The sequence below is a fragment of the Heliconius melpomene genome, chromosome 18 (assembly GCF_056956725.1).
Source record: "Heliconius melpomene rosina isolate 202511_hmr_F chromosome 18, ASM5695672v1, whole genome shotgun sequence".
In the NCBI taxonomy this organism is placed as follows: Eukaryota; Metazoa; Arthropoda; class Insecta; order Lepidoptera; family Nymphalidae; genus Heliconius; species Heliconius melpomene.
In genome coordinates, this window is record NC_140406.1 from 10,657,138 (window position 1) to 10,801,316 (window position 144,179).

The 144,179-nt window shown below is 32.9% G+C and overlaps 5 protein-coding genes and 1 long non-coding RNA gene across 13 annotated transcripts; 2 read left to right on the plus strand and 4 right to left on the minus strand.

Annotated features, from left to right (window-relative positions):
• Positions 1 to 4,831: 4,831 nt before the first annotated feature.
• On the minus strand, positions 4,832 to 19,022 carry LOC146529550 (solute carrier family 12 member 9). 4 transcript variants are annotated; one of them, XM_085201406.1, is made up of 23 exons: positions 18,864 to 19,022; positions 18,474 to 18,558; positions 17,333 to 17,467; positions 15,602 to 15,724; positions 15,100 to 15,234; positions 14,651 to 14,785; positions 14,401 to 14,461; positions 13,876 to 14,017; positions 13,306 to 13,510; positions 12,824 to 13,003; positions 12,354 to 12,443; positions 11,823 to 11,938; positions 11,543 to 11,628; positions 10,894 to 11,095; positions 10,233 to 10,364; positions 9,920 to 10,027; positions 9,458 to 9,606; positions 9,018 to 9,206; positions 8,223 to 8,413; positions 7,758 to 7,894; positions 7,328 to 7,428; positions 6,939 to 7,068; positions 4,832 to 6,324 (listed from the first exon to the last, which is right to left on the minus strand). In XM_085201406.1, exons 2-23 carry the CDS (start codon positions 18,490 to 18,492, stop codon positions 6,244 to 6,246), a joined length of 2,847 nt encoding a protein of 948 aa, XP_085057532.1. In that variant the 5' UTR covers positions 18,493 to 18,558; positions 18,864 to 19,022; the 3' UTR covers positions 4,832 to 6,243. The 4 variants fall into 4 exon arrangements, with proteins under 4 accessions (XP_085057532.1, XP_085057533.1, XP_085057534.1 ...); XM_085201407.1 differs by lacking the exon at positions 18,474 to 18,558; XM_085201408.1 differs by lacking the exons at positions 18,474 to 18,558; positions 18,864 to 19,022 and adding an exon at positions 17,916 to 18,055.
• An 889-nt stretch (positions 19,023 to 19,911) lies between these two features.
• Positions 19,912 to 21,419, minus strand: SNRPG (small nuclear ribonucleoprotein G). Its single transcript, XM_085202379.1, has 3 exons — positions 21,216 to 21,419; positions 20,922 to 21,069; positions 19,912 to 20,122 (listed from the first exon to the last, which is right to left on the minus strand). Exons 1-3 carry the CDS (start codon positions 21,245 to 21,247, stop codon positions 20,072 to 20,074), a joined length of 231 nt encoding a protein of 76 aa, XP_085058505.1. The 5' UTR covers positions 21,248 to 21,419; the 3' UTR covers positions 19,912 to 20,071.
• A 455-nt stretch (positions 21,420 to 21,874) lies between these two features.
• On the plus strand, positions 21,875 to 117,207 carry Mitf (transcription factor Mitf). Of its 5 annotated transcripts, none has more exons than XM_085202029.1 (14): positions 52,936 to 53,146; positions 98,098 to 98,436; positions 110,392 to 110,494; positions 110,732 to 110,839; positions 111,258 to 111,359; positions 111,792 to 111,923; positions 112,022 to 112,184; positions 112,357 to 112,598; positions 113,062 to 113,187; positions 113,666 to 113,780; positions 114,226 to 114,350; positions 114,731 to 114,848; positions 115,496 to 115,597; positions 115,817 to 117,207. In XM_085202029.1, exons 2-14 carry the CDS (start codon positions 98,381 to 98,383, stop codon positions 115,972 to 115,974), a joined length of 1,650 nt encoding a protein of 549 aa, XP_085058155.1. In that variant the 5' UTR covers positions 52,936 to 53,146; positions 98,098 to 98,380; the 3' UTR covers positions 115,975 to 117,207. The 5 variants fall into 5 exon arrangements, with proteins under 5 accessions (XP_085058154.1, XP_085058153.1, XP_085058155.1 ...); XM_085202030.1 differs by lacking the exon at positions 52,936 to 53,146 and adding an exon at positions 85,455 to 85,628; XM_085202028.1 differs by lacking the exons at positions 52,936 to 53,146; positions 98,098 to 98,436 and adding an exon at positions 21,875 to 22,219 and having other exon boundaries at positions 114,734 to 114,848.
• Positions 117,208 to 118,066: 859 nt separating this feature from the next.
• On the minus strand, positions 118,067 to 119,345 carry LOC146529553 (uncharacterized). The gene is made up of 2 exons (XR_014879026.1): positions 118,683 to 119,345; positions 118,067 to 118,301 (listed from the first exon to the last, which is right to left on the minus strand). It is a non-coding gene; the product is annotated as an uncharacterized LOC146529553 (long non-coding RNA).
• Positions 119,346 to 121,840: 2,495 nt separating this feature from the next.
• On the plus strand, positions 121,841 to 126,066 carry LOC146529554 (phospholipid scramblase family member 5-like). Its single transcript, XM_085202146.1, has 6 exons — positions 121,841 to 122,324; positions 123,273 to 123,445; positions 124,182 to 124,323; positions 124,701 to 124,812; positions 125,283 to 125,418; positions 125,859 to 126,066. Exons 1-6 carry the CDS (start codon positions 122,235 to 122,237, stop codon positions 125,953 to 125,955), a joined length of 750 nt encoding a protein of 249 aa, XP_085058272.1. The 5' UTR covers positions 121,841 to 122,234; the 3' UTR covers positions 125,956 to 126,066.
• Positions 126,067 to 133,346: 7,280 nt separating this feature from the next.
• LOC146529555 (uncharacterized) lies at positions 133,347 to 135,221 on the minus strand. Its single transcript, XM_085202032.1, has one exon. The coding sequence runs from the start codon at positions 135,219 to 135,221 to the stop codon at positions 133,347 to 133,349; it is 1,875 nt and encodes a 624-aa protein (XP_085058158.1).
• Positions 135,222 to 144,179: the final 8,958 nt, after the last annotated feature.

The window sequence follows — 144,179 nt, forward strand, 5'->3', positions numbered from 1 at the left end:
TCCAGTCGCTTGTTGCCAATTAAGCCATACGTCCTAATTAAGCTTCATCAACATCGTAATGTCGATTTTTCGTTGCATCTCTGAAAACAGATATCTAGAAATTTTGGCTATCCATACATATTTCCTTAGTGTGGTAATATATATTTTTTTAGTTTACTTTAAATATGCTTTTAAATCACAGGTGTAAAGAAAAATTTTAATATAACCGTAACGAATCGGTGTCTGTACTTGGGAGGTCCAACCAGTGGAATAACTTGTTGCATTCTTATAACGCGGCTGCGACCTGAATCACGAAATGGGTCGCGTCGCGTCCATATTGTTGTCGCATAAAAATCAATTGTACGTGCTGTATTGAAAAATCGGAATATTCACGATGTATTCCGCATATACTCGTAGCAGAGTAGGCAGAGGGAACCTAGTGTAAAAACACTCCATCTCCCACGCACCGACCATTCTCCTATTCCATTTCCATTCCTATACATTGCGTGTTGAGTGGCGAAACTTAACGCCGCGCTTTGTCGCCCAGAACATAAAAAAGATAATAATCCAAATCATGATGCGATAGTCATAGCTATGATATCAACATATAAAACTATATATAGCTAAACACAAATAACTGCAGCTGTCACGTCATATAAGATAAAACAAAGGGTATTCAAAGGTGTTAAATGTCAATTAGTAAATGAACTTGTTGTAGGAGGAGGTGGTAGGGGATGGGTGACGTCATGGGGGTAGGGGGGTGGCCGCGTCAGTATGACGGCTGTGGACGGTGGCATCGATTACAATAACTGTGTTAATGTGAGAGGAATATTGTTTTATCTGTTTTATATATTTTTTTTTAATGGATCCACTAAACAGTAACAGAAAAAATTGCGAGTCGGACTCCAAGAGTCTCGTACAGGTATCCTATAGATTTTGATTACGCGACGAATTTCATACAAAATTGCATTGACTTAGAAGCTGCTTGAAGTTTTCTGTACTTCATGGAATTATAAACCTGATATATAACTTCAGCTGGATCCCACACGCAACCTCGAGATAAATGGTCTTGGCAGACGGACAACAAGGGATGATCCTATAAAGATTTCGTTTTCACCTTATGAGGTAGCGCTGGTAACTGCACAGAGAGAAGAGAGTGGAGCTCATAACTGAGCTGAACTTGATAACATATTTTTGAAAGCTGCTGATGATTAATTAAACAAATATTATACATGTATGGCATACCTACTACGTTTAATGAATGAGTGTACCTAAATATTTAGATTTTAATACAACCTGTTGTTAAACTTAGATAAGATAATTCGATGCCACCCGCCGCTGGATTTACTCGTCCTGGATAGAAATACGGAACCAACCAGCTATACAGCTGTGTGCGTAATCCATCGTGTACTTATACGTTATCAATGTGTGGGTACATCCATTGGTTGTCGATGTGTGTGTAATTTTCGTGTAAATACTTTGAATATGTGTACGTAAGAGTTCGTGTTGGTGTTAGCTTAAACATTTGCATCTATATATTGTTTTTTTTTTTTGCTGATTAAGTAAGATCAGTGGAACTTTAGTAAACAAACTACGATTTCTGATATTCAATATTATGATGGAGCTTTTCAGGAAACTATAAGTAACTGTTGAGATTATGCCATGTTAGGAATATAAGAGTCGTGGCGCAGGAGCTCAAAGTGTTACTACAAATGCGACAGGGTGTCAGTTCGATTTCCATTCGAAGAAATGAAATACTTAATATTTTCATATCATCCCTTGTTAATGAGGCAAAATGCAGCGGTGAGTTCAGTCACTCAACACGCAATGCCTCCAGAATACGGCGGAAAGTGGGGAATAGAAATGTATTGATGGAAAAGGAGTGTCTTAAAACTAGGTTCTCAGGTTCCATCTGCCTAACCCGTTTTGTGCGGAATACAGTGCGAAACTTAATATAAAAAGTTAAAATTATGTTTAAATTGTTGTTGCTTTTTATATTATCATTTATTTATTTTCAACTAGAACCATTAATTAACATTTATTCTACGACACGATGACGTCAAACTGCGCCACTGTGGCGGCTGTATTTCATGTTAGCGAATACTCATGTACTGCAAATGAATAATGATTCTTCTAAAGGGGGATCCCACCACTAAAAGGGGGTAACCCCTATTGCTTAGCACGACGTTAGCCGCGCGATAAGCTTGTCAAGTATTATTGAAGTAAATTACGGCATTGTAAGGTATTTTATAAAATAGGTATTTTTAACCCACTTCAAAAAAGACAGAGTTTCACATATACATGTGATATTGTTGTAATTGTATTATAATAAATAGGTGCTTACATATGATAGTGGCGTTTTGTCATACTGGCCACTTTAATCACAATTTTTTTCTTCTTTGGTTAAAACTTGAAATATCGCGTTATTTACGAGTGGGTACGAGTTCCACCGTGATACCAGTGATGCGGAAACGGCTCGAATGGTTCATGGCGTGTATGGCGGCCTTGTCGCAAAAAAAAACACTGCGTTTTTGTTTCTCTGTCGTTCTGGAAATTGCGACCTGCTGAACAAGCCGTGGAAGGCCGGAGACCCTAGTTGATAATACTGAATTGAAGGATACATGACAAACCACGTCCGAGGTAGCTGTAAGCTGCGGAGTTGCGGAAAACTGTTTTAACCCACTTGGGATTAAACACGAATTAATACTTCACGAATTGAGTGACGCAAACCGGCAAACTCGTGTCTACTGCTGCCTTACATTAAAAAAGTTAGCTGTAAAGCGTTTGATGGGCTAGTGCCTTATTGTTCATTACAAATTTCTGAAATCTGGCCAGACGACTACGGCAGACGTCTATTGTCAGTAACTGCAAACCATGATTGAAAAGCCGGCTGCTAAACCGAGGCTGGTTGATCGCTCGACGCGATTAGCACTTTAAAACTAACAAATATTTTATTATTATTTTCCAAAAAGGGGAGTCCCTTAATAAAAGGGGAAATCCCTATTGCTTGGCCCAACATTAGTAGCTAGAAAGATAAGCATGTCAATACTTGCCAATACTTGACTATTGAAGTAAATGACGGAATTGGAAGTAGCTTTATTTAATAATAGACATGTATGCATGAAAATATAATAGTTCCACTATTCCACACGCAATATCTCGAAAATTAAACCCAAAGGAGAGAACTGAGTGTCTTAACACTTTAATTAACTTAACTTTAATAACAGCTTTTATTTTGCTATCATACGCCCTAGATAATAAAATGTGAAAAAAACCATAACTTTACACACAAAATATGATAATAAATGCAATATGTAAATTGCCTTTGGCAAAGCGAGAAGTTAAATTAGTTCAAAATTCAAAGTCCCGCCGGCACAGGCGTTAGAAGTTACGTATAGAATTTGTCAATCGTATTCTATATTATGTGCTTGTGTTCACACTTCTAATGTTGTTTGTTATGTCTAATATTATTATACCTACAGATACTGTAATAATAAGTTTAAACACTTCCAAAATATAGTTTGAATGAATGCCTATGATAAAAATTACTTTTATTTTTCACTTAAACTTGATAATAAATACTGTAAGAAATCGGAAGTGGTTAGCGTTTTTAAAATAACACGATAAAAATACATACCGTCTATAAGTTTCCAGCGTACTCGGACAGAGGTTCCACGTAATTACAATAAGTGACATGTATCACTCAACAACAACACTACACACTAGATACCTTCCAATCAGGGCTTCCGCCTACAAGCAACTGTGTCCGTTTGAAACAATTCCACTGCTTTTATTGTTTTTTTCACCTAAATCTACCCACTTTTACACGAGTACGCTAACAACTATTGCACATAATTATTATACTTATTTAAAAATAATATTTCTAAAACTAGCACTTACTTAAATATATTTTAATTATTATTTAAAAAAAAAACGAAGTCGATAGTAATTTTATTCACTTCGTTCTTCACTTTACGACAGCATGTTAAGTGGCAGAGCTCAACGCTGGAACTTGTCTCACAAGTTCACAACCATTGCCTTTACAATGAGAAATTGTCCTACTGCTGTAAGACGGCGTTAACGATGTAGGGATAAAATAAAAGTCTTGTAGTCATATAGGCACAGATAAAATATAGGTATATTTTCCATATCATAAAGAAAATATCGAAATAATCATCATAAATCATAAATGCAGTTCATTAAAATAGTTATTCTAAGTTCATATACATATAGGCGATAAAAAATTGCCAGTATATTTTTTTAAATAGTAAAAATAATTCATTTTTTTTTCAAATAAAAGTAGAATAACAAACAATCGAAAAAAAACATATATATATCGAAAAAAGTCAATATTAATCTAATTTATTATTATTTGGTGTTTAACTTTGTGTAGATATCATTGAGGTTATTGTATTAGTAGAGGCCGTCGTGGCTCGTGACGCAGAGGCACAGGCGGCCTGTAAACGTCACTGTTGCAGGTTCAATTTTCACTACGGAGAATGAAATATTTAATATTTTCATTTCCTCGCCGTGATAACAAGACAAAAGCGCGGTTTTGAGTTCCGCCACTCAACACACAATGCCTCGAGAATTCGTCTTAATAAGAATGGAGTGTCTTAACACTAGGCTTCCAGGTTCCCTCTGCCTACCCCGCTAAGCGCGGGTGTATTCCGGCCACAGGAGGGTAAAGTAGTAGTGAAGGTAAAAAAAGAAAAGAAAGTTATATTGCTAAACAATAATAATAATATCTTATTATCTATAAATTTAGAATATAGTAAACAAAATATTATTGACTTATTTACTTAAAAATATAATGATGATAAAAGAGATATATAGAAAGAAAAGAGACAGATTTATAAATATTGATTTATTATATAACTACGACATTAATCATTATTATTAATAAATTGTATACAAAAAAATATCTAAAGGCATTTTCATAAGCAATTGACAAGTTTCGTTAATTATTTATCTAAAAAAGTCAAAATATTTTCATATTAAAACATTTCTTTTTGAAATTGAATATCCTCTTTTTAAAGTTGGTCAAAAAGAAGATAGCCAATATAAAATATGCGGTTATCAAATATTAAAAATGATCGTCAAAGTAAATTATAAGTTAAATGCACAATACAATTTACAGTCATGATGAGTGCATGTTCGATTTACTCAAAGAGCAATATTCATATAAAAAAGTATATATGTCTATTCTAAAAAGAAAGTGAATAGTATTTCCTTAGAAAATTAACTTACAAACTTTCTAGTGTATAATAAAAAAGTCACAATGATACGAGTAACGATGCCTTTGAGGCTTAATCGAAATTAAAACTTATTTGTAAAATAATACTTTTAAAAAAATTATCAAATGTAGATGGAGTATATTATTCAAGTAAAATTAAAGTAAAAGAAATGTATTTCAAAGATATGAGAGTTCATTTAAATACAGTACGGTCGCCAAGTTGTAGTCGCCCTGAAGTAAAGCTTTCTGAACTTTTGCACATAAGAGTACACTCTTGGGAAGAAAATTCTAAAATCGAACGCTGGACCGCCTACAACTAATTTCATGGCGGGCACAACTAGTCAAATGTACTATATAAAAGTGGAAGAGATAAACATATAATATTATACTACTTATTATACTAGAAGTTCTACAGATAATTTTAAATGAGTAAAAAGATAACAAACACAAAAGAATAATATTTTTATTATATTGTTTATTTTATTCTTTTAAAATAGTTAACAATTTATAAAGAGCAAAATATATTTTAAACTTTAAAAAATACTCTTTTAATGTTTACACTCCACCTACAACGTTCTTTAGGCGTATTGAAACTAAAATCACAGTAATAATTTTATGACATAAGAGTAGAAAGATAAAATTTTTAATTTTAGAAAAGAGCTTTTTAATTACCTGCAATTGTTTACTAAAATATGACATTGTTATAAATATGAAGAAATTATGAATCAAAATAAATTATTTGGAAATGGTTGATAAAAGAAGTCAGTTAAAAATACAGAACTAAGTGACTAATCTCTGGTTACCTTGTTATATGAAACGAAAGATTATTGTTATATTTTTATTTAAAGTAAGCCATTATAATGATAGCCTTAAAAATATCGAATTAAGAATAAAAGGATAGTTCTTATTCTATTTAATTGTTAATGCAGATAATTAAACCGCTCATTAAAAAAAGTCTAAATTACAAAGTCATCACTAATAATATGGTAAATTTGTTTATAAAAATATATTTAATCTATATCTCAGTTTTATAATGACGTCGATGTGACAGATTTGAGTCCTCGTACTAAAATAGTCGGAGATAAGTCCTTTGTGAATTCGTCTAATACCTGAAAAAATATTCAAATCAAATAAAAATTCTATAAAATACATCAAAAACAAGGCGTGCTTGTATTTGTATGAATTAATTAGTAATTATAACAAATAAATATTTGTGAATATAGTACTTCATTGACGAAATATATAATTGTAAACTCGTCTAACGGTTCGGATAATCGATCGTCCACTTTAGTTAACTTCGAAGTTTATATGTAAAATATCCTACTTTCAAATATTGGATACATATAGTGTCATCCAACTCCGAAGGTGTCTACGTTTATTTACTTAATAGGATTAATAATAATCGAATATCTCATCCATGTATAAAAGGAGGCAGTCTTGAGGCGTCGTGGCACAGCGGCACAAGGGTGTGACTGTAACGCGACGGTTGTCGGTTCGATCCCCACTCGAAGAAATGAAATATTTGTTTACGTTTATATTTCCATTTCTTCGCTCTGGTGTCGAGGCAAAGCGCGGCGTTGAGTTCTGCCACTAAACACGAATGTCTCCAGAATTCGGCAGAAAGTGGGGAACGGAGTGTCTTAACACTAGGTTTCCTCTGCGTACCCTGCTGTGTGCGGGATACAGCGTGAAGCTCATTTTATTTTTTATAAAAAGATCTTACCTTTAAATACTGCATGCATATAGCGTCATCCGCATCCGATGGGATAGGGGGGAGCTTGGGCGGTTGGGGCAGCTGTACAAACGTAACTGCTGTGCCTTCATCACAACGAGATTTTATTATTCTGTTTACTCTGAAATAATAATATTAAATAAGATTTTTATAACTTTATGTATATTAGGGATAGACAAGTAGAACTTAGTGTTAAGACACTCCAGTCTCTAAGCACTGATTGGTTCGTAAAGACCGGACTTATCTTATTTCCAGAATGAGAAGTAAAAATAATTCACTCTTCTGTGTGAGAATCGAACCCACAAGCGTCTTATTTACAGTCAGACCGTTTATGGATGTACTAATTACTACTAAAATGACTTAGATACTTAAATACATACTTTTGTAAATAACTTAAAGGAACTCGTTGGTATACGCTGTTTTCATCTAAACTTGAGTCTGACCATCGGCTTGTATCTTCTAATGTTGGCCATTCATTTACCTGAACATATCAAAAAGCAAAATAAATAATGTATAAGTATTGATGAAAAAAATATATACATTTTTTTTTGTTTGCCTAAATTTTTGATATCACGTAAACTACAGAAAGACATAGTGATAAAATATTATGTTTTAAAATTTTTCCTTATTAAATCGAAAAATATTCAAAAAAGGGCTAAAAACATTAATTAAACTGACGACTCATAACTTAAGCCATAGCTACTTACCAATGTAATCAGTAAAAATTTATTGAAAAAAAAATAACATATTAGTACTCGAACACCCCCTAATGGGATACTGTCCAAGCGAGACATATATTTTCAAACTCACAGTATGAGTACTAGCGTTAATCCTTAAGAGTTTCAGGAGTTGGGCCAGACGCTCCTGAACCGGTCTTCCTGGTGACAGTTCTGGGATGTTCGGGTCCAACGATGGGTCCAGGCCTGTGGGGTAGGTTCTACCTGCTTCTGTCGAATTAAAACTAATGTTAGTCTTATTATTTATTAGGAATAATACTAGTCAATTTTGAATTTTATTTTTAACATAATATGTTCATAATATATAGTTATAATATATGCGTAAATGTAAATTTATGGTCAGGAGAAAAGAAGTTCCCTTAAATGAGATATATTGTTTATTTAGTCAGTCACATTCCCGTTCATCGCAGTTACAAGCTGCATCACGATGGTGTTGCAAGTTTAAATAACAAATACAAATAGAATGCTAAAGACAAGGCCTTTTCTCTCCCTTACTTTTCCCTACCCCTCTATTACCTCCCTTTCTTTATCTACTTACCTCCAAGCATTACAGAAGTAGTGGCAGCTACAACATGAACCCGCAACCGCAGGTGTTGCCAGCCTCGCGCTGAACGCACCACGGCAGCCAATTGTAACGCGAACAGAGCTCGTACTGTGAAAGCTTCTTCTCTTGATGGAGATAGTAATTCTACTAGCCATACATCGATGTATTTTAGCGACGCTGATTTTCTGGAATTAATTGATAAATATTTTTAATATGTATTTAAATATGTTCACTCTTCCATTTCCCTAAAAACAGACAACTGACAGTGTTGCCGTTCTCTGAATACACCCAAGTCAAACAACTTGACGTTCCATATTTATACTCTCCAATATGTATACAATGCTTGAATTATTGAAAATCGTGCGAAATAATTAAGTGACATACTAAAATCGGTCCAAAATAATTTAGTTGTAAGCAAATTTAAACAGATCACTATTTTTATATCTTTTAAGTGAAGTTGGCTAGCATTTAGACAGAAAATCTCGTTCAGTATTTCCGATTGCAAAAAAAGATGCATATACTTATCAAAATTACAGAATAAATGAAAAGTAATTAATGTTAAAGAAGAGTGGATAGACAATATCAGAGATACGGCTAACGCTAAACGCGATTCACGATCGACGAAAAACGGTTAATTTACATTATTTTCATTATTACTTATATTATATACATTATTTTCATTCCTCTGCTCTGTTAAAACAAAACGACGCAATAGCCTCTATTACACAAAATATTTCAACACGGTCTCAAAATACGGGTCTCCCTGTCAAAAAAAAAACCATCACGAACCGTTCAACAGCAGCCATGTCCAAATTATGAAAGTGCCGACACAGACATATGTTCTTATTGACACACAGCACGTCAGCCACCACGCGCACGTATTCGGCGGGGGAGGGACGCGGGCAGCGCAGCGTGCGCACCGGGAACAGCGATGCACCCTCCACCTCAAACTGCTGCGTGTTGTAGGGGGAGGAGGGGCTGTTGGGGGAGTACCAAGAGATATTTAATTAAATGCAGCATTAATTTATTCATTTCATTCATTTATTAACATCATAGCAAAGCAACCATAAAGTAACTTTATTCTGTAATTACTATTTTTATTAAAACTCGCTAAGTGGAGTTAATACTGATAGTAGTACCGACTTAAAATATGCTAAAAACTCCATGGACATCTCCATTAAGATTGCATTTTTTAAATTTCCTTTATAACAACTTAACTTGTAACTTACTCTCGAAAGAAATCCCTCGGTGCGGCCGTGTCCCAGAATCCCAATAACACTGTGTCGGGTTTCATAGCGCCGAGTCCGGATAGTCGAGTTAGATGTGCCGCACCAGCACGGACCGATTCCGCTAGACATAGTTCTACGAATGCTTTTACCTAGGACATGAATATTAATTATATGGGCAGAATTGATGCCGTGAAATATATTGAGGTTATCGCAGTAGCACTATATGCATAGCATGTGACTATAAACGCGACGGTTGTGAGAAATGTGTATTTATGTACGATTAAAAATATGGTATTGAGTACAAAAAAGAGAGATTAATCTCTGTAGCTTAAAGGTACAAATTGAAGGTACTTCAATTTCAATTTGTAATAAGCGATTTTTTTTATAATAACATGTAATTATAGTCTATAAAATTATATACATAGGTATAATTTTACACACACAAAATCATTTACAATTTACCTTCAAATGATCAATCAATTTCAGCCAATACTTATGTTCCTCCGCCAAAGGATCTCCAGTACCATCCAGTTGACCGATTCGAACGTGACCAATGACGAATAGACCACCCTGAAATATTATTATATATTATTTTGGATGTCGTTGTACAAACAAAAAATAGCTAAGTTTTATTATAAATCACATCACTATATAATCGTGACCACAGTTATCAGTTATCCATCCTATGATTAAAATTCTTTTAAAAATAAATGTATCACTGGAGTTTTCTAAACAAAGAAATATATCGTTTTTTCGAAGATTTCATAAGTATTACCTTTTTCTGATCATTAACGAAGTCAATCAAAGGAGCAGCTTGTCTTGGTGAACCAATGAGCAACAGCATTTGTGGTCTCCAGAATTTGACGTGTTCCCGTCGAGGGTCCAGCAGTAAAAGGTATTTTCTGACCTACCGTTATTAAAATTATGAAAATACATTTATATTTATTAATATGATAAAAATGAAGAGTTTGTTTGTGGCCGTCGTGGCGCAGGGGCACAAGCTTGCGTCTGTAAACACGACTGTTTTGGGTTCGATTCCCACTCGAGTGAGTTTCCAGTAGTAGTCCCCCTGCATGCCCTACTATGTGCGGGAAAAAAGGAGTTTATTTGGTTCACAGTGGTAATCTCAGACACTACTTACAAAAACTTTTTGACTTTCATTGTCCATTTAGCGTCATAGGTTATATTAATAACTTTAATCTTTCGGTGCAATCTACAATACCTGCTATTAAAGTTACCTCCCATATTTAGAATAAGTCAAGAGTCATACACATACAAGTGACAGTTGGTAGAGAAGAATTAAGCCCACTTGTTATTGGTTTGTGTTTGTCTCTTTGTTTTTCTTTGATGAGTCACACACGGATAGAATACCAGTGCCTGGTTCGGTAGCAATATATATTTTAGTTTATTTGTCACTGTGTAGTGAGTATATATACCTGGTGGAAGATGAGGGCCTGGCTCAGACTGCCCCACTTGGGGTCCTCAGCAGCCGGCGACAGAAGGTGCAGAGCCAGCACAAGCACGCAGCATGCCAGCGCCACGCCGCACGCGTATGCCGGCCGCAGCGAAAAGATCAGCGCCGCACACCCCGACAACCCCAGCAGGGACGACACCCATGAAAACTGCTTGAACGTTGGCCTGGAGAAAACATTTTAAGTGAACAAAAGTAAACGACAAGGACTTTATTATAACTGGTAGTAAGTACCGCCGTCCATGGACGCATGCATTTACTAAAAAGGGTTGGATACTGCTAGTCTTGATTGTGTGTCCAAAGAATTAAATTAGATAAGATTATGGTTACCTCATAAAAATATATTTTTGGGATACATTTACATGGGCAATACATTTAACTGAAGGACCAACCTTTAGTAAATTTAGTAATTTCAACCTGAGTTGGAGAGTAAGTTTTACTAAATTTGTATAAATCTTTTTTGTAGAATTGATAAATTTAAAATAAATAATTTTTAAATCATAGGTTAGACATTTTTATAAAGTGCTCTATATATCACAGTGATAAAGCAAAAAAAAAACAAAATAGCATATAAAACAATTATATTACGGAAATGAATAATTTAAAAATCTTACCTAAAGTTAGGAGCAGATGCCAGATCTAAACCTAGGCACGCTAGGTTTATAGCAAAATAACTTGTCATGAAAAGCACCGAATTAACCTGAAAATAAATATTTTTTATACATTAACTTGTTACAAATAGTTTAAAAAAAAGAAATTTGCTTGATAAAAAATTTAACATTTTAGAAAACAAAATTATGGAAGTAGTGTCTTAGCACTAGGTTCTCTCTGCTACTTACTCAAACACTCACTTACTCAAACTCTTTACATTATTTAAATTACAGAATATTGTACCTGAGCAATAGTGTTCAGGGAATCTGCCATGATCCCTAGTTGAACCAGCAACCACGACGCTATCACCGCAACCACTGGGTTACCGGATCGTGACACCATCGGACGTAGTAAGAAACCTATAAAATATAATAATTATACTTGACCATAGAGACTTGACCATAGAATTTGTATCTGTATGATTACAATATAAATAAGCATTTTCCTATATCATATAGATTTTTTTCGTATTAATGTTTTTTGTTAATATGTGTAAGCTGTTATCTAAGACTTTAGGGAAGTATTCAGCCATTTGCTTTCTAAATAGACCCAGATAAATTTGAGTTAAAAATCATTATTAATTTGATCTTAAAAAGAAAACAATGTATAACATACTAATAAACTAAATAAGTATACATAATAAAATTTAAAAAATATGACAGTAGACGGTTTCTAAAAGAAGTGGGTTCGGATCGCTCGTAAAAATTTGTATAAGTTACTTGAAAATACCATATAATTTTATTTTAAAATTGTAAATACAATAAAATGACTCACCAAATATGTTATCCTTAGCTAAAGCTTCGAGCACACGCGACGCACCGATGAGATTAGACAGACCAGCTGAAAACGTTGCTGTTAACATACCTGGAAATAAATATTTTCTTTTAGTTTTACACCGTCTCCCGTCTTATAGCAATAGGCGGACATTTTCATGACATTCCTTGTTAAGTAGTAATGAACGACTTAGGTTTATTATAAAATTAATTATTCTTAACTTACTTGGTGAGCTGAATGATTGAATAAATTATGATAATTATATATATATTTGCATTTTGTTTTTTTATAGCAAATTTGTAGCAAAAAACAGCAATATTTTTAAATGGATTTGTTTTTGGTTTCATTACAGTATGCTACCAATAACATTTTTCTTATATACTTTTCCTGTACACCGATCCGTAACGATTTAATTATAAGTATAAAGATATTCTGCACAATAAGACAAATAACAAAAGAAAAACACTCACCAACAACTATAAAAGGCGGCCATACATTTATAGGTAGTAAATACACATAGTTATTTTGCAACAACTCCATAGAACAAGTTGAAGCCGTTAACACCGATAAGGCAGCGTAAGACAATCCTGTGAAGAGCAATGCTGTCAATGTGCCTAAGGGTATACTTCTGGAAGGACTTTTTAATTCGCCTGAAAAAAAAACATTTATATAATAACTTTACGCTGAACGCTACTACGCGTCATCGTGTTTACAGTCAGATTGACCTCAACTAATGAAAATCTGACCTAATGACATGTGTCTGTTCCCACTATAATGTGTCTGGCTTTGCTTTGTCTTTTAACAAAGCGAGGAAACTAACATTCCCTGAAAATAAAACGAACGAAGGTTTTTTTAATGTATTTTTTTTTTAAATATATACAATAAGGAGGAGATTTTTGTATTGTATTTGACATTCAAATTATTTTTTAATTTTATAATATAATATACACACCACTCATATTAGCCCCCGCCATGACGCCAGTGACTCCAGTGAACAGAACACCAAACACGGAAGCGAAGTCCACCATCTCCCCGCTCTCTGTGCTGTAGTCTCTGGCGTAGTGGGAGTAGAGATTCTCGCGGAGAGTTGCCACACTGAGGCCGGTGTATGTGAAGTTGGTTGCGTTCACTAGCTGGTTTGTGGCCGGCTTTTCTATCTAATGGCAAAATAAAAACACACTTTTTTTAAAAAACATTAATAATTTTACTTTTTTATTTTTTTTTCTATACATTATTTAAAAAGTATTATGGAGAATTGAGTAACACTTTAAAATATTTAATAAATAGCACTATCCCGTTCCAGTAGCGAAAATCTGCAAAATCTCCTTACAGAGATGCTAACAACATCAATTATGATTATATGGTAAGAGCGTGAGCGTGTGGACGGTAACCAAGAAGCGCGTACTTAAATCCCGCGACAATCAAATGTTTATAAGTTTTGAAATAAATGTCATTGTAAAATACATGTCATTTTATTTATGTCCATTTATATAAATAGAAGACATTATTATTTAAACCTTACCTGTCCAGGAGATGTAATGAAAAAACTCAAAAACGTGCTGCACAAACAAACAACGGTCGTCAACCATATTGCCAGACTAGTACGAGCGAAGAGAGAGGCGCCGGCCAAAGACACGCCTAGACCCGCGGCGTTTAACGCTGACCTGAAAAGAAATTGTTTTTTAATAATAATATATTTATCTGGAGGAACATCACTACGTTCTTCTAGTTTCCATTTTATTCTACACTAATTTTTACATGCGGATTCACACGCGTGGTCAAATGGTGGTAACTACTCGTTGTATATGACACATACTAAGTGCAGGTAACTCTGACCGCAGGTACAAACACAAACGTAAGTGGTTACAAAGAATGACTTTAGACTAAGAAATTATTCAATTAAAAAAATAATATATTTACAAAGAATATAATGTTCTTTAATATAATGTTTTTAATATGTTTGACTTTTATAGATGGAAAGTGTTTATGCTATAAGTATTTTTTTGTTTTAAATTCTTTTACCAACACATAATTTAATATTTTTTACCTATACAAGAATCGGTACCAATAGCCATTAGGTAATCCAGGTGAATCCCCTACTAGATAACCTGAAAATAATAAAGAAAAGTAAATTTATATTACAAAAAAGGAACCTTTAAAGGAACCTCGCAAACTGTATCAATTTGTCTTATTTAAAGCAAAATATTCCGATAAAAATCCAAAAGTTCCACATTGCTTTTATAATAAAGTAGGGACTTAATTTTCCGCTTAATATTAAAATATTCAATACAACTTACCATTGGGTCCAAAATTTTCAACCAACGCTTCAGTGCAGGCAGAAATACAAAGCGCACTGGACACTACATTCGCAAAGAAGAACAGTGTTCCTATAGCACCGCCGAACTCCGGGCCTAGAGTTCTGCTTATCATGACTGATTATTTGTATAGAAAGTTATTTACATCTCTGGTGGATTCAAAAGAAAATAGAATTATCGAATTCCAACTATCTATTAAGTAATAAATATTTAAAAATAATAATATCAATTATATAAAAATAATATCCTACATCGGTTTTTTAATCTGTTAAAAATAAAGAATTGTTAACTTAACTTATAATGTAACTTTCATTTACGGAAATCGATTTCTCACATTATATATTAAGTAGGATAAAAATAATAATAGTTGTTGAGATAACCAAACAAACACTTCCGCTTTATAATATATGTATAGAATAAAAAAAGGATACAATAAACTCCGCCCCCTTCAACTGCACCGTTAGTCGATATAGCGCATATCGACATTACTGTAAAACCCACTATTAGATAGGCAAGACCGAATTGCGCTAATGTCACTAGGAGACCTGCATTTCCAACTAGATAACCTGGACAGAACAAAATTAATTTCTTTAGTATTGTATATATTTTTATATTTCCAAAGTACTAAGAGTTATGATAAAATATATAATAAAAACAAGTAAGCTTGTCTATTAAAATTGAAAATTCTAATTAATATAATATAATGATTGGATAGAACGCGATGGCTGAAATCAGACCTAGGAAACACTTAGTATTTTAAAAATGATTATATTTAGAAAACATTACAATGCCAATATTTCTAATTTTAATTTAATTAACAAAATTTTGAGTCGTTCCTTTACAAATCGCTCTACATTGTACATAGACAAATCAATAAATTATAATCCTCAAAATACCTTTAAATAGCCCTAAATAAAAAAAAGAGATCCTCACCCATACGTATAAAAACAAGTGCACTAAACATGGAAAGGACGACAGGACAGAACACTCCGGCGAAGGTACCAACCTTCTTGATACCAGGTCGTTCAGACCTGAAGTCGCCGAATTCCACATATCCTGTAAGAAATAATGAAACATACACTATTACATGAATAAGACCAGATTAATTGCGTCTTTTTAAAATATGCTCAGCTTCAGTTGTATCCCGCACACAGCAAGGTAGGACTCTTCCTAATAAAAATTCCAAAAAATAATAAAATGTCTCTACATTTCATTATTTTTTGAATGAAACTGAAGTTTCTTGAAGCATTGGAGCACTGTAAAAATAACTATTTGCAAGTGTAAATACTTTCGTTTACATTCTACCAACCAATAAAAAAAAACTATAGAAAATAGAGAACTAGAGGCCTTAACAATTGGCTTTCTCTACGCAACTCTTAGAATCCAAAATAAAGAAAAATAAAAAAATGCGTTTTATTAATTTATCTTTTCAATTAAGAAACACTTCAAGGCCTTTATATTGTATGCTTAAGGAAATTAGCAATCAAGTTAAATGGTGCAACGTTGATTAGTGACAATAAAAAATTAGTGATAACATTCTCAGATTTCATTTTGTCATTTTCTGTAACTAAAACAAAACGAAACAAAAATAAAAATGTTATAAAAATGCATGATAAATGAAATGGTAATCTATAAAGAATATTGTTTAACATTAGGTTTAAACATAAAATTAGGGAGTATTTTTTGTCAACTGTTAATTGAACAGTTGACAGAAAGTATTTCTTAATTTAATTTTAATCTAATATTAATTTAATATTAATTTAAATTAGTAAAGTAAAGAGACTCGAGATCCTGCAGTCAAACTCACAAAGAGTTTTGCAGGACACTGTTTAACTTTTTTATGTATTTAAAAAAAAATGTAAATACTATATTACAGTTTTTTTTTAACAATTACGATGGCGGCCGACGTAGTGAGGAAACTTAACACTAGTTTCCCCCTGCCCTCCTTGCTATATGCGGAATACAGCGTGAAGCTAATGCACAATTACTTTTCACTAAATTAATTATTACTTCGAACTCTATATTTTATTGTACATTATTATAAAATAAAAATATTAACCACTACTAATTTTCTCCACCATAACGTGTTTACGAAAGCGCGATTGTTTTTCAACTGATACCGATTACCGTGTAATTTAAAATGACCTGACAGATGTGTTTTTTGTTCACCTTGAAACAGTTGAGCACAATGGCTTACCGCTGTTTTCATTGATTACAAAAACTAAATGCAACTTATTAAATTGGGTTTTATTTATACAAATGGTCAATTGGGTCAATTTTGTAAATTATTTTATTTATTAAGCTGTATTATGATGTATTATAATAATGTGCACTGAGAAAGTATATACTAATATTGTGGTTTAATAAAATAGTTATTTATATAAAGGTGATCGTGGAGGCAGTGGGACAACACTTGACTTTAAACATAGTGTTGTGGGTTCAATCATAATAGGGGGTGAGACAAAGTATGGCATTCAGTTCCTCTTATTCAACAGGCAATGTCCAAAATCAATCGGAGGATGCAGTGTCTTGACACAAGGTTCTCTCTACCCACCATGCTATATAGGAAACAGTTGTCATTTTTTTGAAAGTTCTTTTTTTTTAAGTGTGCCAGTACAACATAATATGCGGTTGATTAATATAAATTAAGTTTGAAATATTTACCATCTCCTGGAGATCTTGGTGGAGAATTTCTCCCAAATCTCATTCTCAGTTTCCTCATGAGTCCAGGACTCACAGAGTCATTTAGACTCGGTGAAAGGGGGTCTAAAGTATCGGCCATGGTGACTGGCTTTGCTCCTGGAAATATGGGAAGTATTTAATGATGTGAATTTGAATAATATACATAGTGTCTGTCATAGACATTAGGCTTTTTTTAAAGCTTCACACTATATCCTGCATAACATATATACACAAAAGGAACCTAGAATTAAGGCTGTGCATGCATTAAACACTAACCAATTTATATCATGCTTTATTTTATAGAGCACAGAGATTAGAATACTTAATCCTAATCTAGCTTCATGCTATATCATTAAAGAAATAGTCATTGAGAATGGGGCACCAAACCAAGGTTTCACTCTACCTCTATTACTGCTCACTTTTCCTCCATAAATCTTTTTTATCATTCTTTCATCACTGATTCATTTAACATGCTATGAAAACCAGCTGAGCGTGTTCTTCTTCATTCTCATTTTGTAAATAAAATTTATTTTTTTTGCAAACACAAATTAGAAATTGTACATACCTATAATGATTTTAGTTTTATTGTATAATGTACAAAAATATTTTTCACAACCATTGTTCACAGACAGGTGCTGTCACACTACTCCACAACAGCAAATTATAAAAATATTACAATTTATTATAATTAAACAAATAAGCCACTTGATACACAAATTAGTAACAATTGTTGACAAACATTCAATATTTATTACCCATATCATCACAATTAGTCAATGGTTTGTCTTTTTATCAATCCTTTGCTGACTCATACAGAACAACTCATTGTATTTACTTATAAAACTTGTCATTTTATTAAAGTGAAGCTAAGATTATTTCTATTTTTAAGACATTTTGTTGACCCGGCACAGTGTGATTTTCCAGACATTTTGTACTGCATGCCATTTTTTTTCTTATTATCAGTTACTACTACTTCGTAAGAATAACATCTCGTTTACTCCTTATTTATGCAACTACTGATATGTGAAATTATTTTTCTTCCCATACTATTTACTATCAAACTTACAATTAATTTAAAATTTAAAAACAATTATTAGTGTATAAAACTCTAAATATTACTTACTCAGGTGTATGTTTTGCATGTTTAGTAAATTACTTTGAAATTAATTGAATTAAGTTGTCATGTCTGAGTTAATAGTATATATATTCTAGAACAATAAATCATACATAATAACATTCAAGAGTTCTTAGAACATGTGCATGATCCAATTATAACATAATGATTGTTATCATATAGCATAGCAACGTCATGTATAATGTTGATTCTATGACCTATAAAAATGCACTTAGATGACCTCATCACAATAAAATTTTATCAGCGTTAAATCTGTCCCACCGCTATGATGTTGCATATCTCTACAAAATTTATTTATAATATAAATAAAAATAATAAGCACAGAAAGTAGGAAGTTGTTTAAAATTTAAATTTACAGGAAGAAGCCAAATAACTTACAGTAGTAAAAAGATTAAAGAATCCTTTTATGTCCGTAATTTCTTAAAATTATATTATTGTACTAATTATTAAATCCGTCCGATAGTCTTATGAAATAGTTTTAAATTAGTTACACATTTTATCATTTTATAATAATTGTCACAACAAATAACGAACAAATAGAATTTATCACTAAAACGTCAAACTCGGGAATTTCTTTGTTGTCCTGTCATATTCTTGACGTAAGCGAAATGTGCATTTACGAAGTTACCTATTAAGTACGTTTTAATCATATCATTTTTTATTAAACTTCAAAAATTTATGTAACGAGTAAAACTGTATGTTATTATTATGTTTTATTTCATATTAATATAATATGTAATATTTTATTATTTTTAAGTTATTTTAAATAAATAAGAATAAATTAATTAGTCAATGGTAAATTAAGTAAGAAAATAATTTTGTAAAGCTGGTGCTTCCCTTGTGGTTCCATTTTAATTTGGTTGATAATGAGAAAATCATATAAGTCCTAAATTTGCTTTAAATATGTACTCGATGTGGACGAATAACTCAATATCTCGCCAACTTATTTATTTTATTTTTTCTTAATTGGAAAGGATAGTTCCTTTAAAAAAGAATCATCAAGTGTAGTTTGATGGGACTTTAGTTATAGTTAGGTTCTAATTATGGGATCCCGTAGTCGGTTTTTTTTCGTTAAAAATTGTTTATTCAAGACAAAGCTGTTAAAATAATTATAAACAAAGTATTATACTCCAACTCAGTAGATTAATTTTTGATAGAGGCACAGTTCGGCTTGTGATGCATCTATTCATTAATTGTTACTTGTAATTAATCTGTATAATTTAAGTTCCAAAATGTGCTTTGGACTCAAAACGACAACCTGTCACATTTACATGCTAATGCCCCAACTAGCCTCTACAAATTTGATTATAAATAAAGTTAAAATGTAAGAAAAAGAATTAAATGTCATTTTTAGCAACATACATTGTGTAGAACTTGATTAAATTATAATATTGAATAATGAAATTAAAGTTTATAAATAAAAACATTTCTGTTCACATATTTTTTATTAGGCATCATTGTAAAACATGTATTTGGATACATTCACCATTTTCCAATAATCTGCACAGTTGCACTTCAGTGGACTTCTTTTATGAATTATGAATATTAATTAATATAAACTTACAATAAAGACATTTAACTAAATACTATATTCTATCTAGTGATTCCAACATGATGATACTGTTTCCTCGGATCACCTGTAAAAATAAGTACAGATAATATACATAAAGTTGACAGACAGAGGACAGAAGAAACCTTTTGTTAAGACAATATTCCCAACACATCCCATTTTCGAGACCTTAAGTGTTAAGTGATTAAGCTCAATGCCATGCTTTATCTTCCTACCGGAGTGAGCTCACGTGAATAATTCAGGACTGAAACATCACAATGGCCTCCATAATAAATGTGAAGAAAAATATTTTACATATTAAATTGCTAGATTGCACTTAGAGCACAGAATAGAGTTTTACCATTCTACACAAAATAACTTGAAATTAGTTCAGTTAGCCTATTTAAATGTATGAAAAGTTTCAATTAAGTAAACTTAAAAAACAGAAATTTTGTAAAAGTTTTATATGAAATTTGGTTGATGTTTTTTTTATATTCAAAATATTAATTTGAAATATATAACAAGCCCATAATCGGTGTTAGTGTAGGTCAAATCTTGCAAGTTATATTTTATAAATTAAATACATTATAAATTTGAACCCTTATGGAGGCCTGTTGTAATGCAGAGGCACAAGTGTAAAACTGTAAACACAGCAAGTTTGAGTTCAATTCCCACGGAAATGAAATATTTAATATTTTCATGTCCTAAAGGCAAAGCGCAGCACTGAGTTCCGCCACCTAACATGCAACGCCTATAGAAGTCGATGGAAAGTGGTCAAAGGTCTCTTAATAAGAATGGAGTTATTTAACACTAGGATCCCAGATTCCCTCTACATTGTATGCTATGTAAATGATACAGGGGAATCTAAAAAAATGATTCGAACGTACCACCATGCCAATATTGTTCCGTTGCCCATCCTTGCTTTCTTCGACAGACTCATCCAAAACTAAGTTCATGAAAGGATCAAAACCTCTGAGTACGCCGGTAACCGCTCGACCGGCATTTAATTTTATTGATAGCTTCTTGTCCATGAATCTATAATCAAAAATTATTAATTGTAATGCTTATAATTAATATTTACGCATAAACTAAAAGTTAGTGCTAAAAACGTTAGGTTATGAAGAATGCGGGACGCTATCCCTCTATAGCCCAAGTAACATAAAAATATAAATATTTCTTACTTTTTTAATTCTGGAGGATGTGCTTTCGACATTTTGAAATAGAATTTAAGCTCTTTATAAATTAAAATGTACACTTATAATATAATCTTGTTATTTACTAAAACCGATCAAATCTGCAAACACAGTTTACCATAGATATAGACAATAAACCATAGACAATATAAAGGAATTAGGATTTAGCAAGTGGCATTGTAGTCTGTGTACTGTATACCATAAGATGGAATACATAAAAAATATTGTCATAGACATTTTAATTTTACAAAATATGTATACTGTTCAAGAATAATTTATCTTAAAATTCAAGAACTACCAGACCCGAAGAAAGTAGGTAATTCTTCAATTTTTAATACAATATAAATAATATTTTTATTATGACATAAATCTGAAATTTACGAACTAGAATATTAATAAATTTATTGTAATATGTTTATTATTTGGCTGTATATGATAAATATTTATAATTTTATAAATTAATGTCAATGTTTTTTTAACAATGAGTTGTCGTTCGAGGCTCAACTTCGTCTTCGAGGTTTCTAAATGTTACCTTTACAAAATAATAGACTACAAAATAAAGCGGCAAAATGTGAATGTAGTGAAAAATCTTATAGGTTATAAGAAAATCGTGTTGTGCTAAAATGAGCTGTATTGCAGTCACTCATATTTCATACGTATAACTTTAGTCAACAAATAGCAACAAGTAGACAGCTGGGAGAATGGATGCTGTTAAGATATTCATTCTTTTTTTATATAAATAATATGTATTGTTTTTAATATGCATTATATATAAAATTTAATTTGCCGTACGTGTTATTTGTGATAAAGTTTGTGTTTTTGTGTTCAAACATGGATGAATCCGGTATTGATATGGGATACGATCTCGCTTCGTTATTAACGAATGATTTCAATGTTGATCAAAGGATCCTGGAAGAAATGACCACCGGTCAGCCCCAGCAGGACTTCATGTTCTACGAGCTCAAGTCCAAGGCCGTACCTGTTACTGAGAGGTAAGTGATATTTTTTTAAAAATAAAATTACTCATTTTCTTTTCGCAAATATATGCAGAATATTTTTAGCATGTTTTTTTATACGTATGAGGAACAATTTCACTTAAGCAGAAACGTCCACGACCCTGAGAACGACTTGGCAAATTCCCCAGTTTCGTTATGTTTATGTCCATTCTGCGATTCACGTAACATTCTTTGGCTGGATGAGAGGTGACTGCACTATTTTCCTTGTATAAAATTCACCAAATTTCACATAAGAATAGTTGTTAATTATAATAATTATACTGGTAAAAAATTGGACCAAATGTCTAAAATCGAGAAATTTCATATTTTTCCCTATTATTACTTTTCACGGAAGAGCAATTTTTTTTAAATTGTTTATAATTTCTTGCAAGGTTGTCCGATAATTTAAAGAACATTTTCACTCGAATTGATATTGAAGTAATACAAAAATGTTGTATTGATACTTATTTAAATGCGTCTTGTGACTTTCGAAATTGTCCTCCTTTTCTTTGGCATCCAATGACTTTATTTTTTTAAGAATTCCATATCTTTACTAGAAAAAGAAAAACTAAATATTTTAAATCTATGCTCTATAATTTTTTTTATAGGTTATTAAATATTTGTATAAGATAATAAGTAAATCGGCCGAATACATTGACCTTATATTTCTTAACATAGAGCTAACCTTAAAACGAAATAATAAAAGATAAATAAACAAAAATTGCAGTAATGGCTTCTCTATAAGTGAGGCAAAACGTCTTTGGAGATCTTCTTAGATAGTCGACGGTTATTTATCAATTCGGTCCACTTGTACTTTGTTAGTTGATGCTGACTGCAGACTCACGTGATGTTTAATTCTTTGATATTTTATAAGTGAAGATTGGTTATTCATATAGGCCGTCGTGGCGAAGTGGCACAAGCATATGAATGTGTGTGCGACGATTTTGAGCTCGATTCCTACTCGGATCAATTAATAGTTTTATATTTTTATTTCCTCGTTCTGGTAACAAAGTAAAACGCGGGTTGGAGTCCGCTAACGAATGTGAACGCGCAATGCGTTAAAAAAAATGCGGAAAATGGGGAACGCTAAATACAGAAAAGTATTTTTATTAATTACTAGCGGACGCGCGCAGCTTCGCTTGCGTATTTAGGGGTGAATTCTAATAAACCACGAAACATGTGTTCAATGAAATATTTTTAAGAGTCTAAATTTCAAATTTTATAAAAATCGGTGGCGATTTAAAGATTTTTCCATACAAACTTTCAACCCCTTATTTGCACCCTTAGAGGGTGAATTCTAGAAAACCATGAAACACATGTTCAATTAAATATTTTTAGAGTCTAAATTTAAAATTTTATAATAATCGGTGGCGTTTTAAGGATTTTTCCATACAAACTTTCAACCCCTTATTTGCGCCCTTAGGGGGAGAATTCTAGAAAACGATGAAACACGTGTTCAATTAAATACTTTTAAAAATCTAAATTACAAATTTTATAAAAATCGGTGCCGATTTAAATTTTTTTCCATACAAACTTTCAACCCCTATCTCACCCCTTTAGGGTTAAAATATTTCAAAATCCCTTCTTACTGGATGTCCAGATTACGAAAGTAAACATCTGTCCAAATTTCACGTTTCTACGCACAGCGGTAAAGGTTGTGAGTGCGTCTTACCTCAGTCAGTGAGGACAACTCCTTTTATATATATAGATAATATAGGTAAAATTTCGTCTCACTGTAAATTCGATGGCTGTAGGTGCGATTCTCACTAGAGGCTGTTGAATTATTTCCATTTCCTCGCCGTGGTATTAACAAGATAGAGCGTTGCGATGAGTTTCGCCACTCAATAAGCAGTGTATTGGTAATTGGGCGGTGCGTAGGGAACGGAAACATAGGTGTTCCCGTGTTCTAGGTGAATTAATCAGTTCGTCATTCAGTATACATTAGCTCGGAACGCCATATTAGAAAGAACAGAACAGAACAGAACAGTATACATTATGTATGAAGTGAAAAAAATAAAAAAGGATGTGTGTGATTTCTTATCAATAATTTTAGTCTGCCTTGTAAATATTTTTTTTCTGTTTTTATAGCCAGCGTGAACACGTGTGACTCCACTATATTTTTGCGGTTTACTTTTTTATTTGTAAAATGATTGCTTAATGACTAAAGGTTATCAATGATAAAATAATTGTTATGGCTTATGACATATATAATTGGTTAATGGCATACATATAACATTTTAATAATTGGTTAATGGCATACATATAAGTTTTTTTAAGACTACAGTATTTTTTTAGGATATGCGATTATCATAAAAAAATACTCGTCTTAAAAAAAACTGAGAGCGGTCTTATTTTTGCCAGCGCCTAGTTTTTTTGTTGATAAGAAACGGGTCTTGTATTCGTAGAATTATTCTACGAATACATACAATGGTATATACATAATTGTAAAAAACGAATAGGATTTGAAGCAGTCATCGTGACCAAATCGGTCGGGGGTTCATTTTAAGACGCTATTTTATTATCGTTATATTGCAGGATAGAAAAGGAAAATTAAATGTAAGATCACATTTATTTTCACTTATCGTCAAAATTTTGACTTCATTTGTTTTAAGAGAATTCAACTTAAGCGAACCAGAGCATTCGAATCCATCAACATCGTGTACCTATAAAATTAAAACTCTCAATGGGTCGTCTAAGCGACAATAGTTTTTTTTAGCTTCACAGTTTACGGCTAACGTGGTTGCCGGAGGAAACGGAGCAACCAAATGCTACGGTCTCAGCAGCGCCTTTCGCTACGTCCACCGACATCAACCCGCATATACATGTCCTCCGGCTGGTACTCATTCTTTTACATTGCTCATGCTGCATCATCGATACTGTTCTCAAAGGCCAATCGAAGTCTTTCTCTCACTGCTCACTCTAGCTCTAACTTTCCCAACACAACTATTAATTAAAAAACTGTTATGAACCTACTATAAAAGTTCTTATAGTATTTATCAATATATCGACCGTTGCACCCATCACAAGCATTCTTTAGGTTATCTAACGTACAAGGATACACAGTTTAGATTATATGAATAACTAAAAATTATTATTATTATTTAAATAAGTTTATAATTCTTAATGTAGACTCTGTGTCTCAAGAGGCTTATATGTATTTACCGTAGTTTGTAAAGCAAGAATGATAAGTTAATTGGTCAATTGGAAGATATTTTTTAATTGATGGCTGGTTGAAATCTTGATTTTTATACCATGTTTTATTAATGTATTGAATTGTTTGAGTAAAAAAAAATTTTTGCAGATTTTTATATAGAAAAATGCACTAAGTAAGATTTTTTTATGAGAAACTAGCGGCCCGCTCGCGGTTTCACACGCGTGAAGTATGTTATTATTAATTTCTGTCTCCATGACTACGTCCTAGTGACGTCTATGCAAAATTTGAGACTCCTATCATTTGTAGTAACGAAGTTTCATACAAACTTTCGACCCCAAAAACAACCCCTTAGAAATCGAATATTGCAAATTCCCGTCTTAGCGAGCACCGACGTCCTATAAGTAACTCCTATGCAAAATTTGAGATTCCCAGCACTTGTAGTTTCTGAGATTTCGTGATGAGAGAGTGACCTTTCGATTTTATATTTATAACAATTTTGAACGAGTGTGTGAATAACGTTTTGTTAAGTAATATCTTCAAAAATCATGTGATAGTCAGAAGAAGTTGGACGTGCGACCTCTACAATTTTGCATAGAAAGGAAAAAGAAAAGAAAAAAATATTTGTATAGTCACTACGTGCAAACTTAGAGCAAACTTTAACTGTAATGCTTTTCATATAAATGTTTGTATTATCTTTTATTTAATGAAAACGGTTCAGTAAAAGCCGATTATTTTCGAAAATAAACGGTTCTTATGCCGTTTATTTTCGAAAATAATCGGCTTTTACTGAACCGTTTTATGACTTAAAATCGCACTTGACCACATTTTTATGTCGAAATATTAAATTCCGTTTCATCCGCTAATAGGCTACGTCATCATATAGTAAACGTGCTATTTTAGTCAGAATAATAAACAAAATGGTAAATAATTAAAATTAACACATACCCATTAAGAGCCCTTCTTGGCGCACGGACAAATCACTACTGTAACCGCGAAGGTAGTGGGTGCGATTTCCACTCGGGTAAATAGTGTTTTTAGTATTTTCATTATCCCGCTCTGTTAACAAGACAAAATTCCAAGCCTCTCAACACGCTATGTCTCAAAAATTGGGCGGATATTGGGGAACGGAGTATAGGGATACTCCGCCTACCCACCAATATGAGGAAAATCACTTATACCATACGTTTGTGTGCTGTTTACTTATGTTATTTTACAAAGTTAATTATCATAACAGACACTAATGATATGAACTTGAGACAATATTTTTTGCTACTATCATATATATATAATACTATCGAATTTGAATAAATAAATGACGCATTAACAAGTTTTTCATGAAGAAAATATTTATTTTTTTTAGGCCTTGAATAACAACGAATTTTTAGGACTCTATTCTATCTTTACGAAATTCCTCATATCGTAGCGTTAACAACTACCGAACTCCTTCTTTCTTTTTCTTCACTTCTTCTGATTTCTGTCCCCCATTTTCTGCTGGCGAAACTCAACGCCGCGCATTGCCCTATTATACAAATAAAAAGTTAAAAGATAATCGCTTAGCAACTGTTATCTAATAAAACATGTTGAAATCAATTCGTTAGCCGCCGTGATTGGTCCGATGCGCCGGCGCAACGACGCTGCGTCATATCAACCAATGAGCTCGGGGGGAGCGGGTTAATTGATACGACCATTGTCCATTGATTTAATATCGTAAATGATGTCTTACGTTTTAATGCATCTTGGCTTATGTGTATAAATATGTCTATAGATGATTCTCTCATAGTTTAAATAAAAGTTATATGGTAATAAATATAGTATATGATAATAATTAAATATAATAAACTAAATATCATATCATAATCAAATAAATATTGTTAAATTTCTTATAATATGTTTTTTCTTTCCAATATTACCGACATAGACAGCTAGGATAAGTCTTCCTCAGGGCAGGCCGGTACGCGGTAAGTACGCGGTTTCCCAAAAAAAACCTCCTTTGTCCCACCTCTGTTGTCTGTTGTTACTGTTGCTGACAGCTTATAATATATCCCTATTAAGCTTTAATTGCGTTTACTGTATCAATTTAATTTAAATTGACTATTTTTCAAAAATCCTTATTGATATTTTATAAGGACTCATTTCATACAGCCCTAGCATCTATCTGTATTAACAATACTCGTAGGTACATAAATGAATACTTTGGACTATAATATTATATAGCAATGACTTTTTATTTTCAAATCACGTGAACTTCTATCAATGTCATATGACATTTAGTTTAGACCTTTCAATTTATTTTATTGAAAAAAAATTGGCATTTGATTATGAAACAGTAATTTGTCGGGCGTATTTACGCGTTTCTCGCCTTTGCCAGTTTAGGCAGAGAGAATTTAGTGTCAGGATACTCCATTATGATATACCTACATCATCTTAATAACTGTAAAAGATCTACTTTATTAATAAGTAGATATCTAGATCTTACCATATGCAACAAACTTTAATAGAGAAGCTGAACTGAACATATTATTGTAATACGTGGGAAACTTTCTCAAATGAAAATTATGAAATAATGTACGTCGATCAGACAACGTGTCTGGTGCTGTGTTGCCATTATATAGAAAACTAAGTATCGGTGCCAAGATGCGGGTAGTTACCTTTTTACCTGCATCCATAAATCTTGTTTCTATTGACGCATTTTCGTTCATCATTCTATTAACATTGCCAGTAAATACTGAAGAACTTGGCTCTTTAAGCTCTATACTTATGTTTAATATATTATATTATATTTTAATGAAAATCAAATTCTTAATATAAATATATTTTCCCCTAAGCTTCGTCGCTTCATTTTTGGTGGGCTATTTGAGTGCTGTGAAAATTGTTTTGTTTAAATGTTTTTATCTTTTAAGTTAAAAAAAAACAGTCCTGCTATTGATATATAAATATAAATTAGTATAAGATTATACCTGTTACAGTCACCCGGTACAGTTTATATTACCTTATTTGCCTTTCCCCACAGGCAAGAGCAATTGCGTCATTGTTGCTCCAAATGTGATAAGAAGATAAAAAATTACATAACATTGTGCAATTACTTTTCCTATGTATTTAATTAGTATATATATATATATATACACATTTAAACATAACAACAAAACAACGTATATATACACATTTAAAACAATTGTTATAATAATTATGAATGAATAGTTTCAATCATCTATACTGCACGTACTAAACACTGTAATTATTTTCTATTAACGCGGTTATTGTGAACGATATGCTAATATTAATACCGTTTACAAGTATTGACTGACAATTAAACGTTAATAAATAGTCATTTATAGCTACTAATTACAATATTATGCATACATGTTATAAATAAGGGTTATTTTTGGCAAAATATTTCTATTATAAAATGGAAAACCGTGCCGAAAAGCTTGTATGTTCGAGTATATTATACAAAACCCTTCCGTTACTAAGTGACAGACAGACAACGTTCAGACAAAACTACTAGGTTTAAAGTAATTAAGACACTTCCATTACTCACTTTCCGCCGCATTATCGAGGCTTTGCGGGTTCAATAGCGGAATTTAACGCAGCGCTTCGCCTTATTCCCAAAGCGAGGAAAAAAAATTAAATATTTCATTCCCCAAGTGCGAATCCACCCACGACCATCACACACACACACACACACACACACACACACACACACACACACACACACATTTGTCCCCCTGCCCTACGATGGCGTCAAGATATTTTGCATTTCCTTTAAATTTTAAATTATGGTGGGATGTTGTTTTCTATCGATTCAGTCCAAGACCAGGCATTAATAAATCATTTATTGTTAACCGCATGCCAAATATTTGCCGTAATCTTTATTAAAATGAGATAAATCATTGTTTGAACAAAACAGCCAACTCCTAAAATAACTACGCAGAAGCTCTACAAATATCTGCACTACTGAAACACGCTATGTACTCTTGTTTTTTTTCTTTAGTATATATGAAATTTAAGTATTGAGTCCGTTGTGGTACAGAAGAAACATCGTGTCCATTTCCGCAACTCTCGAAAATAGGGCAAAAAATAGGGCACGGAGTGTCTTAACACTAGGGTCCTTCTGCCTACCCTCCTATATATGATACCTAAATAAAGAGAACCATGTGGCAAGTCACATCTATTTCTCATTGAGTGCAGAGTAATCAACAAATTTAAATAAATCTATTAGCCAGTTATCAGGTATATCCTTGGAACAATCAATAAACAAATCATATTTATATTGTTAATATCGATCACTTCGTTTTAACCAAAAGCAATGTTAGCTATATAATTATTTATGTCTAATATACATAATTAAGTGTATAAGTAGAATAAAATAATTTTGACTATGGCCTTTATACATTTTTCCTGGTTACTGCCATAGAACCGCAAATATTTAATCATTTTTATCGTCGCGTAATTTCCATATTTTTAAAGTAAATATTTAATTTGTTTTCCGATTTGCATTGTTGTCCCTCTGGTATGTTTCTAATAAAAATCGTAGTCAGTGAAAAAAAATTGGGTAATGTGTGAAATGATTGATTGATGTCTGATTGTAAACGTGATGGTTGTGGGTTTTGCACTCAGAGGAATGGATTATCTGGTAATAAGACAAATGGAGATGAGAGAGAGCGCGGAGATGAGATCCTCCACTCAACAAGTTTTTTTAGGGTTTATGCTTACTTGCTTATATCCTATTCGTCCAATCTATATATTGTTTTATTAACGTCACGCTCTCTATATAATAGCACAGTTATCTAATAACACAGGAGGGTAGGCAGAGGGAATCTAGTGTAAAGAAACCTCGTTCTCCGTTTTTTTTAGTAATTAACTTACGGTTACCCAAAACAAGCCTGAAGATAAAAATATCAAATATTTAGCTTTAAATTAACAACTCATATGAAAAATGAATCAACGTTTATTGCAGAAATTTATCACTGAAAAGAGAGTTAAGGACTTGACAGTCCAAATATGGACATAGTTATTAGATATCAGTTATAACGTCAGCAAAAGTTAATACATATTTAAACAAATGTCGACTTATGGTTATGCTGTTGGTATGTAACTGTTTATTTCGTTAGAATGTATGTACGTCATGTTATTTATGGTTGGATATCTAGGATTTGATATTAGAGTATCAGCAACAAGTTGGTGATTTTTAATATTTTTTTATTATTATTTTGTGAATAATGAAGTCGTGGAAAAGCTTTATATGCTAGATAATGAAAATTGAAATTAAAGCTTATATAAGAAAGATTAGTAACTGATAATAAATGTCCTAAATATTTTTTGTCAGAAAGAAAACGTTTTACAAATGTTTGACGATTTCTCAATGCAATATCATATTTTAATTCTACTATATCTTGTATGTGATTGTGGTTGGAGGTCACCTCACCTGACCACCTCGTGGAATTTGTGAAAAAGGATCTCAGTCCTTAGTTGGTCGGTCCATCGCGCTGGTGATCGGTCACGTGATCTCTTCAGAATTCTCAACAACGACTAATAGTTCTAAGCTTTCGTCACCATTTCTCAAACCTATTTAAGGTACAATAAAACCCAAACATAAAAAATAATACTAAACATAACTACAATTAATCTCTTGGCTTAACAGACAAACATCCATTACGCAGGTCAGTCATTATTAGTCATGCAGATTTTGAAGTTTTATTGTCTATCATGGTTACAGTGCGTAACCCACTGTTAATACCAGATATTACGTATATGGTATTGTAAAATAATTAATTAATCAAATGCCAGATAAATTCCAGACGAATCAAAGATGTTAGTCGGGGGGATGCCAGGGGCGTTTGTCTGTAAATGATAAAATATTAAATATTTCATTTTCTCGGTCTGGTCCCAATAGAAATTACACGCGTTTAAAAATTACAGGTTTCTTACTATGCAAAACAGAGAACGACCTGGATCCATGTAAAACATATTAATTCTTATCTTAAGCAACTTTATGTACAAATTGAATTGCGTAAGTATTAATTATACCTTAGTATTACATATTACTAGTAATAACTAGTAACTAGAGTATCTAATTATATATTTTTGATTTTAGTAGGTATAGTAGAGGAAAGGGCAAGCTGGTTGAAAATCCTTCAATAGCAAATTTCGTGTTTAGATAGTTAGCGTTCACTCACGACTCTAATAGTAACGTACATAGTGTTTACGTATTTATATCTGTATGTATATACTAGTGTAAATATGAACTATATACTAGTGTAAATATGAACGGACCATTGTTTGTTTGTATGTAATTATTTGATATACCTACGTATAATTTTATACTATATTTATTATACAGTGATATTATAGTATTATATTATAGAGTGATTTTATACTTATTTGCTTATTTTTATTTCCTACGAATTCTTCTAAAATGAAATCTTAACATTTTCTTTTAAATTTAATATTGTAGCCGCAAGGTACAAGTGTGCTACTATAACGCGACACTTGGTAGGCTCGATTCCCACTGAGCAAATGAAATGTATAATATTTTTATTTTCTCGCTCTGTCAATGAAATAAATTACGAAGTTCAATTCCGCTACTCTACTCGAAGTGCCTCTACAATTCGTTGTTAAGTGGGGATTGGGGAACAGAATTATCTAATGTTAAACGGACTGTTTAACACTGGGTTCCCAGGTTCCTTCTGCCTATCCTGCTATGTACGGAAAACAGCGTGAAGCTAGAAGTGGTTTTTCTACACTTTCGGCTTTGAGTAGATACTAAAGTAAAGTTTTAAGTAATTTAAAATGTTTAAAAAAGAATAAGCAGTCATAAGACAGGGTGCCGTTGCTTTAGTATAAGTTTTGCTTCAGGAAAAAATAAACAAATAAACAGCGTGTGAGCTGTGTTCGCTATTTTAATAGATCCGGTGTTTGGGGCAGGAGGAATCTAGGTACTAATCTCGCGTACGTCACAAACCTTGAACTTCTATAAGGATACGTACTCCAATAATTGACACGACCGTAAATACCTTACATGCACTGAATAGGTATGTGTTAAAATGTTTTTTGAATTATATATAGAGAACGGACTGCTATTATACTTGATACTATGTTAAAGATGGCAGTGTTAAACCCCGCCAGCTAACCGTGCAGGTGCAATGAACACATTTGTAAATGGCTGATCGGGGGATTGAATTCACAACAATCGCAACTTTCCAAATAATGTGTAATGGCGTTATTTATTTTGTTGTTAAATGTTTTAGTTTTATTCTTGTAGATATATAACCTTTTTACAAAGCGATGTATTCAGGTCATTGCTATGCCCAACTAAAGACATTTTTTGCGTAGCGACCGCTGTTGTTACTATTAATTTTAAATAAAATATATGAAAATCTTGTAGACATGCGTACACAGTTAAGTCAAATACAATTAAACTAATATTGAATTGGTACAAATAGGTGCGAGTGGAATATATTAATTATTATATAGTCTTTCATATTTAAAGTAGAATATATTATGGAGAAAGAGATTTGAAGAACATTTTGATGTTATACTAATCTATATATATAAAAGGACTTGTCCTCACTGACTGAGGTAAGACGCACGCACAGCCGTTTGCGTAGAAACGTGGAATTTGGACAGATGTTTACTTTCGTAATCTGGACATCCACTAAGAAGGGATTTTGAAAAATTTTAACCCTAAAGGGGTGTAATGAGGGTTGAAAGTTTGTATGGAAAAATCTTTAAATGGCCACCGATTTTCATAAAATTTGAAACTTAGACTCTTAAAAGTATTTAATTGAACACATGTTTCATGTTTTCTTGAATTCTTCCCCTAAGGGTGCAAATAAAGGGTTAAAAGTTTGTATAGAAAAATCTTTAAAACGCCACCGATTATTATAAAAAATTAAATTTAGACTCTTAAAAATATTAATTTGAACATGTGTTTCATGGTTTTCTAGAATTCACCCCCTCAAGGTGCAAATAAGGGGTTCAAAGTTTGTATGGAAAAATCATTAAATCGCCACCGATTTTTATAAAATTTGAAATTTAGACTCTTAAAAATATTTCATTGAACACATATTTCGTGGTTTTTTGGAATTCACCCCTAAATACGCAAGCGAAGCTGCGCGCGTCCGCTAGTTCTATATACCTATACCTACTTAAGATCTGCTGTCGTAATGCAGTGTTATCAAATAGCTTTAGATAACACTGTATGGTATTTTAAGACTACAATTTTAGTTTTTATTTTTCTTTCTCAAGGCAAGTGGTGTATGGTATGTATGATTAATGCTTAAATTTGTTTAAGTGTGCCAATTAGGAAAAGTGCGATACTGTATCATATATCTCTATATTTATGTAGTCCATCGCAAAAAATGAAACATTTCTTGACTAGCGACCTGCTCATGTCCTCGCCTGCTTGAACTACGTAATTATTAATATACTTTTCTTTTCTAATAATAATGTCATTATAACCAAAATACAATAGTGTAAACTGCAATCAAGTCGGTTAAGGTGTTTCTGAGATTAGCGTGAACAAACGCACAGATAAACAAAGATAAAATTATAAAAAACATTGTTTTTGTCCTATTATATTATTGAAAACGACCAATAACGTTTTTTCTTATATATTTTCCATTTATAGATACCGAACCGTAATTATTTTATTACAAGTATAAATTAGCGAAATTAATAGGTACATAGGTACATATACAAAGTATTGTACAAATATTATCACAAGTGTCTTATAAAATAAACTAAAATTAATGAATGAATAAATAATACCTATTTTGAGATTTTTTTAAACATATTAAAATTTTCCAAACTTTAACCTTTTTCACTTCACGCTGAAAAAAAGATTAAATTTATCTAAACGTAAATTACGTATTATTTAGTAATAAGCACTTAAACTTAGTAATAGGGTCCCGTTTTATCCTTTCAGTAGGGAACCCTAATTCTCCATTTTTGGTCCATTTGAGGACATTGCATGCTAAGTGGGAACAAATTACACGGAATCCACTTGAAGCTAGCTTGTTTATTTTCTTTTCGATATTTCTGCCTTAACCTATGGGTTAAGCTGAAATAAAAAAAATAAGCCTAAATGATGTATTATTTAGTAATAAACACAGAAGCCCTTGAACCTGGCACGGGCGAACCGAAATAGCGCTAACCGTAGCTGACTATCTGCCAAGTATCGTTTTGTCTTTACATTCTACACAACTAACTGCCAAGCTACGTATATTTACTTCCTAAGTAGTTTAGCATCGACAAGCTTCACACCTGTTTGAGTTTTCAAACTATTATTTATTACTACCATTATTTATATACAGTAAAATAGTAGGTAGGTGAGGCCGTATTGGCGCAGAGGCAAAAGGTGTGACAGTTGTAGGTTCGATCCCCACTCGAGAGAATGAATTTATATTTTCATTTCCACCACTCAGCACACAATGCCTCGAAAATTTCTGCGGTAAGCAGGGCACAGAGTTTTAACACTAGGTTCCTTCTGCCTACCCCGCTGTATGCGGAAAACAGCGTGAAGCTGATAAAAAAATACATAGATTATTAGTTTCTTCTCTATTTAACGCTACAATATAGTTAATATTTTAAACGTATATCGGTAGGTTACATATATTTTAATAGGTATTTACACGGTATTTGGCACCACTGTGTTTTATAAGTCTTCATTAATTGTTAATTAAATAATGTTCATACTTTTATGCTTAAACGCATATACTCGTACAGTGGGTAAAAAAAGTATTTGCACACCCTAATTTTTTGATGTTACATCTACAAAAAAACAGAATGCTTTTAGTTATTTATTGTATTTAATAGCTTAATCTATATATATTACGAATTGGTTAATAAAATTTCTCAGAAAATAGAAATTAGAGAATGAGACGGTATAAACACATATTTTAAAGTCAAATAAGTATTTGCACACCAACCAGCTTGTACGTATTTTGTAAAAAAAATCTATAATAAATGAAAGAAAAGACACTTAATATTTTGTGTGCATTCCATTAGCATCAATGATGGCTTGCAATCTCCCTGGCATCGATTCCAAAAATTGGGACGTTGTTTAAATCGAGATTTGAGCCCATTTCTCCACCAAAGCACCCTTCAAATCATTTTTATTTAAAAATTTCATTTTCCTTAAATTTTAATCCAGCAGATGCCATGAATTTTCAATTGGGTGGATGTCTGGAGTTTATGGCGGAGTTTTCAGCATTCTACGGACATTGTACATCACCCATTCCTTAGGTTTTCATAGCTGTATGCTTAGGATCATTGTCCTACTGAAAGTAGTATGTCTCACTTACGCCTAATTTCGATGCGCTGCAAGATAAAATATCGCGCAACACTTTACCGTAATCTACTGCTTTCATTATTCCTTCGATAAAAGCCAAATTTCCCACACCATTTGCCGTCATGCAGTCTCAAACCATCACAAGACCACCGCCGTGTTTGACTGTACTATGCACATGTTTCGCCTGAAGTTCAGTATTTGGCTTGCGCCACACAAATGTTTGTCTGTTCGTTCCAAAAAGATAAAATTTGCTTTCGTCAGAAAAAAATAAAATCGTACCAAAATTCTAAAGGGGTATTTAAGTATTCTTTCGCGAAAGTTAGTCTTTTTGCTGTATTGGCCTCACTTATGAAAGAATTTTTCCTCGCTGTTCTGCTAGGAAGACCACCATTACCCAGTACGTTTCTTACAGTTTGGGCACAGACAACCTTACCTGAACTTGACGCGATATCATTTGCTAAGCTTTGAGCGCTTGTAAATGGTTTATTTTGTACTGATTTTAAAATTTGTCGCCTTTCTCTCGTACTGAGCTTCTTCGGAAGAACGGACCTTTCCTTATTTTCAACACTACCCATTTCTTCTCGGTTTTTTATAATTTACTACACAGTCGAGTAATTTAACTTTAAATTTGACCCGATTTGGCGATAACTTCAACCTTCATTACGGAGTAAAATAATTTCTTCACGCGTCGATAACGACAGTTCAAATTCTTTCGGCATGTTGGCTTCAAGATTTTTTCTGAACACTAAACAAATGTCTCGTTATTAGAATACGTTTCCCAATGTTCACATGTATACATACAATGTTCACATTTTACCTAAAGTGACAAAATGTCGCGGGAATAACATTGTATCTAGGGAATGGTTGGTGTGCAAATACTTATTTGACTTTAAAAAAGGTCTTTTTACCATCTATTTTTTTTTTTCTGTTTTCTAAGAATTTTTAATAATCAATTCTAAATATATATAGATTAAGCTATTAAATACAATAATTAACTGAAATCATTCTGTGTTTTTCTAGGTGTAACTTCAAAAAAATTAGGTGTGCAAATACTTTTTTTACCCACTGTATATACCTAGTCTACTGACTGACTTAATTTTGATATACTTTTGAGTGTAAGTGTATCTTTCCCTTTGCCTAAACTGCGGAACTCTCTTGTTATAAAGTTCAAAATCTACACTTTATTTAGTTTAATTTCATAAACATCCATTTTGTATGATTCATACTAAATTTTTCTTTAGCTATTTTATTTATAAATTAGATATTTTTGTATCTGCTGTTTCATGGTGCGAATTGTAACACTTTAGTTTGCTTGCGTACTTGCATATATCACTACAACCTAAATAAACATTGCATCCACGCACTCCTAAATAAAACTAACCTATTTATACTAAAATTTTGTGCGTTTTCCATTATATTTTTCTTATGCTTCTTTTACTTAACGAGTCGAAGATTTTCTTTTTGTTAAAAATTAATTTATTTTACGATTATAAGTGATGGGTAGAACTTAAAAGGAAGCTTCTCAAAATTTCCGTCTCTGAGTGAAATTTATTGAAATCTCAAACATTTTACAGTAAACAGCAATAAGAGATTTGTGAGTCATACATACAATTACATACATATTTGGCACTTGTTCTTGTTTCATATTATAGTAGACTTATTTAAAAAGTGACGTAAGAATGTTTATATGTATTTTAAACCAATAGTTTCTTGTAGTCTGTGAATTTGTCCATCTATATTTAATTTTATAATGCTGAAGAGTGTGTTTAGTTGAACCCGTTAATCTTAAGAACTAATGGTTCTAATTAAAAACCTCGTTTTGTGTTGGTTAGACCGTTTGTTGAGTAAAAATGCAAAATGTTGAAAAAATGCTGAGTTACTTTACACATGTACAATAATTAAGTAGTTTATAATCATTTATAATTTAGAATAATAATGTTCTAACCAGCATTTCTAGAAACGAGTACATTAAGGTATATAAGTCGGCGACATTAGCTTCCGTCTTGCAATATAATGTTACATTAGTGGAGAGGAGTTGAGGAAACTTATTAACACCTTTCTACTTTTGTAAAGATTGTTATGTATTATTTTGACTGTTTTATATTATTGAAAATTTAAACAGAAATTATTTAATTTATAAATCGTTTGGCTCAACGTAAAGTTTGACGTACGTATTCAACGTAAACTTTATGATTTAAGTTTATGCTATCCCGGCCGGTGTAAGCTGTAAGATGGGAGAAAAATATAAAACATAGAGATGTATTGATTAATTTCTATATAAAATAAAATATGGATAAAACTGAAAAACATATTAAATGCTCAATTCTTTACTCAAAATCATTGTTTAGACGTAGCTAGGAAATATGAGTTTTTAAACATGGCATTGTAAAACCGTTTGTTTAGCGAGATCCTGATAATGTCCGGCTCAATGGCATTTTTTCAGGTCATTCAAGTTTTTGATGGCGGCATTATTGAACGAAATCTCGTAGTCCATTGTCGTCCCGCGTCACGCGCCACGCGACCTTCGCTCAACAAGACGTGACAATTTATATTGAACGGAAACTTTCCGTTGATCGAAATATTTATTGAAGTTAATTGGCATGTTGAAAAATGCTATCTCTAATTAAACGGTTTTATTTAGCTCACCCCGTTTGTTTGTTTGTTTGGGTCAAATTTAGTAATTGAAATTTAACCCTCTTCCCGTTAACCGATTGATCTGAAATTTGGTATACGCCTTTGATTCTGGTGACAATACAATTATCCATATTCAATATTATTGTGAATCCAAGATGGCCGCCGCTACAAGATGGCGGACAACTTAGTTTTTTTCAATCCCATCAATATGGATATCAAATGAAAGGGCTTGTCAAGTAGAATTCAGTGGACTATACAAAATCAAAATCCAAGATGGCCGCCACTATAAGATGGCGGACAAGTTAGTTTTTTTCAATCCTATCAATACGGGTATCAAATGAAAGGGCTTGTCAAGCAGAATTCAGTGGACTATACAAAATCAAAATCCAAGATGGCCGCCGCTACAAGATGGCGGACAAGTTAGTTTTTTCGATCCCATCAATATGGGTATCAAATGAAAGGGCTTGTCAAGTAGAATTCAGTGCACTATACAAAATCAAAATCAAAGATGGCCACTGCTACAAAATGGCGGATAATGTAGTTTTCAATCCCATCAATATGGGTATCAAAATAAAGGGCTTGGTAAGTATAATACAGTATACTATACACAATTACAATATGAATCTCCCACCTAAGTCAAGATCTGGTATCCTGTCGAGGACTGTGTGGCTATAGGGTGCCTAAAAATGATACGTCGCTAGGGGTACCACCCAAGGTAAAAGGTAAAAGCGCGCCGAGAACTGTATGGCACTAGGTGGATAAAAATGATATGTCGTTAGCGTTTTCCCCTCAAGATTCAGGCACATCTTGTTGTACATAGCCTTGTCCCTCTATTGGACCTCTGGGGGGGTCGTTCGTAACATTCTCCATTAACCTTGCAATAATGAGACATCGAGCCTCATTTCAACGAATTGAATAGCATGAGAAATAAAAACTAAAAACTTAAAAATAAAAAAGTAAAAAAAAAATTTTAAGTTAAACGGTTTTATATTGCAGATAAATGTACTAAAAGCTAAAAAATAATTTCATAGAAATTATGATTACTAAAATAAAATCGTGGGGACACTTGCTACTTACCACTAGGTGGGTGAAGTCTCACGCTATGTCTTTCAATTGTAGATATTGGACGTGCCCCACGATTAAATTTTAGTAATCATAATTTCTATGAAATTATTTTTTAGCTTTTAGTACATTTATCTGCAATATAAAACCGTTTAACTTAAAATTTTTTTTTTACTTTTTTTATTTCTCTTCTCACTTTTTAAAATTTGGAACTGAGTACCCAGTGTCTATAGGCTCCGTTCTCCGATTTTTGACCATGGATGACGGAACCCGAAGCGCTTCTTATCATCAGATTAGAGAAGTGAATTTAAACAATATTAAATTATAAACATAAACCTAAAACATAACATTACTTCAACGGATTGGAATCCACAGTCATCACGTTTATTTAGAAATAAATACAACTGTGCCCAGATGTCATCTGCTCAGCTATTATACAATCTCGTATGCGCTAGAGCGGCAGTGCGCTCAAGTGTAAGAACTCATCAAAACTAATGGTTATCTCTTCTTACTTTCACTAGATATCTAGTGTATTTCGTGTATACACTTGGAATTGCTAGATGTGTGCAAATTGCTTATACTACTTTTTTGTTTTTTGGTTAGATATATTTTCGGCGTATTCTTATAATTGTAGTATAGAGATTTTGGGAACAAACTATAATATATTATAGAAGTGGCTCAGCGGCAACGTCTGATTGTAAACACGAGGGTTGTGGAATGTGGGCCTGATATCCACTCGGAGGAATTAATTATTATCATTTTCTCGCTCTGGTAACTTGGTGGTCGACTTTTAAGTGGCAAAACTTTGAGCTTTTGCCTTGGTGCCAGCGCGAAGAAATAAAAATGTTAATAAATAATAGTTCATTTTAAAATATGCCACTTTAACGGGATAAAGGGTGGCGTATCTGTTTATACTATGTTTCATTGATGCTCAGATAAGGTTTATATTAATTCTCGATTCGTCCAAACAATGGTAGCGTCGCGTCGTTAAAATTATTCATAAATAAACCTTTGTCATCGTATAAGAACACTATACTATAACTTACTACATGACCGCATGTGTGGTCTTTATTAAAATATCAAATGACACTTAAATATTAATTAGAATAAACAACGATCCAGTTGCTTTTGTTTTATTTATTCTATGCTGAATTATTTTTTTTATTTGGATTGTTTAAATTATCGTGGTGGTTGTGTCTGCCTGGGGCCAAGGGGGCCAAGGGCCAATAGGCTATTAGCGTCACCGGATTTTGTGGGAAGGCCTAGCTAGCAGAGCTCTACACCTGGTTTCCATTCTATCTCTTAAAAATACACTCTTTATTATAAACATGTCAAAAAGTACTTGAACTTCCAATATCGTTCATTTTCTTTTTGTTTATCTCCTAATATGGATAACGTTAGCAAGATCGCGAAATATAAGTAGGTACTATGATAACGCTATCATTACAGTCGTTTATAAAATTAATTTATTGTAATGTTGCAATTTAACGATAATCTTTAGATATGCAAAGTTAATGTTTTATTTTCTCTTAGCTATAATAAATTATGTTGGATTATTTATTAAGAGCTAACACTGGGAGAAGGGTTACAAATTTTAATTTATATTTATTATTGGCCGATAAAACCTAAAGATATTTTTACAATTAATTAATAATAATAATTGTATTATCGTGATATTTTTAAAATTAATTACTAAAATTAATTGTAAAAATATATTCATTGAAATGATTAAGTATGTATATATTACTAACTATTCTCATCCCAAATAAAGTTTTTTTTGTAGTCTGTTATGTTGTTATTAAATGTAAATTACAAAGACTTTACTTTCCATGGCGTTATTAAATGTGCTCGAGTGTCACTCTCGAAACGCCATAATTGAAGAACTGCACTGAACTGAACTGAACTGAACTGAACTTTTACTTTCTAAGGTTCACGGTGGTAACAAGTTGTAAATAGCATCAGTTACTAAGATTTCTAAGCAATAAGCAGAGACTTGTTTAGCTAAGACTTACTTGCAATTCCCGTACTATCAACTCTGTAATGCAGGTATGACATAGTCGACAGATTAAACATGTAATAAATACGTGTTACATAAGATTAATAATTTTCAAATGCGATTTTTAACGCCGCTGTTTATGTGGACACTTTAGATGACTTTTATTTTTATATATAAACATTTCTTTCATTGGATTTTTTACACCGAACATCTATTAAATATATAAAAGTTTTACCGTTACTAAGTGGCGGATAGTCTACGTCCAAACAAAACTACTGGGCTCAAAAATTTAAATTTCCGGAGAATTTTAAAAATTCCATCATAAATTGGACACATTTTTTTCCATTATATGTCTCAAAGCTTGCACGTCCTTTACGCAAACAAAGTTGCGAGCGACGACTTGTCAAGTAAATTTCGGTAGATATAAACGTTTTAAATATGCCACGACAATGTCTGTTATAAATAACTACCTATCTATCTTATCTTATTGTGTGAAACTATATATCTATATCGTTAATGTCTGGCGTACCTACTCGGTTGTAACTTTAATTTAGTTTTACGCTGTATCCTGTACATAGCGTATTCAGAAGAAACCTGGGAACCTGATGTTAAGTAAGATACTTTGTTTTCATTAAGACATATCTGTTCCCCATGTTCAACCAAATTTTTGAGGCATTGCGTGTCCAGAGAAATAATAGTTCATTTCCCCAAGTGAAACCACAGCGGCCTCAATATTTTTTCAATAACTGTAAAATTTCATCGCATTGAGGTTCGAACTCACTCTGTACGGAAATCATCCTAGCCTTCTGAGCACTAAGCCACATGTCGAAATTGTTTTGTACCTTCGTACAGAGAAAAATTATTTATACTCATTTTATCTACAAATTTGTTTCACAATTTCGCACTTTGTGTCACTAAACCCTAGTGAAGTATATAGATAAATATTTTTTGAGTGGAAATCGAACCTATTACTATGTTTACAATCCGATTAAAATGTCCAACTGTACCTCTGAGGGTAAAAAAAAACAATCAAGCTCGCTCGCTTTTATTTAACTTGCCGTGTTAGTTGGTGTTTGCGTAATCTTGCAAGCTCATTTTGATCCATTTCCCAGTATCCTATTAAGCTGAAATTTAGATTAGGACCTCAGACTTCAGTTGTGATGACAATGAAATTACATATAATCAATATCGTTGTTAATCTAAAATGGCGGACTATAATCTTTTACACAATACACCTAATATTGATATCTAAATTTTAAAATATATTACACCATAAAAAAACATTGATACTAGATAGTGCAACTGATCTTTTGAATAAAAGATTGTTTTTAAAAAAGTTTTTTTATCTATCTATCTTATTTTAATTCCTGGTATTCTAGTCATTTAAGTTCAACACTCGGCTTTGCTCAAATTGTTTGAATAAGTTTAATACGTAATATGTTTAAATATTTTATATATTTAATGTATGTGTATTATTTAATTATTACGAAATTATCTAAGTAGCATGGAAAGACATTATGTTGACACGTTGTTTTATTTTGGAAATAAATTAGGTAATTTAATTTGTTTTATTTGCATTACATTTCCTCTTGTAACACTTTTTAATGACGTTTTCGCTTTTTCGCTGTTGTAACTTATTTCATATTATTAAATGTATATTATTTATACACCCTGTTCAGTACCTTTTATATTTGAATCTCACCTAATTACGTGATAATACGACAATTTTATAAGAATTTGATCGCCATTTCTCGACGCATATAATGTTGAGTGGCGAAACTCAACGTCGCGCTTTACCAAAGCGAGAGAATGTAAATAAAAATATTTTATTTCCTCAAGAGGGAATCGAACTCGCAGCCTGTCGCGTTCACAGTCGCACGCTTTTGCGTAAATTTTATCAAATATTCTCATATGTTTTAACATTAATATTTATTTATGATAAATCTAATCAGTAAAAGAAAGGAAAGTTGCTTCCTAGTTAAAAATTATTTAACTTTCACTGCATACTAACCCTAACTGGCGATGGCCGAAGGAATCTTTGCCAAACGCAGAGTTCGCCGGTCAGCCGATAGATGGCGTTGCCAATAAAATATTTTATATTTATGAATTAGTTCAAAATAGACAGTTAATGAATTAATTAAATTATTTATTTTTTGCAATATTTGTGACTGTTTATTCTTTATTCTGCTTAATGACAATGGCATTGATATTTTGAGATGTCACGCTAGGTAGAAATCCCACATACATATGCTGAGACACTCCATTCTCCGCTAAGCGCCGGAAATTGATGCATTGTGTATAGAGTGGTGGAACTTAACACCGCGCTTTACCTCCGTAACACAAACATATAACGTTTGCAGTCGCATGCTTGTATGCACGACAGGCTCCATTTTAGTCTTATTTGTGAAGATTAAAATTATATCAATTTCAGGGTGGAGTAGACAAATACCTATGTAACTAATATACCTACCTATATAACTAATATTAATAAAATAATAGTTATACGAATTTCAAAGAGAACCCATAGTGAGAAAAGAAGCCAACTAAATCTTACTATTCTATAAGAGTACCATCGATAATTCGCACGTTCCCATCAATTTACCATAAACCAGCAGGTCTTTAAAATATTCAGTGAGCGCGGCCGGTCGCACGCGTTAGTATGTAACGGTGTTGACCTGAATGTTTGTCCTTAACGCTATATGGACTGTAGATCTTACGGCCGTCGATGTGCTATGGAAAATTTTACTGTGGCACCTTTTAGTGAGTGATTTTGATTAATTCATTTGTATAGACAAATAAAAGTTATAATTTCGTTTATTTTTGTAAGCCATCCGTTTTTTTCCCGACTGCTAAAGCAGGGTTATGTGTTTCGCGCGTATCTTGTATGTAATTCTTTATTACCTTATATCTCCAGAACCGCTGAATGGATTTACATAATTGAGTTATCGTTAGCTTCGTTTTAGCAGTATATCATGATTATCAAAAATATTTAAAAAACAAAAACCCCGACTGCGTAAAACTAAAAAGAGAATTAACAAGCCCAATAGTTTATCAGGATTAACAGTCGGGGCCTATAAGTAATTCTTCAATCAATAAAATCTTCACCAGGTACCCCACATAATTCAAAGAGACTTTTAATCCTCAAATAAGCAACAAACAGTTAATTATTATTTAAAAAAAAGATATACTTACTTTCGTACTCGTAAAGCACTTGATGTAATGCACGGTATCTCGACTCTTAATTAAGACGCTACGATGCATCTCTTTGACCTCCATACGTTCTCATGGTCAGTGTCTTGTATCTAAGTGCACTATAACGTTATATATGCACAGAGATTACTTTAAAAAATTTAAAGTAAATTTTTCTTTTTTTTTAAATATATAATCTAAATATATTTTGTCTTTTGTCTTTGAATATAAGGCATTTAGGTTCCTTGGGAATATTAGAATTTCCCGAAATTGCTGTAGGTATGGAAAACTTGAGATTTTACGTTTTGTTATCCAAGCAAATAAATTGCCGACATTTCATAATAAGGAAGGCATTACTATCATTATTGAAATTTGGGATTTTTTTTTAGTTCTTAACATATAATATATCGAAGACGTATATTATTTAAAAAATGTTATTTGATTATGATATGACATTTAGAATTAGATTGATTTAATAAAATCTAATATTATTTTTTAAATTATTTTATTTATTTTTTTCTATTTTACAGGTAAGTTAAATAATGGTTTCATATCAACACACTTCAAAGTTACATGTGAGTAAGTATTAAAGTCTAAAAGTTATATTCTAGTCGTTCGTGTATTCCAAAGTTCTAAAAGAGTAATCCAGATTATTCCTAGAAAATGAATGATCTTTTGAGATTTTTTGTTCAAAAAAAAACCTAGTGTCAGAACACTCCGTTCTCCATACACAGAAAAATCTTCGAAACTCGTGTTGAGTGATGGAATTCGACGTCGGGCTTTATCCTGTTCCCTAGGGTGGAGAAATGAAAATAATTTATTCCCACCTGCGGGCATTGAATCCACAAATGTCGCGTCTTCTGTGAGACGTTGTGCCTATTGTATAATGGTAAGATATTTTTATAACGTTAAAATTAATGTTTTTATAAATAAAACTTTACTCTGATTGACATATTACAAAGTGGTTTAATATTTTTTGTACGTATTGATATTCACGAAGCGCTCGTTCAAATTGAGTTACTATCAAGTTTTTCTGTTGATTTTTTTTTATTTTTGTTAAATACGTCAATAATACTAGTTGCCAAATTGTGATGATTTACTGAGGTATGAATGGTAGATGAATAATTTATTTATTTAGCGTGACGCTTTAGGTACCCCGTACCCCGTACACAGCATGGTAGGCTGAGAGAACCTAGTGTCAAGATACTCCGTTCCCTATTCTCCGCCGAATTTTAAAGGCACTTTTTCTCGACATCAGAGTGAAGACAATAGAAATATTAGATATTTAATTTCCTCAAGTGGTAAGGAAATTAAATATCTAATAGTGTATTAAATATTATATTTATTAATAATATTTTGTAGCCTTAATTTTTGGAAAAAACTTTTTATTATAATACTGAAAACCGTAATACTGAAAAGATTATATAATTACTTGTAGTTTAACTTAATCCCGTATATAGCAGGGTAGGGAGAGGAATCCTCATGTTGAGACACTCTTTTCTCCACTCACTATATAATTTAATGAATACCAATATAATTTTCAGTTAGCCATACTGATAAGACAATGTAAATACAGCTTTACGCCGCCGCGAGCCAGTTACTGGCGGTATTAATAAACGGTTCATATTGTAATTGTGCTTTTGAGGTCGTTAAACAGGCCGGGGCCCTTGTAACATACTCGTATGTGTCTATATTGTATATAGAGTGTGATCGAGAATTGTTAGCACGCGATACTATTTAGATGAAGTGGATAAGTATTCCATAGAAATGTAGTAAGAAAATATTGTTAGTATATTTTTTAAAAAGGCGATTTTATATTAAATTTGCATCCCAGTCTAGAAAATGAATTAATGAATTAATGAATGAGTCACGAGATGTCTCGGAAAACGGAGAACGGAGTGTCTTAACACAAAGTTCCCTCTGCCTATCCTGCTATATGCTTATTTTTTTAAATTTCTTTGTCTACACGAGCACAGTAAAAATAAATTTCTATAGACATACTCGTATACAACAATGTGGATTCTCTATGTAGTCCATACGTCATAGACTCGGTGACGCAAGCCACCGTGCACCGTCACGAATGCGAGTATCATCTAATTTTACATATCAAAACGACTTTGTTCTCAGAACGGTTGATCTTAATTATTTCAGACTGCGTTTGTAATCCTTAATGTGCCTCACGAAGCGAAACGAAACGGATATTATGTAAACATAAATATGATATTAGTTGCTGTAAATATATGGTTGTTGAAAGAGTCTAGAATAAGTATGGGAAAGCGTCGTTAGCTTCTAATAAATTATTTTTACTATAATTATATCTTTAAAATAATGAAAACCATCAAGTGTCATTCAGATATTTTAGTCTTTTATATTTACATATTATAGTAGGTACATGGCACAACAATTTAAAACACGGTTAACAATGTTTTAAAATATTGCAATGTTATTAATGTGTCATTTTTAAGGAAATACTAGCAAAAACCATTTATTTGTACAATTTATACGGACTGAAATGACGATTTATTTTCTTTTTCTATCCTCTAACGTAAAAAGTATAGAAAACAGAAACAAAGATAAAACCTTGTTATAGCAATATTTTTAAACATTATTGATAAAAGTTTTATCGAAAAGGAAAAAGAAATACTTATTTTGGACACGTATAAAAAAATGTAAGGTAGCGGAATTTGAACCTGCGCCTCTTGGAAACCATCCACTTAGACGGTAGCCAAGTCCTGGGTTCAAATCCCGCTACGTTTAAATCCGTATACGTTTTCTAAATAAACATTCTCATAACAATTTAATAATAGCACTATTAGAGAAAATACTATTTTATAAGTTGTTTAGCTCTGACTCCAGACAGATGAGTTTTTGTCGCTTCTGTCTTCTGCCAAATCGTGTCTACACACTTCATGGACCGTCGATGACGCGGGCCTACGTCATGCGTGTTTCGTCTAAATTTGTTAGATCTACGCAAATTTCGTAATATACATAGTAAGTATATTTGAATCTGTAGATGCATAGGATCGGAGTGTAACAGTTGGAGATTTGATTCTCACTCGGAGAATGGATTGTTTTCATTTTCTGGCTCTTGTAATTGAACGAAGCGCGGTGTTGAGTTCCGCCAATCGACTTAAGATGTCTGCAGAATTGGTACTTCACTTCATGCTTCAACATGACATATACATTATAGACATATTATAAAATATAGACATGTGAGGAACGGAGTGTTTTAACACTAGGTTCCCTCGGCCTATCCTGCCGTGTGCGGGATACAGCGTGAGACGGATTTTTATAAAAATATAGATTCGTCACCTATCTGAACCAGCCCTGCCTCTTTTGCGATCAGATACCAAAAAAGTTTTCCAAATACCTATGGGTTAAAGGTTAACAATGTAGTAGGTACAACAGTTTAATAAAATAGTTACTATTTATTCCTTAGTAATCACGGATATAGATAAAACAGCTACTATTGAATATAATTTCTATTATTACATTTTCCTTAATACGTGTACCTATACTTGTTGTCTTAAAGTTATGCCGATTGTCTTAATTCTTTTGTTTAAGTTGATGAAAGCTTTTAAACTAGTTTTTAACTGCGGTTTCGCCTGTGTGGTAGAATGGATAACAATTAAGAGTTGTATACGACACATGACACAAATTGAGTGCCCGAGGTAACCTTTACCGTAGGTACAATGAATTAAAGTGGTTTAGTATAGCTTTATACATTAATTTGACTATCCAACATTAGAATAAATTTTCAATTCGAATTTTTTATGTGTAACTATTTATATAATGAAATCGCTCTGGTGTTGAGCAAAGCACGGTGTTGAGTTCCGCCACTCAACACGCAATACCTCCAGTGGGAAGCTGAGAGTCTTAACTAGGTTCCCTCTGTCTACTTTGCTACAGGCGAGATATAGCGTGAAGCTGGGGTAAACAAGATTTAAAAAAATAGTTAGATTAGCGCATTTAATCCAACAAATTCTTCAAATTAATAATATAAGTATAGTAAAGATTTTGCAAATTTAATTATACATAACAATACGAAATAAATAAAATATGGCAATCAGGTTAATAGTCTCTGTCCCTAATAGGTTTTTAGCAATAACACTGATTCGAAAAATAATTGAATTTGTTATTTTATTATTAGTAATAACTAATAATAATGTTTATGATTTAACAAAACCGTCTTCGTCGGGGCACAAGGTCGTTTGACTCTATACGCCACGGTTCTGGGTTCGATTCCTACTGGGGGTAATATTTATATTTATTATCAATTCGGAACGGAATGCTAAGACACTAGATCCTCTCAGCCTCACTGTTATACAAGAAAATCTGAAAACCCCCCTTCCCCCCATATCTACCAATAAAAATGCTAAAGCGATAGCCGCCTGCTACATACCAATTGCATTACACGCTCACGAACTTTCGATTTATTTAATGCTTTAAACATTATCTGCTATTTAAATCGGTAAACTGTACACCCACCATGTAAAATGACTTTTGCTAATCACTATATACAAGGCGCTCTTTGTTATCTCATAGTTATCGTTTATGTCTGTCCGTTTGTTTGTATGTAATGTAAACTAGGAGAGACATTATGGATGTTGTATACAGAATGTAGTCTTTTGATTCTTCTTTTATTTCTATGTGCAATTATAAGAAACAGCTATTTAGTTTCTCTTGTTTCTTTGAATTGCACCCAATTGTCGTTTTATATCTTTTCTAAATTTGACAAATTCACGTTTTACACGAGTAGTGAGTGCCTAGTGATGTAATTTTATTTTCCACTTTCCATTGGGACACTAAAAAGTGCATTCTCTACTTTTTGCAGAATACAGTGTAAAAGGAAATCTAAATCAAAATAAACATGTAAAAGGAAATCTAAATCAAAATATACATCTATAAAAGAAAATTGTTACTGCTCATAATCTATCAGACTTTAAAAGCCTTATTTTAATTTGAAGTATAAAGCTACATTTAAATAATGTTCAATCACTATACTTATCTTTCCACTAACTAACATAAGTTTGAAACTTTGTAGGTGTTTTTTATCGCTTTTTTATACGTTCATATTCTTATAAGCAAAATACTCTAACAAGATGATTACTGAAAGGTGATTTATAACATTTGGCATTTTTTACATTACTGTATAAAGTTTTGATGTTATCAAAAGTTTTTTTTATTTGAAACAATTATATATAGTGATATTTTAAAAATCAATCAGCTTTACGCTATTTCCCGCACACAGCAGGGTAGGCAGAGGGAATCTAGTATTAAGACAACTTTCCGTCGAATGCTGGAGACATTGCGTGTTGAGTGGCGGAACTCAACGCGGCCTTTTGCCTCGACACCAGAGAAATGGAAATATAGGTAAATATTTAATTGCCTCGAGTGGGGATCGAACCCACAACCAGTCGGTTTACACTTTGTGCCCCTGCGCCAAGACTGGCCTCGTTATTATTATATTTTAAAATTATTATAACCATTATATAAATTAGGTACATGTGACAATTATATTTTTTTCTTACCTTAAGGCAGCATAAAGTAAAGTTTAGGCATATATACTCGTAGTCCTATATATTTAGTACTTACTTATAACAACTAATCAGGCCATAAAAAATAAACCTTAGTCGAATTTATAAACACGACCACCGTAGTAATTTCTCTGAAATGGACGCGTCTTAATAGCAACGTAGGTGTTAATACAATAATATAAGATAGGTAGAGTGTAATCTAGGGTCGTTCTGGTTACGATTTTACAACCAATTATCAAAACATTGCGTGCTCTTGTTACCAGAGCAAAGAAATAAAATAATTAATTCCCCCGAGCGAGACTCGAACCCGCAACCGTGTTGTTAGAGGATTAGAGGCTGTGCCGAGACGGTCACAATTAATTACTCATATAAGTCTAACGGAATTCTGTTCAATGTTTATTTTCCTTCAACTGCGCCGCCATAATGTTAGACAAGTTTACCATAATTTATTACACAAATAAACAAACTCGAGGCAGGTAAGGTACGAGATGGGGATACAGAGTAGTATTTTCGGAGATTATTCGCATTGACCTTGTCATGTTGCACATATAATGTATACATATTATGTAAATATATGACGGTAGGCCGAGAAAACGTAGCGTTAAGTCACTCCGTTCTCCACTTTTTTTTGTCCGCCGTATTTTCAAGACATTACTTGTAGAGTCGTGAAACTTAACGCCGCTAACTTAACTTTGTGTTATTTTACCAGAGCGAGAAAATGAAAATTACTCAAATGCCTGAGTATAAATCAGGAATCTACAACCGTCGTGCTTAGAGTCAGACGTTGCGCCATGACGGCCTCTATCCTACTAATTAATGAAATCATTTCATTAAGTCTAAAAGTAATTTAGAAACATCTTAATAAATCAATTTTCTGATATCAAACGTGAAACTATAAAAAAATATTGCTGTTTTTATTTTATTTTCGTTTATCTTGATGTTAACTAATAGGTATATCATCTATTTATATATAACGCTATAAATATATTTGAATTCATTATATCGCATTGTGGGATCAGTGAGAACTGAGAAGCCACTCGAAGTCTGGCCGTCTGGCCGGCCGATACAAATTACAACGTTTATTTTAGAACGCTGCGGCGCGATTGTAGAGCGCCAAAAATTCACGTAAACATGCCGCTTACAAACTTCAGATTTCCCGCGAAAATATGACAATTTAGCTTTTTTTTTTAAATTATTCTTGTGCTTAGGTAGTGTGTGCAATGTGCCGGATATGTTATAAAGGAGGTTTTATAGTGATGTGTGTTTTAAAGCTAAGTGTATATCTATGTGTGATGATATAGGATTTAATAATAACCAAAATATCTGTAAGTTAGTTATATATATAATAACTAAAAGTAAAGTGTTAATTGAAACTGAAATGTTGATAAACAATATTTGTTCTCTTGACAGTGCTCTTCCTCAGTCAGTTCCTGAGTTCACAATGCAGGTCTAAATTTTATGATGATGTGACGCGTAGGTAGTCTCATGTCGTTTATCTCTTTGCTGTAAGTTCGTTGACATCCGCATCTCTTAATACGACACTTGATCTCCACTTATCCTATTCATAGCCTTTCCTATGTCTATCTTAAAAGAAACAAATAAAAGGTTGCTTATACAGCTTTAAATTTGTACGAATTACTTCGGCTGGCTTAAAAGTTAAGTACAGTTTTGGTTAAGTTTAGTTAACTTTTTTTCTATTTGATATACTTTTAACTTTAATGGATTTGAGCAAAAATTGTAAAACCTCAATAAACCCAGAAAATATTCTTTAAGTCCAATTTTACCTGTTTCGATAAAGATTCTATGAAAGAATCTCACTTAATACTTCTCAGAAGTTTCACTGGCGTCTAAAATTTTTGAAACAAGACTGGTTTTTGTTGTATTAAAGGCCTCCTTGTGTCATGAGTAAAAAAATAATAAAGCAACATAATTACTTTGTACAAAAATATATTGACTTATAATTTTATTTATATAAGAAACGGATGAATGGAGGATGAAATTGTCGTGATAGCATTTTATAACTTATATCATTACTTAAGATAAAACTAAACAAAGATTATGTTTTTAATGAAATGATGTGTATTTTTGTTTCTTCTAAACTTTCAAGGTAAGCAGAGAGTATCTAATAAAAAAAAGATTTTTTTAAAAAATAAAACTTGTGTTGTAAAGGAAACATACTCCATATTTTGCATAATCAATATAATAGCTGGGAAAAAATGGAGAACGTTAAACACATTTCCAAACGAGGTACGAGCCCAGAATCACCGTGTATTCTCCAGGTGCAACCGAATTGTGCCATGATATCATCAGCTAGTTAATAAAATAACTAGTATTATTTACTGAGAATTGTCTACGATAAATGGACTCGCTTCCTTTCACTCTAGATCCTTCACCAGGTTTCAATTACATGTCAGGAGGGTAGCGGCCGTGGTTGTCAGGCGTCGTTATTTACGATGCAGTATGCGAATTGTACCTTTGTATTTGTTTTGTAATACAACATTGTGAAATTTTTGTAAGAACGTTTTTGGCACATGGCACGACCGCAAATTCTTTTGCATTCTACTTAAGCACTCAGGAGAGTTGCCCAAAACTAAAATTTTCTACCTTTATTTTCATAAAGACTCAATGCAGTTCAAATCGGTGTAGAGCTAAGTTTATTTTTAAACCCGCCACGCCGTTCCAATGGCATGTAACAGGTGTTGCTCTCACAAGATTGCAGATATTGTCCAGGCAAAGGATGAAGGAAGGAAAATGAGGTGTGCATCACACCTTGAAAATAATTTCCATCACAATTTACCCGTTAAACAGCCGACAACCTGCGCAGGCGCCGGTTGTTACGTATCAAGTCAGTGTCACTCTGGCCGGCGACGCGGACGGACGTGTTGACCTCGCGTGTAGCACGTGTTGTTGTGAGTAAATAAGCGTGGACAATTTGTGTCAATTGAACCGGACTACAGTGTGTGTGCTAGTTGGTGTCAGACACATTGGATTGCTCGAGCGGCTAGCGCAGCTCGATTCGCTACACGATTTGCCGCGCTGTGCCATTGTTTATTTTGACGACGTAACGTATTTTAGATATTATTGTTATGTATGCTATCGAAAACATCGACACAATTTACGGCTATTCTCAGTATAGAATAAAAACAAACGAAAAAATTCCCCGAACGATTAAAACAATCAGTACGATGACTGACAACGACAGGCAATGGGAGCGCGGGCGTGTGTAATGATTTTATTGGCGGCATCATTATCAATGAGTTAAATAATAACCTAAATTGTATCATGACTAAGCTTCAAACGTTCAATTTAACAAGAATGTATGTAACAGTTAATATAGTAATGAAGCAAAGATATATTCGCGGTGTTGAGTTCCGCCATTCAGTACGCAATGCCTCCAGAATTTATCGGAAAGTAGGGAATGGAGTGTCTTAACACTAAGTTCCCCTCTGCCTACCGATATACCCGATATAGCATGAAGCTTATCTGATTACAAACGTATATTTCACTTTTATTCGACATGTGTAGAACATTTCTGTTTATTAATGAATCATTTTATCGCACTGCTTGAGGTTCTGGGTCAAAGTCAACCTCTCCAAGGTGTATCCCTCTCGACACTTCGAGACCCTGTCGATTGGCTTACTTAACACCGTCTAATACTAGCTCAAAAGGTTGAATTGTGTTTTAGTTTTTCCTTATAAAACGTTATTTGTTCTTTTCTCCATTCACTACTCAGTTAGAGACTTCTTAAATCAATGGGGCGATGTTATTTTTAAATAATAACATTCCCCTAAAAGTATTTGAATCGACAACCATAACAATTAGTCCACTAAGATATCATTATATGTAACAGTGACATGGTAGCGTCTCTTATTTACTACTTTGCCCACGTGTGCGTTTCACCTGTTATTGTTATTTTTATACGTTTTTTACTTATTCTTTTAATTACAAGTAATTATTTTTTGCACATTAATAACTAAAATTCACTAAGGCAAATGTGATGTATTTGTATGCGGAAATTGAATGATTTTTTTTTAGTTCGAGAACAATGATTTAATTATATTTTTTATACCAACCAAACTCTACTATTAATAGAGTTAAAATTTAAATAGGATTCTCATAGAGGAATGTTATGGAACATTTTATAGTTAGTGAAATTGAACCTGTGTCGTTTTGGATAACAAGTATGTATCTTAACTAAGCTATTCGTTCTTATTCGTTATTTGTTAAAAGCACTTGTCATTTAAGTTATTTTACAATATTTTTGGTGTTTTTAACAATAATTATTAAGTAAAAATACATACATCGTATACCTAAATTTTATCAGTCATATGTAGAGTATCGATTTAAATAACACTAATATATACATATGTATATGAAGATACGTCCCCATTTTAACATTATGCATACATATAGCCCACCTATGTTACAAGCACTCGTAAACTCGATTTTTATGTAAAATTGCGCGTATCTTGTTTCAAAATTGTTTTTCTGTGACTATATTAATTAATTATAATATTCTAATTAACAAAATAAAAATATTACAAATATTATTTTATATATAAAAATTGTTTACAAATTAGATGGTCCATCCTGCATCGGCCTTTCAACACAAATTACGTAGGTAGGATACGCCCCTTCACACACAAATCTATTTCTTTTTATTTTGGCTTCACGTTTTATTCCGAATATGAAGGGTTAACAAAGTAAACCTAGTGCTTAGAAACTCCATTCCCCACTTTCCAATTCTTGGGATTTCCCGTGTCGAGTGGCAGAGTACAACGGCGCGCTTTTTCTTCTTAACAGAGTAAGGAAATGAAGATAATTCATTCCCCTGAGTGGAAATGGAATCCACAACCATCGCATTTACAAAAGCTGTGCCGCTATGCCAGGACAGCCTCTTATTAAATCTTGTGATGTATAAGATTCTTCCTATGTTTTTGTTTTGTTTCTATTATAATAATCAAAAACGAATTATATATAAGTCTTTAATTATATAAAATATTAATTCACATGTGATAACAAAGACATTAGCAACATTTTGTTTGTGGCTTTTATTGCTTTAATCGTTTAATGGTGTCTGACGTTATCACATTTTTTATAGAAAATTTAATTTAAACAATGGAACGTTTAAATGTCAGAATCTGTCTCTAGAAGTCTAGAAGGATATCTTAATATAATTACTTAATGTATCAATTTCGAGCTATTCATTTACTCACATTAGGGTTATGCAAATATATTATGTATAATTTATTAATTATCAAAGAGAGTAAAGAAAACAGAAGAGGAAGAGTGAATTTTCACTTCACTTTGTTTACGTGGACTATTATGGAATATCCCGTTTTTACCTATTCTCTTTGGAATCTTAGTGCTCCCCTACATCTACCTTCCTTTATTTTCAAGCTTGTGCCCCTCTCTTAAAGCCAAACTTCAATTTTCTCTTTCTGTCTATTAATTACATTCAGTAATGGAAGAGTTATATTATATAGGTTTTAAAGGATTTCAAAAAAAAAATATATACCTCACATAACCAGAAACAATTAAAATAACATATCTATGATTCAGTTTACCAACAATCGCTACGAGGTACAAAGTAATTTTAATTCCTTATCTACATATATAAGATTTAGCTCGAAGTTTCGTACCGTGGTAAATCTCCTTGGTTCCGTCATTATGAGAGTTATGCGTTAAAGATTTCTATTGCGCTATAAAAACAGAATTTACAAGAAATAGTTATTTAATGAGCACATTTATGTTAATAATGGCGCTAGTTGTATTCATATATTTAAATTCGAAGTAGGTACAAATAAATATTTTGTATCTGTCTAAACACGACGGTTATGGGTTCGATTCCAACACAAGGGAATCAATTATTCTCATTTCCTCGTTCTGGTGATAAGAGAAATACGGCATTGAGTTTAAGATTTCGAAAATTTGGCTTGAGGCTATAAAATGTAGGTACTTACATAATTTGTACTTATAAAGGTTTCCTTTAGTTTTATTACCCTAAAAATATTTTTTTCCGTAGTGTATATTTTAGAATAAGTATACTCTCGAATCTCGATTACAAAATAGCAAAAGTCTTACTAATTTTTAATAGTGAAACTGAAAAGTAACAGTGACATTATAAGCGTAATTAATTCAAAATTGAGCGCAATTTCAAGATAACAAGTGTTTATTGGTTCACGATAATCGTAGAAAGTAATTTTAATTAGAAGTAATAGGTGAACGTAACTGACATTTTTTATTTTTTTTTTCTGAATATAAAGAAGTTCACTTTATTTTCCATTTTTTACCGATTTAGTAATATTGAACTGGTGCTGGTATCATTAAACGTTCTGGCTGGTATCATTCGGGCCATTCGGGCGCAATTCCCATTCGGGGGAATGAATTATTCTTATTTATCCCGTCTGGTAACAAGACTACCTCAACTCTAGGTTCCCTCTACTTACGATGTTATATGCGAATGAAGTGTGAAGCTCTTTTAATATTTGTAAATGTATGTTTTTAATATAATTTTTAGTTCCACTACAAGACGCAATGCATTATTATATCCGGAGATCGATTATCGTATTATAGTAATAAATCTCTTTACATGTGTGTACTATTTGACCTTGATAGTGATTGCATGATTAGTTGCAATTTTTACGGTTGCATTTGTTCCTATTGTTTGTTTGCTATAGCTAGCTGAACTGGTCTTATATATGTGAGTGTGTGAAACTGAAATTTTCTTTAATATTATATAGGGTGTTGGAGGTGGCGCAGGGACACAAAATGTGACTGTAAACCGATTGGTTGCGGGTTCGATCCCCACTCGAGGAAATGAAATATTTATTTAAATTTATATTTCCATTTCTTCGCTCTGTTGTCGAGGCGTAGTGCGTCGTTGAGTTCCGCCACTCAACAGCTGAAGCAGCGTGAAGCTGATAATGGTGTTCGAATTATGTTGCATGTGTAATTTTTCTTGTGGTCTTAGTGGCGCAGCTGATAGTATACACGGCGACAGATCCCACTCAAGGAAATGAATCCATTATTTATTTTTATTTTCCTAACTTTTAACAAGACAATATCTTTAAAATTGGGCAAAAAGTGGGAAGTGCGGAGTTTCTTAGCTTACAATATAATTTTAATGAATGCAACACGCTGCCTGGGGAAGATTCTGATTGTATTTATGATAGTTACCAGTTTGGTTCCCATTAGGAGGAATCATTTACAGTATTTTCAGTTTGATTACAAAAAAAAATAAGAAAAGAAAAAAGACACTGGAAAGATATCTGAAGGACTGTTCCGTGACACAAATAGCTATTGTAAAGCAATTTCTTCTTAGTTATAGAATTGTGATTTGCGCCGGCGCATTCGTTTAACGATAATAATAAATCAACCTTTAACTAGATTTCAAATGAACAATATAAGCTTTACGCGGTAATGCTACGAGTGACGTAGGTTACGTTATTTACATTCAAATAGTATAGAAGTCATATTGTAATATGGATGAAGCGGGATTTGAACTGCATTCTTATGCGACGTTCCGCGTTGCACTCAATGCGCAAAATTCATCCTTGAAAATTCCATGAAAAGTGGGGAACGGAGTGTCTTAACACTAGGTTTTCTCGGCTGTTCAACTAAATTAAAAAATATTATATGCGTGTAGGAATCTATATAATATATATTAATACTTGAAAAAAAAATGTTTAGGTAATCCTGAAAACTATTTTATTAAGAAAATTGTGTAAACGGAAGATTATGAAATCAGGCACAGGTATAGTTTATGTAGAGAAGGAGTGCATAATACTAATATATTTTTCTAAAATAATGGATAAAAAGTACATTAAATTAATAAAATAAAAATGAGACACTGCGATAAGTTTGATAATAAACATTTTTGTATAAAATGATTATATCACGAGTACACTTTGCTATGGCAATGTGTAGGTATTTCATGCTTCAAAGGGTCCTCTTGTTATAATAGTTATGTGTAAATTCAATTTAAAAATGTTTTAAAATACTTATCATCTACAGATATTTAACTTTCTTATAAAACCACTATCTTGTTTATAATGTTATCATCATTTTCAAGGCAAATAATTATCATTTCATGTAAAATAGAGTAGCTATTGCGTCACATTACTCATTGATTCTTAGATAGTAATTCTTATATTTCTCAGTTCGGTAAATTTGAGATAGTAAAAATTTCATGTGGTTTAAGAAAGTCCAATAGGTGGCGGAACCTAACGCTGCGCATTTCCTTGACAAAGCGAAAAAAAATACTGTACTTCAATGTACATAATTATTATACTACGTGGGAATCAAACCCACTACCGTCTGACCCATTCATATACTATCTCAATGCGCCTCGATGGTTTCATGGTCTCCTATTATTTACTTACAAATTACTAGGGGACGAGAGTTGGAGGGGAACATCTTATAACACATTGTTACTTTGAGTAGACGCTATGTAAAATGCATTTCATACAATCGAGAAAATCTCTTAGCTATTGCAATATCAACCATTATTTTTGTTAATATTTTATTGTTATTGTTGTATTTTTAATGTCAATCTCACAATAAGATTATGAAAATTAAAAGATAAAAAATGTATATCTTATAAGTAAATTATGTTGAAAATCGGACTAGACGTAGAGCTTAATGTTAAAACACTCCATACGCCACTTCATTTGGACTTTAGAATCTTAATTTATAATAAAACTACTTTATTTCATTTAGTAATAATCAGTACCGCATAATTAAGTAACATTTACTCTATTTATATGTATGTACTTGACACGGCATCGAACCCGCATTTGTGTTATTAATAACAAATATATGTATATGTATACTATGGCCATAATGGCAATTGCAAGAATTCCTTTAGAAACCTTGTCACAATATGGGCTTTTATTACTTTAACACAATTCTCTCGAATCCTGTCTAATATAAAATTTACTATTATATTACTCATATATTATAAGGTGGCTGGCTTCATTACTTCTTATAGTATAGTTGGCCTACTATAGAAAATTTTCGTTTCTCTTAAATATCTCCTAATAATATTGAGCAATTATAAATTTATTATACTATACGTACCTATATTTATATGTATATGAATGTACATTGTACGTGTGCGTATATACATCGCCCCTATTGACTCGATTTTAATGTGAAAAGGGTGTCAATTGACTAGTCTTCGCCGCCAGCACCAATTTATGATCAATCATGTTTATTAGTATAATATACAGAAAAAAAACTTTTAGTTATAAACTTTAGCATAATTTTATAAAATAACTGACAAATAAAAAAAATATGGATTATTATGTAAGTTCTTCTATTATGTAAGTTCTGTAGGTGGTGGTCAGTTAAGTCAGTTAAGGGAGAGAAATGCGTCCCTGAGGAACACCAGGTTGAGTTTAGAAACCTCAGGATCTACTCCGTCTATGCAAACGGCCGCGGTATAATCGTGATAAAGTCTCTTTACGAGATAGATCAGATGTCGTAGCATACCCATTAGTGAAAGAACCTCCCATAGCCTATCCCATTTAACTGTGTCAAATGCTTTTCGAAACAAAGTATATAAACAGCGGATTATTAGTCACGTGCTTTTTCAATTATTTGTCTTAGATTTAGGATTTGTTCTCGTGCATGTTTTCCTTTGACAAAAAATTCGACTTGTTCCTGAGCAATCTCGGGGTTAATATATGCTTGTAGTCTCTTATTACGTATAGCAAAATTTTCGAAATCCTACTACGTTTAAATAGAAAAAAATATATATATCTGAAGCTACATTGGAACAAGTTTAATGCCAGCCTCTGGCTGTTATTTTTGATTCTGTCTGTTTGTAGTTAATAATTTATAAACAAAAATTATTATACTAGGCAATTAATGACTAATCTTATTTGTATTTCGTTTTAATCACCTTTATTATAAGGAATGTTAGTTTCAAATAGTTATATAGGTTCACGTTTGGCATCCATCGCTTTAATTGCGCTTAATTACTAATTAAAAATATAATGCGACTGACTGCCACAAGCACTCAGCCGTACATACTGTTTTTGTCATTTTAACCGCTGAAAATATTGTGGTTTGTTTAATTTTTTGTTATATTTGTATTATTATGTTGTTTTTATGTTAGTGTAGGTTCGATTATAAACTTTGAACTAATATAAAAATGTTAATATAAAAGTTGAAATTGTTCAATAGGTGGAGTGAAAAATGTCTATATATCGAAAAAATATTATGAACTATTATATAATTATGAAATAATTGTAAAAATATTAACATTCTTTCATATGAATAAATATGGTTATTGAACCAAAACAAACGCAAAATAACGCGATGAAAGTCGATAGCAAAACTATTGTAAACAAAATTTTGCAAGAAACTTGTCAGTCAGTCAGTCATGTCAGTTTGAAACGAGTGATTTAAGCCGTTTAGCTGACTGTCAGTATAGAGATTATGAGATTCGGATCTGTTACAAATGGATTGTGCGCGGGTCACGGCCGCTGTTAATAAATGTACATAAAAAATGTGTGATTAATTGTCTTAAGATGTCTAACATTCTATGTCACTGTTGAGTTTAAATAGGTGGAAAGGAATTGTAGAGTGTTATTTCACTCTTTTTTTTTCAGCTTCTCGCTGTTTCTTACATAAAGCAGGGTAGGCAGACTGAACCTAATATAAAGACCCACTCTCCGTCAAGTTTTAGAGGTATTGCGTATTGAGAGGCGAAAATCCAATCAAAATCGAAAAAGTGAAAACATTATGAAATAAAATACATTACCCCGAGTGGAAATCGAACCTACAACCATCGCGCTTAAAAAGTTTAACGTAAGTTTCTTATAAGTGATGTATCACAACTCATAGTTGTCTCAGCGCTTGGACGGTTTCCAAGAGGGGTTCAAATCGGGTTACGTTAAAATTTTTTAAATGAAAAAATATGAAATAAAGAAAGGCCTGGCTTATCGTTGCGATTTCTCTGCCTTCAACTTCCTTGTACTTCCTTTTTTTAAAACAAATTCTATTCAATTAACAAAATCGAATAGACTTTAACTCGGAACCATCTGAGTAAATTCAATGCCATGTCTTATTTACATTTCAATAAGATATCATAATTATATTTATTTAGTTGTATATTTTATTGAGGTTTAAATTAAGTGGAAATTTTTTATACATATTTTACTAAAACGTTGTATTCGCAGAACTATATCGACCGCATACAGACGTATGAATAAGTATGTTATATATATAGACGTATGTCGTATATATGTATAAGAACTAAACACATTGTCAGCAATGAATCATTGGAGGAAGCTGTGTTGATTTATGGATTTTATATAATGCTTTTGTTTGTTCTGTTTATAGTTTTTTAATATCTTCCCTATTATAATATTTGGTGAGTTAGGTCCATTGTGACGCCGTTATGGCGTCGTGGGGCAGCGTGTGTCTGTAAAAGTGCTGGCTGTGGATTCGATGTCCATTCGGAAGAATAAACTATTTTCATTTCCCAGCTCCGTCCAGACTAGTAGTGCGGTGTTGAGTTAGGGGAGAGCGGGGCTAAAAGTTACCGAGGTAAGTTGTTCCGATGGAAATAATTTCGCGGAGAAAAGTGATAGGAATATTTAGTAAACATATAGTGAAATGCAATGTGATAGCGCACCCATGGCCAGCATATTGAACAATCCAGTGGCATCCGAAACCAATGGAATAGCACACGGGTGTCGTTGGTGCACGATTGTAAATATTTTTGCATTTCATATTTTTGGTCTATCTCACAAATTTTAACGATTAGCCTCGAGTATGTTAGTGTTTTTTTTACATTATATTACCTACTATTTCGGAACACTATTTGTAAACTATTTATGTTTTCTATATCTTATTTATATTTAATTTTTTTTCAACACGTGTTTTTGGGGCTAGATGTTCCCTTTTTTTGGGGCATGTTGTGACCTGTTGTTGTGACGAAAAACTTTCACCAATTCATTTGTACCAATAATGGGATGTAAATATTGTAATTTTTCATACTAAAAAATATTGTAATTTAGTAACATGCGGACTTATGCTCGGAAATCAACAAAAAAGCAGCGGATGTAGTTTTCAAAGATTGCAGGAATAAGATAAAAACTGTTACCAAAGAATTACATATACATATTAAGTGAGTAAATCTAAAGGTATAAATTTTTGTTTATTATTTTGGTTTAACAAAATCAAAATAAGTTTTATTTTATGTAAAATTATCTTTTACTTTTTAGTTCCGTTGTTTTTCGGTTCGGTTTTTTTTGTTGAAAATTATTTTTTTTTTACGATTTTAAGTGATAAGTAACCTTAAAAGGATACTTCTTAAACGAGTGTTGGTTGTGGTGGTAGTAGTTGGTAACGAGTGGCATCTGTTGTGATATGTAATGCTTGACTCAATTAGGTATTATTTTTGTGGAAACTAACATTTTGGTATATTAACAAGAAAATACATAAAAAATATTCGGGCCAATTGGGAACCTCTCCCTTTTTTGAAGTCGGTTGAAAATGAAAACTTCTTTTTTGAGGTTGGTTGAAAAGAAATGCAACGATGGGGAATCTTACTTCTGACAATAATTTTAACAAAGTTTTCCCTTGTAACTATTCTAGTATAATTAATATTTACCAAAATAAAAACAAATTTTCTTCATTTTGACCGGATTTTATAATCAGAACCTAACCAAACTTTCATCAAACTATCTTTGAAGTGTATCCTTTCAAATAAGAAAAGAATCATTAGAATCGGTTGGCGTGATATTGAGTTATTCGTCATTTTGTCGCAAACGTACCAATACAAATTTAATACTTATATGATTTGCTCATAGATACCATTGTCAAAAATAGACCAAATAAAAATTAGTTCCCACATGGGAAGCACTACCTTTCAAATAAAAAAAAATCATCAAAATCGGTTCACCTAATCAAAAGTTATGAAGTAACATACATAAAAAAAAGAAACAGTCGAATTGATAATCTCCTTTTCTTACAGAAGTCGGTTAAAAAAGATTTGCTTTTGCGCCTGGTAGTTATAATGATACTATTGATTATTCCTTAAATAAACAGGCTTTGTTCGATTATTTATTGTTTTTTATTTTGCAAATAATAGCTTTAAAAATATGGTAACAATTTACCCCGGTCTGTTAACAACTTGCCCCAAGTCGGGGTAAGTTGTTACTTTCCGACTTCAGTCATAAAAAAAATCATAATAAAAAAGTCGTACAAAGAATACCCCAAATTACTGTTTTAATTGCAAGTCTAGATATGTAAGTTGAAATTGATTATATTGTATAAATACTAAAATCAAGTATTCGTAGCAATATTTAAGGTTAAAAAAAAATCGGAACTTTTGGCCCCGCTCTCCCCTACTCGCGCGCGGCGCTTCTCAACACGCAATGTGACAAATAATATATAAATATGCATTTGATATACGTATATAAATTTTTCATTTAGTTTTAGTTACTATCTAATAAGAGTTAACAATAATTAAAATTGTTATTTATATCAATTTTTTTTTCTATTTCATCATAAACAATTGTATTTCGACATCTTTTATTTACTTCATAATTAAGACGCAGGTACTTAAAATAATTTGTTTAATTTTAATTTAACTAAATTAACAAAATTAAGATTTTAAGCCTGAAAACCTAAATAAAAGACTAAGTGATGAAGGATGATAAACGTCATCCTATATATATATCTTATAAAACAAAGTCGCTTTTCGTGTCTGTCTGAACTTTCTAACTCTTCTTCTTCTAAACCACCCAACGGATTTTTATGCAGTTTTCACCATTAGGTCGAGTATTTTTCAGGGAAGGTTTATATATAGTTTATTATTTGTACATTCTTATGTAAATTAACATAAATACGATAAATGTGACTAAAGTCCTAACCGTTGAGACACTTTCGCGCATGCGCTGCTTTAATGGTAAGTACTACATGAAAATAATGTACTGGAGTATTGTTCCTCTTAATAAGATCTACAAAAAAGTCCGCGACGGCATATTCATATTTTTTAAGAATAACGTGTAGTGATCATTTTTCTGTCTAAAAATAGTAATTTCAATATATTTTTTATTGTGAGGGATATTTTTCTATAATGGTATTAATCCTTATCCTTTAAAATACTTTATTAATTTTCTACGTTAAACGAAGATAAAATTTGCTTTTTACAATATTTCGAAATTGCGAATAGTATTAGAGAAAAACGCATTTAATTGTTGACACATCCCGCCGTTGACACATCAGCTGTATGTTACTCAAGTTTCACTTATCCCTTACTCTCAGCATATAAATAAGTATATTAGTTACGTTGGCCATTTAATGTAGATCAAAACTGTCTTTTACTGTTTTTTCATTTTAATAAGTACTTTAGAAGTTGTTACAATATCAAAACATCCTTGCCGCCCCGCGACGTTTTGCTTATACAAGCGCGTCATGAGCAGTCATCCGTGGTTCAGTGGTAGAACGCTCGACTGCCACGCGGGCCCGGGTTCGATTCTCGGCCAATGCATTCTATTTAATTTTCCTCACAGGCAGCCAGCAGTGCTTGCTTTTCATCAGGGACAGAATACCCTCTTCAGCATTAACCACAAGCTCGAAAAAAAAAACCCGCCCGCTATAGAGGCATAGCAACGAAGATTTAGATGCGTTTGCACGTATTGGATAATTGGAGTTGAATGTATTATTTCAGCGCGATTTATTTGGTTTCATATTTTTTGTAGTAGTTATTAGTAGGTAGGCTTTTGTTTATAATTTTTTCCGTTTAAAAATAGACATTTAACTATCTAAAAATAGTCATTTAAAAATATTTTAATAAGTACTTGAAAAGATTAGTAGCACAGATTTAAAATTACGGTACCTACTAAAAAATCCTTGCTGTGTAAAACAATTGGAAAATCCTTATTGAAACTACGAAAATGCGGGTTGCATTAGAGTTTAATTAATTTTCACATTATCTTAAGTGCTTTGCAAACATACATTATATGAATAATCCAGTAGTAAAAGCGGGCGAAGCCGCAAGGGGGTCGCTAGTAATTATATAAATGTTGCTATCGTAATGCGTTGTGATTAAATTAATGTCTAGCCAGCAACGTCAATGTCAATAGATTAGGACGTACGAAATTTGAACCCAGGACCTCTTGCATAACACCGCTTATTAGTAGGGCGCTAGTTATCTAAGCGAATATTTTTAGTGAACTATTTGAGCGACGTTTGTGGTTTAGAGTTCTACTATTTGGTTAAAAAAGATATAGCACGGCGTTTAGTTTCGCCGCTTTATATAGAATGTTCCGTAAAGTAAGCGAAAAGTGAGGACGTGGAGCTATAAAATTAGGAGGAATTTTCGGAGATAACAAACCATTCACCTCTAGTACAGTTTAATATTCTAATTATTGTGTGACGTTCGCGATATCTATGGTAACAGAAATAACTAAATTTAAAATAACAATGACTCATTTACTCGATACTTTAACGAATTACGCCCGCATTGATAATCCATCCATACCTATATTATAAATTCGAAAGTAACTCTGTCTGTCTGTCTGTCTGTCTTTTACGCAGTCAGGGACAAACCGCTAATTTAATTGTGATAAAATACTCATATAGAGATACTTGAGGGTCTCGGGATGAACATAGGATACTTTTTTTCTCATATTTGTAATATTTTCGATATATACCAATATATTAAAATATTTATTAATTTGACATGCAATTTATTCCGCCATGTTAATAACAACTGTCGTTGCTAAGCAACGATTTGCAAAGTTTGTTGTTAGAAAATGTCACTCAAAATGAGCTTGCTTAACGCATCTCTCTATTGAAAACTGAAAATAATTTCATAAATATGTTTAACAAATATTCGTATAGTTCAAGCGGGCGCAGCCGCGTCCGGGTCCACTAGTACATATATAAAGATAAGTTTTACAAAAACATGCAACAGTAGATGTGTTTCCTCGAATGGAATTAGTGTCTTTGTCTGAATCTATCATGTCAGTCAGTTTTGAATCTTCTTTCTTCTTCAATAATCTCCAAATTATTCAATTATAACATAATTATAACTATTGACTCTTTATAAATAGATATTGTTAAAAAAAAAAAAATAATTAATTTGTTTGTTTTGTAGCGGTATGATTCGTTTAGAATTTTTTTAGTATCTCTCCTATTATATTATTTGAATCCATGGTGAAGCCGACGTGGCGCAGCGGGGGTAGGGTCTTACAGTGAACGCGACAGTTGTGGGTTCGATTCCCACACAACGCTTAATGAATCGAAAATCTGTTAACACTAGGTACATTCTGCCCCCTATGTATAAGGGATACAGCGTGAAGCTGATAAAGGATCGTACCTATTTAATATAAAAATTATAATAAATCAGTTTTCTACAAACCAAACTCCCTTTCTTTGTCTAATCTGCTTCCTATGAAGACTTATCAATAAACAAATGTAATTTAAATTACATATATAATATTGATCAAAAGTCTTATATAAAATCGTTTAACATCTCAAATAATCTCGTACTGACAGCTTATTCTAATGAAGTACTTAAAAAAATATTATAATTTTTCTATACACGCTTGACTGTTCACAACGAGTGTTTTTTTATCTAACTAAAACCCGACCGACTATTTAATCCCAGATATAACGGTAATCACATTTCAGTTCACATGACAAGTTGCAGGCATTGCTCTTAGTAAACATGTTTTTAATTAGTGTCCTGAGTTCAATCCTCTTTAGCATAAGGTGTCTAGAATATGTACAGATAAAAATATGTACGAAATTATTATTCATATGAACGAATGGACGTAGGTAGCTGCTCGCGGTTATACGGGATAAAGCGTGAAAGCGTGATTGTAAGGTACGTAAAGAGAATCTAATGTCAAAACTTCGTTCCCTACTTCAGCTCGAATTCGAGACGTTTCGTAATGTGTTGTGGAACTTAACGCCGTAATCGGACTAAAGTGAAAAAAAATATAATATAACCTATACACGAGTTAATTTATAATTGAGGTTTAATATTTAGTCATTCGCGCCCCACTGCGTCACGGTGATTTCTCATCAATCCGGGGAAAAGGCGGGTAATGTTATAAATTTAAATATTTCCTCATGTGCCACTTTAAAACATAAAAATCGCGTTTATTCAAATCCATGGACAAAATTGAGTTTCACCGCTCAACACGCACTGCCTCGAGAATTCGGCGGAATGTGTGGACGAAAAGGTCTTAATGGGAACACTAGGTTCCTAGGGTCCCTTTGTTTACCCTGTTATGTACGAGACACAGCGTGAAACTAAAAAAATACTATACAGTCGCTTAATCACTCTACATTTATTACCATAATCCACTATATTGCAAATGTTTTATGTTTTTATCTTTGCAACGTTCGATTAGAGGTCCGTGACCCGTTCACTTTCTACTCATATGTAGATCGACATGTATATACGTGTGGAAGTGTCATATTTGGTTATTATTGCGTTAAAATTCTATGTTTTTTTGAAAGTAATTGAAATAGTTCTAAGGTAAGGTCAATGAAATCATATTTAAGCTGGCTATTTATAATATGTATTAGATTTGTTTAAATAGCAATGTAAATATGGACACTCTGGATTTAGTACTAATTAGTGGATCGTTCTGCCAGTCTCTTTAGACTTCTTTTTTGTCCTTTAAGCCTTGCTTAAAATAAATAAGTGTTATCTTCAGTACCTACTAAAATTTCTTGTTATTGATGTCATGTCACTTCTTTCGCCATTCCTTACGTAGGTACATGGAGCGCATATCGCGCCTGTATAAACCTAATGTTATACTATAAGATTTACAATGTAAATAAACATTGATAAAAATGTGTTCGATTAATTGTATATAAGCATATATATCTTTAAGATTATCGCTCCTATATTTTGTAAAAACCACTGACCCAACGGTAGTACTGAATAATAGTTATTCAGATTGTAAATCCCATGACGTTAGCAAAGGTAACCTGGGAACCTAGTGTTAAGACACTGTGTTTCCGTTAACACACTTCTGTTCCCCATGGTCTACCGATTTTTCATATATATAGATATATATTTTTAACTACGCATGCTTGAACACCCTTATGTATGTACTTAAAGATACAAGCATATAAACTAAAAACCAGATAAAATATGTAAAACGATCCTGCCTGTGTTCCGGTTCAATAAACTGACTAAAATGAGATGTTGGCTACTTCAGTTTGAAATTTTATATTTTGAGAGTCACTTCACTCACTCTTCAATCATTTTTGATTTTTTTTTAGGATAATCGCATGCTCTCTGCTTCTACGTTAATTTTGAAATTACATAGAGTTACACGTGATGCCGCTGTATAAACAATACATTTTGATTAAATTACCTATTGTTGTTATATATTCAAAACATTGAATCCATATAAAAAAGAAAGTATATACTAACGCATATTCGCGTAACTTAACGCTACACTGCGCCGCGAAAAATACGTGCCTATACCTACCTCTTCTAAATGTTTTTTATCTACAATAATTTTAAACAAATTTTACCTCTCCATTGAAAACTAGCGGACGCGCGCAGCTTCGCTTTCGCTTATTTAGGGGTGAATTCTAATAAACCATGAAACATATGTTCAATGAAATATTTTTAAGAGTCTAAATTTCAAATTTTATAAAAATCGGTGGCGATTTAAAGTTTTTTCAATACAAACTTTCAACCCCTTATTTGCACCCTTAGGGGGTGAATTCTAGAAAACCATGAAACATATGTTCAATTAAATATTTTTAAGAGTCTAAATATCAAATTTTATAAAAATCGGTGGCGATTCAAGAATTTTCCCATACATACTTTCAACCCCTTATTTGCACCCTTAGGGGGTGAATTCTAGAAAACCATGAAACTATAAAACATGTTTGAACATAAATGAAATATTTTTAAGTCTAAATTTCGAATTTTATAACAATCGGTGGCTATTTAAAGATTTTTCCATACAAACTTTCAACCCCTTATTTGCACCCTTAGGGGGTGAATTCTAGAAAACCATGAAACATGTGTTTAATTATATACGTTTAAGAGTCTGAATTTCAAATTTTATGAAAATTGGTGACGATTTAAAAAAAACCTATACAAACTTTCAACCCCTTATTTGCACCCTTAGGGGGACAATTCTAGAAAACGATGAAACACGTGTTCAATTAAATACTTTTAAAAATCTAAATTTCAAATTTTATAAAAATCGGTGCCGATTTAATTTTTTTTCCATACAAACTTTGAACCCCTATTTCACCCCTTTAGGGTTAAAATTTTTCAAAATCCCTTCTTAGTGGATGTCCAGATTACAAAAGTAAACTTTTGTCCAAATTTAACGTTTCTACACACAGTGGTTAAGGCTGTGCGTGCGTCTTACCTCAGTCAGTGAGGACAAGTCCTTTTATATATATAGATAATGACTGAAACTACTTAGTTTCATTCGTAATTACTCACGTAATTATCCTTTTCCTGATCATTTACTTAAATGTTTTTTAAGGGTCGTTTGGCTCGTTTAAATAATTATTTTTTTTGTATTCACTTAAATTGTCTAATTTTAACGAATTATCGTATTTTGTTGTTGTTTAAAAAATGTGCTGTGTTTTGGTGCGTTGAAAGATATTTAGAATAAAAAATTATAATTGTATACAGGAGAATCTCGTCATGTCGTTTATTTCTTTTTACGTAAAGGGAACCTAATATTAAGACATGGAAGGATAAGCTATATATATAACCTGTACCAGCCTGTATCATACACTACTTTTAGGTATTTCGATTAGACCACACAGTCGAAGCCAATGAAAGCTAGTCACTTATTATTAGTGAGACGTAAAAAATATATACATACAAGAATGCAGTACTGCCTCTTATTTGTGTAAAAAATTTTTTGTTTTAACATAACTCGATAACACTCATAAAGATACGTTAATTAATAAGATAAAATAGGTATGTTAATCCAGATTATAAATTAAAGACCTAAGTAATTTTAAGACCTCACTAATTTTACAGATAGAAGTAAAATGTTGTCTTTCATGCGTATTTAAGTAACATTTTAATATTTCCAAATATACAAAAGTGTTTTTTTTTTGTGTAACTTAAACAATTTTCAAATTAAGGATATTATTTATACAAAAATGGTTTTTGTAAGGACGCATTGACTTTCTCCAGCTCGGTAAAGCAGTTCTGTTGCAAAGTTAACAAAACTAGAAAACATCTTTTCTTATTATTAGAGCCATGTTTGAACCTGTAGTCATCACGATTAAAACCTTCAACTGAGATGCGATGGTCTCAGTCTCTACAAAAATGTACTATAACGTTTCAATTAATAATTAATTTGTTTAAAAGTAACATAACAATAGTATTAATGATAAAATCAATTAACGTTGACATTAAAATATTTTATAACAATCACATATATGTACGAGTATATATTTACGACACTATTTAGATAATATTCACGTGTTAAATGAAACGTGTTAGTTGGTGGAATACAAGATTTTGCTAGCGGCTTTACACGCTTCGCGGAAGGAGGCGAGTGAGTGGCGGAACTTATCTTGTTTGTGTTGTAGTTGCACCAGAGCCAAGAAATGGAAATATTTCATTCCCCCTAATAAGAATTGATATCACTACCGTCACTTAAATTTCATTGATGTTTTTTACATAGTATAATTGTGTAATATATAAAATACAAATATGAATTACGACAAAAATGTTTTATATAGGTACAGCGTAAACTACTTATTACGTAATATTAAGTACTATTTAAATGTATGTATGTACCTGTATTAGGGGATTTCCACAAATCTTTTATGGAGGATATTTTATATATTATATCTATATTGTATATTATTGAGTTCATAACCTTTTCTTCACTTCCTTATGAAATATATTTTTAGCTTCACAAACAGCAGCGTATACAGAGGGATCCTGAGAATCTAGTGCACACTCCGTTCCCATTAAGATATTTCCGGTCCCCATCTTCCGCCGAATTCGGGAGGAGGTACTAGCCTCCTGTCCTATGAGAGATATTATAAAAACTGAAAAAGAAGAGAGAAAGAGAAAGGAAGTAAATATTTATCTTTCTTTCTCATTCATTTTGTAGGAAAGCCTACATTTTATTTCTCACAGGAGGCTAGTGTCTTTTTATTAACGAATTTTGCTTCATAATTAAACTTTTTACTTAACAAGTTTAAGGAAAAACCTAACAAATGAGCATGAAATAAGATTTTACATCCTTAACCTATCCTAATATAACATTAAGAACACTTATATAATTTATATTTAAAACGTAGTTGTATATAATATAATTAGGAAAAAGACGCAACTTAATTGCTATTAAATTAATAATCAATTTAGGTAATTTATCTGACCACTGGTGTCAGGTCAAAAGTTTATATCGTACCAGAGTATATGTAATATATTAAATAATTGTCATTTTACATCATTTTTTTTAAAGAGTGGGCAGAGAAAGAGCCTAGTGTTAAGTTATTTCGTTTTCTGATTTCTACCCTAGGTCGACGCGCGTTTGTATTTGTATGAGGGCGTCGTGGTGCATCAGCACAGCGTCTTATTGTAAATATGCGATGGCTGTGGGTTCAATTCCAATTTGCGGAAATTATTCTTATTTTCTAGCTCTAGTAAGAAAGATGCATGGCGTTGAGTTTACCCAACTCAACACATAATATCTCTCCTTGGCAATTGGGCGGAAAGTGGGGAACGGAATATCTTAATACTAGGTTCCCTCTGGTTACTTTGCTGTACGGGATATAACGTGAAACTAAAAAAAATGTGAAACCTTAATATTGAATTATAAAACAAACTTCAAAATGTTATAAAAGCAACGTTTCAATTTATTTATATTGTAATATGAGCCTATCATAAACCGACCAAAGGTTAAGTATGCTTTTCAATAAATATAGTTACACTTATTCATGTTATATTGTATTATGTAAATATTTATATTTTAGTGACCGTCGGGGCGTAGGGGTACAAGTGTGCGATTGTAAAAGCGACGGTTGTCCGTTCGATTCCTCGGGAGAATTAAATATTAATTACATTCATTTTCTCCCTTTGGTAATGAGGAAAAGCGCGGCGTTGAGCTCTGCTACACAACAAGTAAAGCCTCGAGGATTCGGCGGAATGTTGGAAACGAAAGTGTGTTGATGAGTCTAGTTCGCGAGGCATAAGCTAAGCTTTGTATTTATGTGTTTTTAAAAATAGAGCCATAAAAATTTTAAAGAAAAAAAAACAATTTTCACTACGTTTATAACTTCTATGTCTTAAGCCATGTATTGTATATATTGCCTATTTGTTAAATAAGTATTTAGCTTCAAAAGTAAACTCTGTTCTGACATATTTAACCGCAACACACGTCATGTCAGAGTCAGTCAGTTGGGGATTTTTAGCAAAAAAACATCAAATAAAACTTGCCCTTGACGTAAAATGGCATTAGTGTATCAAATGAGCCAGTGTAATTACAAAATTCATTATTGTACCTACAGCGGAATGAATCGTTTTATTACTAGGTAGGTACTCTATCATAGAGGTCACTGGTTCGAATTATGTAAAATTTTGTATTTTGTTAGTAGCGTGAGATTTTTTTTTGTTTTCACTTATAATAAATTGAACGTAATGGCATATCACTTCTATTTTTTTAAAAAATACGTTTTAACTAAGGTTGTCATGATGTAGTGGTAACTTCTGAATGTAAACGTGTCTGTTGTGGGTTCAATCTCCTCTCGGGAGAATGATTAGAGCAAGATAAACCGCGGTGTTGACTTCCACCATTCAACAGTCAACCCGTAAGTTATTAGATAGATTGCTCTACCTATCAGATAAAGGTATACACTGCACATAACAAAAATAAATCTAAAATAACTGTTACATGTACGGAAATTGCATTTTTTACAATTTACCTATAATCATTTTATTTATAATTTAAGCTATAATAGTTTATAGTACCTGCTGTATAAAAATAAATTAATGATAATTGACCATTATGCAAACGAACAAAAACTATACTGTTATTACAATTGTTATAAAGGAAAAAATGGAATCTCATTGAATGAATGAAGTTATAAGCTAAAACTAAATATCAAAATATATTACATAAATATTTAAAAGTAGTGATCAAGTCCCATCTACCAGCTTTATGGCGCCGCTAATTATTTACGTACATTATTGTGTCAGGTTTTTACTAGAATTTTTCCATAACACGTTAAGTTTATTTTAATTCCTAGAAGCTTATTCTTTAAGGTTTATTAATAGTTGTCTTTTAGTAAAAAAAATGTAGAGACGCCACTGTGTAGTATTCTTTACCTTTTTCCTCCTGGCATTTATCCCGGGGTTTGCCAGGGTCTGCATTTCTACTCAATTTGGAGTAGTTTTTGCAACCTTTACCGATCTTTACCTTAGGTCCAACCTATGTATATTTATTATGATGTGCATTCCATAAAGTATGACTCTTCATAGGTTGTCAATTGTGGATGAGGCACTATATTCCCTCTGGCTACCCTGCTACGGATAGAGCGTGAAGTTAAAAAAGAAAGTAAATGTAATAATATGCGTATTATATATGTATATTGTTCCGAACTACCGACGGCAAGTGTTTAAACTATTACGAAACTTATTTATGCGCGTTTTTTTCCTTAAGACTTGAATTACTTTTATGTTTCGAGTTTGATGCAATCTTTAAATGAAACATATGTTTGCTACGAATAATATAAAAATATTTAATTTTATTGTTTTATTTATTTTTTGTATCTAATGTAGAGTTCTTATCTGATATATATACCTATCTTTGTTAATTCTTGATTATTGCGTTACGCAAAGATTTGTATTATATTGATACAAAATATAAATAATAATAATAAGCAAATTTTAGAGAAGATGAAAAAAATATTTATTATGATAATTTTTAGTATCGCCTTCTGTGTTTGAAAACTTATAAAGTTAGGAATGGTTTCATTTATTTCGCTACTGGCTTTGTCCTCACTTTTTTGATTGTCAATGATCGTTAAAAATAATAGATGGATATTTTAAATTCATATTATAATATGTCAATAGGGTAATACCTAAGGTATTTTAAGTCTTTGATAATACAATACTCTTAAAAAATATTAAATTATTAAAAATACATGTACAAAATTGCACGATGATAGGTTAAGTAGTTAACGCGTTAAAGTGTAGCAAACGAACGATTTAACTTTCTCATTTATAAGATTAAATTATATATCGACATATTTAATTATTGCATTTATATAAAAAAAATAAGTTACGATTGCAGTGTGAAATAACTGGTTTTTATAAAATATTTTTGTTGTATCCATCTCTGGGTCAAAGTCGCCCTCGTCGTGTATGTCGAATGCATAAGATAATCTCAAGAATATTTGCGTGTTTTGACATTATTTCTTATTAAAACTAGATTCTAAATTAATATAATTAATAACAAGTGCATTCAGGGTTGTTATAGAAAGGCGTCGAACATTTATTTTTTATATAAATAATTAAAAACTTAGTCATTCAAACATATTTAATGGACATTAAATAAAATAAATAGCTTCTCGTTAAGAGTAAAAAGTGATTAAACACTCCATACATAAAATTTGATATGAATTCTATCCCAATATTCCATTCCAGAGACATTACGTGTTGAGAGTCGTAACCACAATTGTCACGTTTTACACGCAGACGCTGTGCAGTTGCAGCGTGTTTAAGTTATCACCGCAAGTTAAACATTTTTTTTAATATTAGACCTACTGGTATCCTAATCGTTCTCTAATGCAAAGCTTTTTAGCTTGCATAACACTTTGATATATTATTCAAAATTTTAAACTCTTTTATTTTTTAACACATTTTGGGCTTTCTTTATTAATGTAGAAATATATAATTAAATATATTTGAATTACCCAATCTTTGTTTAAAATTACAAACTTTAAGGAAGCTGTTTTGTGGAGTAGAGTAGAGGATCCAGGGAGACGGGAGAGCCAAATGCTATTTTCTCTGCATAACTCTTTCGCCTCGTCCACTGTCATCAAACTCTTTATACGGCATGTATGTATGAAGAGATGTGGTTTCCGAGTGGTCCTCTTGTTTTACTTGACCTTCCTTTAGTATCAATAGATCTACTTTCAGCCTCCATGCGCTACTTAGATTAAAGTCAACAGATATCTTAATTTATAATTTTTCCTTTGCAAGTGTCATTATTTTTCCTGCTATCATTTGGGTCACGGGAAACTGGTCGTAATAAAATTATGTAGGATTCATACCAAATTTTATGTTTAAGTACTTCATTAAATGAATGTCCATAAACCTATTTCTGATGATGATTATTAAATTATTGTCTATAAACCGGTTTCTGTTACTTTTTTTTATATATGGTAAGGAGAAAAGGTTTACGTTTTTTTTTTCGTATATAAGAAAGTAGGCGGAGCCTGGTGTTAAGACCAATTTTTTTTAAATATTGCATGTTGAGTGCCGGAACTAAACGACTCGCTTTGCCTTTTTACCAGAGCGAGGAAATGAAAATAGTTACAGTACCCCTGCACATACATACATAAAATTCATCACCCGTCTTTAAAATAAAATTAGACTTGAAATGTAGCTTACCACACTGAATAGAAAAACATGTAAATATGCAAAAAAAATCTAAAATCCAAACAAATACTCTACGTTGTTACAGCGAATATGTTTCATTTATTGTGTTTACATTCTTACCGCGCACGTGCAAAGTATCAAGCAAAGCTGGTAGAGTCTAGGCGTTTATGATATAAGACAATCAAAACAAAAATGTGTATTTTTCATAACTCTAATAACTTTGTAATTTGACAGTCGACATTGTTATACTGTAAGTGATGGTTGAGAGTTGGACCCTTACTCAGAGCAATGAAGTATTTTTATTTTCTGACTTTGCCAAGATAAATCGCGGCGTTGAGTTTCGACACTGCGATGTGAATTGGAGAATGGAGTATCTTAGCACTAGGTTCCCTTTGCCTATACAGCTACATGCGGGATACAGCGTGAATCAAAAGCGGGGATGCTTTATTACGAAATCACAGCCTTCAAGTTGGTACATCCACCAACTATATCGCGATATTTTTATACTGTTCGTATATTTTACTACATTAGGCACCAGCGATCTTAATAAAAAATGATAGGCGTCATAGAAAGTAAACAAGATCAAACAAGCATTATGAAGTGAAATTTCCGTAATTAAAGATATTCTTATCTGTTATATTATCAGATACGCTAAGTCGACAAATTGTTTACGAGATTTTTTTATGACCGCGCCAATTAAATGTTGTTACGTTCCTAATCGTGTAGAATAACATAGATATGTTGAGATTCATATTAAGTAAATCTCTTTTTTGATCCTATGACATATAAAAAAAAGCTATAAAATACTGCATTGCGAAAATAAGCCTACTTTATAGCTGAAGTGACTTCATAGCTTTACTCTGTATCTCCTATATAGCAAAGTAGGCAGAGTGTTAAGGCACTACGCTTCCGGTGAACAGCCTATTTTTGAGATATTGCGTATAGAATGGTGGAACTGAACGCCACGCTTTATTTATACTAATCATGTCAAGCTTCACGCTACATCCCTATCTTCAGGGTAGCCAGAGTGAAGGGGGCGCCAAACGCTTAATAAATTAATTTAAAAAATCCTCACCGCGGAATGAACCGACAACCACTATGGCGTGACATATTATATACCTATTATAATTGTGCAATAACCTACCTAACATTTTATAAGTTAGTCATGAATGATGTACACGACCAAATGTTGTATATACGCATTGCGGTAATAAACGTATAAAATAATTACAGATTATTGTTTTATCTTGTGGCGTCACTCTAATTAGTGTAACACACTCTCCCGTGAATGCTGATTCACTTTTAGCTTTATATTTTATTGGGTTTTTTATTATCATATCATAATATTATTTAGATAGCTATAGAATATACTGTATACATAAGGAATACATATATCTATTACATGTTATATGTTATTATATGAAGAAACTACATTTTGTGAGAAGCTCAAAAGAGGACCTGGGACATATTTAAGGGCCCCTATTAACGCTTACCTTCACTATATAAGATTTTCTCTCTGCCTATATTTTAAAAATATAAATATTATTGTAGATTATAAATTATGTTTTTATATTCATACGTTAATTAAACAGTAATAAAGAAATTTATCTAAATTAAGAATCATTTTTATTACATTACTGTATGTATTTCTATATTACGCATATTCATTTATCTTATCTTGATAACATCATTCGAATCTAATCGAAACTTGAATATTGGACTTTATCTAAAGCCATTTCTATTTAATAATAATTGGAAGTGAACATTGTTTTGCAGATCTATTCTTGCATATTAATACTATAAACTGGAAGAGTTTATTTGGTTGAACATGCTAAGCTATGCTATGTATATTATGCTAGTTCTCCCGTTACTGCACTCCTAATAGTCTTAAAGACTTCCTCTATAAATGTAGAGATTACCGCATTCAACTAAACAAACTACAGTTTTATACTGTCAGTATAAAAATATAGATAGAATAGATTTAATGAGCCTCCAGAATACGGCAGAAAGCGGGGAACGGAGTGTCTAACACTAGGTTCCCTCTGCCTACCTTGCTGTGTGCGGGATACATCATGAAGCTGATTTAATTTGATTTAGAATGGATTTAACCTTATATACCTTCATTATTAAACATTATTTTACCCGCGAATCAACTAACGGTCAATATAGTTCAAGTAATACGAGTTAAGCTATTAAATATGAAATATTTAATTGTGTAACACTCGAATGTGTGAAGTAAATATTTTTATAGATTAATTTCTAGAGCAATGTAAGTAATGGCACATGTGCCGGCGTACGCTGTACGGGCGGGCAAGTGCATGTCGGCCTTGGTGATAGCGGTAACGGGTAGAGAAATCTATCGCCGTCGGCTGCAAGGAGTTGTTAGATCGTCTCTGATTCTGCTTTTGGTATTTTGATTTTAAATATATGTATATGGGATAGGTTTGATGCGTTTTTTAAGGTCATACATGTTAAATAAAGTCTTAAACCGAATCAATCAATTACGTATATTTCAGTACTTAAGGGTTTTGAAACCCCGAAAATTTTAATTACTTGTTATATTAAATTATTTGTAAAATTGATTTTGTTTTATACAACCTATGTATGCTGCCTTAAAGCGTAAATACGCTGTAAACAATTCAAAGTAAGTACCTACAGCGTGTAATATCAAATATTACACATCCATTTTTAGTTAACGCCTCCATCAAGTTGACAATAGGTTCAATTCCGTACTGAGTAACTTGTTAATATAACAATAATGCCGATACGCATTACGTAATATGAAGGTTTTAACGCACAAACGAAGTACCTATTATGTACATTATATTGTACTAGTGAATCTAGGTATTAGGTCGGAATGTCAATACGACAGTTGCAGGTTTGATTTCCACACGTGGAAATGAATTATTTTCATTTCCTCGCTCTAGTAAAGAGCCGCATAGATCTCTTTCACTCAACATTTGATGTCTCGAATATTCGGAGGTACGTGGAGGAACAGAGTGTCTTAAAATAAGGTTCCCTTGGTCTAGCCTGCTGTACGGGATGCAGGGTGAAGGTAACAAAAAAAACAACTATACTAAAAATAACAAATATCGAACCTATCTATTAAAGTATGAATATTAGGTAATGGTCCTCTTTGTTACAGTTTTGCAAGCCGCTATAGAAATTGCAGCATGAAACAATTTACGGCCGCTTTTATATGCATCAAATTAAATTACATTGTAAACGCACCGCTAGCGAACAAACGTTGTTACATTAAAAATAATTTATCATTATCGATAGAGTTTAAACTGCCTGTGAGAGACTGTTTCCATTATTATATGCGATAAGTTAACATTACAGTTTTATTTTCTTTTAGAATGGAATTAATCTATATATCTAATCTACCTCGTCTTATATATATCAAATTTATCAATTTTAGCAATATTATTCTCTTATTTAACTAAAAAGCCGATTTTTTTTCTTCTCAGACTATCTAAGGATAGGAGATTTCTTAGATATGTTAATACGTGCTAAATCTCACGGCAATTGGAGATAAACGCCACTCAAGCGCATACCTACAACAAACATGTTGTGATAAAACTACATTTTTACATAGAATTTGTGATAAGGAGGGATATACTTGGGAATTACTTTTAAGTTTCATGTACTAAAAGCTTATATTGTTTTAAAGGGTTATTTTCTTAAATTAAATATTGCATTTTCGCCTAGGTAGGTAGGTACTGTTAATCAGCGTCAGTAACATGTCCGAAAAATATGAAGTATTTTCTTAATTTTTTTTAAACAAAACTAGACTTTTTCTAATATTCTTAATATTTAAATATTTTTATATGTCTTCTAAGACGATTAACCAAATAATAAATATAGGTATATACGGTAGGTTAACGTTTTTTTGACGATTGAAAAGTATATTTAAATAAACAATATTTTAAATTAGAATTTGTTACTTATAATTTTTTGACTGATAAAAGTATAAAAATTTTCTTCCTAACAAAACTCCGTAAGAAAAGAATTTCCTCTACGAAACGTAGATCGTAAATATTCTTAAATTCGATAACGTTATTTATATATCGTGCCGTCTTGTTCAATGGAGTAGTACTTATTGCACATTGTTGGGTCGTTCGCGACAAGTGGCCCGATTTCTTAAGGTGAAGGCTGTCACAAATTACTTTTTTAAATAACACAGAGTTGTTTAGCTCTTACTTGAAGATACGTACAGAGGTCTATACCTCTAGTACTATATTAGTATGTTATTTCATCGCTGTAAATGTATCTATATAAGTATTTCATTTTCACTACTCAAACCCAATGTCTGGAAAATTGGGAGATGTTTTGACAACAGAGTATAAGATACTCTGTTCCTTTATTTGGTTCCTGTGTTTCTTACTAGAGCGAAGAAAATAATTAACTCCCCCGAACAGGAATCGAACCTACAATCATAGCGTTTACAACAGTTTCTCTGCATAATAACAACGTACTGTGTAGTTACAGTCATGAACTTTGCACTTATAGTGTGGTTCTTTTTTAGTTTGGTACACTTATACCAAATTAAAATGGAAACACACGGGATGCACCAGCTTTGAAATAAAAAAAAAATCAAAATCGATTCACCCAGTCAAAAGTTATGAGATAACAAACGTAAAAAAATTCACTCGAATTCATAACATTCTTTTACAGGAGTCGATAAATAAAATAGTATTTTATACAAGATCACAATAGACAGAATATTTTAATTGTATCATTATATAGGCCTAGACTACTATATTTGCTTGCCTTCTTTTTAACATTAAATCCAAAATATTTTAAGCATAATCATTCCAAGCGAAGGAAGACGTCAGTTTACCTTCGAGATCACTACAGAAGGTATCTATGATACTGAAGGAAGATCACGTAAAAAGTATGATACCCCGTAAAGGCATGTATGAAGAGGTTGATGATGTGGACTGGGCGAAAGATGAGTGCAGAAACTGTAGTGTTTGGCGTTGGGTATGACTACCCCTCTATTTTTTGTTAGCATTAAACTAACAAAAAATAATAGTAATCGAGTGGTGAATGAGCAAGCATCGTTTACATAAAAACGTGAAAATCACTTGTAAAATAATACACACCATTTAATCTAATACCTTCCTCATTTGTTAAATCTAGGCCGAATTCTATAGCGACAATGAAGTTCAATACAAATCCATCCTTGGTTATAGAAAATGTTCAGAAAAGTAAAAAGTAAGGTCGTCACGACCTCATTTGCAATAATTATTATGTAAAAAGTGCACGCTCCGCTTATGTATATTGTTTCCGAATAGTTCAGCTTAAACCGGCATTAACAGGTTATCGGCAACTATTAACATTATATATATATAGTGATTTTGTTTGTTTGTCCGTTTGTTTTATTTTAGATTTTAGAGTACATTTGTAAAGTAGCACAAAAAATGTACGTCTAGGTGGCCATCGTCGCTCAGCTTGGTCGCACTTCTCTAAAAGTTAATGTTTAGTTATATTCGTACTTTTCTACAGATACAGTGGGTTATATAGTTATAATAAACAAGCTTCTCAGTCAACGCAATCAAAACATGCATTTATGCATCGTTTTACTGCATCATTTTGCAATTTGCAATTAAAACCTTTAGGGTTAAGTTGAAATTCTCTAATCGATGAAGAGATTTGTCGATGAGATTTTTAACACTTGTAATTTATATATTATTTTTTAGGTAAATTTGTATGCATTTTGCTAGTCTCACTAGGTCCGCAGAGAGCGTGTCTTACGGTAACAGAAACTCGAAATGCAATAATTAGCATGAGCATATCAAATGTGAGACAATATAATAACCGTCTGTGCTTATAATAATGACAAAAGGTTCGCTCGTGCTACCTACGTGAAGCGTATCTTTTATATTTTATACTCAGTTTGTATTATAGTATGTAAATTTAGTGAAACATATAAAAATTATGTTTTTCTTTTTATTTTCGTGATTTTTACATACAGGATATAGTAAAAGATGGGTGGGTCTACCATCGACCATGGGCTACGGGCCGTAGACCTACGGTATTTCATGGACCATAGACTATAGCAAAGTGTTCGAAACTCGGATTTGTAAAGATTTAGTTTAAGATAAAAAATTAAAGATGCTGATGACATCAAGGAGTATTTGAATAATTTCAACATTATAGAATGATTTTCATAATATATTTTTGTAAGAAGAAGTAAAAGAAAAGAAGCTGACTAGTCTTAATCTGTGTTCTTCCATTCTAATAATACTTCTAGAAGGAATTTAAGTCATTAGAAATTTTGTGTCTTAAATGGAGAATGAAGTTCATAAATAGATTTTATGGGAAGTTCGTTACTAAGTTGTATAGTATGGAATGGAAGTAAAATCAATAGGTTGACTGTATGTAAGCGTACATCGACAAAGATTACAGATGAGACGGCCACGTGCGCTAATAAAATAAAATATGGCGCATTGTTGCCCGGCCTTCGTCTCTAAATACGTTCTGTTTCCTTGTAATTAGACGTCTTAAATTTGAAAATTACCTATGGCTATGAGAACGTCGTTGAATAAAATGATCTTAGCTAAAATTAACGTTAATGCAGATATTTAATTTTAATATACATATTATTATAAAACTGGAGAATTTGTTTTGTTGACCGCGCTTGTGTTAGGAACTGCTGTTTCGAAATGAAAAAAAATTTTTGTCTTTGTTAATCCTCTTATAGAGTAAGATAATTATTACATCATTTAACATACATGCGAAGCCTTAGGTAGAAACTAGTATTTGCTAAACTTTCGTATATAACTTACAAAAAGGTTTACAAAAAATACAGTTGAAATCCATTCAGCTATTTTCAAGTTACATATGCAATTTTAATGTGTTTTTGGGTAACTTAAATAACTTTATATAACCTCCAAAAAGCCATCTGTCCAAAAATACACTTTACAATGATATTTATATGTATAATATATGTAGAATAATAATAAAATTGCTTGGAATATTCTCTTGAAATAAATATTTATTCATTTGAATAAATTTTCATACTATTCATTGAATTTAAAACTGGATATACAAAATCGTTCGTGACTGATCGCTTCACATCTCTATACAATCGTGACTGAGTCGAATTTAAAGGATACTTTTGAAGTTTTTCGTAAATTACCTACAGTAAGGTGCAAAATTTTTATATGAAATCGATTTCTTTGCAGTTTCTTTGGCCACCCCACTAGGGTTAAAGCGTGAAGCTAAAAATGGTCGTTAATAGACGGACAGTTTAATAGAAATAGGATAAAAAAGTGATACTATAAGGGAACCGTTTTTTTTTCTCTTGAGATACGGAACCCATTCAACACGTTTAGGTTCTCGCCAGTGGCTCTCGTAGTAAATATGTGGTGCGTTGTACGTACGAGATTGAGTTTGTCAGCGTCCAAACATACAGGTTCAAATTTAACCAAACGTAATGTCAATCAATAAATTACAATTTTGATGACGCTCTAGCATGTGTGTAATAAATTTGACAATTTAGTTATTAGGACACCGTAAACAATAGCAAAGAATCGTGACAACGATTGGTTAGCAAGACGTGCTCTTCCAATTTGACGCGGCTCAAGGGATATCGAAAATTAGATAACTTCATATAATTATGTTTTGTAAATAACAGTTATTTCGTCATTTTTTTTTTGGTGAAATCGTTTTTTTCGTGACATAGATACTGAGTTTGTTAGATGTGACGTCAGTCGGTAAAAGGAAACGTCTGAAAGATCTTTATATTGCAGTAAAAATTAGTGAAAATGACTAAAAAAATAATTAGTTACATTTTAAATAATATTGTGTAACAAACTAAAATTTCAATTGATACAATATCTATATTTATAAAATATTATCACTACCCAACAACGAGTGATTATATAAGATTTAGCTATAGTTTTTGCAGGTCAGTCGTGGCGCAGGAGCACAAGCATGCGATTGTAAACGTGACAGGTCGTGCGTTTGATTACCACTTGAAGAAATTAAATATTTAATACTTTCATAGCAACGGGGCACCTTCTGGATACAGCGTTAGTTTCTGCAACCCAACATAAAATAAATTAAAATAAAAGTTCTCACAGAAAGTTTTTAAAAATTATAGAATTCTTAGAAAATCTAAGTATTTCAAGCAGGCGAAGGCGAGCCGGTCGATAGGTATACTCGTTAATATCACTATATAGATCTTTTTTACTATATCAATATAGATAAATATTTTATGAAACAACAAAGATATTTTAAAGTATGATATAATAGTTAAATACCCAAATTTTTGCAATAGAAGCAGTCTGTACAGTTGTGGTGATACCACCTTATCAGTAGATTATATGAACGCCGTATTAACATAAATTTCCAACTGGAAATATTGTCATCCTATGATATATACATAGCTAGCTGTAAAACTATGTTGTCATTTTGTAAGATAATTTTTTGATAAAGTGCATTAACTCTATTTTTTATATTCTTATAATCTATATGTAATTGGTATAATTAATATGTGCTAATAAATCTCATATTTAGTAGACATGGAATTTGATTCTCAATAGTAGAAATAAAAATTTTAATATTTCCATTTCTTCGCTCTGGCGTCGAGAGTTCTGCCTATCAACACGAAAAAACGAAAGTAGAGAACGAAGTGTCTTAACACTAGGCACTAGACAGAGGGGCTGCCTAATCAGCTATGTGCGGGATACAGCTTGAAGTATGTAGATGCAATGTCTGTTCATGGAAAACTGAAAATATTTAAAGTAATACTGTACAGTCAACACTTACAGTGTAAAAATCAAGTACGTACATACTTATAGATTATATAATATCATATTTAATCATGGTAATCCTTTCAAATAGATAAAATCACGCATTAATTGCACCGCCGCCGTCCTGCATTGATATAATGTCCAGTTGCTTGCGGTTTCAGTTTACATTTAGCTTCAGGTTTCTTTTTAGTAGATACATAGGTAGAGGGAAACTGCAACACTCTATTCGCCACTCTCCGTATATTTTTTTGAGACATATCGTGTTCAGTGGTGGAACTTAACGCCGCCATGGTATTCAATCATTGAGAATTATAAAATTATTTTTTTTTTCGTTTTTCTTTACGCTTCTTCTGTGTAGAAAAGTAGGCAGAGAGAATAATTTAGTTATAAATTTTGAATTAATATAGATATTATGTATGGTGTATCATTCATTTATCAATTATCGCAAAACTTAGATGACATAGATGAGATTATTAGGAATCTTGATAGCAATAGGTAGCCAATTGCATTAACCTAAATATGGAGATAAACAATCAAGTGAATGAAGTTGTCTTCGAAATAAATTAACTATGATTATTTCTAGTGAATAACTAAAGTAAATAAATGTTTTGTTTTATAACAATACTGTGAAATATTTTATTTTAATTATTATGATAGTTATATCACATAAGAGGCTCCAATCAAATATACGTATATTAGTCAGATCTACTTGATATAAGAAAACATTGAATTTTAAACTTTAAATACATTTCTACGGACTCCCGAACAGGGAGACCCTGTTAACCTGTATACCCACCCCCAAATATGATTTTTTGGGAACCTAGTAAAGGCACTTCCGTTTCCCACAAACATAAAGATATATAGAAAAAAACAGTCCTAAGTAAGCTAAAGGCACGTCAGATCGTGTAGACGCCGCGAACGCCGGCAGCGTACTATCGACTTCGAATTTATCATTGTCAAGTGGTTTATTTGTATTTTATTTTTCATGATAAAACACCATCAGTACCTCTCGGTCGCGCGTCGTGCCTTGACGTAACATCACGTTACGTGAAATCTGAAAACGCCAGTGTTATACGCCACACTCGTTATACGTACCTACCTACTACTTATATATTGTATATATGTATGTACATATATGCTTGTGTTCCGTATTATATTCAAGTGACTTATAGTTTTTTGTAAGTAATACTATATTGTTAGTTAATTTTAGAAGTGCTTGCCTTAATTTGATAAAACTTATATGATAAACGTTATTTTGGAAATAAGATTCACTGAGAAAAAATATCTCACGCGTTTAAACGATTGATTCTATAGTTTTCGAAAGAATTTTTTCCAATTTATTAATTACAAGTTCACTTCGATAATAGTTTCCAGTCGCTTGGTTTTGCGTTTTTTGCTCAGCCTTGTCTAGTTTCATGCTTGTCGTCTCAGCTTATTTAATTCGACTGACCTCATTCCGTTCGACACATCTTTTAAGTGTTTTTTTTTTGTTTCTTTGCTAAATTATTTGTCGGTAGCTTTTTTTGTGACAGTCGTGAGTGCTTCTTAATAGACGCCGATCAAATATTATTTTATTTTAAAATAACTAGTAGATTATCGCGGGTTCAATATTATAAAAATCTTATCTATTTGATTTAGTTTTTGACGGAAGTGGCAACAAATATTTTTGTTCTTAAACGCTCAGCCGTTTGATCGATAGCTCAAACTGTCGCGACTGATATTGTGAAGTACTTGAGAACGCCTCAGATAGCACAAATCTCTAAAGCCTAACACGTATATCTTAACCGACTGCTCACTTGGTATTCTACTTAAGTAACTTTTAAGTGAAGAATGAAACTGAAGCCATAGTCCAATGAAAACTTGAAATTACTGCTAATTGTTAGACTTACATACAAACGTCCGTCAGCGCTTAACGTCAAACAAATCGCCATAATTCCACATAATGGACCTAAATGTCCAGTACGAGGACGTTGCGTTATGTAATTCCTTTAAAAATACTAAAATTTTCGACGTTCTACTTAATTGCTCACTTGTTTTAATCATTTAGAAATTCGTTTACACTATCAACTTTGGGTACGTTCAAATAAGAGCTATCTGTTTCTTAGTTTGTTCAAGCTTATGTGTGATGAATTGTTTGAAAATTCGTCTCGGCCTCTATCTCGTATTCCATTGGCTTCACTCTGTATTAAATCGAGGTTCGCCTCTAAGAGATTACAATGTTATACTTTCTTCACTTTAGTCGCGAATACTATGTAAATGTTGATAATTTAAAAATATGTTTTATTTTCATTTATCTTGTAACTAAGTCATGATGTGCGATTGTAAATTGTTACACTGAATTCATTGTTTAAAGTGAATTTCAAATGAGCGGCGAGTTTATTGTTTTAGTTATATTAGTATTACTATAGTAGTAAATGAAAGATGTAGGTACTTGTCTTGGAGCTGGTAGTAAGTAGATTTTACGGGAAAATAGTAGTTTTGAAAATTGCTTCACGCTGTATGTACCTATAGCAGCGTATTTTCACGATAATGCGTGTTGAGTGGCGGATCTATCATACAATAGTCCTAATTTTACTGTTGTAGTGATATTCTCTGTACACTCTATTCTTAGGGAATCCCAAATCAATGTTACTTAATAAAACTTTTGTAGTACACATAGAAATTCACACTCTCTTCTTCTCTTTCACACTCTTCTCATTTTAATTTTTTGTTCGTATATGTGGGCTAAAACAAAAATAAAATTCATTCATGTGAGGGAAACTACCCCTGTATAACAGAGAAATATATCTTAAATATGATACTAATAACGTTAAAGTACTTAAAGCACTGTGTCAAGGCCCTATAAAACAAATACTTGACCGATTTAAAATTATTAACCTACATATTGACACAACTATGGAGTGCTAATTGGAACTGTCATACCACATGACGGTCACAGAAGGAGAGGATCTTTAAACTATTATTCTGAAAACTGTAGTGGGTTCGATTTCTGCTCTTTACGAATATTCTAAGAGATATTTGGTTATAAACGCGTACTTATATCTACATACTATCTTGTTAAAATAGTAAAGTAAAATAACCCAAAAATTACATTGGCCAAATTTTAACCCATTTTTGATTTCAATCCATAGCTACGTTGCCTATGTAAAGAAGCAGCTTGCAAAATATGCAAATAGATGAGATAGACATAGTGCTATGACACTCTTGTTTCCTTCCCACTTTCCGCACAAATTTTCTAGATATTGCATATTAAGTGGCGAAATTAGTTTCGTTTCCTTTCGTTCGAAAAGTACCGCTGCGGTATTTTTACCATATAATAAATTAAATAATCGTTCTAACAAATGAGGATTGTACCCCATAACCGCGTTTACACTCAATCGCTGTACTAATGCGGCACGACCTGCGGAAAGTAAAAAATCTGAACAGAAATCAGAAATTTGTACCCAGAACGTTCTTATCTTTGGTGAAGATGCATTTTATACAATATATTTAAAGCAATAGCGTTCAAGCATTCCATATATTACGAAATATATATATCTATCCATAATCAGTCAGTTGCATAATACGATAATACGATAATATGATGACTTAGCTATTGCACATGAGTGGACTAATATAAATAAATAACTTTATTATCATAAAAATACTATACGTACCTACATACACGTTGTACGGTACTTTTTTTATAAGGAAAATTGTCAGTGTCATTTGTTCATTCATTATTTGAGATAATCAATGTATCTTATAAGGTAAGTAATTAAAATCTTGTAATTGTTTTTTACTATAAATAACCTCCGAAGTTTTATTAAAATCTCTATACAGCATTTAATTTCATTACATTTAATTTGGGGAACGGAGAGTGTCTTAATGTTAACGAAGTGTATTAACACTAGGTTCCCGAGGTTCCTTTTTCCTGCCCTATAATGAGCGTGAAGCGTGAATCTAAAAAAACAACATTTACATATGTATGTTGTAATGTACATCTATCGACATCCGGTCTAAAATCCGCCCTGTTGGGCGAGCTTGTTTCACAAAGCAACCATTGCTCTCTCAAATCGCTATGGTGACATGTCACCTTGAAGTTACTATCTGACAGACAGACATCTATCAAACACTTGACGTTTTGTTAAACCAGATTAGAATGATATTTTTATCATGTAGAATAACAATATAATCTCGTGAACGTCGCTTTCTCAACGCCATCTTAACTCTCAAGGATACTATTTATATGTAATTCAAAAGTAACTTTATAATTTATATATATATATATACATTGTATATCTAAAGATGTACATAAATAAATATGTTATCGATGTGTCCGTTTGTAATAAGGAATTTTATTTAAATTGAATGATGTAACCTATGTAACCACTATGTTTCTTTATGGCAAGAAATTTATTATTGTTATTAAATGGAGGAAAAATAAACTAAGTACATATATACCGGCTTCTAATGGAGTGTCTTAACATTAGGTTCCTCTGTCTATCCTGCTGTGTATATATAACAGGATAGAAAAATGAAACCTTACGTGTTGAGTGGCGGAATCCAACGCCGTTTCCAGGCCGTTGGCGCCGTTGTCCGCCAGAACAAGGAAAAGAAATTAATTTATTCGTCCGAATTGATATCGAATTCTCAACCGTCGCTTTTATATTCAGTCCTTTTTATAATAGAGATCCTAGTGATGCATAATTTCGTTCTTGTTCTCATTGTCGCCACGTGCTAGATCAAACAGTGATTAACTATACTATATGATATGTTCACTATATGATATGTTAATTACTCACGTACGAGTGCACTGATAACACTGATAGCCGATGCACTATTTGCATAGCAGCGTAACCTAGTTTAATGTGATGAGTATAACCCACTTCTATTATGCGTATATAATATTTTTCTCCCCTTTATCGAATTCAAGGTTTTCCAAAATCATAGGGTACCTAGTGATAAGACACTCCGTTTCTCTATTTCTGCCCATTTTAAGTAGCGAAATTGCGATTACAAATATTTGAAAATTTTGCGTACGAGTTATTTAAATCATTACAATTTTTTATCTATATCTTATAATTTATGATATGTGACAAGCGTAAGTGTAATAAGTGCGGCGCTAATGTGATTCGTAAATGTGGGATTTAGAAGTAGTTCATATTTATATAGTGGAGAATAGAAATTAATATGTATGTAAGTTAATAAGAGCAACATAAGAATTGATAATAAATGTTTTATTTCATATAATTTAGAAAACATTGAAAAATTTCGAATTTTTGAATTGTGCCTCTTTGATATCCTCTCAATGGTATGAAAGACGGGAAACGAGTTATATTCAAAAAAAGAAAACAGCAATATTATAAAAAAATCGGAAGCTTGCATAATAAATACAGCAGGTACAATAAAAGAACTAACCAAAAATATTATTCATATAAACGGGTTTTTTTATCACAACTGATAACGATAAAGTTGGACAGGTAAAAAATCTGTCCCTCGGCGACACCCGTCACGACAACACATTTCAGTGATTGTTCATGATAAATCACTCTACCTCCTTCCATGATTACAACGTGGGGTTTTACAAATAGGGCTAATTGTATTTTTACTGACAGTAATTACCTATTACTGACATGATTTCACCACGTTGTGATTGGCTTAAATTCAAATTGTATGAATTAATTATTTACTGGAGAATTTAAATATGGCTGTTTTTCCTGTTAAGTTAGATAAAGCTTTACTTTTGGTTCTGCTAGTCAAGCAAGTAAAAAAAATCTGGAATAGAAAATTGGATTTCAATACGAAGAGTAGAGAACTAACTGAAAAAAAAAAGCATTCTCTGTCTCATATCAGCGTGGGCTACACGCGACAGAAAACTATTTTTTGACAGCATCTATAATTTTTTTTTTAAATATAGATTTAAATAGTTGTGATTTTTTCAGTAGGTCAAGAGACGCCATATATTTGCCCGAGTTCTGATGCAATTATCTTATCACGTCACTGTTTATTCGTTTATCGGTTATCACATATTTGTGCTCTTTCTTTGCGAATGCGATGTTGCTTGTTTTCCATTAGATTTCCTTTGATGATATGCTCCAGTTTATTTATGTCTACGCTTGAATTGATTTATGAAGAAATATTTCTATTTATATGGTTTCTAGTATTTATATAGGAAACATAGTAAATTACATATTATTGTTAGGAGGTACGTCGTTGATAAGTTGTCAGCTTTATACACCTACTGTTTTTATTACTCTACGTTATGTATGGAACTCTACGTCGTAGCGCAGGTCTGAGTCTGTATAGCACGATAGTTGTCCGTTCGATACCCACTCGGGGGATTGATTATATTTCCATTATTTTTATTTCCCTGCTTCTGTCTGATATGCAAAGTGACGAAAGTGCCGTTGTTGGTTATCGATGGTGGGAGTTTCGGGATTCAAGTCACATCTAAGAAATGTTCATAGTATAATTTTCTTTATTTCCTTAAGTTAAATATGGCGTAAATTTTTACCGAGCAACACTTAATCGTTTTAAACTGAACGTAGTTTGGGAAGAGCCGGTCTCTTATTAGAGATTATACATGATGTTTATTAGCGGTGTAGCTATAAACAACGGAGTACTAAACGTTAGTCTCTGCATACATCTTTCGCTTCGCCCACATTCATCAAGCTTTGCATTCATGCCCCTGGGGGGTCCATATGCTTTTCGCAGGACCTTCCTCCAATATCATCAAGACTTTGTTCTAGAAGGCCAATCCAAATTGTATGAATTAATTATCTCCCCGCCTTTCTTACCTCACTCTTGCTGCAAATTTATATAGTTAATTAAAATAAAAATTTAATATATTTGTCGCACACTGAACATATCGTACATATACGAAGCGACCAAACTAATTAAAAACATTTTCCATTGCTAATATTGACACACGAATTGGCTAGGTCTTTGACTCAATATATTGCACTATTGTATAGTTATGTTGTTACAACTATTTATTCAGCTTTTCGTTTATTATCGAAATCGCATACTTACGACATTTTTATTTAAAATAAAAATTTAGTTTTGTGTGCGTAGGGAGATTTGTTGCACGGTAGGCAGAGGAAATCTAGTGTTAAAACATTCTGTTCTCTATTTTGTGTTAAAAATTTTCAATACATTGTGAGTTGAGTGCTTACAGAGGGTTCCTTACCGATTTTGAAGATTGTAGGTCAACGGTACAGCTTATAAAGTTGACGAACTTAAGACTGCGGGCACTTGTTTTGTATGAAATAAACTGAAATTAAAATTATAAATTAGTCATAGTTAAACAGATAGATAATAAAATTATCCTATAAGGGTAAGGATCTACTACTAACGTCGTAACGACGTATACTCTCGCCTAAGAAATAGAGGTTAGGATAAAATAACAAAAAATACCCCCAGCATTTAGCTTTTTCACGTATTATTGAAATAAAATAAATAATAATTTAATTTAATCAGGCTGATATTGAGGTAAGCTACTTTCATCACATATCACAATAATTAACAAGAAAGATACTATCAATATAATTGATTTTCGCGTCATACACTTATCATACAAACTGTTCATATTTTCATTACAGTACGTCAGAGATAAATTTTAGGGGTATTTCAAAATATTAAGTCTGTGTATACAGTAATATTATTATATAATAATATTATCATAATAAATTTTAATACATACCTGAACTGTTATAAACAATTTTTTTTTCGAAATATTTAATAAATTGTCTAATATGTGAATTGAAGTAATGACTATCGATTTATTGTATAGTCATGCTATTAATACATCATCGAACTGTATAGGGGGCCGTCGTTATACATACGTATGTATATACAATACTATATATATTCAAATTCAAATTCAAAATATTCTTTATTCAAATAAACTATAAAAGCACTTTTGAATCGTCGAATGTACATGTCAACAAAAAGCTACCACCGGTTCGGAAGGCAGTTCTGCTGAGAAGAGCCGGCAAGAAACTCAACAGTTGCTCTTTTCAAAGTCAATGGTATATTTTACTATTACATTAGCTGGCAGCTGTCCTGCCTGACATTCAATAGACATTAATTCCATACATGTTTATCCTCTAAATATTCTTGAACAGTGTAATAAGCTTTACTTGTTAAAATATTTTTTACAGATATTTTAAATTTTGATAGTGGCAAACTAAGAATACACTGCGGAATTTTATTATATACACGTATACTCAGCCCCATAAAAGATTTATTAACTTTTTGGAGGCGAAAACTAGGAGTAACAATCTTATCTTTATTTCTCGTTTCTATCGTATGACTGCCGCTATTTTTTCTATGACAATGTATATTTTGTCGGACAAAGAGAATATTATAGTATATAAATTGGGAAGCAACTGTAATAATACCTGCATCTTTGAAAACATCTCGCAGAGAATCTCGAGCTCTTAGATTATAAACATATCTCACGGCTCTTTTTTGGAGAATAAATATTGAATTGATATCTGAAGCACTGCCCCATAGCAGCATTTCATAAGATAAAATACTATGAAAGTAGCTAAAGTAGACTAGTCGGGCAGTATCAACGTCCGTCATTTGTCTTACTTTCTTAATTGCGAACGCGGCAGAGCTGAGTTTATCTGCAAGTGCTTCCAGATGAGCGTTCCACTGGAGTTTGGAATCTATAGTAACACCTAAGAAAATAGCTGATTCCGACACATTAAGAGGTTCTCCTTTAATTATTAGATTAAAATTATGTTTTTTAACATTTGGTAAAGCAAACTCGATGCATTTCGTTTTTTTTGCATTTAACAATAGATTATTAGCATCAAACCAACGAAGAATATGCGATAATGCACTATTCACTTCGTCATAGTTTATTTTATTTCTGTCAACTTTAAATATTAAAGAGGTATCATCCGCGAAAAGTACAATATCACATAGGTTCTTCACATAAAAAGGCAGATCGTTAATATAAAGAAGAAATAAAAGGGGACCAAGTATAGATCCTTGTGGAACGCCCATCTTTAGGGGAGATCCAGATGATTTTACATTATTTATACTAACCTTCTGGATTCTTCGGTTTAGATATGAGGCAATAAGATCAAGAGCAGTATCCTGTATACCGTAATGATATAGTTTTAATAACAGAGTTTCATGGTCTACACAATCAAAGGCTTTGGATAAATCACAAAACACTCCAATAGCATTCTGTGACTTCTCCCATGCGTCATAAATGTGCTTTAGGAGTGCATCCGTAGTGGACCTACCTTTGGTGAAACCATATTGCTCACTATGGAAACAATTGTTAATATTTAAGAAAATTGTGAGCTGGTTAAATATTGTTTTTTCAAATATTTTACTTAGAGACGGCAAAACAGAGATCGGTCTGTAATTTCCAGGGTCAGTTCTATCTCCACTTTTGTAAAGGGGCACTATTTTACTATATTTCATTAAATCAGGAAAAGTACCGGATTCTACACAATTGTTAAAAATTAAAGCTAGATAAGGAGCAATATTAGGTATAATTGTTTTAAGAACTTTAACAGACATGCCCCATAGGTCACCAGTTTTCTTTAAATTAAGGCTTTTAAAAGTTTTAACTATTTCATCTGGTGACACATTCTTAAACACAAAATTTTGTCTACAACTATTTACATGGGTTTTCAATATTAATTCTGCTTCCGAAGGAGATGATGGCAGTGAACGTGTTACTTCGATAGATATATCGGAAAAAAAATTTTGAAAAGTATTTGCCACTTCTAAATCTGAATTTAAGATTATATTATTAACTTTTAATTTAATAGGTTCACTTACAGCTCTAGATCTCCCAGTTACAGTAGTAATAGCATCCCATGTAGCTTTAATTTTATTATTAGAGTTTAAATTTTTTGCTCTTATATACATAGACTTAGCCTGGACACATACCTTTTTAAATATTTTTGAAAAATTTCTAACTTTTAACAAGAACGCCGGATCTTGATTCCATTGCCTCATATCATATAATTCATATAGTTTGTTTCTGCTTCGGTATATACCAACAGTTGCCCAGTCGCTAAAAGTTAACTTCGAGTTTTTATATATTTGTTTAACTTTAAAAATGTTATCAAACTCTGTAGTGAGTAAATTAAAAACTTTACAATATACCTGATCCGGATTTAATCCGGTTATTTCTAAGGTTGCTATTTTTTCACTCACTTTATTATTAAAAAGATTAATTTTATTTTCGGTAATTGGTCTAATTGATATTTGTTTACGTTCTGCGACTGTTTTATCTATTACCGAAAACATTTGACCACAATGATCCGAGCTAAGATTAGTAATAATTTGTTTTTCTACAGTCTCACAATGACAAAAAACATTATCTATACAAGTAGCGGACGTATTCGTTATACGAGTTGGTTCAGAGAAAATATTAAACAAATTAAAAGATTTAATTAAATAAGTTTAAAAGACGAAGGCTTAATGATGTCACCTGTAGTATATCTATATTAAAGTCTCCGCAAACAATTAAAGATTTACTATTCGAACTCAAATTATTCAAAACATCCTCCATTTTTTCTTCAAATACTTCAAAACTACCTGTGGGGGGTCGATACACGCATACTATAATATGTCTATTGAATTCAACGCAGGACAATTCAATGGAGCGTTCGTCGGAGAGAGCTACTATATCTGGTCGCGATTTACAACGTATATCATTTCTCACTAATATAAGCGAACCGCCGCGGATGGCCTTCTCTCTAACGAACGAACTTGACAATGTATAGTTTTCTATATTTACTGTATTGTTACATCTCGAGATCCAGTGCTCAGTTATACACATTATATGTATATTAAATTTTTTTAGAAATAATTCTAGTTCCAGTTCTTTGCCTCCTAGGCCTTGCATATTCTGATGTACAATGTTAAATTTAAATGACCTAGGCGTTGTCTTATTGTCTAGTTTAAATTGGAACTTACATCATTATACTTTATAGAAGTATTATTATTACATTTAATTTCCTTCGTTATACCATGTACAACGGGGTTTTGTATATTATATGCTACTAAAGTAGCAATTTGTTTCTTAAAATATAGAGGTAGATACAATGTATCTTCTGTCAACTTACAGCTATTAAAAATAAATTTATTTAAATCTAAATAAAATAATGCGTCGCTATGACGTATATATTTCATAGTTATATCTCAGTGCTAAACAACGAACGATTTTAAAATAGGTCCTAGCCAGGATGTCATAGTAAGAATAAAGAAGAACGTGCTCCGGTGGTTTGAGTCGACGGAATAAGTGACAAAATTGTGGCAAAAAAGATTATGAAGCAAGAATGAGTGATAGGAGATATGGGGAATGACCTTCGAAAAACAGTATCGACAATACTGATCATGTAAAAGATATAAAACATGTTAGAAGAGGTTGATGACATTGGGGAAGGGAAGATATGTAGAAAGGGGTTAAAGTTTTTATTTATAATACTTTAACTATTTGTAGGATGAGGAAGCAGGGGAATGAAAAACTTTCTTTTCTTGTTGTGGTAACAAGATGTTTCACCATTCATCGCGCATTGTCTCGAAAATTGAGTGAAAATTTGGAAACAGAGTGTCTTGACACTGACAAAACCGACTACAAAATTCAACTACGATACAAAACTCTAAAATATATATTGCAACTTTGCCATTTTTAATTCGAAAGAGTAATTAGTTATTACGTTTTAAATATTCTTATCGACGTATGTATAAGAATTTTGATCTTTCTCAGCGAGCGCGATATATACAGTGTTTATCTTTAATTAACTATGACGAAATGATAAATATATTTAGATTTTAATAAATTAATACGTTTAACATGCGAGTTGATATTGTTTGTAGCTATGTGAAATTGAATGTCATAATAGATTGGCTATCTTATTTAAGCACAAACTTACGAGTGGAATATAAGTTTTTTTAAATGCACAGTATGTGTGCTGAAGTGTTAAGACACTACTTCCTCTAGATACCCTCCGTCCGGAATGTGAGTTCTTATGGAATTTTACGCTACCTACGGGAAAATGAAAATAAAATAAACACATATCGATTCTAAAGTAAATAATTGTTTTATCACCAGCAAAACAAATACTTTATATAATTTCGTTATTTTTAAAGAATGTCGCATGTCTTTTTGGATTATGTTGGATTATTCGATGTTACCATTAAAACACATATTTAAAGTTAGTACTACGCATGTTCGATATAATTATGGATTTAGATTAATGATCGATTGTTTATAAATCTTGGTGATCAAACATGATTTAGATAGTAGACATTACTGGGGATCAATTAGTGAAACTAATGATTTTATGGAAACATGGTCTAACTAAAAATTTTGTTTTTGTGAGGTATGCAGGAAGTCTTTTTATAGCTCATGCAGTGCCAGCGTTTTCGTTCTTTTGGTATCACAAAAGAAGAAATTTTGCATTAAAATATATAAATTAATATGAAAAATATTAATTTACATTTAAAAATATAAAAAAAATACTCTCCCGGCGGTGGGACTAGAGTCCAGGCCTGTAGCAAGGTTTCCAGAGAGAAGAACCCCCTTACATTCGCGCTGTCTCATGTAACACTGCTTTCTGCATTCTGTTCTTAATCCAACAGTTAAGCGATAACCCATTAGGGAGTTAGTCGAGGCTTTTTTCTATTAAGCCGTTAACTATCGGCCACTATCGGCACAATGACATTGACATCCCACATGGCACTAATCTCATGGACTAAGTCCATAGTATTATTTATTTATTATCATTATGCTTCCCTTTATAATTACTGTGACCACTTTATTTGACACGTGACTTTATGTAAAAAAGGCATAATTTCAGTAAGGACGCTTTCGCTTTTAGAGCTATTTCATTCAGAAATTAACAAGGAAAATTCGTAACATTACATTCCTAACCTATAAAATTATACATACAATCTTTAACCACAACAACGCATATCACACAAAGATAATATTTAGTTACATAGGGATTAGTGTAGTTATTTACGCTACGTAACCATTATTTTTTCTAGAACAAACATAATTATTTTTCATTTCTTCGCTCTGGCTACAAAGCTAAAGCCCGGCGTTGACTTCCGCCACTCAACACGCCATGCCTCGAAAAAATCTACTGAAATTGGGAAAAGGTGTCTTAACACTAGGTTCCTTCTGCCTACTCTGCTGTATGCGGTTTGCACAGTGAAGCTGGTTTTTTTATTAATTAAAGGTTAAGACAAAAAATTCCAATCCTTTGACGACCGACAAATATTTGATATTTAGTGTAGACTGGGACTGTGTGACGTTGATCTTATCTCCACAATCGGGGCCGTGTCACCATGCATCATCATTCATCATCATCTTGACGTTGTTCCAATAAAATTTTCTGCCAAAATCCACCACTTAACTTGAATCTGTCGCCACGTTTACTTGTTACTTGAATTATATGTACCTACTTATGTAATCCGTTACGCAACGAGTGGTTTATAACCCTTAATTTTTTCTTACAACTTGGCTCCACGCACACGTGAACAATTAATTACATTTTTGTTTATCTATAAATTCTCAAATGATAACAAATAAAGCGAATGCATCGATCATATCGTGTAATCCTTTATTATGTTTATTTTAATCATTTATTTTAATCATTTATTTTAACATATCTATAGGTGATAATATATAATTTGTGCGAGACAACAGTATTAGACAGTATTAAAGTGTTATTTATTGTACAACCAGTGATTTTGTGAGTGAATTGTCAGTATTGAAAAACAGTGAATTAGTTTTTTCCGTAAACATGTTACGAACGGACGGGCTCAGATAGTGAAAGATGTCTGTAAGGTGACCGTTGGACTCAAGCCGTTGGGCTGTAGTGTTAAATACAAAAGAAACATTCCTCTGTTAAAAATTCGAACCCAGGGCCCGGTGGAACACTGCAAGGATATCTGCAAAATGACCAAGGGCCCTCGGAAAGTGAAGCTAGTCATTGTAGTCAACAATAAGAAAGAGTGAGTATATTATATTGGATTTTTTCTTTTCTATTTTTTTTATTAAATGTAGCTTATTATGTTTTATATGTTGTAAAATTCTGTTGGATTAACCGACTCGATAGATAATTAATGGTAAATATTTAAATGTTTTTCTTTATTAAATAAGCAAGGTAAATTTTTCGTAACCAATTTTTTTTTAATTGTTTTTGAGTTTTTAAAATTCTTTATTTTATTTATTCTATATGCAGGATTTAACTTGTCTTAAAATGAATTTCTTAGCATTTATCTAATGAAATAAAACTGTAGTAATTTTTATAAATATAGTTTATGTCACATAAGCGTGATTTTGATATCATATTTAATTATTTATCCAAGCCGTGTTTGCTCGTCTAACACAGTGTGTCAGTTTATATTTCGTTTTTTGTGTACATTTCATCACATGAAAGATAATATGAAAAATGTACTGTAGCTGCTAAGTGTTGACCTTATTATGGAGCTACTTTTATTTATTTACATACCTACGAGTACATATCTTTATTAAGTCCGTGAAAATATCTCGAAAATCAATGTTAATATTTTCAGTATCTCTAAGTGAGTCGTCATTCTTTGTGGTTAATGTAATATAATAACTTAAGTTACTTAACTTAGCTTCACGCTTTATCCTTAGCGGGATAGCCAGGTCAGGTTTAGGTGTGTCAAGTGGTGACGAATGCGACGTTGAGAACCCCCACCAGTTTTTGCCTGCGCCTTCGCCCGCATGGTATTCTGGTAATAATTAAGAACCGTATTTGATACACAATAGAATCTAAGTGCCTAAGATAACTCTGACCGCATGTGCAGTGGATTACATTGAAACGATTAACGTGGTTTGATATAGCCTCTATCTAGCGTAGCTAACTCATTACATGGACTATCCAACACAAAGTATCCAATTCACATCAGCAGATCCTGAGTTTAGCGCGCTCCAAGCACTTTTCGTTTATAGTATTAAATAAATATAGATTATATTTTTTACTTTATATTATTAATAATAAAAAACTGCATACAAAGAAGCATCTTATCTCCGGATGTAGGCTATTTCGCTACCTCACGCCTCACGACGCACGCCGCGGTGGTCGGACGATGCGATGCTACGATAGCATTAGCATATAATAGTTTACCATTCATTCATGAATCTCATTGCGGTTAATTGGTCGTTCCGTTTAACTTTGCGTGTTTGTTTACTATAAATTTTGAAATGCTATTTATTTTTTTCATTTCATTGATTTAATTTTCATGTTTTTTAATTGTTTATTTTTAGTTATTTCTAATTATTTTAATTATTAATTATTGCTAAGTTATGTAGGTTTTATGTTAATTTCAAAAGACTGCATTTTAGACATGATTATGCTATATAGCTTGCTCATCACCTCAAGCCGCGTAATGTCTCGAGAGTAGAACGGGGTGTCTCTTACTCTCTTATACTCTTGTTATATCTACTAGTGGTTGTCGCCCGCAACTCTGTTTGCTTGGACTTCAAGACATAATATGGAAAATTCCCTTTATCCATTCCAGTGGGAATTACGACAAACCACCTTAATGCTCCACACACCTCCTAATCTACTTACATCATAAATTTCAACTGTTTAAGTCTCAGCAGTTTCGACTCTCTGCGATTCAGTAACGGAAGAATTTAATATATAAATATTCGAATTGAAATCGGTAACCTTCTTAAGTCTTTTTAGATATATTTCTACACACCACAATGCGTGTGAAACAAATCTTGATATAATATTGAATGCGAAGCAAATCATCTCCCATGACATGCCCTACGCTACATCCACCAGCTAATGATGGTCATCGCGGTGACTGTTGTGTTTGACGCGGAAGCTGGGGCTTCCTGTCATTATACCCGCTAATCACGGCTGGGTTTATGCTGAAACTGCTATATTTCTATGTCATTAAGAAATATGTGTAATTATTATTATTTTAATGATATTTTAGGAGACCATAGTGGATGAGACGGGATTAAAAAAAGAGACCGTCGTAGCGTAGGGGAGAAGTATGCGACTGTAACTGCTTCGATACCAAGGCAAATGCGCGGCGTTCAGTTCCGACACTAAACACGCAATGCCTCAAAAATTCGGCGTCTTAACACTAGGTTGCCTCTGCCTACCCTGCCTCCTCTGCCTACCCTGCTAAATACAGCGTGAAACTGCGAATATGTAGACTGTATCCAAGAGTTACGTTAAAATTTGTAATTTTAGTAAAAAAAATTGTATGTATAACAGCTTAAAAACATGTTGAAAAATACCATGTTATTATTCAAATTGTAACCTTATAAAAGTTTTATCTAAATGAATGCAGCAATTTTATATATCATGTCATTCTAATGTCATAAATGTGAATGTGAGTTTGTTTCTTACGTTTTTACGCCAAAACTACCCTAGCTATTATCATGAAACTTTTTGGACATATTTTAAGGAGCATTAATATAAGAAAGGATAAATGATACTTTTTATTAAAATACAGATTAATTGATTTAATATTTTTTAAAATTATGTAATCCTTTGGCTATATTATAAAAAGAAATCTGAGCGAGCAAAGCCTCGTTTGTCGCTAGTATGTATATAAAAATACGAAAGCGTGATTTCGCGGGCGATCTATTCCATTACTGTGTGATTGACAGACAACACACAGACAAAACTTGAAATTTTGCATATAGGTTAGGAAGCATAGGGGAACACTAAACCTAAAAGAGTTCTCTAAATTCCTTTGGGAATGGGAAAAGACATGACTCGCAAAGTTGCGAACGAAGATTAGTATATTTATACAGGGTGGAATTGTCAGCGCCACTTTAAATGTAACGACTGTTTTAACTACTCTATAAAAGCCTAATATAATTCGGAAAAAAAATAATTCTCAAAAATGGAAATTTTTTTTTTCAAACAATATAAATAATAAAATTATCGTTTTAAAATAAAACGCCATTTGTAAAGTATAACATAGGCACGCACACACTGACCTGTCAAAGCGCCAACGTCGCATACGTATGTGTGCGTGACAAGAAATACAGGTATGGATAAAAATCATGAAATGTAAAAAAAATCCTACGTCCAAACCGTTGAGGTACCTTGATTATTTTTTCAAATTCTGGGTTTGAAATATTTTACCCTATATGCAGTTTCAGTAAAAGAAGCGCTGCCTCTTCCACCCTGTATAGTACTAGTAGAATATTCTCTCAGCAATTAATTGTTGCAAAAATCTCTAATAATAATTAATTTTAAACTTAAGTGGAGTAATAAACATTCAACATACGAGGATTACGCAAAATATATGTTGCGAAAGTGACACTTTACATATAGGTACGTACGTATATACTTATAGCGTTATTGAAGTAATATCTCGTCGAATAAAACAGGTATTTTAAATGAGTATTGATTAAATTAAATATTGGTTGACTTCTATAATTTTATTTCTATATAACTGCTGTAGTAGGCAGTTATATAGAAATAAAATTACCATGTATTTATTTAATATTACTGTGTGTTTAGAGTATATTTTAATGCAAAGGTGTTTAAATTTTGGGAGATTAGCTTGTAAGTCGTCGTCGTCTAATGGGTCAGCGTCTGCCTGTAAATGTTATGGCTCTAAAGTCTAAATACTCGTTACGTTTTGAAAGATACATGTAGTTAATTTCCTGTGGTTACATAAAGGTTTAGTTAGACACCGAAATAACGTTAACTTTTTTCAGTGGAACGACCTTTCTGTGACCGTTGTAGAAGGACTATAACATTTTAATATTCATCATCATCATCATCATCAGCCTGTCCTCGTCTACTGCTCGACATAGGCCTCTCCAATGGCTCGCCACTGAGCTCGATCTTCAGCTCTTCGCATCCAGCCGCTGCCCGCTACTTTGCGAATATCGTCACCCCATCTATCTGGAGGACGTCCTACATTACGCTACATTTTAATATTAATTGATTTAAATGTCCTCAAAGATATGCTGATACCGTTACTTAATATTACAAAGCTGAGTTTGTTCGTACACACAACTTAACGTATAAACAAAACACACGTATATGTATAAACAAAATTCAGATTTTATATTTAAAGTTAAATGAAAACATCTCACATTTTGAATATTTTCTATGTACTTACTTAATGACTGCGGAACGATAATGGCACGATGATCGCGCGCCGTCACGCGACCCTCCGCGCGCCGTCCTTGCTCACCATCGTTTGATTCATAATATTACACGAATCATAAAAATGTTCATCCAACCTGTTCTACGTAACATCACGCTATATGAGCATCCCGCACTTAACAGATTAGGGAGAACCTGGGAACCTACTGTTCAGACACTATGCCGAATTCTGGGGGCATTGGTTGCTGAGTGGCAGCACTCAACGCCGCGCTGTGCTTGTTCACCAGAGCGAAGAAATGTAAATATTTTATATTTCATTTGCCTCGAGTCGAAATCGAACTAACAATCTGTATGTACAGTAGCACGCAAGGGGTACCCCTTTGCCACAAGTGGCCTGTCTTTAGTTTTTACTTACATATAAGATACCTTTCGCCTACCGTGCTGGATTATGTGGGATGCACTGTGAAGCTGGTGTTTATTTATAGATGTTTTTACGTTTCCTGCATATATGACAATTTAATTATATTATACAATTCCGTTCTTAACATCGCATTTAAAGGTAGAGCTCAAACCGCACTATCTCAAATCGACAATCACATCTTTTGTGGTTTTGTATTTACTTTAATATACTATCAATTTACAATAAATTTTACAAAAAAAAGGTTTTACCAATAATAAATAAACATATAACGAATAAAAATCCTTATTAAGAATTTCATCACACAATTATTACTCACAGACCGACAAATGACATATGCGTTGTTTGTTGTTTTATAAAATAAACAAAAGAGAAAATAATTAATTGATTATTCATTTAAGTGTAAAAACGTTTATCATAATTAACATTATGTAATATAACCTATAACTATCCAACGCGTAAGTATTTTTTAAAATTAGAACCGATAGTTCGTGAGATTGGAGCGTACAATCAAACTCTTCAGTTTTATAATATTAGTATATACATATGTAGATAATGGAATTTCGTTTAAGAAAATAAACAAATCTGGCAGTGTTACTATCTAATCAAATGAATTTAATAAGAATTTCAATATCAAATCATTAAATTATTTGTGACAATTTTTTTTATCGATATTAAATGACGAAATATATATATATATATACAGGGTGGAAGAGGCAGCGCTTCTTTTATTGAAACTATAGGGTAATATATTTCAAACCCACACCTAAGAAATTAATCAAGGTACCTCAACAGTTTGGACGTAGGATTTTTTTTTCATTTCACGATTTTTATCCATACCTGTATTTCGTGTGACGCACACATACGTGTGCGACGTTTCCGATTTGACAGGTAAGTGTGTGCGTGCCTATGTTATACTTTACAAATGGCGTTTTGTTTTAAAACGATAATTTTATTATTTATTTTGTTTGAAAAAATAACTTTTTCATTTTTGGGAATTATTTTTTTTCCGAATTATATTACGCTTTTATAGAGTAGTTAATACTGTGGTTTCATTTAAAGTGGTGCTGACAATTCCACCCTGTATATATATATAATATATTGCAATTATAGAATGATTTATTAAAGATAATTATTTGACAAGAATAATGTTTAGAAACTTCTTCTTCTTCCTCCTGGCATTAATCCCGGCTATTGCCAGGGTCTGCCCTCCTACTCAACCTACTCCACTTTGCACGGTCTTTTGCGTCCTCGGTGGTTAGACCATTGGTTCTCATGTCCTGCATCACGACATCCAGCCAGCGCTTCCTTGGGCGTCCAGGAGGTCTGACTCCAGGGACTGATATAGCAAGGCACTTGCATCCGACATAGTTCTTAGGCCGACGTGTAACGTGGCCAAACCATCTCAGACGACGCTCTTGGAGCTTATCCGCTACGTCACGGGCCCCAAGACTGTGAATGTGTTGCGTATGCGGTCAGACCGCGTTACGCCGCACATCCACCTCAGCATCTTCATTTCCGTGACGTGAAGCTCCTGAGTGTGCCGAGATAGTGCCGACCAACATTCGCTGCCGTATAAAAGAACCGGTCGGATGATGCTCTTATATATCAGCCCCTTGAGCCTGGGCGGTATTCTGCGGTCGCAGACCACACCAGTGACCTCCCGCCATTTGGCCCAGGCAGCGCTTATCCGCCCTTGGACATCGTGATCGATGCCTCCAGACTCGTGCATAACGGATCCAAGGTACCTGAACTTCTCCGACTTAACGGCTGGCTCAGGACCTATAAGGATGGTGCTCGAGTCCCGGCTCCCGCAGGCCATGTACTATGTCTTCGACACATTTAGTTTAAGACCGCCGTTCTCAAGCGTACCCTTCCAGAGGTTCACTTTACGCTTTTAATGTTTAGAAACCTATATTTTTTATTGTAATAGGATTCAAGCGCTTTTACCGAGTAGTCATATCTGACCACTCGGTCAGAGCGCTTGCTATATCTTTCGGGTACTGATTTGTTAGATTTCTTATATGTAATTTCTAACCAACAACCAAAACAAAGGCATCATTACGCTTTTTCCTGAATATAGGGTAGACAGAGGGACCAGACCTAGTAAGACATTTTGTTCCCTTCCTGTTCAAAGCGAGAATTGGTGGCGTGGCGAGTGGCGGTAATTAATGCCGATTTCTAATCTCCACATTTTTTTTTAAATGACCTTAGATTTTAAAATTAATTATTACATGAAGTAAGTCAACACAGTAGAATAAGTGACACAACTCTAACGAAGCTAAATAGATGCATTAAGAATAAATGTTTACTAAACTGCTGATAGCGTGTTTGATTCGCGTGCTTGTTAAAGTATTGATAACAATGTTTGAATATTGCAATTGCAAGCTAAAAGAGTTTCTTACAGATGGACAAATTTTAATATTATTTTAGCCGGCATCTGAATAAAACGCGTTAGTTGTGGGTTCGATTTCTACTCGCCGCCGAATTCTCGAGACATTGCGAGTTGAGTGGCGTGACTAGATGCTGTACTGCTGTCTTGTTACCAGAGCGATGATCGATGAGCGATGTTCTTTCCCGCGAATGAGAAGCGAATCCACAAACTTTGCGTTCACAAACGCTGTGCCGCTTCTCCTCGATGGCCTCTGAATATCTAACTTTAAAAACTTAAAATATTAGATTTGCTTAAAAACTTCTTAAATGATACGTAAATAAAATCGTTTTATGCGTAGGTATATAAAATCTCCTCACGATTAAACATTTGATAAGAGTTATCAAATTGGATTCCGGAAAACCCGCGTTTTTTAATTAGCTCCTCAAGTTTATATTAATCTAACGTGAAGAACGTGAAGAATGTCTTCACGCGTGCTCCGTATTTTGTTTCACGGGTAAAGAGAATTTAGTCACTCTGTCCTCTACCTTCCGCCCGACTTATAGCATTAATACTGTTTTTTGGCTTCACACAGGCACAGGAAACCTAGTTTAGTTAGTTGCAGCTTAAATTACTTGCTACAAAAATAGTTATAACCCATTAAAATTATCAATTACAAGTTGGGCCCGTTGTCGCGTTGTAAACGTGACGGTGGAGGATTGGACTCCCAGATTCCAATTAGGGCCCGGACCGGGCGTAGAAATAGGGGGGGCCCTATTCCTATACCAATGGTAACGTGAGTCAGGACTTGAATAGTGAAGTTGTTTAGAGGTTGCTAGTAAACCATTTAAGTTTAAGTCTCATATAATTTATAGCTCCGAACACATTCTATACCACTTGTAGCTAAATGCTTAAACATCGACTCTACATTTTCACTTTAAATTTATTTAGATAGGATATTACAACGATTTACGTCTCATCACGTCCTTGTTCGTTCGATAACAAGACTGTCACGAGATTATGGTCTTATGAAAATATCAAATATACCCGCTATTGCCTTGCGTTGTAACACTTTGGGCAATTGACGAAATTTTATATACATATTTACTTTTTATCTATAAATAGAATGTATTTTTGATATAACGTTGATGTATCCATCAAAATTTTAATAAAATGAAAATTTTTGCAACCCTAAATAAAGTATCTTTATTTATTACGTATGTGAAAGTAGATTTATTGATGTTGGTAATTAATTATTAATAACTACCTTTCAAGATTTGTTGTTCTGTGATAAGTGTGATACTGACTTAAACCTATGTTTTCTAGTGTTATACTTAACACACATGATATACGAAAAGTAAATAATGAATACGCATAAATATAACTATACCACACTCAAAAGATAAAAGTAAGTAATAAACTCTTTCATTCTTGTTCAAGACTGTTTAAAAAATTGGAGCTTAACGCCAATTTTTTCCAAGTAGAATCACTTACGTTTCTATATTTTAGAAATTGAGAATCTAATTAAATTAAACTCTTAATTTAATTTTATTGTGTGGGCTTAAAAACGGAAATTCCATTTTCTCCCTTTTCCATAGAAATTTCGAAAAAATATTTCCACCATACTGTCCATGTGGGTACACATGTCAAATTTCAAGTATTTACGTCTAGTATATTTGTGTATGCGTTGTCTTGTCAGGTATTCAGTAAGATATGTTAGTTACAAATGTTTATCAATGACTAAGAATAAGTTAGATATCGTCGGCTTAGTGTAAACCTACTAAATCCGTTTTTTTTTCCTTATTTATCTTATTCGAAGGTGCAAAATCATAAAATACAGACCCAGATTTCGAATTTGTAAAAACCTTCTAATAATACATATAAAGTCATAACTTTTAATAACATTTTTTATCTCTATCTTTCTCTTTTTTCTGTCTTCTTTTCGTGTGTTATTGACAGTCGGTTTACACTTTAAGCCGACGAATATATCAAAATGTTAGTTGTAAACACAGTTGTGCCACACGGCCACGTCCACCCTAATGACAGTCCACACTACATACAAATCGCGCGTTTCGTCACCGCGTCAAGTATTTCGGACGCGTCGCCGAAATCGCGACGCGTGCCTCGAATAGATACACGCGAAAACTCAAGGATCCAGTGTTAGGTGTGACATTGGTAAAATGAGAAAGCTTTTTGATATACAGTGAATATCTATAAGCGAGTATCTTATATGTTCTTACAACAAGAAGCCTTTTTATTGGCATACGTTTTGATTAAAAGTAAGATGTTAATTTAATTACTTTATTAGAAAATGCTGACGAAACTGTTTATAAAGTATAATTTTTGTGTTATTTTTATTGAATTGTACAATTAAGTCAACATATAGGTATACCGTCTTGTATAAACAGCCTTGTTTCTTTTATGAATAAGCAATGTGAGAAAGTTGACATAAAATTTTTTGGCACTGCTTTAGTAAAGGTCGATACCCGGATTTTTAAAAAATAACATACCTAAATATATTTTAAAAATGCCTAATACTTTTAAAATATAATAAAATAAAAACTGTTTCTGTTTGTACATGCGACAATTGTGGGTTCAATTAAGGGGAATGAATTATTTTCATTTTCTATGGTAACAAGTTCGTCGTTGAGTTCCGCCACTCAATACGCAATGTTTCGAGAATTCGGCGAAAAGTGGGGAACGGTACCACCATTCCCTCTTACTGGGAATAAAGTGTCTTAACACTAGGTCCCCAGGTTCCCTCTAACTACCCTATTATAAACGAAATACAATGTGAAGCTAAAAAAATTTCGAAATACAAAACTTCCTTCAAATAAAGAACTAAGTTCCTCATTTCTTACGTAAATAAGTCTAAACAAAATGTATCATAAATAAGTTAAGGTCGTCCAGCAACTATAGAACAATATAAATGTTTTTTTCATACTTAGAACTTTATCAAAAATTGTCGATCGACAATCCTCACTATTTACAAGGTTAGAAAAATCGAATGTCAACTCAGCAGCGTGAAGGTTAGATAATGAGCTATAATCGGGGATTACAATTTGTCTATTATATTTTCTATTAAAAATATTTTTATGTTTGTCATCAGTGTGGCAATATATCAAAATAAAAGCCTATTTAATTGATTTTTAAGACCATTTGCTAAGCTTGACAGGTGGTAAAGAATGTTAGTTGTTTATTGTGTTATATCTATAGTCATTTTCTAATGTGTCTTTCTAATGAATTTCTATTTATTTTTTTAAATTCAACTGAAAAGTCAATTAAATGAATTTGAGCCCGTCGTGGCGTAGCGCAGCGCGTAACTATAAACGCGACTGTTGTGGGTTTGATTCCCGTTTGGGAAAATTATGTAATTTAATTTTCCTCGATCTTCTAACAAGACAAAACGGCTTTGAGTAGCGCCATTCAACTGGCATGACTGACTCCAAAATTGGGCGGTGTATGGGTAAAAGAGCGTCCTAAAACAAGACAAAACAACTGAACAGATTTCGTTGTAACTTTCTAACAAACGCTTGAAGGAAAGATTTGTTTGGTTGAAAGTGCCCATCTCACGAATTACTGGCTCGAATTGAAAAAATATTTTTGTGTTGTTTAGCAAATTTAACGTGGCTTATATTAGTACTTGTATTACATATTATGTAATATTTTTCTATAGTAACCATTATAAATGTAACGTAGACAAAGCCGCAGGCGATAACTAATAAATCAATAATAATCCTTGACCCGCGTTTTAACAATTTTTGCTACACTTTACAGTCCGTGTGAACTAGACCACAAAAGTTATATAGAAATTATAATCTCTTACCTGAGATTTCGTCCGCGTGAGAATTTAACAGATTATATACTTAATTTGACTTAATTATACCTACATGCTTGTATAATATTTAATTAAACTTACATAAGTAAAAAACTCAATCAGTTAAATGTAGATGAAAGCGAGAGAACTTCTACTCGATTGGTTCGATTGATTTGTTAAATATGTTCTTTTTATTATAATTGGATTAATTAATTTGTTAAATTTATTTATTATTTGTTTTATTTTTGTGTGTACTTTGCTCCTGTGCCATGGAGGTCTCTGTGTATATTGAAGTTAAAACATAATATAATTTACATAATTTCTTTATATATTATATACATATAATATAAATATAAGTGTTTTCTTATATCATAAACGTCCGGGCGTGCGTCAGACGGGCCTTGACCATTAATTGAGCCAATATGTTCTCGCGCACCTGATACGGCATTTTTGTTTGTATTACGCTAATATATGTATATCAATATATTATGTAATATACGTTTATGGTGAAAAAAAAAAGTATTTGGTAAGGCTAGTGAATTGGTAAGCTAGTGTCAAATCCTTTTACTTTCTACGTTCTCCGTTACCGTGACTTTTCAGTTTAAATCAAAATCAAAATATTCTTTATCCAATTAAACATTCAAATTCAATTAAGACGTGTATTTTTGTATCGTTAAGTTATATAAAATGTCTGTAGTGTCAGTTCTATAGCAAGTAATAATATAAATAGCAATATTTTCATTTTCTCCTTCTGAACTGAACACGTAATTGAAAATTCAGCGGAAAGTGGTGGACGGAGTGTTTTAACAATAGGTGCATATATAATGTGAAAAATCAATGGTCAACTGGTCAATAAACATGTCGATGCACCTTACATAATCGTGGGTCGCATCTAAATTGCTTTAACCGAGTAGTGATAAATGATGCAATTGAAAATTTGGAATTTATTCTTATACACTTATGCCTTTGGTTTGACACCAATGAAAATAAAATACTTAAAATGACAATCATGTTTAAATTATATAACTTAGTACTTCTTAATTCTCCTGCTTTGAAGACATTCTGTTACTTCTATTTCTTATTAATGTTTAAATATGTATATAATAGTAAATTTTTTATTCCTTATGTCTTGAAAATTTAAATTTCATCCCACAGTTGTTTCATACATACGTTTATATTAATACAGTACATAAAATCAGTTTTAACTAAATTACCCTTTTTTTTTTCATTTTTCCAGCCCGCCTACATTTAAAACACTAACGCCGACGTCGCGAACACAGCTCAAGCAACAGTTGATGCGAGAGCATGCACAGGAGCAGCTGCGAAGAGAATCATTGCAAGTGAGTTTTTAATACTGTCTCTAGTTTTAATGAATTTTGATACGAATCGTAAAAGGAACTAAAAAAAATATTTGAAAAAGAAATAATATTATTAATATTAATATTCTTAGAAATAGACTACATTGTACTTCTTCTTACTAGTTCAGAACTTTAAATTTTAATATTTAGAATTTGTAAAAGTTTAATTGACTGATTTTAAAATGATATATCTAATAGAATACGAACAATTGTTTCCAGGTACAACAAGCAGGACAGTCCAAAGAGAATGATGACAAAAAGAAGTCGACCCCAACAGACGTGCCCCGCGTCACGCCGCACGTCGACCTACCGCCGCAGGTGTTGCAGGTAATAGCTCCCTTAGCCTTGTTGTGTTAAACCTAATACTACCTTGAGTTTATAGCCACCGATATATCTATGTAAACTAAATTATGTTTTCCTTTTTGTCGCCTCCCGTTATATTCTGCATATAGCAGGGTCAGCAGAAATAAAATATTGTTGATACACTCTGTTCCCCACTTTTTGGCGAATTTTCGACTCATTGCGTGTTTCAGTGGTATAACTAAACGGTTTACTTTGTTACCAGAGCAGAGAAATGAAAAATAAAATAATCCATTCATGCAATTCGTGGTCAATTGGCATACGAATCCACAACTATCGTGTTTACAGTCCACACGCTGGTGCTACGACGCATACGCCCGTATTTCATTCCTACATAATAATTTAATAAGCATAATATCATAATATTTCATGCAAATATTTGCAGGTGCGAACAGTTCTGGAAAATCCCACCAGGTATCACGTGATTCAGAAACAGAAGAGCCAGGTGCGACAGTACCTCAGCGAGTCATTCACACCACAACCTCAAGTGAGCCAATTTTTTATATTTAGGCTTTCCTTCTTAGCAGTGAAAAATTTGCGATACATTATTCCTCTTTACTCTTTACGGTGCTCTCATTTCAGACACAATCATTATCTTGTCAGATTTGATAACGAAAATATTTAATTTAATTAAAATTATATAAAGTGGAACTCATAACAAATTATTTGGCGCTTTTTAATCGATATTTATAAATGGGTTATTTGTACATAATACATAAATTGATGAGAATACTTTTCTTGATTTTATTTTTGCTCCTGTTTTGTTCACAGAATCTAAATACCTTCGTCTTTTTTCTAATGTTTTATTTTGATATTTGAACTCACATCCATTGCTTTCAATCAAGTATATCATACTTTTGCTACGCTTTACGTCTGGTAGGCGTATACATATTATATAGTGGATGACACTTATTTTCAGGTGCCAGGCCCAGGTCGAGGCGCTCCAGTCCAAAGTGCGCCAGAATTGGGGGCCCGCGCTCAGTCCCCGGATAGGGCGTCTTCGTCGAGTCTATTGAGTCCAGGGCTTTGTTCTGCAGGGGGGAACTCTGAGGTAAGCTTTGACTCTTTAATTATTTATTCCTAAATATACAATTTGGTCATCACCCTCCTTCCTAAATACTTACGATAAAAATGTTTCAAACGCCCTAGGCGGACGAGTTCTTGGACGACATCCTGTCCTTGGACACGCCGCTGTCGTCGTCGGAGGCCGCCTCCGCCGCCAGCTCAGTGGCCGGCGACTGCGGGCTGCTCTGCGACGCTGACATGCACGCGCTCGCCAAGGACCGCCAGAAGAAGGACAACCACAATATGAGTGAGTGACCGTGTTTATGTATGTAAGCGTGTGTGTGCGTGAGTGGGTGTGTCTGTGCGTAAGTGGGTGTGTGTGTGCGTGAGTGTGTGTGTGCAAAATATTTTTTAACTTGACATTAGGAACCAATTTTATAGATATTATATATGTATAAAACATTTTTTTTTTATTTCAGTCGAACGCCGTCGCCGTTTCAACATAAACGACAGGATAAAAGAACTCGGGACCCTTCTACCTAAAACCAACGATCCCTTCTACGAAGTCATAAGGGATGTGCGGCCTAATAAAGGAACCATATTAAAAAGTAGTGTCGATTATATAAAATGTTTAAGAGACGAAGTCAACAGGTTGAAGCAAAGTGAACAACGACGCAAACAAATTGAATTGCATAATAGGAAACTTATGTTGAGGATACAGGTGGGTTGTGAATTCGATTTCAGTTGTTTTTTAAGTATCACGTATTTTTTTTATTTATGTAGGGTAGAGAGAACAAAAAAATTGTATTAAATCTAAGTAGGTAGTTATAAACTAACGCCATGCTTTGCCTTATCAGAACGGGTAAATGAAGATAATACTACAATATAAATATAATAAATTTATCACATTCCACCATTTTTTTTTTCATTGTATAAATTTTTTCACTCAAAAATAACGACTGTAACTTAAAGCTTACATTGTATATTGTCAGGCTGTTTATATTACATGAAGTTAAAACATACACAGCAATTTTCTTATAATTTATATGTCTCTTCGTCATCATCTTAAACATGTGGACAAAAAAACATTTTACATTACATTTTTTTGCACTTCAAAAGCTCAATATACCTTTATAAAATTACAAAATCTTTTAGTGAATATTATTTTATTATCATTTTTTTAGGAATTAGAACGTTTAGCTCGTCTCCATGGCCTCCCCTTATCAGAGGGATGGTCGTCCCCGCACTCCGACTCAGGTGTGGAAACGGCGCCTTCGGAAACTTATTCGGAACCCGCTAAAGCATTGCCTGTAAGTGTTTAATATGTGCTTTTGTTTAATTTCACGCTGTATCCCGCATATAACAGAGGGTTGTGTTAAGAAAAGCTGTTCCCTATGCATCACGGAATGCGGAATTTAACGCGGTATTTTCAGAGTGGGGGAATGAAAATATTTTTTATTCTCTTGAGTGTAGATTGAACCTATAATCATCCTAACCATCCTTATTTAAATTTTGTGTTTTGAGGTAAATCTTTTTTTTCCATGTCTGTAATTTTACGAAGTAGGTAAGTCGATGGAATTTCACTTATAACTTTGTTATCATATATTTTTTTATTTTATTTTGGTATTAATAAGTGGCAGAGCTTAATGCTTAATTGTTGTTTCATTAGATCACATACGCTACATTATTTTCTTTATACTTTTTCCAATAATAATTTTTCTATTGTCAGTATAAAATAAGACATTTCATTAAATAAAAAATTACAAATATTAAATTTCATTATTCCAGGAGGTAGTTCTACCGAAAACGGAACCTGCACCTATGATGGAACTGAGCGACCCTCCACCCGACTTACTACGAGATACGCCCTCCGGTGAAGCGCTGTCTGCTTTAGATGCATTAGGTATTATAAACGTCCGAAAATATTCTATACGACAATTTAAAAGAGTTGTGAAAAGACGTTTGTATGTTAAGGGTTATTACCAATTTAATGATTATATAAATGATAACAGGCCTTGGGAATGAAATGCTCGCTCCAGTCTATTTCAAAGGTATCGTTGTCAAAAATGTTTAGATGTATTTTTGTGCAATTGATTTTAAAAAATCCCGTTGAGTTTCTTGCGTCGGTTCTTGTCAGGTCTGAGGCATTAACGTTACGGAACTGGTGGTAAATTATTTGACGTTCAAAAAATGAAGAATGTTATTTGTTATTTTGAATAAAATTATTTGACTTTGATTCTTTTTAGGGTTCCGTACTTAAATACTGCATTTTGGACCCTTATAGGACTATTTTGTTTCTCGAGAACAACAATTTATCTCTAGTTACACAAATTTAATTGTATTTACAGATGGTCTAAAGTTGGGCTCGTGTTCGCCTCTCAGTCGCGAGGAGGGCTTGTCGCTCAGCTGCTTGGAGCCCGATCTCTGTTTGGAACCAGTTACCGATCACCTGTTCAACCATAAAGATATAAAGGTATTTATTTTAACTTATTGTGTAGTGAAGTGTAGGTTCAAATCGCATTTCAAATTAGAATTATTTTATTTATGTGTGTTTTTTTAACTTGGATTTTTGATGAGGTAAGGAATTCAGTTATTGGTCTTACGTGTAGAAAGTTTAAAAATTACGAAAAATTAAAAAAGTATAGCATTTTTTTATTAATTTATCGAACCTACAATCGGCGCATTTGCAGTTACAGTCGAACGCTTGTTCCCAATAATAAAAAGTAATATAAAATATTGATTACATATTTATACTAATTAAGTAATACTTAAATATTTATAAATAATAAAATCTTCAAATCTTCAAAAATCCATTCTAAATGAAAAAAATATAATGAACATAAATTTCCACAGCAGATGCGTCTATCACCCAGTCCAGGGTTGCTCGGCGGTGACGAAAACGATGCAGTGTTAAACCTCGCACAGATTGAAGACCTCATGGATGATGACTCGCATAACCCTGTTACGCAAGGTATTTTTTTAAATATTTCAGGCATTAGATATGGAATATATTAACTATATGAAATAGAATATTTATACACAGTAGGCATGATTTAATATTATCTATTGATGCATAAATATACGTTGCCATAGCAACGTGTATATATAGTATTTATTGTTAAAGATAGTACAGTAGTGTTACATTTATTATTAATTTAATATACTTTTTATGTATGCATTCTTTTAATTAATATATTTATATTAGTATTTTGCACTCCTTCTTTATATAAATTATAACTGTGTTAAATATCATACTCCTTAAAGGGATACAAAGTTTTTATATAATATAAAACAATTTGATCTACAAGATAATATTTGATACATGGTGCATACGCATCGGTGGTTCAGTGGTAGAATGCTCGCCTGCCACGCGGGCGGCCCGGGTTCGATTCCCGGCCGATGCATTCACTTTTTTTTTTTTTTAAAGATTCTTTGTTAAGTATATCAAATAGTTTTTATTTATATTATTAATAAATATTTTATAAATATGTTTTTTATTTTATTTTTTGATAGCATTTACATATTGTTAATTATTCAAGCACTTTAGTCCGGTTCGGTTTTTATTACTTAAAAAAAATCGTGAAAATCTAAGATTACATATATAATATTCAATTTCAGGTGACCCCATGCTGTGTTCATCGCCCACTTCACTTGGCCTAGGCGTAGGTGATGAACGTTCCTGCGCTATGTTGCATATCGATTTGTCTTCACACATACCAGGTTAGTCAGTTATTTAGTTAGTTAGTTAGCCATTCAGTTAGGTAGTCATATAATTAGTCCATAAGCATCTAGCTTAATTAGTCAGTTAGTTATTTAAAAACATGCCAAATATTATTTCCAATCAATTATGTTTTAAATAATAACGTGTTTTTTGTTGATATTTTTTCCACTCTTAACATTTTGCTGTAATTATAATTTCTATATTTAATTTATTTTTAGGCTCACTTCTATCAGAAAACGCAATGTCCCTTGGCCTTGGTCTTGGGGGCCTCGGGGGCCTTGGGGAAGGTCTTCCTCTTCTACTAGGAGCAACACATGCCCCCCATTCCCCACACGCTCATCCCAGACCCTGTTTCGATATGGACTTGGGGGCTTAGTTAACCAGTTAGTCACTTACCTGGTTAGCCACTCGGCACATCTTAGTCATCAAGATAATTGGCTTAGACATGGACAGCTATTAGTTAGATATTAGCTAATTAGCTACATTGACAGGTGTTAGTCGCTTGGGTAATTAGCTATTTAGACTTAGAGGTGTTTCTCGTCTGGTTATCTAATTAATTTCTTAGACAATGAATGTTATGCGACACATGGTGCTTAACTGGTGACTTAGCCAATTTGTCACTTAGCCAAAATAACCTCATTTAACTAACAATATTTTGTAGATTAGCTAACTTCACTTAGCTGGTTATAAATTGTAATGAAACTAATTGCACTTTGTCAAAATGTTCTTTATAAAGTTTTTACAGATTTACTATATGAAATAATTGTTACAAATTAAATGTACTTGTGGCTAATTAGTTAATTTAGCCACTTAGCCAATTGCAAGTTTGTTGATTTGTATTAAGCAGCTATTAAATTTTAAAGTTATATGTAAGCAATTTTTTTGCTGTTTCATAATTTATTTATTAGGACGTTAAGATTTAATAGATTTTTTAAAAAATATATTCAAAATTATATTTAAATGGAAAAAAATATAACTTTCTTTATTTGATTGCAGTTTTTTATATATTTATGCATATATAACATAGAAAGAAATTTTATTCAATTTATTTGTCATATAGAATGACATATTTTTCTACAAAGGTTTTATAAATTATATTTAATAAAGTGTCTTATAATGGCGGATTACTATAAAAAAACAATCAACCATCATGAAGAGCCTCGAATTAATAAAAAAAATTATATATTTATTAATAATCGTGATACATTTGTTACCAACTTATTAATAAGTTAAATGATAATAAGACATTGACACCATTTTGAATATTTTTTTCAAATTAAAAAAATGAACAGATTTTGAACTATTGTATTAAAAAAACTTTGGTGCTCTTAAACGCATTTTTAAATCGTATAAAAATCGTTAAGTGTCGTTCGCCCCGTCAATAAACAGTGGGTGACCGCGTTTGAAGAAAAATAATATAAATGTGATAAAATATATTTTTAGATGATTATCTTTTTTTGTATATACATTAACATTATGTAGATTTTACCCGAAGTGCCTTTTAGAAGTAAAAAATATTAATTGTAAATAATATATTGTTAAAATAATTGTAATTGTTAATAAAATGTTGTTATCCACTTAGCCGGTTTGCCATTTAGACAGGTGTCATCGAGATAATTGGCTAAAACACTGGTTTATAATAAAAAAAACACAGAATTTGTTAAGTTTGTCTGTATATAAATAAAATTATATTAAATATTTTAAACTACAGCTCAAATTCCTTATTTACAGCCATTTATATGAAAAAAATTAAAAATTAAGTTACATATTTATATACTTTTATTTTCAACGTACAATTATTATTGGAAAATTCAGCGATTTTAGTATGTGCTCATACATATCTACTTAAAAGGTCGAAATACGCAGTAGAAACACGATTAACCGTACTATTTATTGTTTTTAATAGTTGTTCATAAGTATTTGGATTAACAAATATCCAGATAATCGAAAGAGGTTATGTTCCATAAAAAAATGGATATATTAAAATATTTAGCTATAGCAGTTCGGATAATTGTATCCTGAGTTATACTTACGGCCGGTTAATCGAGTCTCCACTGTAAATAACTCATTATTACAATATGATTATATATTATTATAATAATAATATTATCATTTAAATTAAATATCGAACAAAAATTAAATGTAATATATTTTTGTTTTTGTTATTTCTTTAGTTTGTTTAGACTTGTGTTGTATAGCTGTATTTCGCTCGAATTTCTTACATATGTATTGTAATTAAAAAAATATTTATATACATATTTCGCTTTATTAATAATAAAAAGAAATAACCGTAATGAATGTGGGTTCGATACCAGCTCAGTATAATGATTATGTAAAATTATATTCATTTCTACACTATGGAAAGCGCGGCGTTAAGTTCCGTCACTCAAGATGCAATGATTTGCGAGTTGGATGGTGTGTGCGGAACGGAATGTCTTAATACTAGGTTATCTGCCTACCCTATTAAGGGGGGGGTAGGGTTTTGAAGGCAGAAAAAAACAGGTTTTTACAGATTTTTTTTTGGGCGTACGGTGAAAGTAAATTTATTTCTGATTATTGCACATTAAAGAGTAGTAATTGAACTATATTCTGTGAAATATTGGTTGAAAAATATTGAAAATTGAACGAATGGCAGCAATTTTTCGCAGGTGCCTCAGAAAAAATACATTTTGCGGTGCACGTCATACCTCAGCACTGGATCATCTGAAATGAAATAACCAAAGTTTTTCTTTTAATTTTTATGTCAGTCTAGGTATCTCTGTCGAGTTTTTCCATTTTATTAAAATTTTTGAACTTTTTACAAGACTTGAAAGTGAAAATACCGATTTTTGGCCTAAATTCATGACTATTGTTGTTAATAATAAAAAAAATAAAATCAAAAACGAAAAAATCTCAACAGGGTTACCTCATAAATTATGTAAGGAAATACTGTAAAAAATTTGAGAACGATCGGTTGAATAGATTTTGAGATACAGAGGGCACCGACTCAAAAAACATCGATTTGAGAAAAACGCGTTTAAAGTTTTTCGTAGCGAAAAGACCCTGATAAAACTTAGTAAGCTATTTATTTTTTATTTTACTCACATAGAATCATCAATGCCGGGACCATAGAGTATAGAACTTTCGTCAAGAATGTCCAAAGCATCTTTTTGATCAAGTCTGCGGCGAATTCTATCATTTTTAGCGGTTTCAGCTGCTCGCTCATCTGCTCTGTTCATTCGAATATCGTCGGTTAGAAGCGCCCATCCATGACAACTTGGACCAGTACTGATTCGCATCTCTTCTAGGAAGGTTTCATAAGCTTTACAGCGTTTCATCGTTTCTTCGTTTATGCGGAGGAACTATTTTTTTAGCTTGATACAACTTTTTACCAGTCTCCTTTCTACACTCTCTGGAAACTTTTCTCGGCATTTTGCGAACAACAAAAATATCACAACGAAATAGAGTAAGAAAATACATCACGACTGTTACACTCCGCGCCTGCTTCGAAAATGAAGCAACACCAGGTACCGTTACAACGACCCTGTCTAAGACGTTTCTGTACATGCTTAGGGACAATAACAAAAGAGATTGAGCGGTTACAGCTCAGGTAGTCATTCGAGACACACATACTTCCAAAGCTATATCTTTGTGAGTTTTGCTCCGATAGACTTCCTATTAACAGACAACATTCTTGAGTTACCATACTTTCATAATATGCAATAAAAAAAAATCACTTTTTTTGAACCCTCAAAACCCTACCACCCCCTTAAATGAGGGATACAGCGTGAATTAAAAAAAAATATAAAAATGTTTTTTAATTGATATAACGTTTAAACGATATTTTACAAAATGTGTTTTGTCGTTATTTCTTTTTATTAATAAACCTAGGATATGTATGAAATATTTATCAATTTTGCAATTATAATTTTTTTATAATATGTTTTTAAAAAACTTTTAAATTATTGTATACGAAATCGGCTTATCTCACAACAAATTAGGTTTATATTTTATCATTAGTTTCTAAGTGATAAATGATAATTACGCCAATTTTAGTATTATTATTATTATATTATTATGTTTTTAGTGTCATTAGTTTATGAGTCGACCTTAAAATATTATTTTTTTAGTTGAATTCAATGATTAAACTAAAATAACAAGTTGTCACTCTATTTTTCACTTTCCATTCAATTGAATATATTATATATATTGTAATAAAAGTAAATGTCAGAATTTATGAATAAAATATTTATATACGATCCTGCAAATGAAACTGATCTAATCCGAAAAATTGCATTAAATAAGAAATAACTATAAAATCTTACACTCATTTCTATAGTCAGTTTTAGCAAAATCAGTGGTTATAAAAGTTTTTATTCAAGTTACTTTTCTAAAAGCGATTATTTATGCATTTTTACGACTATATATATTTTTAAAATTATTTATAAAACTATTAAATATATAAATATGCCTATAAATAATGTCGACTTATCATCTAATTCTTGTGTCAGAGAGCAATAAACTAGATATTTTTTGTCAACGTAGAGAGTAGAGCTGAGTGTCGAGGGCGTTCATTATAATGAGATTACGACAACGTTGTGAAGTACAAACGTGGATTACACAATTTAAAAATTATATTCGTCTTTTATTTCTAATAAACATAAAAAAGTGGTATTTAAAAATATGTTTTATATAATGTAAAGATGACAGATAATGACGACTGGCCTCTTATTCAGTTATTGTTCATTATAATTATGATTTTATAGACTTTACACTGCTACAAAGACTTCAGGCCCTCGTGGCGTAACGCGACGGTTGTGAGTTCGATCCCCACTCGACGAAATAAAATATTTGAATATTTGGGGTAATGGTGAATTTAAATTTTTAATCATTAAATTAAAACATGTAATATATAACTTTCATAAGCTTTCGAAAAAAAACTTTAACACAAAAAAAAACACTTTCTTTAACCTTAACAATAGCTACCCATTGTCCGTCCACACAGTAGCAGTTGAAAATCGATGCCCCACAACCAATATTGAAATGGAGCATGCAAAAATACTTATTAATTCAAACTGTCGTGCGCATAAAAACCGATCGTTAATTCTATTCGCACACCGCACCGCTAGAATAATGGCGGACAATCTTTTGCAAATGCATTTTTCCCCTAAAAATTAAGTTGGGAACTATTATTTTTATTCATTCTTCGTTTATACAATGTAGCGTTTCAAATTTCGAGGAAATTTGCGTTTTTGCATAAAATGGTAACGCGGGGCGGCGCGTGCGCAGTGTGCAGTGCATGCAGTGGATGTCGGTGACCATGGTTTTTATAAGGTAATAAATACCAATAAGCAATTTCGTTAGATTATATTGGTAATATTGTGAATATCCTAAATAAAAAATTGATTTATTTTAAGTATAGATAAAGGAAATTAATTTTTAAAAAATGTTATAAAAGTTGTAATACAGTTCGTCAATATTTCTTAGCAATCTACCAACAGAGGAGCGAGCCATCGAGCGGGTAAATAGATTCACTCTGTATCTTATAGCATAAAACAGATTAGGCAAAGATAACCTTGTGTCAAGACACTCCGTTCCTCGCGCACTCCTTCGAATGGGAATCGAACCCACAACCGTCGCGTTTACAGTCAGCAACATATTATATGAAGTAAATACATAATAATAGATTTTATTCGTAACACATTATGGCCACCATATCGTTATTGTGACCAATTCCATTGTTAGAGGATTGATAAAAGCGATACAGTTTGTGATATTTATTTTTTTCATAAATTTAAATGAACTCCCCTCGAGCCATTTGCATGGTGTCGTTTACTTCAAATGCATATTTTATGCAAAAAAATCTTTTCAATAGTAATTATGGAGCGTAAAATAATTTATATTTCGTCACATACCGTGGAGAAACAAATATAGTTGTGAAAAAAGCATGAATTTGTTATACTTGGATTATTTATTTCTCTGAGGACAGTCGTGGCGCAGAGACACAAGCTACTGTAAACGCGACAGGGGTGGGTTTGATTCTCTCTTGAGGAAATTAAGTATTTAATATTTTCATTACCTCGCTTCGGTAATGAAGCTTAGCGCGGCATTGACTTCAACCCCTGAACACACAATGCCTCCATAATTCGACGGAATGGAAGTGTCTTAGTAGGACCTTGCTATGTGCGGGATACAGCGTGAAGTTAAAAAAGCTTCTCGGAGGAATGAAATATTTTCGTCCCCTTGCTGTGGTAATAAGACAAAGCACAGCGTTGAGTTCCGCCACTCACTTCAGGTAGTATTTCTTTAAAAGATTGTAAAAGATTTAATAATGAAATATTTATAATAAAATTTTAAATTCGTTTATAGTTTGAGATGAGATCGGAATTTTTCAGATCCTCTCATCCTTATTATAAATGCAGTGCCACTGTTTTGGCACGAACCAAGTTTTACTGCACAACATGACATTAGATACAACTTAAAGGTCCTAGCCAGATAGATTTTTCCTTAACCGTAAATTCGAAATTTTCTATCAATATACAACCTTATCCTTCTTCCATTCTCATATAAAATAGTAACATGAGCAATTTCTACTGTCAACAATAAAGTGTCATAATAAATACATTATAGAGAAATGTAAGAAAGAACCATATAGAGATGATGCAAACTCCCATACCAGTTATATCCATACAGCCCTACGCTGCTGTGAAGGAGCCTCTGGAGGACGTCGTTAAACCTACTGAACAGGTAGGTATTATGTGATAAAGATTCTTCTTTAATCTGTGATATAAGATTATGATAAGATTAAATATAATTGTGCGTTACCGTTGTGCACCGCATTTTAAATGCAGTACCAGATTGTGCGTTAAATATATTTAATACAGTGTTAAATTCCGGCAATAAAACTAAGCACTGTCGTATGGCGGCTGACCTTGAACAACGGAATATTTGAATACTAGGTTCTTCCTTTCCTCTTCCTAGCAAACTTATATTTACGTGAAGATAACAAGAAAATATGTCTTTTATGGACAAAATTTCATTGAACTATAATAATTACCTAATTGTTTTGAAAATTAATAACTTATTTAGTTATTTTATTTCCTAGAAAAAATATATAAATTTAATAAATTATTAAATTGTCATATCATCATTGGTTAAATTTCAGCTAAATCCTTTTACTCTATATTTATATAAAATACAAACGTAATACTTAAAAAAATCAGCTTCACGCTGTAACCCGCAAATTAGTAGGAAATAATATGTAAAACGATTCATATTGATGAGTCTCTAAATCATAAGTCATCATTTAAGTGAATTATGTATTAAATTCAAGCTTACTCTTGAAGGAAAACACTAACAATGCCTAATGTAATATCTTGGATTATACTAATAATTTATTACTAAGAAAATGTATGTAATTACATGGAAACACGTTTTGTGTTACAAGCGATGACATGTTTTTGTTATCAACAACAGTTAATGACACATGTCCGAGACGTTATGGTTGTTAGTTCGATTCCATTAAAGGTTATCTATATCTAGAATACTTTCAAACTGGCAAGGCAAATAGCGATATACTAATAAACTCGCCATGTCTAATAATCTTACTAAAATTATAGATGTAAAAGTTTTAAAACTGCACTGAGGCTGTAATTGAACGTGCACCTTTACAATCATTAACCACTGTACCTACAGACACCACTGGTTCAAGAACACCATGTACTTGAAGAGCTGTCATCAACGGACCGTCTACTGATCACCAAACGATCGACAGTACGGAACTTAGTATTCCTTCGAGGAAAGAAAAATAGATTTTTTGTTAGAACACCTGAACAGAACCTGATTTATACGATTGAGGAACAGAATAGGTATTTGTCTTTTTTTACCTTAAATTTCGTTTCATTAAAATCTAGTAATAGTGAATTCAAATCTGAATGGCTAACTGTTTATTAATATAAAAGCGAGAATTATCATGAGGTTTTCACTGTTCATACTGAATGCAAAAAATATATAAATTAATTTTTAAAATTTTATTAATGTTACTTATCTCTCTTTTGACGCATTTGTTTATTTCATGCAAAGAGCAATGTACTGTATTAATTAATTATAAATTTATTTATTGACATAACGTAGAAGGCTATAGGTAAATTTTGTTTATATACACAATTGCGGTTTTTAGAACGGATGAAAATTTTAATAATTATTGAATTACATTCAACGTCTTATGCCTATTGAACCAATTTTTCCAGCTACGTAAGCTTCTAAAGATCTTCCGTCTCATCTTTAAGAAAATTATTGTCTGACTTTCTTAAAGTTATCTATTACAATGTAGTGGTACAACACTCTGTTATTGGCGCCTTCTCAGAAATTATTTGGATTATTTATATAACTGCATTTTTCACTAGCTTTTAACTTCGGCACTCATGGACATTAAAATGTAGCCTGCAAAAATATTTTTTAATCAATTCATACACAAAAATATTTTTTCAATCATTTCAATTTCTGAATAGTTTATGAGATTTGCACGTTCAAGCAAAGTCAATACACACTAGATTCTCTCTCCTAACCTGCTTGATTCAAAAGTGTTAGCAACTTTTATTTTAGTTGGTGGATGGGATACTTTTGTTACGGACTACGACCACTACAGCTACACGTGAAGGATAATGAAGGGGTTGAAGTGATGAGAATCGACCGGCCTTTCGCCTGCACGTCTCGCATACTACCCTGCCAGTTGCAGAGGATACAGGTATTGCTAAGAAAATGATTTAATCTTTACATTTTATTTCATTTATTGCGCAGTAGTAGTATTTTGATTCCTTTAAATTGATATAGGAAACCAATGTCTCATATTTTAGCATAATAATAGTTAACGTTCAAATTTAAAGGTAATAATACGGTTTCAAATTTAATGCAATAAACATATTCTGAATAGAGTTAGGGCGTGTAGAGTTATAAACTTGGCTCTACCATGATATCTGATACCTACCTGGTTGAAAGTGCGTCTTGAAAACGTTTTACATAAGAATATTTCTGGTGGGTTATATATTTCAATCATGATATCTAAGAACTTCATTAAAAAATAAAACATATAATTTTGAATTTTCGATTTATATGATATTGTAGGTGTTCGCTCCGCCAGGAACTCCTATAGGTAGTATTGAGCAGCAGTGGACGCCGGTGCGGCCTGAGTATGTCGTGAAACGAGAAGACGGCGAACAAATATTTTGGGTAAAAGGTAAATTTCTAATTTTTTGGTTTAATTTGTAAGTTATGTAATAACAATAACAAAATAGTTTATATAGTTGAATATAAAAACTGATTTTATAGTAAAGGTTTCTCTTAGTTTTAAATAAATATTTTAATTCAAAAAATGATAACTCGAAGCCGTTGTCGTCGCAACGTCATTGCGTGTGACTGTAAGCGTAACTGTAGTTGATTGGATGATCGTTCGCGGAAAATAAATTATTTTCTATTGCTCTCTAACAAGACGGAGTGCGGCGGTGAATTTTGCCAATGAATGCAAACACATAATGTTTTGAAAATTATTCGGCGCGTATGGTACGTAGAGTTTTAACACTAGATTCTCTCAGCCCACTCTACTATATGCGGGATACAGCATGAAACAAAAAAACTACATAGATATATAGATTTACCTTAGTATTCATATAATAAGTTATAATACAATCAATCCTTCATATATTTTAGGTCCATTCGTAACAATCAGTTGTTTCAACGATATTCAGTTCCACATATACAAGAGGGACGGTACCACTGTCGGCAGCACCTGCAAGCGCTGGCAGGGCCTCGTGCACGCCATGTTCTTAGCACCTATTACTGATAGGTATTATATTCTTTATTATGAAAAAGATAAGGCTTTCGTGGCGCAGCGGCATTATTAACGTGACAGTTTTAGGTTCGATTCCCACTGGTGGGAATGAGATATTTAATATTTTTGTTACTTCGCTCTGGTAACGGGGAAAAGCGCGGCGTTTATTTCCGCCACTCAACAAGCAATGCCTCCAGAATTTAGCGAAAGTGGGTAACGGAAGTGTCTTAATGGGAGTGGATATATAGTAACGGAAGTGTCTGAGCACTACGCCCCCAGGTTTCCTTGCCTACTCTGCGAAGTGCTGGACACTGGAGTGAGGCTAAAAAATGCCGTTACCAAAGCGAGGAATTGAAGATATTAAGTATTTAATTTGCTTGCGTAAGAATTGAACCCACAACCTGTAGCGTTCACAGGCATCAAATTCTCTCCGCTTAAAATATTATTGGTTTTAGGTTCGGCGTGGCTTTCGAAAGAGATCTTTCTGTCACGGAGAAGGCATTGTTACTTGCTACAACTATAATCCTCGACTACATGTATTATGATGTGTGATTTATTAAAATTAATATCAATAAATTATTTATATATGTAGCTTATTTACTCTTTTGTTTGATTTTTTGTGCAAGTCGTATTATTCTCACTGAAAACGCGATGGTTGTGAATTCCATTCCTACTCGGGGAATTATATTAGTTTTATTTCCTCGTTCTGAGAACAAGACAAAAACGCGGCCTTAAGTTTCATTACTCAACACGCAATGTTTCGAAAATTGGACAATGTGTGGAGAACGGAGTGTCTTGACACTGAGCGATGATATATATCAAATTTGCAAAACGCTGCCTCGGTATACCATACCCAGACTACATTTATATAAAGTATTATACCTAATATAACATAAAAATTATAAATACCAAAGAAATTTTATTGCGCGAGATTACCCTAGATCAATTTAAATTTGTTTAAAATTTCCTAATATATACATATTATATTATTTATTGTAATTAGTCAAGTAATAAATAAACGAAAACAGCTCACGTGTTTACACAAATTAATTTCGAAGAACCTGAAGGCGGCTGGCTTTAAAATAGATAGTAATTATATGTGGTTTTAATTAAGCAGAATATATATACATAATATTAGTAGTAATAAACATTTGAAACACAAAAATTACAAATTGTGAATATAACATAAAATCTAATATAGTACTTGTAAAACAACAAAAACCTTACAAAACGGCAATTTCGCAAAGATCGTTATAAATAATGGCCATAAAGGAAATAATAAAAATCAAAACGATACTAAAATAGGAAATGTATAACATTATAGAGCGCAGCTTACCCTCCTCCAATACAGTTTATAATCCATTAAAATACACGGACATATTGAAATGAGGGGACATATTTTAAATGCACTTTTCGTTTTTACACAAAAACTGTTATTTCCCCTTAAAAATTAATGTCCTGCGCCCCTATTTGCATTGTGTTTAAACTTTTTTCGTCGGCAGATGTCCAAAGTAAATGGCGCGAAATTTTGACAGTACGTAAAATTTTTGACAATGACAGCCATAGATAAAAAAAATCGGATAATTTTACCCCTTTTCCAAAGGATTGAATTCAATTACATTATAGTGACGAAAAAACTTGTAATAGAAGGGTAGTTTTTTTACAGAATTTTGGAAAATAAGGGATTCGCCTTATTTAGGTCAGTGGGTGTTTAGTGAATTAAATAGTTTTTGTATTTTTTGTGAAACGTGGCGCGCGTTTGTCGGAAAGCAAGGAAAAAGCAAGGGTTTAGACAATGGTGTTTTATAAAATGATTTAGAGTTTTTTTTTTGGGTTAATCTCGTAACGCATTAAGTTTTTTGTATAAAACTTTATTTTTGAGTAATAAAAAATTGCAATGTCAAGAACGTGAATTATTTTGTGATTGTTCGCTCATTGTTAGTTTTATAGACTTTTATTCTGTATACAACTTTGCACCTGCGGCTTCGCCTCCTAAGAGTTGTAGATATACGATCGTTTTGGATGTTTTAGATAACTCTGACTGTAGATACAGTTGGTTACATCAAGGATTAACGTGGTGTTATAAAACCTATAGCTCGCCTACAGTTTTTTCGTTAAAAGGACCATCAAATACAAACAATCTTAAATGTCTAATCGGTAGTTGCTGAGGTTAGCGCATTAGGCCAAACCAACTATTCAACTTAATAATATTATTGTCAATTTTCTTTTAATATCAACTCAAATTGACTCAACTCAATGTTGTTTATTCAAACTCGAGTTTTAAGGAATAAAATAATTTTCTAAGAATGTGTGTTTTCATTAATAGTAAGACAATCAGATGTTTAGGAATCATCTACTTATACCGCTAACAATACTTTTATAAGGAAAATTTTAAGTCTCTTACGACGGGAATGAATGCGCAATTTATTGTGATGCGTATACGCATGACGGTAACTCTAGTTATTTAATAATAAAATAGAAACATTAATTCAATTATTACTCTATAATGTGAATCACTTTATTTGCGTTTGTTTTCATTTTTATGATATTACGTCACTTAACTTTTATTCATTTTTAGTTTTAGTGGCATGAACAGAATGAAATTTCCCCAAAACTAACATTTTGCTCAGGAGTCTGTGTATAGTAGTACCTAGTAATAGTTTTGAATAAATTTATGATTAATTATATAAATATAAATTACCATAATAATGCAAACCATCTAGCAAAAAATTTAATACAATAAAAAGATATTAATTGAAATTGAAATTGAAAAGCTATCCAAAAAAACCTATATAAAAATTAAGCTTTACAAAGTTCAAAAACGCGTGTCGCCCTCCGACCGGGTTAACTCAGTGTTGACACCGAACTAACCGTGTCGCTGAATGTTTTGCCATTATACTCTAACATTTAACCCATTTTTCTATAATTCCCTAAAAAAATAAAAAAAACGCAGTTTATCCAAAAAAAACTTTGACAGATGCACACGACCCCAAAAACGACACGCGTTAAAATCGACAGTTTTTTTTTTAATAAAACACGATTTTAGCAATCCAAAGCTGACAGTTGACGCGAACATAATCTTTAATTAAGAATAGTTTTTATTCAATGGGGTCTAAATTGTGTGATTTATTTATTTATAATTTTATTTTTGATAATAGTTTATGTGGAAAACTTTATGGAGTTTTTTACTTTAGTAGGCAGTGAGAGCCTAGTGATAGGACACTCCGCTCATCACTTTCCGCCGAATTCTGGAAACATTGCATGTGGAATGGCGGAACTCAACATCGCGCTTTGCCTCGATATCGGATCGAAGAAATAAAGATATTCAATATTTCATTTCCTTGAGTGGGAATCGAACCCACAATCGGTGGCGCCCACAATCACACGCTTGTGTCCCTGTGCCACGACTGGCCTTTACTTCTTTTTTTTTTTGCAATTTCGGTTTTACTTAACATGTTGATTTTTTTATTAAGTTATGATTTCCAAACTATAGACAGAATAGGTAGAGAGAAAGTGCATTATTCGGTACTTAAATTTCAAATTCAAAATATTCTTTATTCAAATTGACTTTTGAATCGTCGAATGAACATAAAACCACCACCGGCTCAGAAGGCAGTTCTGCGGAAAGGAGCTTGAGATTGAAAAAGATACTCCTTGTGAGGTCCGAGCCCACAACCGTTTACAGTCGCTGTTCCGCCGCAGACAGATGGCCTGTAATATCATAATACCTATACCTATAAAGTTGTACGTGAGGTAGGTCAGGTCATGGGTCAGCCAACATTACGAGGAAAGTGGGTAAAGCATTGTATAAATACGTCGAAACTTGGTATTCCAAGCTATGAGTCATATATCGTAATATAGGGGTTTTCTAGAAAGTCATTATCTATTTAAATAATGCTAATTGAAAAATTTTTTGTATTTCGAATATAATGTGTTTTTATTATACTAAGTTGTAACTCTTGCCAAATGATAATAATTATTGTTTATTAGTAATAATCTTTACGTTTACAACAATTATAATTTCAACGTAGCTCGAAAGGAACGAACGAGTTAGTTGGCTAGAGTCCTTGGACGGCTTACAACGCAGGCAGGAGACGCAAGTTCAAATCCCGCGGCGTTAAATTTTTATACGTTTCTTTATATTTCTCTTTTACTTCTTCTCATAATATTACATTTGAATATAAATAAGTGGGGATGTGTAAAATAAGGACAACACATTTGTATATTTAATTTATTGAATACGGTAGAAATGTTTAGTAGTAATGGAAAACAAATAACAAACAGACTGATCTAGGAACATATACCGATCGACAACTTTGCTTATCACTTGGACATTATAAGAAATAAAAAGCTACATTTTTTAGAAGGAATTTTGTGTATTTTATATGATCAAAAGTAAAATATCCATATATATAAAGATTTTAATAACATTCTTCTTCTTCATTAACAGTCATTTTTTAATATTAATTTCATATTGTAGCAAGTAATAAGCAAAGTTGCGGTTTAAGATTTGGCTTCCACCCAAAGCCAATATATAATTTTCTTTAATTTTTTTAAATATAACCAACGTGGACGTCTACCATTTTGTCTCAAAGAATTTTCAAATTTGTACATAGTTTTCGAAAATTTTTATTCTATTTTATCTAAAAATATTAAATAGTGTTACCCTCCTTTAAATTTTATGGCAACACCCAGTGCTTAGGCCAAGGACATCCACGATCGGCGAAATCAAAATAATTTTGACTAGAAACAACACAGTTTTCATAAAAATGAAAAAAATATTACCATTTATTATATACAGTCGCACGAAAAGCAAAACATAATATTATGACTAGAGTACACTTACAAATAAATAAAAACCTAATATTTGGAATGTCACTGGAATTAAAGTTAAATTCGATTAATGTCAAAACCATTGTAATTTATAATAATTAACCTCTAAAACATTTAAATTTTGACATTAAGCGAATTTTAATTATAATCTATATATAATTTGACAGTACTTGTCTGTCAAAACAATAGTTCTATTACCGTCAGTATGACGTTACCAAGTTTCTTTACGTATTTAGTTTGTATTTATTTACATTATTTTATTAAATAAAGATACATTTTCGAATAGTTCAGTTCATTTTGTATATTATTATATTTTTTATTATAAAATTGTATAAAACTTAAATTAAAATATACCATATTGGTGTTTAAGAACGCGACGTCCTCTTGCGTTTTAAATTTCGTTCATCCATAGTGCTTAGTAAAAACATATCTATTTTACCCACTATACAATATAAATGTAATTACAACGATATATTTCCACTGAGCACTACATGAACTTCTGTTTTGAAAATTGACATGAGAAAATAGATATTTTTATTAATATATATTCTATTCGCTTTTTTAATCTGTCAACTCTTCATTTTAAAATGATTTTGAAAATATTAAATACACCTTTTTAATAAAAAACACTAATTACCATAATAGGTATCTAAATAAGAAAAAGATAAAAAATACATAATATTAGTTTCAAGATCAATAAAATAGCAGAATAATAAAAAAAAGAGAAATCAAATGTTTAGAAATGACATAAAGAGTTGACAATCGACAATTTCACATTAAAAGGAATAGCGTTCGGAAACACACACTAAACAAAACGAACAATAAAATGAGTGCGACTGTAAACCTGCGTAGAGGCGTTGTACCCGAGTGTCACTATGTCTAAAGTTGTAGTTACTCCGTCTTAAAATTAATTTGTACTTGTTGTTATATCACCGTTGTACCTCTGACTAAATTTGTACTGCAATTATATCTATATAAACTATTTTTTAACACCCTCGGCGTACAACGCTAAGATAAAACAATCTTGAACACAAGTTATTTGACTACATTCATTACGATCAATATGACTATTTAAACTCCGGGGTATCTATTCTTACTTATGCGACAATTTTGTTCGAGGTAATTTTGGTTTTTAGTTACGTATAAAGAAATGTTTTAATGACAGTGACATAACACCTATCAACTGTCAAGAGTATTTTTTTCTAGATGATTTTTGATGAAAGCTGAATGTGGGACAGCTTACTTCTGAACATAATAAGCATATAATTCATCCAAAAATAACGGATATTGGATAAGCAATATTTAAAAAAAATTATCGCATAATTAAAAACAAATTAACCAAAACAGTAAAAATTTCGCGCTACCTCCACATTGAGCGCGTAACAATTGGAATTTAAATAGCATTCAAGATCGTGACCACGCGTACATTTTTATTAATTTTGTTATTATTTTAAAACATTATTAATATAATTTGTTGTACCGCGCGCGCGCGTTTCCGCTGTCGACGGGGCGTGGTGGGAGGAAGACGAGTAGGAAGTCCTGCGTTAAACTTAACCGAGGAACTGTCTAAGGAACTGATATAGGAACATTGTATTTATCTACACTTTGAATTATATTTAGATCTATTATATTATTAGATACCGTTACCCTGATCATCGATCACATTTTAACTATCAGGTGGCAATACCCCGTCGAGAGCGGTCAGGCGCGCGTCCTCTATTCATTAAATTACTTCTTACTTACATACATAGGAACTTTCTTTAGAAGCTGCATGGTTTATACAAGCTAACCTCCACAATGTAACTACCAATTATGAATTTAAATAAACCTGTCTTTAAATAATTACTTCTTTTTATCAATATATCAATATAATAATAAATTTTGGACAATGCCTTTTTTTGTCTTTAAAGCCATTTAGATTACTACATTTGTTGATAGTTGAGACTTAAGTATTTTACAATTCTTGCTATATAATTTTATATTAATTATTGTACCTTAAATATTGCAAGAATTAAACATATTTTCCTTCCCAAATTTTTTCTAAAGAACTTTGTCCTTAAAATTTATTTCGCAAGTATGTAACAATTTCTCTAATATAATAACGTTTAAGGACATAGATTCGAAAATATGTGACTTAAATAATATTGGTGCATCTTCAGGGCGGATTGAGTAAATGGCTTCAAAGACAAATAAGACATGCCCGCTGTAACACATTAGGTTATAAATCACTAGAAATAAATATAAAACGTGAAGCCCGGCCAGCGACTGGCGGCGGCGCGAAGCTGAGCTCGAGCCGCCTAACAATGACCCGTATGACTGACTGACGCAACAACACGCGGCCGGGCGTCACGCGCCCTCGCAGTGACGTGTCACTACGCGGTATCACGGTAACACGGTAACACGGCTATCTGATTATACTAAGTTACGTTGAATGTTGATCACTGCCCTCTAGACTCTAGTACGTATCTTTGTGCTAAGTCACTCCTAACAACGATATATCATACAGTCGCGCGGGCTCCGTCCGCGTCGCGACATTTGTACTATAGTGAACTGTAATATATATATGAATGTATAATGTATATGTACGTACGTATGTATACAATAAGGACTTACTCGAGCTAGCGTGAGGTAGAGCGGTTGTCGCGTACAGCTAGTGCTAGTGAGTGCGGACGCGGGCGGTGACCAACATCGCACCACCACTCCAATACGTATCCTTTAAATAATAATAACTAATCCTAGGGTGTATTTCTTCTCCCGATCGAAATCGACGTTTCAAAAACTCGTCTCGGATCGACCCAACGTCGAGGAGATAATAAATAAACCGATTCATAAGCGGCAACGTTTCATATATCACCCGTGAATATAATTCTCAATATACGAAGTTAGACTCTGTCAAAAAAAAGAGGGCGGGGGCCGCCGCGCGGTGGAGCGCTCGGGCGGGCGGCCGCGGACAGCTCCTCGGGAACGATCCTCCTGTCTCGGCGATCGCTCGAAGGCACACAGCGTTACATGTAGTCAGTACGGCGATCGGGCGCGCCCGCGGGCGATGTCGTCGACAGCCGCGGGCGCGCTGGGGGCCCGGGGGGCGCACTGGGGGCCCAGGGGGCGCGCTAAGCCGGCGTCAGCGTCAGCGTCACGGTGGCGCGGCGCGTCGCACGGCGGCGCACGGGCAGGAACACCAACGCGGGCAGCAGGCTGAGCGCGCCGCCCGCCTCCTCCAGCACGAAGGGCTGCATGGTGAGCGGCGCCCGTGGAGCGCGCGGCACTGCCAGCAGCGCGCCCGCGCCGCCGTGCACTGCACGCACGTGCGCCTCCAGCGCCGCGAAGCTCTCCGCGCGGAACTCGCAACGCGAGCACGAGTACGCGTCCTCACCCTCCGCCTCGCCCGCGACCTCCCCGCCCTCGCTCTCGTCGGCGGGCAGCTCACTCTCGCCCTCACCCGCCTCAGCGTGCTCGCTGGCGCTCTGCACGTGTGCGCGCTCGTGGGCAAACAGGAAGGCCAGCACGTCGGTGGTGAAGGGGCAGTAGGCACAGGCGTAGGGCTTGTCTCGCGCCAGCAGGTCCAGGGCACGTGGTGGAGCGGGAGGCGCGAGCGGCGGCGGTGGGGGCCGCGCGGGCGGCGCGTGCTCGGCCAGTAGGTGCGCCCGGAGCGCGCGCGGTCCCCGGAAGCGACGCGCGCACAGCGGGCAGGGCTCTGCGGGCGCGGCGTTGGCGGGCGCTGGCGGCGCGGGGATGCCGTGGGTGTTGTGCTTGTGGACTCGGAGGAAGTACTTACTACAGAGCTCCTTGTGGCAGATGTCGCACGTGACGCCGCCCAGTTGTGTTCCGCTCTCTAATGATATACCGTGCATCCGCTGCATGTGTGTTCGCATAAAATATTTATTACAAAGCTCCTTGTTGCAGATTTCACAAAAACTTGATCCGGCGCCGCCGCTCGATCTTCGTTCGTCTTGAGGTGGTGGTGAGGAGGAAGGCGGCCGGGGGACCTCGTTGGGTTCTTCCGCCAGGCGTTCAGCTGCGAGTTCATTAAGCTGCGATATCATCGTCTGGAGCTTTCGAAGTTCCTCGCTCGCTGAACCAGGGGACGCGGCGCCGCGCTCTTCAACAATCAAATTTAAAGGGCTCGTTTGACCTTCACGCAGTACAGTTTCAAATTCATCTCGATCTTCTCTTTCTTGTTTTACTTCGAGATGTTCTTCTGTGTCAAAAGGTGGAGGTAGAGAGAGCGACCTCGGTGGTGTTGGCGCTGACGGTGATGAGGAATGTGGCGTGATCATCGGAGGAGTCGCCGCCACCGGTGATCTTTCTGGTACTGGGGACCTTTGTACTGGGACGCCGTGCCTTCTCTCACGATGTGTTCTCAAAAAATATTTGTTGCAATATTCCTTACAGCATATTTCACAAAAAGCTTCCGGATTTATTACCCCCAGCCGGCGGAGAACGTCCGGTTGGAAAGCCGCTTCACGAGCACGTCTTGCTGAATCTGGTGAGAGTCGTCGTGGCGTGCCACCGGAATCATCGTCGGAGGCGCGTCGCGGCGGCGACGGCTGCGGCTGGCTCGGAAGATTGAGATGCGGCTGCTGCTCGCCGTCATAGATACCATGTTTGTTCGCCCGATGAGTCTTCAGAAAATATTTGTTACAGAACTCCTTGCAGCAAAGATCGCAGTAGGCTTCCGGGTTGAAAATGCGCGGAGGATCGTGTCTGGGTAGAAGACGGAAGGCGGCCAGAGGATCAAACGTTGGCAGAGTGAGTTCCCCGAAGGCGAGTGCGCTCTTGTAGATGTCTGCCATTTTGGCGTGGAGGTCCAGTGGCGGTGGCTGTGCTCGAGCTGGTGCTGCCTGCTTGCGGCGCTTGCGACCAGGACTTCCACCACCGTCGCTCTCCCCTGCGCCGCCCCCGCCCGGGACTCCTCCGCCGACGCCCACGCCGCCGCCTCCGCTCGCACAGTCGCGCTCGCGCTTAACCGCCGGCGCCACCGACATCGCGTCACCGCCGCATCTGGAATTGAGATATATATTATGTTAAATTACTGGCCACAACCAAATTACTAAATTTAAAACTAGAACGCTTATAATTTTATAACTATAACATTTGTTTCTCCGTCGTCCATTAGTTTTCTAGCCCCGCTCCGCTCTCTGACTACCCCGCAGGGATAAAGCATTAAATTAAGTTATTTCTCCCATAATATTTTACCAATAATATGAAAAAGTTTATTATTAAAGTTGGTTTTCTAAAATATTGTTATTTAATTTTAAGGTACCATATTGGTTGTCTCATATTGAATGAATGAAAAAACTATCTTCTTAATAGCCTTTAATTGATCCTGATGTGAACTAATTATGAACCCTTATTTTTATTTCATTTTATTATATATAATATACAGTTCCTATCTATTAATTTTTATAACAATTTAAGCGTAACGAGGAAAAATGTTACGAAATCCAGGTAAAGCAACTATTATTCAAAGCCCACAGGACGCCTGAGGCGGACCTCGTAATTTATAAAATTATTTTAAGTTCTCAATTATATTTAAAGCAAAATGGCTAGCAGGTAGGAGTTATATAAGGAAAGTAAAATTCCAAATTAATTTTGTTTTATTAGCTACTAGCGGACCCGGACGCGGCTACGCCTGCTTGAAATATAAGAATATAATTTGTATAGAAATATAATTTCAATTTAGATGAAATGCTAAAAGTGACTATTATATTTATTTTCATAAGGATGGATATCAAAATGACGCGGTAACGAACGCGGTCGCATAGCGACGACGGTTGTTATTAACATGGAAGAATAAATTGCATGTCAAATAAGAAAGTATTTTAATTTATTAGTACATATGTGTAATGTAATATTATATAGCCTATAGCACTTCTGAAGAATGCAGCTTTCATACAAAACAAAAACATAGTAAATCGGACCAGTAGATCCGGAGATCTTAGCGTTCAAACAAACAAACAAACAAACTCTTCCGCTTTATTATATTAGTACTAGTGGACCCGGACGCGGCTACGCCTGCTTCAACTATAAGAATATTTATTAAATATATTCATGAAATTATTTTCAATTCTCAATAGAATTAGTAAGAAAATATAAGCTCAAATAATCAAAAAGAATAATAAGTAGATACACATTATTAGAAAAAAATATCTGAGTTATTGAAATGAACTAACAAAAGGATTAAAAGTAACTAAAGGATAGGTATTCTTAATATTAGAAAAAGTATCTAAAGTTTTCCGTACGTGCGTACATAGATATCGGCTCTACGAAATAACTAAACATTTCTCTCTATTAAGTAGGACAATTTTAGCGGGCAATATCAAATAAAATAAGAAGAGAATCAAAGTGTATTTTAAATTAATTATAAACAACAAATAAAGTTCGAAAATGTATGAAAATTTATAAAACCGTCAACGTCATCTGCCCGTTCGCGTCGGTCATGCTGTGCCGCCCGTAGGCTAGGTCATTTGGAATCAGTGACATCTCTTTAATTATTTATTAGTATGTTATCCAGTAAACTATAATTTCAATCTAGATAAAATGCTAAAAGTGACTGTTATATTTATTTTCATAAGGATGAATATCAAAACGTCGCGGTAGTGGTCGCGTAGCAACGACGGTTGTTATTAACATGGCAGAATAAATTGCATGTCAAATTAGAATGTACTTTAAAATATATTAATATATATGTGTAATGTAATGTTATATAGCCTATAGCACTTCTGAAGAATGCAGCTTTCATACAAAACAAAAACAATGAAAATCGGACCAGTAGATCCAGAGATCTTAGCGTTCAAACAAACAAACAAACAAACAAACTCTTCCGCTTTATTATATTAGTACTAGTGGACCCGGACGCGGCTACGCCTGCTTCAACTATAAGAATATTTATTAAATATATTCATGAAATTATTTTCAATTCTCAATAGAATTAGTAAGAAAATATAAGCTCAAATAATCAAAAAGAATAATAAGTAGATACACATTATTAGAAAAAATTATCTGAGTTATTGAAATGAACTAACAAAAGGATTAAAAGTAACTAAAGGATAGGTATTCTTAATATTAGAAAAAGTACCTAAAGTTTTCCGTACGTGCGTACATAGATATCGACTCTACGAAATAACTAAACATTTCTCTCTATTAAGTAGGATAATTTTAGCGAGCAATATCAAATAAAATAAGAAGAGAACCAAAGTGTATTTTAAATTAATTATAAACAACAAATAAAGTTCGAAAATGTATGAAAATTTATAAAACCGTCAACGTCATCTGCCCGTTCGCGTCGGTCATACTGTGCCGCCCGCTAGGTGGCTAGGTCATTTGGTCATCAGTGACATCTCCTTAATTATTTATTAGTATACATACATATTATTTAGTATTATATAGTAAACTAAAATTTCAATCTAGATAAAATGCTAAAAGTGACTATTATATTTATTTTCATAAGGATGAATATCAAAATGTCGCGGTACCGGTTGCGTAGCGACGCGACGGTTGTTATTAACATGGCAGAATAAATTGCATGTCAAATTAGAAAGTACTTTAAAATATATTAGTTTATATGTGTAATGTAATGTTATATAGCCTATAGCACTTCTGAAGAATGCAGCTTTCATACAAAACAAAAACAATGAAAATCGGACCAGTAGATCCAGAGATCTTAGCGTTCAAACAAACAAACAAACAAACAAACTCTTCCCGTTTATTATATTAGTATAGATAGATAGATTTGACAGAATATGTTATTTTCTTAGATTTACATATGAATCTAGCTTTTCCTGCGGCTGCCTACCTGGTCAAATGAAAATAACTAAAATTGAAAAATGGCTACTTCGGTACTATTAACGTGATGTAGTATAGCGTTATACCTTTCTAATTATAATTAAATGGACTATTTAGGTATTGAAGACAAAAATATTTTTTCAATTCGAACTTGTAGCGCCCAAGACAACCGTGGCCTAGTAGCGAAAGAATGTGACTGTAAACGGGATGGTTATGCGTACATTGCGTGTTGAGTGGACAATTCGGCAGAAAGTGGGAAACAGAAGCGTCTTAATGTGAACGGAGTGCCTTAACGCGAGGTACTCAGGTTCCCTCTGCCTACCCTGCTATGTGCGCGATACAGAAAAATACTAATTAGCTTTAGACTTACTCATTTATTCCAACTTATTTCAAATTTCCATTATTCCAAAAAAAGGAAAATTATTTTTAGCAACGTCAAAGCTAAAGAAAAAGTCAAGCTAAAAAAAGTTATTTGGCCAAGAGAGTAATTTTTATAAGTTTTCAAATAATATTTTTCTATTCTTAGTTCGAAATTGTTAGTTCGAGTCCCGTTGCGTTTAAGAATTTATACGTTTACAAAAAATATTTAGTGCCTTCTTATTTATAAGTATTATAAACAATGCATTCTATAAAAAAAAGGTTGTAACTCTATCTATTTTGTCTTCTTTTTTCAGGTACATTGTATATGTTAAGAATAAAGAACTAACTAATAAAAAATTAAGAAACACTATATAAAATAAATAGATCAATTAAATAATTATAACAAAGAACTCTAAGAAGAGTTAAATATTTATACATAAACTTAAATCAAACATATTAGTTAAAAAAAAATAAGAAAAAGAAAACTTATTTTTAAACAGTAGTTTCTACTGCCTAAATGCATGTATAAAAATAAAATTTAAAAAAAAAGAAAAAAGATTCCAATAAGAATTCCAAAATTCACCTTTCGTTATCTGCAAAATCCATTTGTCCACAAAACTTATCTTATCACCATCGTTTAAAAACTTATATGTCTAATAAAATTTTAAAAATTTCACTATGAGAAATCAAATATTTATTTTATAATTTATTATAAATATTTTTTAAATATATTTTCTAATGTAACTTTTTAATCTATCGCGATTTAAATCCTATTTTGAACGATCTGAGGCACGTGCTGCCTGCGCGTGCGCTCAAATATACTGTATTTTAGGTAAAAACGTGTATAATATGATTTTTTTGGGGAAAATAAGCAAAAATCTGTCTTCCACCCCACCCGGCCACCCCTACATACGTTTGATTAGGGGCCGGTGCATTAGATAGCGTTGGGGTTACATGGCGGTTATAATTCGTCAGTTTATTTTGTGTGTAATAAGAATTTTAGTTATTTTTATTTCTGTTGTTTTTGTTTAAGTAGTTATTTTTGATCATGCGTTAATATTAATTTTTACTAATGTAAGCTGTTTTTTTAATTTCTATATATGTAGTATGTACGTTAAGAGGTACAATACTATTTTTTTTTTATGTAAGGCTGCTAAATATTTATAAGCTTTATGGACTATAATTTTATTATTTCATTTTATAAAGGTACATAACTATGTCTTCTCGTGCATTACAGCTTAATTTGACGCAATGACAAAAAATAACAAGTATAAAATTCACCATATAAAACTAAGTAATCTTTCGTTAAATTCGACAAAATTAGATTTTATTAAAAACATTTACAAAATACTTGCCGGTAATTTTGTTTTTAATTAATATTAGACATTAGACCATGCATCTAAACTATATTCTTCTTTACTCTTTTTATAAAAAGTAGACAAAAAAAAAATTCAACCGGCAACATGTAAGCCCGACTTTACAGGCTTTCCTAAAATTTGGAAACACTATCGAAAGGGCGAGGCGCTTTGTAAATATCGCTATCTCTCTCCCGCCCATACAAAATCCATACCTCTGCCTCACTCTAGCACACACGTCTTTCTTCTCTTTCTCACAATTATGATTAAGAGTAATGGCATAATAAATTTAAGTTCAGCTTTCTTACCAAAAAAATATTTTTTCGCGTTTTTTTTGTAACGAAAAATACGGGAAAAGTTTTCATATTATTATTTGGTTTATAAACAAACTGTGGCGAGCCCGTTGGCGCCCTTTTTTCATTAGCGATGTTTTTTTCCCGCTCGAGTAAAAAGTTTTCAGTTGTTAAGTTCCAAAAAAACAAGTTTAATTACGTCGATGGAATGCTATCGGTGGGTTTATTAGATGCGTGTATGTTCTTCTGTATGTGAAAAGTGACGAGCTGTATCTCGTTTATAGCAGGGTAGGTAGAAGGATCTTAGTGTTAAAAAGTGACTTGGGAACGTTGTGCTAAGATATTCCATTTCCATTATAACACTTCCACTCCCCACTTTTCGCCAAATTCTGAAGGCATTGCGTGCTGAACTCCCAGCCGCGCTCTGCCTCGTTACCGGAGCGAGGAAATGAAAATATTAAACATTTAATTTCCTCGAGAGGGAATCGAACTTTAAACCTGTCGCATCGACTGACTGGCTTCGAATATCCACTATTCTTCAATCTATACAGAATAACTAAACTTTGATTGCGTCTCCTGCAATATTTAAAAAAGTGTAAGAACGTTATATTATAATACTAGGCTTTATTCTGAAAAATTAAAGACCACAGATAAAAAAAACCCAGCAAATGACATAATAGTTTTCAATATCCAATAACAAGGGTATAATAAAGGTTTACGTTTGACATTTACAACACCCCGCGGACTTCATAAATGTCGCGCGTTGTTTACAAGTTGCAATTTGTAAAATAAAGAACATATTATATATTTTATTTAATAGATAGATATTTTATATTACCTCTAGGATCTAGTTCGGAAACTGCTACGTTCAATTTCTATTTTGTAAGTTTGTTTGGTTCAACGCTCTTATCTCAGGAACTATGTATTTGGGATTGTCAATTTTGTAAGAAAAGCTACCACAGGTAAATTTTATTATATACTACGCAGACGAATAAAAACTAAGCCGCCGGCAAAAGCTAGTCAATAATAAGCAGAAATCTGACGAGAAATTACATATGAAAATAATAACAATTAGCACATAATTCTCAACAATATTAATATTACTTTCTCAGAAAATATAATGAGACCCATATTCCTATATTATAATAAAAAATAAATACTAAAATGTATACACGCATCTAGATTTCTACAATAATACCTAATATAGAATATTTCAGTTATATTTCAGCCTATTTTATTAATTGAGGTCATTGTGCCGCAGTGGTACGGTGTCTATATAAAAACGATGATGATAGTGGGTTCGTTTCTCATCTAAGAGAATGAATATGGTTGTAAATTGAAAATTTTTTCTTGAAAACTGGTCTATTGTGCGGCGTTGAGTTTCGCCACTCAACACAATATCTCGAAAATTAGTCTAAACGTTTTGTAGTCTATATTATCTCAGAATACCCTGCTATTTACGGGATAAAGCGTGAAAAATTCTAACTAACCCAGGCCGAAATAAATTAAACACCTGACTATCGATTGTTTTGACCTTTGGTTCATAAATAATGGCTTGTACTATATATTGTTATTTAATTTCTAGTAACTCGTTAGCCGATAAACTTTAAATTACCTAACTGGTTGTATGTTACACGAACAGTTTAAGTTTAATCGAGCTTTTTTATATTTTTTTTGTTACTTTTTTAGTTTTTTTTACTTGTTCTTTAAAAAGGCTACAATAGTCGTTTCTCTCAATAGGCCCAAGTAGCTTGTAGCTAGTAGTATCTAGCTTAAAAACTCTAAATCTCTTATCTTAATCAATATAAAAACGAATTTCTAACATTTTTTTTCTTTAGTATGGATTTCTTTGTCTAATCTGAACCGAGAATATAAGAAACTATACTATATTATTATGATTTTATCAGTTTATATAGAAAAGTGAAGAAGAAGTATTCCGTGACCATACAAAAACCATAAACATTCCGCCAAATTCTCGAGGCATTGCGTGTTGAATGAACGTCCCGCGTTGCCATTCGTTGCCAGAGCGAGGAAATGGAAATATAAAATATTTCATTGTCTCGAGTGAGAATCAAACCCATAATGGTCGCGTTAGACTCGCAAGCTTACGTCCCTGCACCATGACGGCTTCTACGGAGAGTAAGAAATATTCTATAAAAAGACAATATGAAAATTTATAAAGCATTATGTGGATATATTTCAATGATAAATTACATTTCCTTGTGGACAATAAAAAAAATTGTCGTAATACGTACAATATACTTGTTACTACAATAGATTGTTAATAGATGGCGCTTTTTAAGAATATCGTTATATCGAGAGTGAGCTTTAGAAAAAAGTTTTTTTCGCCATACTTATTTTTATATTTGGTTTCAATGTAGTAAGTACGTTGTTGTAAGTGTCCAACGACACTTCCGCTACTCTACACGCAATGCCTGTGGAAAGTGGTGACACTAGGTTCCCAGGTACCCTGCTTTGTGCGGAATACAGGATGACACCAGAGGTGGCGCAAGGGCACAAACGTGTGACTCTAAACGTGACAGGTTGTGGGTTCGATTCTCATTCGAGGAAGAGAAAAAATATTTTCATTTCTTCGAACTGGTGTCCAGCCAAAGCCACTTGACACGCAATGCCGCCAGAAGTGGAGAGTGAAGTGACTTAACACTAAGCTCTCTCTGCCTACCCTGCTAAATGCGGTAAACAGCGTGAAGCTAAAATATAAAATTAATATTTTTTTATTCACGCTGTATCTCGCACATAGCAGAAGCAGAGTGAACCTAGATATCTAGTGTTAAGGCACTCCGTTATGCATTAAGACAATCCGTTCCTCCCTTTCCGCCAAATTCTTGAGGCGTGTGCGAGGCGTGTTGAGTAGCGTAACTCAACGCCACGCTTTACCTCGTTACCAGAGCGAGCAAATGAAAATATTAAATATATCATTCCCCTGAGTGAAAATTGAACCCGGCGCCGTCGTTTATAATCAGATGCTGTCTCACCATTCCACGATCTCCCTAGATATTAAATAACAAATTAAAACATTATTAAATACTAAAGAAAGAGGCCATAATAAACTATTTACATTCCCACAATTATATTACATAAGCATAAGCATCGAAACATCCGAATTTCGAGTGCTATATATATTTCTGCGTAGTCGTTAAGTTTGAAATATCGGGCTACCCCCCATCCCCCACCCCTATACCACCCTAAATACACCCCCCACGAAATAAAAAAGGCACATTTTAAAGCCCCGGCAATGACATGCGGGCGCCGCTTTGTCGGGATGCGTGGAGTCGCAACTTACGCAATGTTACAAACATTTTTTTTCCTCAAAATTTAGATACATATTCAGTTTTGCTATTATATTTTATTATACTGTGTGTAAGGGAGTATTTTTTGATATTGGATATTGATTTGTTTGTCAGCTTCTTCTATTTAAATGTATATATGGACTCGGGTGAGCTTTGGAAGTTTTTTTATTAAAATGTGTATGAAAAAACTCGTCGTCTAGCAATTTCAAGAAATCCTCTCTTAGTGCTATTCTACACTCTATATCCTATATACAAGCCAAATTTCATGTTTATAAGTTCAATAGTTTGGTCTGTCAGTTACTTTGTAACGGAAGAGCTTTTTTTATATTCATAGTCTGTCGACCCAATCTGGTCGTTTCAACCAAGAAGTTTTGAAGTGTCTAAATCAAGTCAAAGTGAACAATTTCTACATTTTTTGTGTCCTTAAGCCAACATGTACGTGAAGCGTGAAATAAAAACTTTCGCAAACTTAGCAGGACTCTCTTAATTTGAAAAATATGGAATGGAATGTAATTGTCAATATTCGAAAAAGAAGAACCACTGTTGACATCGAAACTATTCTTGTGATGTAATATATATAGCCTTTCTCGATAGATAGACTGTCAAACACAAAAACATGTTTTTCAGTTAGAAGGAGACCCTAAACTTAGTACATTCAACCAAATAAACTCTTAAACTTTATAATATTAGTAAAGGATAAAAATAAAAAATACAGACGCACATACACAATATTAGCTTTTTTTGCTAACAGGAACGAAACAAGAAATCAAAAGAATTAGGTTTGAAATAACGGAAATTAGTTAATTATTATACACAATAATACAAAATAGTTGGTTGGT

Excerpts from the sequence above, each read along its gene's own strand:
- LOC146529550 (XM_085201406.1), bottom strand. Across the intron at positions 14,462-14,650 it reads TGAAAATTTTGGACCCAATG|GTTATCTAGTAGGGGATTCA; the intron begins GTAAGTTGTATT and ends TATTATTTTCAG. Across the intron at positions 11,096-11,542 it reads GCATCTGCTCCTAACTTTAG|GCCAACGTTCAAGCAGTTTT; the intron begins GTAAGATTTTTA and ends TGTTTTCTCCAG.
- SNRPG (XM_085202379.1), bottom strand. The coding sequence starts at position 21,247 with ATGTCGAAAGCACATCCTCCAGAATTAAAAAA. Across the intron at positions 21,070-21,215 it reads CATCCTCCAGAATTAAAAAA|ATTCATGGACAAGAAGCTAT; the intron begins GTAAGAAATATT and ends TTTTGATTATAG. Across the intron at positions 20,123-20,921 it reads GGAACAATATTGGCATGGTG|GTGATCCGAGGAAACAGTAT; the intron begins GTACGTTCGAAT and ends TTATTTTTACAG.
- Mitf (XM_085202027.1), top strand. The coding sequence starts at position 22,059 with ATGGATGAATCCGGTATTGATATGGGATACGATCTCGCTTCGTTATTA. Across the intron at positions 22,220-110,391 it reads GCCGTACCTGTTACTGAGAG|CCCGCCTACATTTAAAACAC; the intron begins GTAAGTGATATT and ends TCATTTTTCCAG. Across the intron at positions 114,849-115,495 it reads GCATAACCCTGTTACGCAAG|GTGACCCCATGCTGTGTTCA; the intron begins GTATTTTTTTAA and ends ATTCAATTTCAG.
- LOC146529554 (XM_085202146.1), top strand. The coding sequence starts at position 122,235 with ATGATGCAAACTCCCATACCAGTTATATCCATACAGCCCTACGCTGCT. Across the intron at positions 124,324-124,700 it reads GCCAGTTGCAGAGGATACAG|GTGTTCGCTCCGCCAGGAAC; the intron begins GTATTGCTAAGA and ends ATGATATTGTAG. Across the intron at positions 125,419-125,858 it reads TTAGCACCTATTACTGATAG|GTTCGGCGTGGCTTTCGAAA; the intron begins GTATTATATTCT and ends TATTGGTTTTAG.
- LOC146529555 (XM_085202032.1), bottom strand. The coding sequence starts at position 135,221 with ATGTCGGTGGCGCCGGCGGTTAAGCGCGAGCGCGACTGTGCGAGCGGA.